We start from the raw sequence: 107,568 nt of genomic DNA on the forward strand, positions 1-107,568 counted from the left end.
GGGCAATTTTCTTAAGCATCCAGTTATTTGCGAGCTCCATTTTGTGGTGCCAGGTTCGAGAGCTTCGTTTCTAGGTCTTAGTTCCACCCAGAAACCAAGAGGCAGAGGTGTTGCCGAGGGGCACCCTGGCAGCGGGACGCGTTGTGAGGCAGGCGGGTTCTGCTCCGCGGCTGGAGCTCCTGCGCTGCCTGAGCTGCTGCCCTCTGCAGAGCACGCTGCAGGAAGCTGGACTCCAGGGACACCGCCGCACGTGACCCAACCACGTCCGCCTCCACCGGGAAGGAGCCCACAGCCCTGCTCAGCAGATGAAGACAAACCCTTCTTGGTTGCTGCAGCTGCACCAGCTCTCAGCCACCAGGTATTTAATGTCTTGAAGCTCTCCCCTCCGTGGGCTCCTCTGTCCCTGTCTTGCAGGCCGGTGTCTCTGGAGAGCCAAGTACTGTCAGCCTCCAGCCTGCTTCTGCTCCCCACATGGTACTCTGCTATGTGTTTCTCTGTTAGGAGACATTGCCTCAACCCCTCTTGTCTTCTAAGTGATGCAGCAGCGATACTTTGGGGCAGAACAAATTATAGTAGAGGAACATAGCTCATAAGTATTGATTTCTAATTCGACATTTGCTGTATATTCTAGGCAAAATTGCAGATTTTGAGCCTTCATCTTCCGCATTCCATATCACTCAAATGGCAAAGATTTTGGCATGGTAAATCACAGAGGGAGGCGGAAAATCTGGTGCAAAGTGAGATAATGTCGTTCTTCAGCATCATGGTTTCTCTGTGCTCTCGTAGGAAGCTTAGAAAATAGAAGGTGCTGGCGGCAGATAAGTCACCTGGTTGCTGCTCTGCTTTTGGCATAAAGCTGGGGGGGAAAAGGGTGGGAGGAAATGTACACCATGACTTTCAGGCTCAGATTGCAACTCTTCCTTCCTCCCAATGCAGTGCACATTCATAGAGTGGCAAACCTAGGCTGAGGCCTGCTACTGATTTAATATGACTCAGTGCACAAGATTATGAAGCAGCTAAGAGTCCTCAGCCTTTGGGACAGATTCTGGGGGAATGAAGAGATTCTCCATCCTGTATTGTGTGGCAATTAAACCTGATTTAGGCAGTGCTGTATCTCAGATAAAATCCATGGGCATAGTTTTGCTCCAGATTCTCATCAGGATGTGGGATTTTTCCTCTGTTTTCTCCAGCAGCAGCGCCAGGAGCCACCTTGTTCTTGGCTTTGTGAGGTGAGATCGAGAGGGCCCAGCTCTGCACCTTGCTAAGTGAGATCTCTTCTCTTCCTTCTTTGCTCCGCCCCTGTTTCTGGGAGCGTATGCTGTAGTCATAGGCAAGTGCTGGGGCTCCATGCCTGCAATACAAAGTGACGGTGTGTATACAAAAAGTGCAGGGCTACCTAAATGGACTTCCACTGCCTGATGATGTGCGTGATTGGACAATTAAAAAATTCGCCTCTTGCCTTGCACTCTGAAGGAATGTGTGTTGCTTTCCAATGCCCAGTATATACCAGGGCATCAACTGTGGCTAGATGCTATTTGCACATTAGCCATGCAGTGAGCCAGCAGCGTTCTCCTCTGTTTGCAGCAACCTCCCTGGAGGGGGAGCAGGCTGCTTAGAAGGTCAGGGGGGTACCTGTGCATCACAGGCGTGAAAAGCTGCCCTCTTTCTGCCCTGAGGCACAAACCTGCTTTCACTCTGTGAAGCAGAGCAGAAAAGCTGGGGTCCAACAGTGTTAGGTGTCCCTGAGTACCTGCAAGATGAAGGTGGCATGTGGGTATAAGAAATCCAGTTTGCTTCTCAACATGAGTAGGTGACGTCTGGGTGGGAAGGTAATGGAAATGCTAAATGATTGCTGATAACACTTACTAAGATGACAGCAAATCTCCTCTATATTAATGTTCAACTTTTGAGACTAGATTGAGTCTTACTTTAATAAAGCAGGTAGGAAGTCTAGAAGTAGCTCTTTAATCTTCAACTAGAAATGGAATTTTGAAATCCATTATCTTAGGAATGCAATAATCAAACAGAGTAATAACTGATGTTAAGCCTACTTTGAATGTTATTTAAATTACTTCTTAGATGGAAACAAAAGTTGATAGGATGGTGTCGGGTTCACTTGGACGTCTGCTTTGCCTATGCAGTTGCCCACATGAGGAAGAGAGGTTGATCAGCATGTATTTTCTGGCTATATGATTGTTTGGGAACTGCCAAAGGCTAAAAAGTCATTATGTGATTCTTAAATACTTCCATTTGCTACTTGTTCCAACAAAAGGCTGTTGAAACTGTATCAGTGTTATTTTATAAGCACAGCTCTGCCCATGAGGACTTCACCACGATGGGTACCCAGTGTGGTGCATCTTCAGGAATCTTCAGTGTTAGAGAGAAAAGACCTGTTGGTCAGTCTCTTTCCCCCTACTGCTGAACTGTTCCCCTTTGCACATTTTTGATCTCCCCTGGTAAATCTGTGCCTGATCCCATGTATACATGTGTCCTATTGTTCCCCACACTGTAACGCTCTCCTGTTTTTCCCAAATGTTGTCACATCTCTTTTCTCCTTCCCGTGTTTTTCATCTCTCTCTGCCCATTTGTATAACACATCTGCGCTCTCTGTTGTTTTCAGCTTCTAATTTAATACCACTGGTGAATTTCTCAGTCTCTCTGCAGATCATTAAAAAGAGGCTATGTGGGACTGCTTGTAAAAGAAAATGTTGCGTTCCCAAGATAGGTTACAGACTGGTGTGTGTCACTACTCTTTGTTTTGGAACTTTTAGCTTTGTTTAGTTCTTTAACAGATGCAAAATGATCTCTGAGTCTCTTGTTTGCCACTTCAGTGTGAGAATACAAGGAACACAAATTCAAAAGTTGCAGGACTTGAAAGGACCTGTGCAGCCCTAGGGAAAGAGCAGTTTGCCATGTAAGCAAAACAAAAAAAACAAATGAACAAAATCCCAGCCCAACAACAAAACCAGTCTGTCCCCAGGCTGTGGGCAGGTGAGGGAAGCCCTTTCCTCCTTCCCGCTCTCTGTGCAGTCTGTTTCAACCCACCATCGTGCTCAGTGGCTGAAGAGTTGTCAGAAAATGGATGTGTGCCTGAAATACCATCACATAGCGAAAGGCCGAGCTGGCATGCCTGTGGTGTAGGTGAGAGGAGTTCTGCTCTTTGTTGCTGTTTTGGTGCTGCTCCTGCGAGAAGCTGGGGGTCACATGATTGCTTTAATCCAGCAAAAATCTCTGCGGCTGATGCTGCCAAAAGGAGCATTTGTGTGCTGTGGTGGGTGGCAGAGTTGAATGAGGGAACAAATCCAACTGCGAGCTGCCTCATTGCCTCATCAAGTCAGCCTGAATGCCAGTGTTGACACAAAGGAGGGAGTTGTTGGGGCAGGAAGGGAAGATGGGCTCACAGAAGACTGAGCAATGTCATCACAGGGTCAGTGGAGAGGGAGGCTCTTGGTACATGAGTCTCTCCCCTGGGCCTGATTTTAGGATGTGGATAAGCACTGCTGCGCCTGTGAGAGCTGCACATGTCAGGTGATGCCCAGGGTAAATCCATGCACAGGTCTTAAAGCAGTGTTGAACTGACAGACTCATCCTTTCATTTTGCTTGTGTTCCCTGCTGGAGTTTTTTTGCTGAGAAGGCTCTCATTCTCAGAGAGTTAGGCCAGGGGAGATGGTCTCATGGTTGCATCTCTGACTAGGTTAAAGGATGGCCTTGAGTAGCAGCAAGATTTGTGAAAGTGCCCTGCAGGCTGCATCTCCTGGCACAGACTCCCCGCACCCTTGGTCCTCCTTGGCTGCAGTGCAGGAGGCAGCACAGCATTGCCCGGACGGTAGTTTTAACTCTTTGTCACTTAAAATTCAGACAGTGTCCAAGCAACACAGCAGTAAATAAACCACTGGCCCCCCTGTACAATCACATCCTTCACGTTGCCCTTGCTACCAGAGTTAGTAATGTTGTGTGCAACTCCCCAAGCACAGGCTGGGAGTTGGGGAGCGTAAAGTGTGCCTCAGGGGGCTGGCAGCAGCAGCGAGTGTTTGAGGCTAGATCTGATACCCACTGGTGCTGGATGAACTTGCTGTCGGGTAACTGTATAGATAATGTTTAGCTTCGGTCAACAGCAGGGCTGTAAACTGAAACAAATAGCTCAGTTCTGATTACTTTTTCTAGAGGAGATGATGCAGAAGGAAATTGAATTAAAAATTAACTTTGAAATGAGCTCAAGGCTTTTTACCAGCCACTTAGAACTTTAAAACATCTGATATTAACAAAAGAACCTATTTAAAATAATGGTAAACTGCCATCTGCTGGTAAAAAAGTAATGCACATAATGAACAAGCAGACTTCGGAAGTGATAAACAATTCTTTTGTATTTGATGTGCTACAGTCAAATATATAAATGACATGGAAGCTGCATATATTTATTTTACTGTTTTTCATCTCCGTTTGCATTTTCATATAGAATATGCTAAACAGATGCCTATAACATAACTAACTTTAACGACAAGCGCAGAAAACCAAAGACAATAAAGAATGAGGGCTAATAAAAGCAGATGAGCGATCAGGATGGTGACAGCCTCCAAATGTGTCCTATTTACATTGCTAATAATGATTCACAAGCACTTCCTTTTTTGATCCCCCCCTCAACCCAACCCTCCCGTATGACCAGAATTGTAGCACTGAGAAGCATTTCCTGACTTCTTCAATTTGATTTTTTTGTGTGTGTGGTTCCTTAGTCAACCTTGTAAATAGGAACTGGGTCTTTAATTGTTCCTGATTTAAGTAGGTCATCTTCGCCAATACACAAATCTCTCCTATTCTTGTAAGCCAGGTCAGCTATTGAAAGGAGATGGCAAATACTTAGTACACAAATATGGCCAGAGAAAATAATTTAACAAAGGGCCACTCCCAAATTATATGGCATTACACAACCAGTTTCCATAAATCACAAGTATGAGTGCACTACAGGGGAGAGACTATCAGATTTCATGTTTCTATAGTGCTTAGCAAGTAGGTGTGCTGAGCATGGCTGGGTCCCTGAGGTGCTGCTGCGCTATAAATAGCGGTATTAGCGTGAATTACCTCCAATGCAAACATCAGGCCACTTGCCTTTTTCATATGCATGCAATTTTCTTTTACGATTGTGGTTATTCCAAACATAACCCATTGTTTTAGCAAACTGATCTTGTCATAGGAAATGTTTAAAGCGGGCAAAGAAAAAATAGGTCAGTTCTTCCTTTGAAATCAGAGAGAAGTGTGTATTTGTAATATTTCCCAGGTTTATTTCCTTGGAGCAGGTTTGGCAGGTATGAGAGGAAGTTAAAGATTTATTTTTGGTGCTATGTACCAGGTGTCATACTGGCTCTTCTGAGACAGTTGCTTTTATCTCCAGGAGTACCTGCTCTAGTAGCAATGAAAAAAGTGACTTGAATCCCATTTAAAGCATGTAGTATGCACTCTTCACATGCCACTGAAGGAAAGGGAAGGCTTGTTTGGGAGACTCCAGGCAGAGTCTTTCTGCGTCATCATAAAGCAAACATGTTTGCATCCCTGTCAGCAGTGTTTTGGCCTTTTTGAAGAAGTGGTGAACTAACGTGCCCAAATGCAGGGCTTGTGACCGCAGCACAGGCTGAAGGTCTACAAATACAACCAGTTTGGAGTGCCACTGTATTTATGTGGTCTCTGCACGTGGCTTTTTTGTAGGGTCCAGGTGGTTCTTTGTAGAGCACCATTTCTGGGGAATCTGTGATGCTGTGTGTACTCCGTTGACACTGGTCTTAATCAAATGCTGCTCAGCATCTTGCTGATGAGGCCCTGCTTGGTGGCAGAGGAGCATTAAGGATACAGGGCCAAATCCTCAGCTCAGGAAAACACCACAACTGTTTTTGACTTTTAATCTGTGGAGGATCTGGCCTGTGATGCATGGTCACAGAGACACATACACCCTGCTCTGGGCCCTGTTTACTGAAATGCTCCAATGGCAACACATGATCAAAGGGAAACAGAGCCAGGGGAACAGCGGTGCCCATGGATACCTGTTAACGGGTGGGAGCTGAAGCACACAGTTGGCATCAAAGACACTACTGTCCTCTGCTTTGCTCTGCAGCACTTCAGTCTCCCTGCTAATGGGACTTTGCCCTCCAGCTGAAGTGTGACTGACGGTTGAAATAACAGTCCCAGTTTATTCCAGGTATGCCATTGACCTGCATGACCTATAGAAGGATAAGGTAAAGGCAATCAAAGCAGCACGCTCCTGTAGCCTCTAAGGGCTATAAAAATGGAAACATAGGAAACAAGCTAGTAGATATGTGAAGGAAAGAAATGAGGATGGGGGTTCACTGTTCCCCACTAATAGGGTAAATCAGGAGTTCAGTGAGACTAAGATTTGACCCCACAAGAGAAAGGAGATGAATAAGAAATGATCAAAAGATAGAGCTGGTATTTCCTTCATGTTATGCTAGAATCACTCTGTTCAAAAAGTCTTCCGAACCATGGAGAGCTGGGGTGGGCAGGGGTGAAGAGGTGGGTTATGATGATGGGAGGGTATTGTCATTACATAAATTGGAGCAGTTCAGGTCTGTTTAACCGTTTAATGCCATATCCCCTTTGTCTTTTTTGAGCTTACTTTGCTGTGGGATGGGGGAAATCGTGCTGACAGCACAACTGGTTGGTTTGGAGGTTTCCTTTCTCTGTGTTTCCAGAAAATTAAGCATTGTGTCCTGCCTACACTATGTTCAAGGTTTGGCAAAGGGCATTTGATGGGTTTGCCATCCTTTTGGCCAACACTTAATCCTGTTTCCTTTTCATACTATCCCTCCTGTACTAAAATGGAGTGGTCAGGCTAAGTAACAATAAAGTTAAAGGTATTCCTGCTCCTTGGGAAACCACTAGTAGTCAGTGGCCAGTTTCTAGTGAAGTGTAGTTCCCAAGATGAATTGAGATCCTTATCTTTGCAAAGATTACTGCATGGTGGACTCAGAAGTGATACCTAGCAGTTAAGTGCTGTTCAGAAAGCTATAAAACATTAATTTTAAAAATCAAGAAGCATGAAATAGATATTATTTCACTGGCACGGGGAAGGGGGAATGCTAACAGAATCATGTAATGGCTGCACACTTGTTAGTTTCTGTGAATACAGGGATGTTTGGAGACCTCTGGTATTCATTTGAAATAAACAATGAAATAAGACTCATATGCTATACGCTTGTCAAAGCCAGGCGTAGTGATCAGCTAATATGCTTATCAGTCAGGCAGTGTATACAGAGATACTCTGCTTTCACACTGTCTGCTGAGTGGAATTGGGCCCATGAATAAGCCAGGTGATTAATCTGCAGGGGTTTATTTTTTCTGAACGGTTAATGTCCTCTGTTTCAGAGCAACAGCCCATGGCTCATTAAGCAGGGAAGATTTGAATGCAAGTGTGAAGGGCAACACACAAAGATTCTCCACACATCTCTTGTTTGAGCCTTGGAGATTAGAAAAATGAAGTACTGGAGAAAGTTTGTCCTATGCTGGGGCTGGACCAGTACTCTCTGAAAAGCAGTGATACTGTTAGAAAATATTTATGTATTTCAGTCAACAAGGATAAAATCTAAAGCTACAAAAATTCTTGTAAGATGGTAGTGGACACTTGGTACTAGCCCAGAAATGCACAGCTGCCACTTCAGCTGACCTGCTGTGAGAATCATGCCCTTTTTAAGTCTGTTGCTCCATTTCTTTGGTGATTACATCTCTCTCTTGCTGCGTTCTTTCCACCCGTACTGTTGTGTACTCTGGCATCAGATGCTGAGAAAGCAAATGGGGCTGCTGAGTCCAACTGCCTCAACAGAAACGCAACAGGGGAAATAAATACTCACTCTGAAAGATCTTGCAATATTAGATTAATCTTAAGGGTATCATCTTGAGGTTATTAGCCGCTGTTTATAGTCTGTGTTGTACCTGTTTGTAAAATCAATTTCTGTCATCAACTGAAATATTTGAAAACATGTTGATTTAGGGAAAATATTTTTCTGATAATATGGTGTTATGTAAGCATTAATTAATTTATTAACCTTAGTAACCTTCTTGAGAAATAGGGAAGTATTTCAACATTGTTTTTACAGATGGGGAAACTTAAGGCTCAGGTGTATAGATTTAGATTTGCATATTCTAGTGTTTGCTAACTAGGCATTTGGCTCTGCTCACTTTTACTGGAGTCTTTTCCTCGCTTGAATTCCTGGTCATGGAGCAGCAGTGTCCTGTGCAGCCCCTCGCACCCCTCCGATTGCATCCTGTGAGCAAGTCCATGCTGAGAAGGAGGGTAGCCTTGAGGAAGGGTTATGTGGTAAAGGGGTGAGGAAGATGAGTGAATGACCATTTTGCTTCAGGCTGTAAGAAAGATGTGCCGAGTTCCCATTTTGAACCTGGGAACCAGGAAAGGAGAGTGGCTGAACAGGAGGGAGCAGACCTGGGCTCTGTGCTTCCATTCACACACGTTCAGATTGGAGAAGCAAAGACAATAAGGCAACATTGGGAATACAGACTAGAGTTGCAAAATCATGGACCCAATCTAATAATTTATTGGCTCTAGGAACAGGAGACTGTTGTAAACTGTTGCAATTATTGCGGACAACAAAGTCATTGGAAACGGGAGTGCCCAGTATGACAAAACAAAGCAAGCCTCCCCAAAAGACCTCTCAGTCCTACGGTGCAATCTTTCCCTGCTCTATTAGGTTGCCCTAAATGTAACTATTATATTATTAGATATTTACCCATGATCTGGGCTTCCACTGCGCTGTGGAGATGCAGTGACAATGGGGAAGGATTGAGGATGCTTATGAGAAAGGAAAGCAAGCAGGTTTCAAGGGTTTCTGGGCTTTGCTCTCTGTTGAACCTCTACTGGGTTTTTCTTTATTTTTCTCTCCTGTTATGCTTTAAAGTTCTACTATAAACAATTAGAGGAAATTTAGCAATAATATTGCCTGTGGAGACTAGGAAAGTAAGAATACATTCTACATCACCACTTCCCTTTGTTTGTCTTTTTTATCTTGTTTATCTTTGATCAGCTGCAGATGAAATAACCATGCAGATGAAATAACCAGCTAACCGATTTCCCATACAGGGCTGCCACTCATGCTGATGAAACTCTGCTGACACGGGAGTATGCTCTGTAGCAGTCTAGCAGTATCCATTTCTTATTCCAGTAGACTGACAGGTCACTCAGGGAGACTAAAAACTCTATTCTGAAGTGGAAAAGAAACTGCAATTTCAATTTTGTTTTGATTTGAAATTTTCCAGCTACCTATCAAGACCAAATCCTTGAACTATTTACTCAGAGGAACTGAAATACCCCTATTTGAAATAGTGGATATGCAAGATTTAGCCATTAAAGAGTTGGGGTAAAATTAAAATCCCCTTCAATAATAACTAAAGTCAGAGAAAATCTTTCAAGAAAATTAAACACTTGATCAAAAAGAGAGAAGGGTTATTGTTGAGAGCGTAAAGATTAAACAGGAGAGTTGTCTCGGAGAATAACCATCAACGATAAGTAGCAGGCAGTTAATAATATCCCCTCAGGGATCTTCTTTCACTCATGTAGGTTTTTGGACAAATACAATTTTACATTTCTTATAGTTAAAGCATGAGAGAGCTTCATGTCATTCCAGAGTAGCAATAAAACTTCAATAGAATAAGGACAACTGGAGAGGTGGGGAAGGGGGTGACCCAGAAGCTGAAACAGTGGGGAGCCAGTGGTGGTTCTCTCTAAATAACTCTGCTTTTTAACCCTCAAATTCTGAGACCTGTTCTCAGTCTCTCTGACGTGCCTCTTTTTTTCATATCCACGCTGTGTTAGTGCTGAGTTTTACATGGCATTGCCCCTCGTTATATAGCAGCTGAAAATGAATGAGAGACCAAGGAGACTAAGGGTGCGATTCCATGTTGTAATTAAGAGCTGGTTTAAAGCTTGAACATGCAAATGGTTGAGTTGGCAGAATTAAAGGGATGGTAATCTGCAGCTAGGGGAAGGCGCATAGGGTGGAAAGGACAGGGGCAGGAGGGTTTGGAGAACCTCTCAAGCCAGCTCTGCAGCTGGAGAAATTGTAACATGAAACGGCTCCCTTGATCTCTCATTTTTCTTCTCTTATTCTCTCCTCCTTTGTAATTACAATAATAAATCTTTTTGTTCCTTAACCATCTTGTGGCCATTGCAAACATTTAAGAATTAATGCAGTTCTCACACATGATGCACATGTTCTGCATGTCCCCTTGTGTCCCTCCATTTATTCATTTATCATGTACACACAAAATTCCCATAAAATATTAATCTGAAATACAAATCTCTCTTTGCATCCTGGGAGCATTTGCATATAGTAATGTTAACGAGATTATTAATTCTGCATGCACAGTCTGTGGACTGCATACAGGGCCAAATCTCTCTCAGCAAACATGGCTGAAATCAGTGACAATTTCAGAAACATTATTTTCTTACTAAAAATGCTGAGTGGAAAGTCACAGTTTCTTAGGACTGAAGTATTGTCCTTAATACTCAAACAAGAGGATCTGAATTTTAGTTTTCAGTTTTTCCTTCTAAGAGTTCATCTGTAAAAAGGAATTCTATACTGCTCTTCCACAGAGGCCAGCCCCAGGGCACCTTGGAGGCCAGTGGAAGCTGTGGGGGGTGGCTCTTGGGCAAGGACACGTCTCTTGGCCTAGGCTGTACTCTGGAGGGATGAAGGCAGGGAGGGAGGGAAGGAAGAAGGGGAACAATCTTGTCTGAGCCTGATGGTCTGCACTGGCCTGCTTGGATCCTTCACATTCCAAGGCAGGCTTAAGATAAAAAGTAGTACCAACAATGAAAAATGGGTTCTTTGCTTGCACCCAAATCCTGCCAGACACAGAAATACCAGGACACGTTAGATACACCCCTTCCCCCGGTTCAGTTCATTCCCTAGCAAGTCATTTTGTTCGTGGTGGTGGATTGGTAAAGGGTTGCAATTTCCGCAGTGAAACCTGTGTCACTGGAGGTTTCCGAAGCTGCTTCTGCAGCTGAAGTTGGACCTTTCCTTCTGCCGGGACAGGGAGAAGCAACAGGCGTTGCCAAAGTGGAGCAGGTCCCTCCTGCCAGGAGCCGCACCGCTCGGGGGAAGCCGAGACTCTCAGTGGGGAGCACGTAATAGGTCCCTGGTTGCTGCTTCTGGGTCTCACAGTGCTCTGTCTCTGCTGCAGTAAAATCAAAGCGCTGCTTCGTGTTTCAGGAAACAAGGTATTTTCAGTTTGACTTTATTTCTATTCTGATATTCAAATTTAGATGTCTGTAGTTTGTGAAAACAGTCAGTGCTTTACTGTATACAGGAACAATGCCGTTGATCCCTCAACTCCTAACTGTAAAGCGTTCATTTGGCTGTACAGCTTTTAAAAATATTATAAATGAAGCATGTGAGACAACCTCCATAGCTGGAGTTAAGCACTTACACGTGCTAGCAGAATCAGGGACCAAGTTGTTAGAAAGATCTTTCAGTACTAACTGGAGATCCGTAAGAAATTGTCTTAACCAAGCCATCATATTTCTCTTAATCACTACTACTACTACATCATCTTTTTTCTTTCACTTCTGTCTTATTCATGCTTAAATGAGAAACATCTGTTTCCATTTTTCACATTGTTCTGTTATGTGAGTAACGATATCAGACATCTTTTTTTTTTTTTTTTCCTGCACTGTGAGAGAATAAATTAGTGTTAAGTTTTGTGAAGTGCTTTAAAACACTAAAGCAAAACATCTGTTTCAGCTGCAGGTCATTAAGATGAAAAATCCTAGCCTGTGTGCAGTGCAAAACTGCCAAAAAATTTATCAGTCCAAGCACATTTCTTCACCTGTCTTTTACTGTAACAACTGAAGATGGCGAAAGGACAGTAAATCTTGTCTTCAGGGATGGAGCAATTAAAAGTGCTCAGTGCTGTAATCCACAGCAGTACCTTGTAGTAATGAATCCAGCTCTGATCTGGAGACGCCTGGAGGTTGCTCCAGTGTCGTAGACTTCAAGCTGAGAGTCTCCTTGACCTCCACATCTTCCAACCAGGCGCAGCATTGTGCCCGATTGCCTAATCCCCTGTAGGTGTTTGATGTTTGTGTTACTGAACTTCAGTTGAAAATCCTTCCTCCTGCCCCCAATCGTTTAAGGTTTGGAGATTGTTTCCAGGGCAGGTGGCCAGAGTAAAGCTCAAATGGCAAATCTACTTTACAGGTGAACTGAGATGCTCTTTACGTGCCAAAGCCCAAATGTAGATGTCTGTGTTCCTTTGTTGATAATGATCTCCTTTGTAAAGCACTTTGAGGTCTAGAGATGAAAAGCCAACAACTACCTGAGAGCTTGGCTATTAATAAATAAAATAATTAATATTAACAACAATGAGTGCATTCACTGAATTCTATAGGAAATGCCAGACCTTTTGGGCAGGTCCTGGCAGGCAGGTAATAGCTCGGTTCTACAAGAAGCTGGATCCACCCTCATTTCCCTCCATCTTTAATTAAAAGGTCCAGATGTAAGTGTAAAGGAGGTGTTCAGCATCTGGCAGGAATGGGCTCCAAAACTGGATGGGAATTTTCTAGCACCTTAAGAGGAAATACTTGTTCGTTCTTCCAATCTGCTAAAGCAGCAGCCAGTGCAGTGTTGAGCAATTCTAGTGCACTGTGCTCACACCCTCCCTGGAGCAAATTAATGGGGCGGTGTGGGGTCTCTAGCAGCCCTATGCGCTTTTTTGAAGAAGTATTCTGGCTCCCATTTAATTTAAATGCTGACGTTTTGAGACAGGAGACTCTATATATGTTGCTGCATTGAATCTGTTCACCTGCAGCTCTCCCCACCCCCACCTTATGAGCATGATTTCCTTTTATGCACTGCTCTGTCACAGCTTGGCAAGTTTCCCAAGACAATCCATACCAGAAAGGAGAATATGGCTGCTGAGCGGTGCAGACAGGAGAAATGCCTTATGTAACACATTCATTTAAATACTATGAAATGTTGAGACATGTGAGACATAACTGAAAGCAAAATGCAGCCCTTAATCTCTAGCATCAGTTCTCCTGCTTGCCCTCACCATCATCAGCATCTAATAGTCACTGACTGTCTCCATTCACGTCTCCATCTTTTTCAAGAAACTGCCTGCGGCAGAATGTACAAACAGCTTGGCAAGCGGTTTTAGGGGCAGGGTTTTTATTTATTTTTTTTCCTCCTAATTCCTCATGAGCCTCATGAGCATTTCCCCACTAATATGCCTGTGGCATCATTAGGTGTTTAATGAGAGTGACGTTGCCTGAATATTACTGTTTTTATAGCTCATTTTGTTTTGACAAGTCTTCAGTTTTGTGGCAGTTTATAGTGTGCAGACTTCTCCTTCTTACATCTGACTTTTAGAATTTGTAGAAATATTTATCACAGAGGTATTGTCATAAAACCTGAAATAATGAATTGTCAACATTCATTATGTTCAAGTGCAATATATGTTCAACACCACAGTAGTTTAATGGCATCAATTAATTATTTTAGTATATTTCTTTTGTCTAATTGAAGCACCAAGAATAGTCAAATAATGGCCACATCTTGGATAGCAGTTCAGTGCAATTCTGCAGATGAACAATCATGTTTGGTTTCTTTTAGCAGCTCCCCGAAAGATCAGCATGGACTCCAGCAGGTCGTGAATCACAGTCTTGTTCTTCTTCTTGCTCACATCCAGAATCTTGATCGTTACAAGTTTTGGTTAGACAAAAAATTACAGCATTATACCTGCAGAAAACAAGGCTGCTGAAATTTTAAGTGCTGAACAGACGCATACGATGTCATTTTACCCCCTGTGTTTTGTCTGCATGTTGGCTGTGTTGCATCCATTTCTGTACTGATTAAATTAAATGGATGCAGTTCTTGTGTACAGACAAGACCATAATTCTTACTCAGGAATATGCCATCTTCATTTACCGTGTCATATGGATGATCAATGCTGAGCAGTGCATTTATTCAACAGCTGTGTCTGTGTAAGAAAAATGGTGATATTTTTAACACACTAACTAGTGCCCATGAAGTTCTCACTTCTATATTATCTTCCAAGTCATTTTACCTGGTTTAGGTGCGGGTGCGTGCTGTCTTATTGCCACAGTGGCAGAGTAGATCAAATACATTCTTTTCTGGCTAGGAGCCTTTAAAACAACTAGCTGCTGTCATGAATTTTGCTTGCTTTGCTAAGATGAGCAGAGTTATTGGGGAGAAGGTCAATGAAAGTACTCTTTGCTGCTTCCTTGTGGAATGTGCGTCCTGCATATCAGTAAAGGGGAAGAAGCTGCACCTGTCTCCAGTCCCTTTTCTCCCACCACACTGCAGCGTGACTGCACAACCATTTTGCTTTTGGGATTTCCCATGGCTGGTTAGCAGTGACGGGCCCCAGGGCCCCAGAGGTCTCTGCCTCTGCTCCCAGCACAGCCACAGCCGGTGGAGCTGCACAGCCCCCAGAGTGGACAATGTTAACAAAACTGTAATTGTATACATAGCTACTGTTTCAAATGTTCATATCCTGGCTTCCAACATCTCTATTTTTATGCCCTTGTTTACATTTAATAGCAGTTACCAGCCAGTGGTTAACTGGCTTTATTTTGGAAACCTTGACGTTCCTCTTGCCAGTACTGAAGCTGTGAAGATCAGAAACAAAGACATGCCTTTTTACTCTGTTTCTTCTGATAGGTTTTGTCATTTGGCAACTGTTGTTCTATTAGACTATGCAGAATTTGGACAGGATTCTGATCTCCTACAAAGTGACACACACACTTATTAGAATGCAGGAGCAGGTTTGGGGCCTTTTTTATGATACACCATGCTGGGTGCCATGCATGAGAAATTAGAGTCTGTCTGTTATTATGTGACCAAACAGCTGCAGGAACTTCTAGTGCTTTTAAATAGTAGTAAAATGAAAATCAAAATAGTATTCCCATAACGCAGAATGTAAAGCACAGGCTCTCCTTCTGCAAGTCTCCCGGGCTCTAGAAGAGAATGATCAAATCTGGACCAAGCCAGTTGTCTTACACTTAGAGTTCCATTGAAGTAAAACTAAAAATAAGGAGACATTTTGGATTCTTCTGCAAGCTCTTTCATGATAGTTCCTATTTCCATAGTCTCTTTTCAAACCCAGCCCAATGTAAAAACAAATAAAAAATAATTGTAATTATTAATGTAATTTCTAAATTAAATGAAACACAGGACTAGAAATTTTTTCATTTACTGCCTCAAAGGTATATTTTTGAAAACCGTATAACCTTTGGAAGAAAGGATCCCATGGTTAGGATGCTTTGCAGTTGACATTGATACATACTACATTTTCTGTTAGGTTATTTTTCCTTTTAGATGCACAGGTAATCACTCACATGGCATTTCCAAATAAGCAGTGGGGAACTCCCCAAGCCATTTAATTTTCCTGGTCCTGCTGGGAAATGGGATTTGTTCAGTCAGCCTCCCTGCAAGTAAAATACCCTCATCCCACTCAGAACAAAAGAACTGCCAAATGTGGAGAGGCCAGCTAGCTTTGTCCTTCTGTCCAGCAGAAGTGCTCCTGTGCTACCATTAAGGCCTTATTGCCTGAGCATTGTGCATCCTCTGGGGCTCCCTGGGAGTGCCCCAGCTCAGATGCTGGGGGAAAATTCCTCAGAAACCTTCGTTTCCCCTGACACACACATATAGTCTGGACCATCTCCACCCCTTGCTGCCTTTCCCTGGAGCAGCCCCGTACCTGTCCAACAGAGCCATATGGCTTGGCCCTTACACTGCAGCTCTGCACCTGTATGCGTGCCATACCTGCCCAGACCTGTTCTGCACCATCTGGCGATGCAGCCCTTTGGTTTACAGTGACGTGCCCTCATCGTCTCCCTAGCCCTGCCCCCTCCACCTGGCCCTGGGCTGCCATCTGCAAACACTTTGTCCTTCTCACAGCCAGTCTTCCTCCATACTTGGGAGGCCACAGCTACAAGACAAGCCTTTCTTACTTCTTTTAACCCAGAGGAGGAGTAGCCACCTTCTTTCCCAGAAGGAAGAGTGACACCCTTCTCCATACTGTCTGCAAAGCTAAAGGAGAGCACTGGAGAGTCTGTTTCTGAAGTGAAGACCTGGGCTGGTCATCCCAGAATGGACTGAGAGACCAGAGAGGTGCTGGCTGTCCCAGGGAAGGGATCAACAGCGCGCTGCAGCAGATCAGAAGGGTGGTGATAGGTGGGGCTTTTTACACAAAGGAAAGGGTGTGTAGGTTGTATGTGGTACGAATGTGCTGATGTCACATGAGTACTAGAAAGGCCTTGCATGGTATTCTGCTGAGGTTGTGGGGTAGATCTGTGCTTCATTTGCTGCACTGTGCACATACCTTGATGCCCAGAATCTCTGCATTCAAGGGCTTTTCCACTAGCTGTTCCACACAGGCTGTACTTTATACTGACCCACTTTAGCAGGAGGAATATAAAAGAGCCAAGGCTAACATACGCCTCAGGTTAGAAATGGTGGCTCCATGTCCTGAAGGTTCACCGTTATTTCCAGCCCTGCCTTCTTGCTAATATCAGGTATCAGCCCCTGAACTACCTATGAAGCACTATGATTTCCTGTTAGTGGGTCCTACGCAGCTAAAGCAGTATGTCCTCTCGGATGGTCTTTTCAGCCTCTCTGCTCTCAGTGTGCTGGAGAGCTGTTTGATCAATATGAGCTTTGACAGTTGAGCATCATTAATTTTCCAGAGCCTACTACTTGGAACTCCTGAAAGGACGGGCTGTCACTGTTTCTCATAGCCCTTGCTGGCCTGAACTGGCCGCTGCGCTGTCCTGCTGCAGCACAGGAGTGCTGCATGTGCCTCCAGCCACTGCACTCCTTCCCTGGGCCTGGGATGTAAATTCTGTCAGCTCTGTCAGGGGAAAAAAAAAAAAGGATTCACAATATATAATTATTTCTTTTTAAAGGATGAGATAAAATATAATGCATTAATGATAGAAGTGATTGTATACAAGTCGTGCTTAGTGAGTTCCCATTGTCTTAAATTAATCCTAATAAGCACTGTTTGCCCCAGCATGTACCATTTTAACAGTCATTGTGAAAAGCTGTGCTTCCTAATGTACTATCACAAATGTGATGACACCCTTCTCTTTTAGAAAGCATAATTGATAAAATGTGACAAAAACATGGTTATTGCTTATTCGTAAATGGGATACTTTAAAAAGTACTCTCAGTCTTACATTGATTGGGTTAAATGACTTGGTGATTAAGACGTCTACATGAAATATTAAACTACCATTATCTGGCTCCTGTTAAGATTCAAAATCAGGATTCTCTTTTGCACAGAGTAAGTAAAAGCTGTTCTGCTGTTTTAAAGCAGAATATAAACATTGTAACTCAAAGCCAAAGGTATATTTGAACGACAATTCACACATAACTTCTTAAAAAGGAATTTTAATATGCTTGGGGTGGAATTAGAGAGACACATCTGATTGATAGGCTGGTAGGTAGATTTGAGAGCTTCCTGAGAGTGTTCAGACATAGCTTCTTTTGCTGAAATTCCCAAAATGAAACTACTCTGCTGACTATTTCTGCTTTTACAGATACCCCATTTTTACTCTACGAATTATCTGCATGGTCTAACTAAAAATACACTTCCAAAGCCTTACCTGAGTTCATTTCCACACACTGACTTATGAGCACATTGTTGGAAACCAGAGTCAAGGGCTGTGAAACTGGGACAGATTTTAAAAGTGAACATGACTGTTCTTCTACGTTTCTTCCTTCTTTCTTTTGTCTGAGAAACATCTACTCAGCATGCATTCCAGAACGCATGCTGAATACATATTTATTATTATATATTATTATTATTGTTATTTCAGTAAAATAACTATTTTAAAGTTATTTTGAATATGTATATTTCTATTACTAGGAAAATTAGTACTAGAATTTTCTTTCTTTGAGCCTGGTTGAAAGCTCATTAAAGTATTTGCAGCTATTTCACTAAGCTTATAATGAGACATTTAATGTCCCTATGAGCTTCACACTAAAAGCAGTAGTAGTATAATACAAGACCTGCCTGCAAATCCCAAACCCAAGACAGTATTTCCTGAACCGGGATAATGGCAAATGAACTGCTGTTCAAAATAATTCATCTGAGAGCTTAGGCGGGATGTGATCTGGAAATACTGGATGAACAAGAGAAAGCAAAAGTTCTAATGTAGCTTTGATGATTGCACTGAAGATACTTTTTGGCAGATGAGCGGTAACGGATGTGGCCAAGCTGAGGAGCTGGGAGATGCTTCTCTGTTGGCATAGAGAAGGACCGTCAGGGAGGTTGGAAAGAAAAAAGTTACTGGGTAACAAAACTCGCATTGTAATGACCCTAGGTTTTCACTCGCTCTGTTCATTTTTGTCAACCTGCCATGCCATATACTGATTCTGTACGACCACGGAATCTGCTAAGTAATTTTTCAAAATTGCCTATTAACTCTAAGATTGTGTAAAACTATCAGTTTTGTTTAGGTTTTTTTCCCTCCTTTTCAGGATTCAATTACAAAGATGACTGTTTTGATGCCCTGAAGATATATACTTATCCATACAGTACAATATACTCTAAAAAAGCTTTTGTAGTTTTTTTAAGCTTTATCTCTGATGTTAGAAAACTCAGCTATATTCATAATTAATTGTCTTGATCAAAACCAAATTCCTTACAATTAAGAAACAAACAGAAGGTATGGCATATCAAACAGACTTTCTGCTGCTGTGATCTTACCTAAACACAAAATAAGCTCCTCAGTACTTCCGCATTAATAGTAATAAAGTGCTTAAGTGCTTTTTTGCTTTCTTTACTTCTTCTTTAAATATGATTATTATGTCTTCCTGTACACAAACCTCTGGTGCTTTACAATAATAAAGATTTACATAATTCCGTCAAGCATAAGGACGGGTGTATGTCCAGCTGACTTAATGAAAAAAATCACAATTGCTGACATAGCAATTGCCTACCGGGCAGTAGGAAGTTGTGGGGGAAAGAAGGTGGTTTGAAGTCCTGCCTGGTATGTAGTTGTACTAACACACTGGCAATGACATTGACAACTGAGAGATGCTGCTCATTTTTCAAGTGCTGTTAAAACATATGGCACTTGCTCCTAAAGGCAAAGGGTTTCAGTGAAGATGTCTTGTCTTGGACCTTTGTCCAGACTTCCATCTGGCCAGATGACTTTGAAGTACAGAAATGGTGGGAGTTGGCTGCCAAAACCTTCTCCTTTTTGTGAGGGTGTTGAAGTGGTGTTCGGCTGAGGCAGGTGACTTTCCCCATCTTGAGGGACCTGTGTTCCTCACTGGGATATGCAGAAGTCACAGATTTGGAGATGGAGCGTGCCTGAAAGGATTACTGCTCCTAATTCCCCACATTAATATTGCTCAGGTCTCTTAATAGAGGCTGTAGGCGCGGGTGTGACCCTAATGCTAGTCACAGAGGTGGGCGCAGGGAGAAGTGGGGTGTGACACAACTAGAAGGAGACCAGAACGTGGCACTCTACAGGTCTAGTGCGATTGTCAGCATAGGACGGTCATGGCGAAGGTCAGGCGTGTGGTCGATAGTAGTAGGAGCTGGACTCTTATGCCCTGTCCTGTGAAGGGACACGTTAAGGTCACCGTTGTGACACCTGAAACACGGAACTTGAAATGCCTCTCTCTGTCTTCCCGCTGCATGTGATTTCAGCGCTACAATGTGAACTGAATCATCAGGCCGGTTAAGCAGAGCTATGATAATTTATACCTATTATATCTAGGTCCTTTCCATCATCTATTGAAGGCCCGTTTATTGCCATAGCTTTCTTCCTCTCCCACTAAATTATAATTCATCAACAGACTCAGGAAGAAATTTGTTATGGTTTTGTTGCTCATAGCATATTTTCATATATTAATACTTCCTGTGCGTGATGCAAATGGCAACCCTCCAAGGCAAGACATTGTTGTTTTTAAGAAGGTCAGTGCTATAATATACAGTGGTATTTTCTTACGCTAATCTGCTTTCTTGTGATCTTTGAATTCTGCCAGACTTGAGCTCAGTAACTCAGACATGAGAAGAGAGATGTCAGATCCTCCTGAAGGGAACAAAGATGTAGGCTTAACTATCATCTTTTTAATGTGGGATGAATTAGAATAACAAAAGATCAAAGAAAATAAGCATAAAGACCAAGGTTAATTAATTACTATTGATAATTAATCCAGGATTTGTTAATTGATATTGTTTATTATGGTGGTGTCAGAGGAGCAGCTAAGAACGGCGCCTCGTGTGCCAGGCAGACAGTGCTGCCCAGCAGCTGCTCCTCTCCGAGCAGTGGCAGAAGACAATAACACTCCTTAGTGGTGAGACCGACAACAGGAGACAACTGTGGGAGGCTGGGCCGGCGCTGTTGCCCCCTGACAAAAGCTGGTTTGTCGTGGCCAGCGTGGGCCTGGCCAAGGGGCGCAGGGCTGACTCAGCCTATGTACAGCAGCCGAGCCATGGGAGAAGGGTGCGCTGGTGGTCTTTATTATGGAATGTGGGAAATCTTCTCCCATCTGGGAGGTTTAAAACGCTTGTACCAGTACGACAGTTGTAAAGGCAACGCAAGCAGCAATATTGCCCTAGGTAGAGTTTCTAAATATCCTTCCATTGCAAAATATTTTATTTCAGGACTAGCCTTACAGAATCACAGAACGATAGGGGTTGGAAGGGACCTCTGGAGATCATGTAGTCCAATGCCCCTGCCAGAGCAGGGTCACCTAGAGCAGGTTGCACAGGAACACGTCCATGCGGGTTTTGAATGTCTCCAGAGACGGAGACTCCACCACCTCTCTGGGCAGCCTGTTCCAGTGCTCTGTCACCCTCAAAGTAAAGAAGTTCCTCCTCATGTTGTCATGGAACTTCCTGTGCTCAAGTTTGTGCCCATTACCTCTTGTCCTGTCGATGGGCACCACTGAAAAGAGCCTGGCCCCATCCTCCTGACACCCACCCTTTAAATATTTATAAGCATTGATAAGATCCCCCCTCAGTCGTCTTCTTTCCAGACTGAAGAGACCCAAATCCCTCAGCCTTTCTCCATAAGAGAGGTGTTCCAGTCCCCTAATCATCTTCATAGCCCCACCTATTTTACCTATATATTCTTACTGCCCTCTTAGTGTTTTACTGGCAATTCTATAAATTTAATTGATACTGACAAAGATGACTAGGATATCTTAATTTATAGCAGAGACTAAATTTATATTATAAATAAAATACATTTTTTGTTCTGTCTGAAAAATAGACAAGACTAGACAGTCCTCTAATTAACGTTGACAACTGTGTTTCAAAAGAGCCTGTGAAACAAGGAAGCCAACAAAACATAAATCAACAGCTCAAACAACAAAAAAAAGTTAAGAAAAGTCATTTTTCCTCTTTCAATAAAACAAATCAAACTGCTCCAATTAATTCTGTTGTTAGTTCTTCTAAAATTTGAATGGAAATAATGTTGATTACTGTTTGTTGAAACAACCAGTACATTGAGTTCCTAAATTTGTTGATATTGGTGAAATTAGTACTCTGTCTTTATAAGAAAGGCCAAGAAACCGGAAACATCTCTGTGGGATGAAAAGAAAAACTCTGTGTCAAGTTGAGCAATAACACACAGTGATCTTTCCTATCATGTTTCTGGGGCCTTGTTTTTGTAGTTATGAGGGTCTAAGGGCAAAGACAAGACAAACTTTATAGGTAAAGGTAAGATATTTTATTAGAACAACCATCATAGCTGAAAAAAAAAGCATTATGTCTTGGGTACTCAAAAACTTCTCTATTTTTTCAATTTATAGTAGTAGATTTAATAAAAGATGCTCCTTTTTCCTATAAACCTCATTTTTGTCTAAAATTCAGACATCAAGGATCATCTCAATTTTGAAAATGTTGTGAAGACAAAATTTTCTACTAAAGGCTACGGTACAAAAATGAGATCGAAGTAGTAAATGGAGAGGGGAAACGGATGGGATAAATGCAATGTATCCATTACATGAGTGCATTACTATTTTGAAAATCATACAGGCTTAAATTGTTCCACAACTCAAAACTATATAATTTGATCTTTTATCTGTTGTAGTTTTGGTTTCTATATATAGGATAGGCAGAATATTTTGTTATTGAAAGAAATGTGTCAACTGAAAATGAAATTTTCAAAGAATGATGTGTATAGTGGCTATATTTCCATGGTGAAGCTTTTTGCATAGAGTTAATGAAGTGCTTGGGGTCCTAGGGAATAAAAGGTGCTATATAAATGTAAGAAATTATCATTAAAAAGTTTTTCCCTCCAGGCATTTGGGATTTTGCTGTGTGTGTTACAAGGAGGCATTTGCAATCTTCTTTCATTGAAAATGCTTCAGCTTAGACCTGCTCCAAATCTCCCTCTGCAGCTTCAGCTACAAAAATGTTTATATGAAGAACCAGTTTCTAAATGGGTTTCAGTTAATCATATTTTGCTGCTAACATGAAAGAGCCTGCCTTGGTTTAAGCTTTTTATAACCATTTTGAAGGCCAGGAGGAACTAGGTAGCAACCTTCTCTCAAGAGATTTTCAAATGCTGTTTTAACCATTACTAGGCCTTGTCTGTATTGGTGGAGAAATAATACAGGACACAGTCAGAATTTCTGGAAATGAAAAGACAGCTCTGCAATATCTGGCTTAATTTTCAAGCATTGGATCATATGGATTCAAGAATTGGACCTCACTGTTCATGCGACTTCTTTCGCTGATCTTAGAGTGCCTCATTGGAGGCTGGCCCTAAAATTTCTATTTCATGCAATCCCAATTTTGCATCATTTTGTGTATATTTCTAAAGTCTTCTTAATGCAACCCTTAAGATTGTCTACTACTTTTCACATACTATAAGCCTAAGTGGTAAAGCTGGTGACATTAGAAATCAAGAGTTCTGACTGAACTGGTCACAGTCTTTTACCACACTGCCATTTTGATGAAATATTGCAGTTATAAGCTCCATGAATTCATGACAAATGTGGATTTTTCTTTGGATCCACAGATTGTGTGGATCATCAGCATTTTTTAGAGAGTCCACCACTGCTTCTGGAATTGGGCCTTTTAGCATAAGTAGGAAGTTAAGGCATAAAGTGCTAGCTATCTTTAAACTCTTAAAAAATTGTGAGATTTGGCAGCATTAGAACTAAAGTTCATACTTCCTTAAGCTAACCATTTTACTTGTTCACATAAAACACTGCATCTTCTTCTATGAGTTAATGCTTTTATAGAATTTGGTATTTTCCTTCACCTATTAATAGCAGAATTGAAGCAAGAATTGCTGTTGCTTAAAAATTACCTACTAAGGGACAAAATATATATTAGTAAGTGTGATAACATCAAAATAATTGGGTACAATAATACATGTGATATCCAGCAAGAAGCATGGGTTAATATTAAGATTTGCTTTTTCATGTTTTAATTGTTTGTATTTTGGTTAGCATGAAGCACATAAGACCAAGAATCTCAGAAGAAATATGTGGATTGCACAAGAATAATAATGCTTCTTGTGTATAAGAGCAGTGGAAGACTGTCCATACATGCTCCAAAATATCAGAATTTGGTTTTATAAATGTATCTTTTCAGAAAACAAGCTTAATTCTCAGAAGAATAACATTAGCACTCATTAGGGGACTGAGTGCTTTAGGGTACTGTTAATGATATTCATAGCCTTTTGCCTGTGGGCTATCAGTTTGAATTCAGTGTAACTCAGTGGAGATTAAAAATTGGCCTATTTAATGGCCTTTTAGTCATCTCTAATGAGATGAGTTTGGTGGGTCTCAGTCCCATAACATAAACTATTCACACTACCTTCCCCTAAATGGCATGCTCCAGAAAAAAAAACCAAAATTTAATGGATTCTGGGGAAAATTAATCTCTGGTACCATGAAAAAAAAAAAAAAAAAAAAAAAAAATCCCAAAGAAAAGCAAAAGCCTTGATTCACACTAGTTACATGAGCACTAACAAACACATTATTTTTAAATGTGGAATTTATAGTGATCTATAAAGTTTATAAATTAGCAAATTAGCTGAGCATGTGACATGTTGCCACACAGCTATACAGATTGTAACATGACAAAGACTCCCAAAGGAGATATCTACACCTGTGCATAAGATCACATCAACACATGAAATGTTTAAATGTCTCTGCGATTCATTTCTATCGGAAAGAAAAACAGGATCAGAACAGATAATCTGGATAGTGACTGCAGTTATATGAAAAGATGCTGAAAATAATGATTGCCTAGTCTGCCTCCATTACTTCACAGCATAGTCAAATGCTTCTAATCTTTTCTTATGGGTATTTAACTAAGTTTTAAAAAATATTAATAAAGTTTGCAGAACCCCCTAGAGAATATATGCCAGTTTTATTTATCCATATCATAGTAAAACTTTTGCTAATGTCTAACGTAAATTTCTTTCAGTGCAGTTTAAAACCGTTAATTTTTGCCCTTTGCAAAATCCTCTTTGCAGTGGATTTAGTGAACAATGTATTTTTCTCTCCATAGTCTTCTCTAGACTAAATATCTCAAGCATTCCTATTTTCAATTAGAGTCATGTCTTTTAAAAATTTTTAATTTTATTTTTATTTTTTGCTCTTCCCCGTACTCCCTTCTATTGGACTTTTTTGAAAGAAATTTTTCTTGAAATGCAGAGCCCAAATCTGAACACAGTACTACAGCTGAGGCTTCACCAGTATTAAATATGAGAATTTCTTTGTATGTCCTAGATATGACAGTTCTGTTTACACATCTCTCTGTACTGCAGCGTTTTTTCACAATGGTGTGACATTGTTGATGCATGTTCAATTTGTGATCCACTCTGATCCCCAGCCCCTTTTCTGAAGACCCAGTGTTTATTCATCTGTTCCCAGTCTTGTAACTGTGCAATTGTTATTTTCCGACGTAAATGTTGAAGTTGGCACCTGCATTTATTCAATTGCATCCTATTTCTGCAACTAGTTTGTCAAGAACATTTTGAATTCTTTTCTTGTCCTGCACCGTGCTTCCAGCTCTGCCAGTTTGGCATTGTTGGCAGATCCAGTTGATGTAAACTGTAGTCTGTTGTTCACATAATTAGACTTTGTACCAAACCCAGGACATACCCACCTCCAAGGAAGCATGCTTGCTATACCCTTCTATTTGTCACAGGGAAGCATTGCTGATGTACTTTTGCACTACTGTGGCGTCATTTCATTATCTATTTTTTGCTTGCTCAATTAATTGAGTTCTCTGAGATGGTGTCAAAAGCCTTACTTAAGGCACACCATGACAGATCTACGACTGCTCCCATCCAAGGCCCATTATATTGTACAGCATGGGATGTGTTTGGCTTGATATGATTTTCTTGACAAATCCATGTTGGCTGTAACTTATCACTTCATTAGCTACCATGTACTTAAAAGATGTGTGATTATTTGCTTCAATACCTTTCTGGGAATAGAGGCTGGAATGACTGACAATGCTCGGCTCTACCCGTTTCCCCCCTTTTGAATTTTATGTGCTGTGTTTTTCCTTTTCCTCCCCCCTGAAATCTCAGTTGTCTTCATGAGCTCTTGGTGACGATCGCTCACACCTCTAACATTGCCTTAATCAACTTCTCACTCTAGTGTGAAATCCTCCGGGCCTAGCAAATCTGAAGAAAAAAAATCTGATTTATCAAAGTGGTCCCTACTTTACGAATTTACTATTCTCCCCTGAATCCCTCCCCGTTTCAATCGGTGTTTGCCATCAGAAGCATTAATCTGAAGAAAAAAATGGCACCGCATGCTTCCACTTTCTCGCTGTCACCTCATAGCTTCCCGCCCCCCCGGACGGACTGACAACCCCCGGGTCGTCTCCTCGCTCCTCTCAGGTTTCCTCTTCCCCTCTCGCATCGTTCGCCAGCCGCGGCTCGTCGCGGGAGCCTGCCTTTCTCCCTGGCACGGCGACCGCTTTCATACAGCTCCTCCAGCGCTTGACCTAGTTTTCCACTTTCTGTGGGGGAAAGGCACCGCCAAGCAACCGACACTCCGCCTTCCCGCTCCCGACCGCGCTGGGCTGCTTGGCGCAGGTGAGAGGAGGCCGCGCCGGGCGGGCGGGCGGGCGGGCGGCAGCCGCGCTGGCAGCCTGCCTTCAGGAGAAAGGCCCTGTGAGGAAATCGCCCATCCCGCCTGCGGGAGCCATTTCCTCACAGCCCCGCTGGGGGGTGGGGGGGGCGGCGCGCGGCGATAACGGCCGTACACCTGCCACCGGCGGGAAGGGGGGCGCGCGGGCTGCGGGAGGGGGCTGGGGCGCGCCGGGGCGGGAAGGCCGCGCGCATGCGCACTCCGCCGGCGGGGCGCTGCGTGTGTGTAGCCGCGCGCGGAGTGGCCGGGGGGGTGGATGGTCGGGAAGCTTGCGTGGTGACGTCATGACGCCGCGCGCAGGACGTAACCCCGGCGTGACGCACACCCCGGCGAGCCCGTGAGTTTCCCGTTATGCTTTTTTTTTTTTTTTTTTTTTTAAAAAACACCCTCCCCCCACCTCCCTGCTGCCCGCCGCGAGGGGAGGGGGCGCGTGCCCCTCCGCTCTGCGCGGCGCCGCGTGGGGCGGGGGCGGCGCGGGCCGGGGCGGCGCGGGGAGCCGTCCGCCCTAGTGGCCGTTGGCGGGGAGGGCGGCTCTGCCTCCATCCTGCCGCATCGGGGAACATGGCGGCCGCCTCCGATCTGGTGCGGCACCGCGACTCGGCCGCAGCCGCCCGCGCCGCGGTAAGTGGCCGGGCCGAGGCGGCGGTGGCGGCGCGGCGGAGGGAGGGCGGGCGGGCGAGGCTCTCCCGTCCCCGGCCCTCCTCGTCGCCTCCCTCCGTCCCCACCGTCGCCTACTCGCCCCCTCCCCGGGCCGGCGAGCGGCCTCCTCGGTGCCCCGGCCGGGCCGGACACAAAGGGCTGTGCCGAGGAGGGTTTTGTTCGGTCACATGAAGCGGCGCAGCCAGTGAGCGCGGAGCTGGGAGGGGGGAGCGGGGCCGCCGCCATTGCCAGGCACGGAGGAGCTGGGCAGCCCGGTGCCGCCGCGGCGGGGCCTAGGGCGCAGGGAGAGCGCCCCGGGGCCGGGCCGCCAGCAGCGCGGGGCGGCGGGGAGACAGGTAATGCCCCGCGCGGCGCCGCCTCGGCCGGGCAAGGAGGGCGCCGTCGGTCGGGGGTGGCCGGGGTCACCCTGGGGGGCTCCGGCAGGCATCGCCTCCCCTCCCCCCCCCCGCGGTGTGCCAGGGCGGCGCGGCGGGTCCTGTTGGGCGGACCCGCGCTCTGCCCCTCGCTCTGCCCCTCGCTCGTCTCCCGGGACGCCACGCGTGCTGCCCGCCTGGGCTCACGGTCCGCCCGGGGAAGGCTGCCTGCTGCTGTCCTGGGGCAGGGTAACGTGCCGTCCTCTCCCTCCCTTTCGTCCTCTCCCTTCTTGGCACTAAGTAGGGCGGCTCTGAAACGCACCGTGTTGTGACAGAGGGCTGGCAAGTTCCTGTCCCGCCGCGGGACTGGCCGGTGTGCCCCGCGTACCGGGGGCAGTGCCGCCGCCTGCAGTGCGCGGGGCTGCTGGAGCCCGGGGGGTTGACAACAGCGAAGGAAAAGTTAAAATAGTTCAGGTATCAAAGTCGTGTGTTGGGGCTCCCAGCTGCTGCAGGGTCTGTCGGTTTCTCTGAGAAAGTTTGTGTTACATCAGGTTGCAGTGATGAGCATCGTCGTGAGCTGTGTGGTTTACCTGAAATCTAGAAAGTTTTCTTTCGTATGGCTTATGCGTAACCTTTGGTCTATTAGAAATACTTCTGTCAGGGTAGTGCGGGCTATAAACTGACAAGTCACGGTGGTAATGAAAAACAAGCACAGTATATCAAAATAGGTTTCCATCAATGTTGTACAACTCTGGCCCTTTAAGCAAAATCTCATTCGCAGTGATATTCTAATTCCTGCCTCCCCCTTCTAGCACATAATTTAATTATGAAGATTGTGTCATGGAACTTAGCTTTCAGAAGCATATGGGGAATGAATGTGCACCAGATTTTAGAGTAAGAAGCCATTTCATGTTGTGTAGATCAATGAATTAACACATGGGACAAACACTCTAAAGAGGCTGATAAGCATCTCTGGAATTCCACCACAGAATTGTACCTTTTACTGAGAAGTTTGTGCAATACGTTACTTTTATATACAAGTTGCAAAACATTTTTTTAATTCAAATTTTAAAGCAAATCTCTAAAGAGAAGATTCTTCACAGTTGAGACTGAGGCGTTTCAGAGTTTCAGTACCTTAATGTGATTCTTCTGTGTAGAATTCTTCACTACCTGACTTGTGCAAGATGAGTGATCTGAAGACAGAATAAATGGGCTGATTAGGCAATGCAAAATAGATGTGGAGAAGCTTTTAGTGGGTCACTTAGAAGCAGAGAAAATGCAGCAATTTTCGTATTTGAGAGGAGTTTAAGTAGAATGCATGGAGGAGCAGCGCAGTGTGACAATCCTATTACACTGACTTATAATCAAAGCTGATGTTGCAAACCTGTCTAATGTAACTGCAGAGGGATGTGATGCAGAGTTACACAAGAATTACAGTGAGAATTGAAATTAATAAACTTCAAAATACTGTCTTAAAATAGTTTTTTCTGATGTCTAGCATTCATTCAAATGGAGTTTTTTTAATTAAAAAAAAGTTACTCAAGGAGCAGGAGTTTTGTGGAGGTAAAAAAAGTTGTTAATGTCACCAAAGAATCTTTTGTTTTTATAGATACATTTTTTCATTTGTTTTCTCTAATCTGTATGGTATTTTTTATATTAAAAAAATCCTTGGCAAGTGTCACTGTAATGAAATCAGAGCAAAGATGTACTACTCTGCCTTTTTTCTTTTTAAGTTTTCTGAAGTCCAGCATCTAGTTTATACTGAGTGGCACTCGAAGAAATATGCCTGGGAAAATGTGTATGTAAGTTCTTAAGTGAATTCTAAAAGAGAATACTACTGTCTTCAAATCTCAACAGGTGACCTGGCTAGTAGGACGGAAAGGCACTGATCACTTAGAGCATCCTCGTGAGCTTATGTAATACAGCAACAATTGATTGAAATAGGAGCATCAGCAATTGAATAAACAGGATGTTAAACAATAGTGGCAATGCATTCCACTTTAAAATAACAGTGTAGGCTGAATTTCAATATGGACGCTGAATTCAAGGGTTGCCAGTGGTATTTCTTGTGGAATAGTTTATGCTTATACTTGCAAGTATTAGCAGAACTTACTATCGTGTATACTTTTTTTATCATTATTATTCAAGCCTTTTGAAGTCAATTCTGCAGAAAACACAACTGAAAAGGAATAAAATTCTCCATAGCAATAAAACACACATGTGCTCACACACAGTTATTAATTTCAAACACTTTCAGACTTTTTACCAGCCTGCAAAAGATCTGAGAACTTAAAACTGGAAAACATACAAGTTGGGTCACTTGCTGTGCAGTTTCACCTGAAGTTGGTTTGAATTAAAGGTCTTTGAACAGTTACTGATTGGCTGCCTTTGTTTGGCTAGTCAATAACTCATTTTCCTCATGTTTTTACATTTTCAAACAACTTTTTGTCTAAAGCAAAGTTCAAGTGGTGCAGCTGTTAGAGGACTGCCTTGAGATACTTATTTTATTCCCGCTATGATTTTACTACCAAATGCACTACTTTAATGTTAGTTATTTTAAGCCAAATTGAATTAGTTCCCTCTGTGCTCTGGATTGTGACTATACTGTATTATGTATTCAGAGATTGGAAGGAAAATCATTTAATAAAATTAGGTTATATCTGAACAATGTTGCACTCACTCAAATTGACTTTGAGACTGGTTTAAGTCGGCATAGCCTCCAAAGCCCAGTTCCTCCAGATGAAACTAGTGTCCACCCACCTTCAGAGCGTAAAGAAATCCCTGGTGAAATAAACCAAAACAAGTCTGCCTTCTCTAAAAATATGTTCATTTATCTTCTTGAGCAGTCTAAATATAAGTTCATTTTTGATAATTAATGCTTTCCCTTGCTGTTTTTTTTTTTTTAGTGTAGATGCAAACTTCATGTAGCTATTGGAAAAAGAGCTTCAGTTACCCCAGGAAATTGTGACTGTTGGTCATTCTGACTGATACGTATAAAGATATGACAGGGCTATCTGGGTTAAAGGATTTCATGTAGTTTGTAGTGTCATGAAAAAATATCCTTTTCATGCTTAAATAAAAAAATTCTAAAAAGCACATATACTTTCATGCCCATATGCATTGTGTCCCTTAAATCAAAACTTGTGTGGGTTACTATTAACTGCTCACAGGGCAGCGATGGTGGAACAGTGAGGCCGGCATTGGTCACAGAACTGTAGAAAGGCTTCTCTTTGGCAGGCGGGAGTGTGAAATGGTCACCGACTTCCCAGGTTATGTGAAAAGGCACACAAATACAATGCATCTCTACAGTACAGGAGTGCTACAATACTGCGAGGTTTAATTTGATGCTCAAATCACAGCTGTCTATCAAGAAAGACCACATAATGAGTTTGCATAAATGTCTAATGTGTGTATTTTCGAAAAATTGAAGAGGGCATGATTGTCATGGGATCAGTCATGTTGCTGAGTCAGCGATGCAGTGTCATGTAATGAGCGTTTCATCTTGGTACAAAGTGTACCCAGCATTCTGTGGTATTTACTCCTAAGTGGTGTTGCTTCCTTGAAGGAGAGCAAGGCTTTTTAAAATTTAAAAGTAAAGAAATAAAATAATCCAAATAAAAATGAGCATCCAGTTATGCTGCATTTCTGTCACTGTTCGACTGTACACAGCCGCTCTTTCGTTGATAAAATGTTGCATCAATGCCCTTACATTGCCAGTGAGGTTAAAGGGGGGGAATACAGTGGCATAACAGTGAGTACGCATTTTTTGGTCTTGGTTACGCTAAATTTTAACTGACTTAATATTTCAGAGCAAATTTGGTAACACAGAGAACTCTCACTCCAGTGGGTGTAATTGTGATACCCTTGGTATGGGAATTGTTGGTTTCAGATGTGACTAAATCCAGCTACTGGAAATTTTGAGTCTCTAGTTGACATTTATTGATTGATACTGAGTGCTTAATCTTATATATAATTGACTAGTTGAAGGGTGATGAGATATTTAGTAATTCAGTGTTTCTTGGAACTTAATCCAGAGGATGCGAAGTTTGTGCTCAAATCAGAATAAAGGTCAGATTGCTGGGCTTTGGAGTATTTCAGGCCTATTGTTAGTGTGTAGTAACTATTTTCAGTATGCTTAATGTTGCAAGTGAGATACTTGCCATACTTATAAAAGCTGTGGTGTTTTGGAGACTGTTAGGAGTAGAGTCTTATTCTCTTCTGAGTGAAAATAAAAAAGGTAGAAGTTGCAGTCTTGAGATATTTGCAATCAGATTTTTTTCATGAGGGGACATTATTTTGCGAGTATTTGAACGATTACAATTTTTGCTTGCCTTAAATGAGTACTTGATAACGTTAGAGTCTTCACAAAGCAGCTGGAGCGGGAAAAGGATGCATCTTGGGAAACAAGATGGAAGGAATTACAGGTGCCTTATTGATTTGTCCAATTGTAGCTGAAGACAGGGGTCAAGACCATTGTAACTTTCCTGTTTCCTGGGCCAACTCTTAGCACTCCCCTGTAAAAATACTTTCCACAACAAAGTGGTAGAACACAAGCAAAACGAGGTGCGAAGTCTTGTATAATTTACCTGTATTTACAGGCTTTTACCTGATGTGTCCTTTTTTATCCTTGAGTGAAAGAAATGAGGAATTCCTTAACAAATGTAATCATTGTAATGTTGAAAAGTAGTAATGAATCCCTCCTGCCCGCCTCTTCACAGAATAATAATCGGGTGCATTGATAGCATGAGTGGTGCTTTATCCCATCTCCCTTGCCAGTGTGGCCCTTTGAAGGGGACAGGGATGGGTTTTCCACCCAAGATGTCTTTCCAGAAAAGGCATAGAGCGGGTCGTCAGGGGACTGCTTTTGGAAAACTGCTGCTTGCGGCTGCTTGTAAAGCATGGCAGCTCTGAAACTGCTCCTTGCTGCTGCTGGTAGGAAGCAGTAGGTATCTGTTTCTTGTCTGGCTGCAGTCAGTGGGTGATGGTTATGGTTTGGGGTTTTTGTTTTGGTTTGCTGCTTTTCATAGAGTGTTCTGGTTGGTAGGTTGCTTTTTTTTAAACTTCAGCTTTTTTCTTATGGAGTGGCTGTCCTCTGAGTATTTCTGCTGTTTGCTTCTGATTCCACTCATCTCTTCTAAGAGCGTTATTTGGTATGTCTTGACTACTTTTTGAAAAAGATCTTAATGTTTATCATGTTTATTGCTGATATCTTCATCTTCAAATGTAGGCAAATACAACAGTTTTGTGGCTGTAGAATTTCAGAAACTATCTCTAATATTTATTAACTTAATTTCCCAAATTTATCTTTTTCAGTCAGAAGAGGTAGGAACTTTATAAAATTAGGCTCCCAACCACTAAAACAGTGATTGTGGGTTATTGAAGTGTTCTATTGTATTTATGATTGTTTGCAAAGAAGTCTTGTATTCTTACACATGTTCATAGAGCCTTCACCAAAAACACTAGATTGTGTTCCCCTGTGATAATTGGGGAGGATAGAGAAGATGAATGTTTTTTCTGAAAGCTTTTTTTTTTTGTTACTATAAGTTGGCTTGATATTGGAAACAATATTTTCAACAGTGGGCAGCCTTTCCCTGAAATGTTCCAATATAAATAACTGTCTCTTCACACGGAAGTGCTGCTTTTTGTTGTTCTAATACTACGGTTGTTATGAGTGTATCTTCTGTGAGAAAGTCTTGATTGTATGTGCTATCACAGGGAGTGGGAAGCTGACAGTTCTGCAGCTGGCTTCTCCCACCTCACTCCCACAGTGGGGCGGGCACTCTGTCCTCTTTGCTTCCTTTTTTTTTTTAAATGTATATACTGACATCAGTGAAATCAGCTAATCTTTTCTGTTCTTGAGCAACATTTAAAAACGGACCTGTGGCATGTAATGAATATAACTGCATTGTATACAAATTACAACAAATGTTAGAACTCTCAAGTTACTTTAAAAACAGTTTTTTATCTTCTGGGAAGTTGAGAACAAAATACCAGCTAGTGCCCCCTACTCAGGTACTTATTAAAAAAAAGAACTGTTGTGGCAGTTTTCGTCTGGGGAAAAGGGGGAAGATAAGTTGGGGGGGGCATGTGATGGTGAATTGACCTAGATAAGCTGCGACGAAAAAATTTTGGAGGCTTTGGAGCAATTAGAGAATGGGAGGGAGCAGAGCTGGCCTGTTTAGTATGCAAACTGAACTGAAATACTGATGAAACTGAGGTGGAAGGGTTGCTTGTGTGGTACATAAACCAAAGATGACTGAATATACTGTTTGTTGTATATTCTTTTACATCTTTTCTTTGGAGAAAGCTCTGAAGGTTTGTTTTGTCTGAATTGTTTTCTTCTAAGTACTTTGGGATAGCGATGGTCTTTTTCTGTGTCCTTATAAAGCTTTTATACCTTATATGTATTGGATGATAGTGACACATGTTGCGATGAGAAGTGGCAGACTTGCTGATCAGCTGCTTTAGCAGAGATTCTCAACAGACCTTTCCTTTTGTTAGTGTTTTGAAGTAAGGTAGGTATATCCCTAGTATTCGGTGCCATGTTCCTGTAAATGACAAGCCCCTGTTCTCAGACTTGCTAAGTGGTGAGACTTGCTGGCTAAATTCACTGTGGTTCTCACTGGTATACATGGGGCAGAAAGTGCTGGTGGATGAGAGAGGTCCAGTTTCTTTCCTGGCTGAAGAGGAACAGCCTATGCAGAAAAAAATTCTTCCCCAGGTCTACCTTTCTACTGCAATTCTAAAATTGCTGTTGCTTTTCACGATTTTACAAGCAGTAATGTGCATTAACAGGCATAACGTATTTCTGCACAAGGGAGAGAACCAAAAATAGATATGGTACTTGGGAGAAACCATTCAGGTTCCTATACAACTGAAGAGTCACACTATTGCTAAAAATACTGTGATAATTCATTTTTAGAAATGTCTTTTAGACACTAAAAACAACTTGGGAATTTGCATTCCATTTTTTAGTCCAGTAAAGTTCTAGCCAAGGTGAGCAGAGAAGATGATGTGCAAGAGGTAGTCTAGCAAGGATTTATGTCAAAAACAAACAAAAAATTGTGATGTTATGGTGGGAGGGCTTTTTTTAATCACTGCAGGAGTTTTGTGTGCACAGTTTGTGTGTTCCTTTGCCTGTCTATCCAGAGAGATCTTTTATAAGCGCTTATATAGACACAATTAAAATCTTCTTTATTGTTTTCCAATGTAAGACTATTGTGTTATGGAACAAGATACAAAATTCTAAATTAAGGCTACATTTAGGGTAATTAATTGACATTTCGTAAAATTGTGAACACATACAGGTTCTGTAGTCTCTTTAGAAGTCCGGCAATGCTCATTAGGGAATTAAAGAGATAGGTTTTTACTTTTGCATAAAAGGTACTGCAGTATCCCAGCAGAACATTTCTTCATGTCATTTGGAGCGTTAGCGGTGAGTTGAGTTTTTTGTCTGTTAAGCCATTTAGAGAAAAGTCGGTTTGTTTGTCATGTGCGAGGTGTTAATTTTGATGTTTAGGATGTTGGGAGCTGTTTTAAATGAAGTTCTATTTAATGTATTTCAAATAACTTGGTTTAGGCCCATCTAGTAAGCTGGTCCTGAAGCATGCTGATGCATACTGTTTTCAAAGGATGTAAACATAAAGGAGGGAGGATTAATTAGTGATCCTTTGTGTTGTGGTTTCAATGATCTTCTTAAAACAAAGTCTTCTTCCAACTTAGTAATATTAATACTAGGTTCCAGGGTGATTTTGTTGAAAGTAATCTCTCTGTGACTTCGCCTTCATTCTGCCAAACAGTTTTACTTCAACTTTTCTTTCCTATTTTTAAGTCATCTTATGGAATGCCATTTTCAGCAGGAGAAAGTGCAGTGGTTTTTACATTCTTGAGGTTGTCCCATTTTCTTCATGTTTTCTGTCACTGTAGATTCATTAGCATTTCTTCCTGACCTTAAAGGAGATTTTAGCATTTAGAAAAGAAAATCAAAGCTGTATGATTTTAATCAACAGCTTATTTGAAGGAATAAAAAAGTATTACTGTTACCTTTTGTTACCAGTACTTTTCTATTCACAATTCACAATTTGTTTTTAATAGGACAACCCTATTAGTGTAAAAAAACCCCAAACAAACAAACAAAAAAAAAACTAAAGCAACAAAAAACCCACCCCAAAACCCCCTCACCTTTTCTTTAGTCTTGCCTTCAGTACAAATCTGACTGTTTTATGACTACCTATACCTCATAAAAAATTAAAAGACACAAATAGCACATTGTTTTCCTCTAAATGTTGCAAATTCCCAGCAATTTTCTGATAGGCTTAAATATAGACAATGAATAGCTTTGGTTAGGTATTTTGAAGTCTAATTTTGGAGAAGTTGACCTGTTCTGTGCTGTAACTTCATTTGTTTTCTGTTTTACGTGTTCTCTGAGTTAGTCTTTAGTTTTGTGAATGGGGGGATAAAAATGGGTTATTTCTTAAATTAAATTTGTAGTAATACCTTACGTATCTTTGTACTTTTAACAGACTTCTGGGGAATAGTTCATGGGTCTTATTTTCTCTGAAGCTGTTTAAAGTTGATTAGGAATTGGGTAAGTTCTGAGCATTTTTGTCAGAATTACTCTAATTGCTTCTATACATTGTCCATGAACTTAAGGAAGAGTTCCTCTCTCTCCTTTAATCCATTTAAACCAGAAGATTTCACACTCATAGGTATTTTCTAAGCATTTAGTGTTGATCATATTTTTTTCAGTGTTCCGGCTAAAAACGAACATGAAATACTGGGGCTAACCTTGAAAATCTAACTTCTATGCTTACAAAATTCCCAAGAATGAGCTAAGATAGTAGCTCCGGGGCCAGTCAGCGGGTAAATAGTCAAGGCTATTTATGGGCCTAAAAGTAAGCACAAAACCTCTGTTGACATAGGTGACTAAGTTTTTGGGACATATTAGTCAATCTCTGTGTGAATGTATGAAGCCTTTGCAGGAGGTATTCCGGTGGTCATTTTGTTTTGACTGTGGGTGTCCAAGACAATGGCAAAGTTTCCTTTGTCTTAGATGCTTTTTTTTTTTTTAAAAAAATCTTTCAGTTGTTTTAAGAAGCTTTGTTATTAGTGCAAATAACATAAGCTGTTTCCTTGCTAGAAGAAAATATTTCTCTCTCAGCGTTACCTGCTTTTTAAGGTGCAAGGGAGGCATGGGAAACATGTTTCTTTGCCTCAGTTAAAAAGCTGTCATTTGTGTCTGTATTCTGAAACGGAGTCGTGTGAATGGCTTGTGCCAGCTGTTTGTATATTCATTTTACACTTTTGATTTTGTACAACCCTAGCCCATGCAAATCCAGTTCTTTTGCACTATCCCCGTAATCCAATGTAAAGCATACGAAACAGGCTTAGAGTGTATGTCTTGTCTCTTCTGTTTCTTGGGCTACTCTTGAAAATTTGGTTGGGAAATCTGTTTTGGTCAGGAAAACTGACAAAGCAAGTCTCTATTTATTTTTTTTAGCTCCAACCATATTAGGTGCCTAAGGACAGCTAGTTGGCTGGATATGCACAGGTGAGGATAGCCAACATGGTGTGCTTTTTGCAGTTGTCTCTTCTGAAAATCTTACAACTTCTTTGGGGGCATGCCAGAAGGATGCTTCCCTGTAGCCAGAGCAAGTGCTGTAATTCATCATATTACAATATCAATTATATATCATATATCAATTACACTGCTGTAATTCATCATATGATGGACACGTCAGCACTTCTATCATGAGATCAGTGTTCTATATGAATGGCTCTGTATGCCACATGGCCAAATGGTGGCAATGAAATGGCCCAACGCATGTGATGTAATGGGGTTTCTGTTTTGTGGTGTGGCAGGTATGTTGTGACCCTTAAATATATTTGTTAGAATCTGTATGCCCTGCCTCAGTTTATTGGTTGTGTATCATTACATCCAGCTCATGGAAACTAGGCCAGAAGATATGTATTTGCAGGTGTGACAAGGCAGTAAAAACCAGTATACTTTACTATGTGTATGCAAATGAATGGAGGTAAGTCTGTACATGAAACGTTGCATGCTTACACCTGAAATCCCAGGTATCTTATTACTAAAGAAATAACAAGTCTGAAGGACTGACTTTATTTGTTGGCTGTCAAGTGTTTGGAAGAATTAATTCAAATAGTAAAAGAAGCAAAGATACAAGCCCGATTGTTGGCTAAGCAAAAGGAAGTGAATGGTGGAACAAAGTACACGAGCATTTAAAGGGTTCGACTTTGAAGAGAGAAGGGTTAATGAAGCAATCTGATATGGAGACTCCGTAGAAGTTTATTAAACAGTGTAGAAAGTAGACCTCAAGGTGCCGCATAACTTAGGTAGAGAGACCTTGGGGAAGATTTTGAGAATATCTGCTTCATAGCAAAATGCTTTTCATAGAATAATTTTTGAGACAAGCTTAGTAACTTTACAAAACACTTGGAAATCATACTCTAGGCAACAGTCCCATATGGTGATGAATTTAGAATGATAGTAATAAAACCTGTGGATACTTCTTGATTGAACACAGGGACCATGAATAAGAGCTTGCTAAAGAGACATGGATTTCATGGTGCTGCTGATGTGTGGCTGGTATGATGGAGTGTTCAAAATGGTAACTAGTGGTCTCAAACTACCTTTCAAAGGGGTGTGTGTGTGTGTGTGTGCGCATTTGCCTCAGTTTGCTTGCCAGGTGTGGTATTATAACCTGGGCTGTAAGATGCGGGCTGTTCCTATTTAAAAAAAAAAAGACTTCATGCAGCTATCTAGCATAATGATGTAAAAATAAAACACAATTGGATTAATTATGTCACATTGCTGCAGCTTATCTAAAGTAGGAGATATTTTTTTCCTGTTTAAGAAGATGGTGGACAGTGTTGGAAGCTTAAAGTGCCACCAGACCAGGAGTGAACACTGGGTAGCTCAGTGAGGAATGGATTTTTACTTATTTTAAAACCCGTTTTCAATAGCTATTAAGGAGATAGTGTTGACAACATATTCTAACTTTACTCCTTCACCAAAACCAATCCTCTGTCATCAAAAAGCAGGCTCTTGCAAAATGAAGGAAAGGCTTTGCATTACTGCTTATGTATATGTGGCTCCCCAAAGTGATCTTTCATAGATTATAAGTAATAGCATGTATATGAACCCAATTAGAAAGCTTCACTTTTCACAATTGTAGCCTCACTTCAAATCTGATAAGCAGTAATTTAATCCTATTGTATAAAATACATGTACATTTTATTTGGACAAAACTATTGCAGGAAGAATGCCAGTACTATAATTTATATTTTTAGGTGATTATTTCACATGCTTATTGTCTTCATACTGGAGCATTCATTGTGACAGCTTAGTCCTCTGATAAACAAGCAGGCTCTTTGGGCGTTAGCAGTGGAGTTTAAAGATGCTGATACTCCGGAGTGTCTACTCTGTCCTCTGCTGGAGGTTACCGTCATAGGGATATCGGAATAAAATGTCTCAGCCGCAACAATTCAGAGTTTGGCATAAACCTACCTTCATTTTAAGTTTAAGCCCTTACATATGAGATACTTATTACTAGTTTATAAGCAGAGGTTTACATATACTTACTGAAATCTGAGTGTGGATTAAATCTCTAGGAAATGTTTGTTGGGTTTTACATTTTCACATGCATAGAAAATACACTTCCGCTGAGGCTATGAGCCAGGAGATTCCCTTTCCTGCCACAGTCTACGGGAAGTGTCAGAAATGCTGTCTAGACAGACAACAGCAGGCATTAGAGCTCGTGATCCCAGCATAGCTACCCATTCAGCTGGAACAAACTTGTGAGGAACTGATTTTGGACTTAGGATCCTGTTTTGTAGGGGGTACTTATGCACTAATACCAGTTCACTATTTCCTCCTGTGGCTGTTCCGAATGGTTACGTGTGTCACTCTTGTTGGTGCTCTCCCACCGTTGCTTTCTTTCAAACTGTCATGATACAAGAAAGGGAGATTTTTTGTTTAAGAAAGAAGTGAAAGTAGTGTTGTTTATCACTAATTTTGAGCTGTAGGTTTTTAGGTTCAGCCTTTTTAAAAGACTGCATTGCAGTCTTAAGAAAGCCAAGAAAGTGTTTCAGGTGTTGTCATTTTTAAGACTGCAAAAATGTAGAGGAGGAGCTGGAAATGAATGTGTATGCTAGTTTAGTCTTAAAACGGTTATCCTAAATACAGAAAATTCAGAGAGCTGTCAGTCTACTAAGAAATTGCTTTTGACTACAGCGCATGCCTGGATTTTTGTAGTCTGTGATGTGGGAAGGGGTTCCCCGTGGCTGCTGTCAGTGTAATGACCAAGGCTGTAAGCCTGCTACCTGGTAGTCTTGTCTTGGGCTGTGTTCTTACAGATGGCAGGTTAAAATAATGAATCCCATCATTGTTCTTCTCTTCCAGTGTCCTGCAAACTGTTTAGCCTCCTAAATGTAGGGGTTCTTTAAAAAAAGTGGCCTGCCATACTGTGATATTTTCATTAGTGTAAACTGAAACTGTGTGGAGTCCAGCATTAGAGAATACTGTTAGGTGAGTACATTAGACTGAAGACGACAGCCTAGAGGGAGGTATCTGAAGTATGTAGCCAGAGAGAAAACTGCTGAGCAGTTTGCCGCCTTTGGGTTTAAACAGAGATTGCAGTAAGGACTGTTGGCTTTGGAACAGTGTTAAAGCTGAAAAGAAAATGGCTACCAGAAATCATTGTTGCTACAGTAACAACATGGCTTGACTATTAATGTGCTGCTTTAACTACGATTGGAAATGTTGTGCGAGATACTGCTTTTAGGTAAAAGTGCCCTTAACGGGAACAGAGATTTAAATCCATTTAGATATTAATGGCTATCATCAGGCTTCTTGTTTTAGAATAGTAATCTGTTTATTGGAAAAACTAATTTCTAGTTGATATTTTTAAAAACCTGATTAATGCATTTTCTACCCCAAAAAATTGCTTAATAGTTTTACATTGTATTAATATTGTATTAATAAACATAATGGCCTTATAAAATGACTTGCACCAGTACGGAGTATTAATCTCTTTCAGTAATCATTTTTTTAAAAAGCCCTGGTAATATTTCGCGAAGTTTGTAGTATCTGGTAACATAATTCTGGCTTTCAGAAATTAAGGCCCTAATGATTTTTTTTCACGTGGCAAAGCTTTTGTTTAAGATGTTTTTGTATTTTGAGTTCAAAATAAAAAAATACAGCCAACCTAAATCCTGTTTGAAGATTTATAAATAAGGATCAGATTTTAGAGTGGAATCTACTCAGGGATTTTATTTCATAAGGACATAAGTGTATGTATTGTGGAATAAACTTTTTGCAGGTTTTTTTATTAACAGGGAAGAGTGCAGTTATGTTGAAGAATTTCAGAAGTGTGTAATGAAGTACGTCAGGAAAGGGATATCTGAAGTGTAGTGAGTGTGAGGAGATTAATTGATGCATTTCCTTCAGTGTCAGGATTCCACAGGTGGCAGACTTGATGGCAGGTATGGACTGATAGTCAACCGTGTCTGCTCTTCATCAAAGGCCTGTGTATGTGAGTTGTCCTGTATTACCTATAGCAGATCCCATTTTTCTATAGTTCTTTTGGTTTTGGGGGGATTTTAGTGAAGTTCTCTGTCAGACTTGCCAACTGAAAAGGCACTGTATTAATTCAGTGGAGGTGGAGCTGATAAACTATTCTCTATTCAGGGAATTTAAGAAAGATTATTCAGTGGTCATTGGTAAAAATTAAGAAGGCCTTTACTTAAAGTATGCATCTGAAATATACAGTTGCCTACGACTTGAAATGCAAATATCTATACTTAAACCAGGGTATTTCTCAAGTAGCACGTGTGTTTTATTCACTTTGTACATATGTATTATTTTTATTGTACAGCTTTATTTCACACAAATTTGGTGGCCTTCTACGATGGCATTATGGCGTTGGTGAATAAGGGAAGAGCAACTGACATCATCTACCTGGACTTGTGCAAAGCATTTGACACTGTCCCACACGACATCCTTGTCTCTAAAGTGAAGAGACATGGATTTGATGGATAGATCACTTGGTGGATAAGGAATTGGCTGGATGGCTGCACTCAAAGAGTTTGGTCAATGGCTTGATGTCCAAGTGGCAACCAGTGATGAGTGGTGTTGCTCAGGGGTCTGTGCTGGGACTGTTTAACATCTTCATTGGCGACATGGAAAATGGGATTGAGTGTACCCTCAGCAAGTTTGCTGACAACCCCAAGCTGTGTGGCGCGGTCGACATGCTGGAGGGGAAGGGTTGCCATCCAGAGGGACCTGGATGAGCTAGAGAGGTGGGCCCATGCAAACCTCATGAAATTCAGCAAGGTCAAGTGCAAGGCCCTGCACGTGGGTTGAGGCAATCCCAAGTGCAAATACAGGCTGGGTGGTGAATGGATTGAAAGCAGCCCTGAGGAGAAGGAATTGGGGGTGTTTGTCGATGAGAAGCCCAACATGAGCCGGCAATGTGTGCTCGCAGCCCAGAAAGCCAGCGGCATCCTGGCCTGCATCAAAAGAAGTGTGGCCAGCAGGTCGAGGGAGGTCATTCTCCCCCTCTGCTCTGCTCTCATGAGATCTCACCTGGAGTGCTGTGTCCAGCTGTGGGGCCCCTAACATAAGAAGGACATGGACCTGTTGGAGCAAGTCCAGAGGAGGGCCAAGATGATCAGAGGACTGGAGCACCTCTCCTGGAGACAGGCTGAAAGAGTTTAGGGTTGTTCAGCCTGGGAAGAAAAAGTTCTGGGGAGACCTTATAGCAGCCTTCCAGTACCTAAGGGGGGCCTACAGGAAAAATGGGAGGGTCTCTTTGTCAGGGAGTGGAGTGATAGGACATGGGGTAACAGTTTTAAACTGAAAGAGGGTAGGTTTAGGTTAGATATTAGGAAGAAATTCTTTCCTGTGAGGGTGGTGAGACACTGGAACAGGTTGCCCGGAGAAGCTGTGGATGCCCCATCCCTGGAAATGTTCAAGGCCAGGCTGGATGGGGCTTTGAGCGGCCTGGTCTAGTGGGAGGTGTCCCTGCCCATGGCAGGGGAGTGGGAACCGGATGATCTTTAAGGTCCCTTCCAACTCTAACCATTCTATGATTCTTTCAGTATCTTGTATGAAACAGTCATCTGATGGATTTCAGTGGAATCCTGCCTCATTTACAGGCATATGTGCCAAATACATAAAATGCAACTTTCAAGTTGTAGAAACTGTAAAGACAGTCACTTGGATGATAGAACGCTGCTGCTTGGTGGTACACAAAAGAGGATGCACTAATTTGATGCATGCAATTTTAACTTGAACTTCTTTTATTCTTATGCTTGGCTTTGCCTTCTTCACTTTCTTGTTAAAGTTCTGTGGGTTTTGTAGAAAGGAAAGGATCACACTACAAATGTCTAACACCACTGTACAGTTTGGTATTTTAAAAACGAACCTTGAAATGTAACAGTCTATTTTCTTAAAATGAGCACCTGGAAGGTGTTGCCTCAGATACTTCTATTTTTTTAAAATTTGTTAAAGACACAAAATGTGTTGGGTTTTTGGTTTTTTTTTTAAATAGGACTGTTGATTCCTTAGAAGAGCACTTCAGCGAAGAAGCTTTATGTTTTTGATTTCCATTTACTTAGTTTTAGCTGAGAAACTGGGTGTGCAAGCTTGGCCTAGGAATTTGTAAAGACCTGCAAGCAATTTCTATGTGGGAGGCAAGATCTCATGTAACTGTCTGTTTTCTGAAGTGCATTCATGCAGTGCTTACAGTCAGAGGTTATGTCACTGTATTTTGGGGAGCTATATGTAAAGCTTATGTGATGATACAGTGAAGGAATACATAGTAATTCAGACTGGAGGAGTGATTCCATAGCTGAAGGGTAGTGGCAGTTCCTGCACAGGTAATGTATTGATGAGATTTTGCTGGCAGCATAATGAAAGGAGAAGTGTTCAGTGTCAAGGATGATGCCAAGGTTATGCACAGTGCCATTAGTAGTTTGGAGCAGAATGGAGAGATGATGTCATTCTGTGCTTTAAGCTTTTCCTATTTGAGAGAAGCTGTTATATATGAGATCTATAAATGCAGCAAATTAAGAGCTAGTTCATGTGGCTAAGATAAATAGGCTGAAGGATGACTGAAAGTGTACATGTGTTTATTATGCAAGTGGTATGTTGATCTGTAGCATTAACTGGTTGAGGAATGATAAAGGAAAGTGGTGAATTATTTCTCTGCAGCTTATTGCTCATGGTGATTCTCATTGCGAATAATGGCATTCAATTTAGTTGGCTATTTATGGACTGTAAACTTACTAAATATCAATGATATTTAGAATGTTACAACTAATCTCAGCTGAGGGGGAAACTGCATTGATAAGTAACCTTCAGAAACAATATATTAATATTTTTCTCTTAAGGCCTTGATGTTCTAAATATTTTCAGAACTCCATCTTTAAACTGATGCTTCAGTTTAGTGCTTTTATGATGCTTTCATTTTTATGTGGACCTTTACATATTTGCTTACTGGATAATGTATGCTCAAAACAAACAGCTCTTAAGTTATGTTGTCTTCCCCTTGCTGCTTTGTAGACATCTTTCCATCTTTGTTGTTTGCCTGCTGCGTAGATCTTTAAATGCACACTTCTTTATCTGTTTAGTGATGGAGAGAAAAGTAACCTTTCTGACCAATATGTGTTTTGTTAGTCCAAACCCCAGTTTACCTAGAATATTTTTCCCTCTGATAGCTTTTCCATTTTTTTTTTCAATTTACATAATAGAGATTTTTGAAATAATAATTAAATTTGTTGTTTGACTTGATGGTAAAAACACAAGTTCTTTTTTTCCATTCAAGCTACTCTCTTGACTGCTTTTTTCCCCTACTGTGGTACTCCTATTAATGTTGCATTTGTCTACTTGTAATCTTGTTTGGACTGAAATAGCTTCACAGTCTGAGGTATGATCAGTTGTGTTTGTTTCCTATGCTGACACACTTCTCCTTGAAGTGCTTCACCATCCCATATGGGGTGTTGTCAAAAAGCAAAACTTTCTCTAAGTAGAAAAAAGAGAGATTTCAACACTTCCACGTGAAAGCCCTACCACAGCTTTGGGAACTGTGCATGTGGCTTTTACTCTGATGAATAGACAAAGGAAGAACTGTAGCTTCTTTGAACTATTTTTCAGACAACTCTCAAAATCTAGCAGGAGATTCAAAATGCAGGAGGCAGTCTTTTCTCTTGCAGTCCCTTGCTTGCTCACTCTTGTTCAGTTACTGCAGATTCTTTGAAGTCAGAAGCATTTCCAGTAAAAGGACTTAAATTTTGTCTCTTCATGTTGTGAAGTGTTAAGTTTTTGCTTAATTTGACTTCTGGATAATTCAGGCTTCAGTAGGGTACTGGCACTTAAATATCGCTTTGCATTAACTGTTACAAGAAGAGTGATTGTTATTTTTCCTTTGTAAATTTATTTTTGGTGAATTTGATTGTAACATTTCTAATTTCAGTTGATTAAAGTAAGGTTGGAATAGCATAGATTGAGAGAATTTTACAAATTCTCAAAGGGAATTAAATCTGTGATTTTAGAAAACCTCATGTTTAAATTCGAGTAAATTTAAATTGATCTACACTGAATCTTAGTTCCAGGTATTTGTGGGTACTCAATGTAGATTAAGTTATTTTTATACTTTTTAATAGAAATCGACGAGCATCAAAACTTGTGCAGACAGAAAACAGGAAACTACATTTTGTACAGACAAGGTCATTGTTGAAAAGGTTGGGAAAGTGGCAGTATAGGCTTACGTTTAAAGAGTTTTTCAGCTGTATTAACTGATTTAGGAGACTATTGTCAGCTACGTTTTTGCTTTTTTAGTCCTCTTCTGAGATTATTTTATCCTTGGTAGTTGTGTGTACAGTTTTAGCTGGAACTTCTTCTGGGCTTCTTGTAATAGCCTTTTTGTAGAGTAATCTCTGCTTTCCACTGTCTGTTTTTTCCTGTATTGATTCTTAGGGTTATTAGATTTCTGTAAGATTGCGGACACTTTCCAGAGCTGCATCAGATATTCGAAGGAAATTTCTTGCCTTCCCCCCCTTCTCTCCCTGGCTTTCAAATTTAGCAGATTTTAATGCTGTGACAGCAGTATCCTAATAGATGTAAATGGTCAATCAACTAATCAAATTTCGTAAGTCCCAGAAAGTGCTTGAAGTCAAGACTAGAGTTTCAAACGTTTTGCTGTGGTTTTACGTTAAACTGGTGAAATGGACTGTTTAGCCACAGCTTATACCAACAAAAGTCATTCCTGTAGAGTAGTTTATTCTAGCCTTTATTTCTTCTTCCGTCCTTCCCCACAAGCATAATCAGCTATGGGGGAAAAAGATAGTTTTATATTACATTATAAGTCTATTTAAAAATACAAACATCAACAAAAAACCCCCAAACAAACAAACAAACAAAAAAACCACAAAAAAACTTCTCTATGAATTACACTCCTGACTGCAATCACTTCAAGAGAAGGTGGTGGTTAAAGATGGTTAAGTGTCTTTTCCGAGATAGATGTAGAAATGTCAGTTATCGCAGATCTGTTAGGAAACAAGGGCTAAGCAGTAGATAATTAGATCAGAACTCGTGTCAGGGTTACTGCAAATTTTATTCACTCACTATCTACTTTTGCATTCTAGTGTTTCTCAAACGTTTTCCCCAAAGAGGAGCATGTTATAGGAGATACTTTATTATAGCAAACAGGGCCCTAATAATGTAAACAGAAAGTGAATAAAAGTAAATTTAGTCTTGATGTAAGATCCAGCTCTGATGACAAGAGGAGTAATTAGGCAAGTTTTGTGTAGTAACTTACATTTGACCTCAGATCAATTGTTTTTATAAACCTTGTCTTGTGAATGGTTATAAGCTTGATGCAAAAGTAATAGATAAAATCTTTTGTGCTATCTTTATAGATGTGAAAGTAGTTCTTTTAGTTGTTCTGATAACAGTCTGAACCTGACTTCTGAAGTAGCAACTGTAACTGTTGTTCGCCTGGGAACATAGGATTATGGAAGCTTTCGTAGCTGTTCTCTAGCTAAGCCAGTAAGATTAAAAATTTTAACTAGTCTAGTGTGATTATCTGTAACAATTATTTTACACCCTGTGTATACAGCCTCAAAAATTATTCCTCAAGCAAATGCTTCTTGAGAATCTCTTTGTGTCTGTAACTCAGATATACCTGGGGGTTGTACTTCTGTCTCTGAACAAGACCCGCAGATGTGACTTTGTCATTGTGTACAGGCTGGAGAACTTCTTGTGCCTACTTTGGCCTTTTTCGTGTGTTGCATGAATAGAAGTATCATTGGTATGCTGCTTCGGTTTTGTCACTGGGCAAGGTGATCATTGCGAGCACTGAACCGGCCTTGGTTCACGTTTACTGATTAGGGAGAAATGCTTATGCCTTTAAGCGCTTTCAGTCCATTGCTGGGGGTACCTCTGAGATATCGCCCGTCTCCACCGTTGCAGTTTTCTTCCACTTCCTGTTTCCTGCCCTTATCAGAACAGGCAGCTGCTTATCGGTGATCAGAAGCCTAACCATTTTACAGCAGTCCTTCTACCTGCTGTGGGCCCCTTTTCACCACTGGAATGGCAAGGCCTCAGGGTGAATGCTCTGTAACTACATTTCTTACCTGCTTCTGAGTCCCTTTTGATGCTGTCTTTATTACCTGGTGAGGGAGAGCGAGGCTTTCATTCTCACTTCCTTTCCTGATAATGAGAATTAAGACAGGAAAATCGGAGCCAAAGCATTTGTGATTTTGAAATCTTTGCCTTTCCCTAAGGAGTCTTGGAGAACTATTTCTCTTGGATCTGCTGGTAAAGAATTTCAGGTCCTCAGTTATTCCAAATGTCAACACCCTTGAAATGAGGTGTTAGAGTTTGATTGTTTGTGCTGGAGTGAGAGGAATCTTCCTTGACAGCAGAAAGACCTTTGAGAGGTGAGTGTTCGTTAAGTGCTGTACGTTTACTCGTTTTAAACAGTGAAAGTCTTAATACTATCAGTAGTTGAGCCTAAAATGCGGATTGATTGCCTTCATCAAGATGTTTGCTGCACATTCTGTCTTCCATTGGGTAGAGCTTTGAATGCCACTGTGTTTGAAATCCCAAAAAGGGGAGTTAATTCTGCAGGGCCCTTTGAAGTTTGTAACACAGGGCTGCGGTGGCCAGCCCCTTGGTCCAAGTGATCTGTGAGCTGCCTGTGAACCAAAGAGTACTTACATTCAAGAGTACTTGCATTTAAGTTTCCTCCCAAGAGCACATTCAGTGAGTAGAAGAGCACATGCCCTCCAGATAGGCAGCGTAGGGTAGGACTTCCCATGTTATGTCAACAGGGTAAATGGCTTGGTCTGAAGTCATGTGTGTCCATGCCAAAGCGGTTGCAGTGAGTAAGGGGTTGTGTGACAGCCTGTGGTACTGCCGCACTGGCCTACGGTTGTCTGGGCTTTGCGCCGAAATCCTTTGATGCAAGGAGTCTGTCTGCACTTGAATCACAAACCATGAAATCTATGTTGAGAACAGTTATTGCTAATGTTTAGCTAATTGCAATGTTCAGGAGATGTGAGAATTGCTACGGTGGTGTTGTGAGATCATTTTGCATGGGGGCACAGTCATTGATGTAGTTCTTACTTGTAGCGAGAGAAGTGTTAGTCTGGGGTTGACTCTGCCCAGCTGATGTGCAGAGGTTCACTGAGGTGTCTGGTTTAGTGCTGATCTTAGTGTTTGTTAATGTAAAGCCTACATAGACCTTCTTTCCCATTTTTTTTGAAGGTATTTTGGCTCTTCAAACATGCAGGGTGTATTTTGTGGTGTTTTTAACTGTACATTTACATTTACCTTCTGTAACATACAGTTGGGCTCCACTGCTGTTTGAAAATAACACTTTTGCTTCTCTAGGTGCGTGAATATTACTGTAAAACCTGACTAAAGAATTTTGAGTCTCTTCCAAATGTTATATAGTCTAGTATCTCCAACTAGGAAGTGAAAAATTTCCTTGTATAGTTAGTTCTGTTAAAGGTCCATGAGCAAAACTGAAATTAGAGCATTTAATCTGACATTATTCAGCCTTCATAAAGGCAAGGTAAGTTATGATTTTAAAGTGGACCAGCTAGCTTTAAAATAATAAACACAACTTTGTCCTAGGAAAGGCGAGGAATTAGTGAGGCTAAGATTTAAAACCCTCCAACACTTAATTTTAGATACGTTGACTGGTTTTGATAAAACAATTTTTAAAAAGCTTTCATTTGTAACCATTTCTTTTCTGTGCTTCATTCCCCATTCAGGGAACTTAAGATAGCTGGCTTTCAGGGCACTAACAGAAAATGCAGGTTTCCTTGCTGTGGAACTTTTTTCCCCCCTGTTCTGCTCACTTAGTTTAATGGCATATGTATATTTGGTATGATTTCTTGGTGGTTTTTGTTGGTTTGTTTTTTGGTTGTTTTTTTTTTTGTAATTAAAACACCAACATCTGTGTTACTTGAAAATTAAATACATATTTGACCACTGGAATTTTCATAATTCTATCCTGAGACAAAACTGATAGAATACATACGTAGCCATGTAGCCTTGCCTGTCTTGTCTAATAGTCTCGAACACAAGCAGAAAACAATGACAGCTTGTTTTATTTTGCAGGTTTGTTTTAATGTGGAAGTAGATCCCGCAGCTTAATGCAAATCAAACAAACAAAGGTAAGTAGAAGTTTTGTGGGTTTTTGGTGTTTTGTTTTTTTTTTTTTCTCCAAATCCTTCGGATCTATTAATGTATACTGCTAAACACTCAGAAAAAGTGGTCAGTGAAAATTTTACTGAAACTTGTATCTTGCTTACCGTAATTTATGGACATAGACTTCTATGATAGCAAAGTGGGAATAAAACACACACCCCCCCTAATACTTTAAGATTATTATTATTATATTTATGCTTTTCTTGAATAAACTATTATAGTCAAAAAGGCTATCAAGGCATTCTGCTAGCTGTTGAGAGCCAAAATTATGAGTACTTCAAATCAATTTCATCCTCTGCATATCATCCACCTGGTTTCAAAGTACGGAAATTGTACTTTGCATTGTCAAAGCACCATGTTAAACTTGCACTTATTCTATTAATAAATAACCGTGTGGGAAATTTCACCACCTAACAGAATAGCGTTTCAAATTTTTAATAATCAAAATCTGTTAGGATCCCCCCCCCCACTCCTGCCCTTAGGAACCCTTTGGGGAGCTATTTGAAAGACAAAGTATATGAAGCTTAATGTTGGTACTCATGAGCTGTAGAACTTGTGTCCCTTTGCAATTGCAGCATGTCCGTCTAGGAAAAATTTTCTGTAACTTTGGCATTTCTTTTCCTCCTCTCATCCCCCCCCGCTGCAATTATTGTGAGAAAAAGGAATTTAAGCCCAGATTTTGTTTCTCTTCATGTTACTTGATATTCTATTGAATTCACTTGAAATTATGTGAAACATTTAATAAAAAGCAATTTGCTTTAGTCTGTTTCAGCTGGAGTCTTTCAAGAATATCTTTAGGTAAGACCCCACAGTTTGGTAAACTCTGCTGTGAGACAGGGCATGATGGACTGGTGTACATAGGCTTCTCTAACAAACAAAAGCGGGTTTCTTGGGTTTCCTGCTTGCTGTTTGACTAATATGCCATCTCAGAATACAGCTGCTTGTGGTGACTTGGTATTTTGAAGAGGTGAGAGGGAGATCCCGTTTGCTCAAATGAGCTTGTTCTTCATTTCTAATCTCCAATTAATATGTAGACTTAATGTAACTTTAAAAACGTAGTGCGTGCTTTTTAAAATAGATGTGACCTGTTTGTTTGTATCTTCTGCTCTGATGAGACTTTTTTTAGAGCTACTGCTGTCAACTTCAAAATACTGATTATAGCAGAACGTTTTGTGGGGAATTTCAGTAACTATTCTGTTCAGTGTTGTTCTTTTGTATAATGTATAACTGATTCAGTACTTCGATTGTAAATTTTTCTGAACTATGAACAATTAAAAGCATACAATACTATGAACAAATAAAAGTGTAGCCTGCATATACTTATGCGTAAAGGATGTTTCTTGCCTTAGCCTGACTTCACAGGTTTCTAGAATGTGCTGCTTTGAAACTAGGAATAAATATAATGCTGCGAAAGGAAATACTTCTCTTTATCTGAGGATGAGTATAAAACAAGAAGTGCAGCTAGGGAGAGGACTTGAATTCACAGTAAGATTTAGATTGTTCCCTCTGTTTTCTAATGCTTTCAGTACTTAATGCTTACAGTTTATGTTCTTCTCTCCTTAATGTATGTGTTACCTCGTTACTGGTTTAAATGCAGAAAATTAGTTGAGAAGTCTAATATATAAATAACTGAATATGTTCTTTAAGCATGAATTCTTCTGAATGAAATGCCAAAGACCTCTTGCCTTAACAGTGGGTAGCTGTGTATAATAGAAGAAAGCTGATCTCTGAGGAGAAAGCCTGTACTCTTGCATACATAACAAGAGGACAGAAAAATGTGTAAAAGAATACATGGAAACAGTGTAATGCAGTCTGATCAGTATTGTTACTGCTTGGAGGAGATCTTGAGGTTCTGACGGTTCTGTGAAAATGACAACTGGATAGTCAGTAAATCAACAAAAATATTATGCATTATCGGGGAACAAAGCAAAAATGAGATCTGGTTATATAAATTTGTGGTGTACCACAGATGCATTGCATTGCAATGTATGTTGCTTCTTGAGTACTAATCTAGCCCTGTGACTGAAAAATGACATGGCAAAGCTGAAGAAGGTTCAGAGAAGGGCAGCAAAGGTGACTGAAAGACTTAATTTTAAATAACAACCTGCATTTCCCAACTGCCTCTGTTTTCTGTCTCTACTCATGAGTGTACTGGCTGCAGCATCTTGCAGGCTTCTAAACAATTAACTTAACTTGGACAACTCTGTGCAGACTTGTCCTTTTTTGTAAGCTTATGTCACTTAAAGCAACAGCAGAACATGTGATTTAATGATTTGCTGAAACATTTTTCTTGTACTCTTGACCAGAATGCATTTCCTAATGACTCTTGTTAGTGTGCTTTCCATGTGGGTTTTCTTTGAGTAAGGGATTTGGGGTTTTAGTTCTTTTAATTTCACATAATTCATTTTCCTGCAAACACTGAATGTACTTTATTGGGATAACTGTAGTCTTTGGGTTTAGATTTTCTGACTTGTGGACTGCATCTTCTGAGCTCCATAGGAGGGCCTATCTTGTTTTAAATAGGGGAAAAATTTAGGAAAAAATAACCTTGGTCTCAATGTGTTAACAGTATAATGGGTCACACTTCTGTGTAACAGGAAACGTTACAGAAGGTAGATGCTTGTGCTGAATTTCCCTGTAACAGTGTGTAGAGTGAGGTCAGATTTTAAGCATTTGAGGTACCAGGCAAAATCAGACTTGTTTCCAGAAACTGTCTTGAACGTATTTAGTATTGCTTTACCTAAAAGTAGATGATGTAATAAATGAATAATAGCACCACAGATGTTGAGGAAGGATAGGTTATATACAGAATTCTGCACAGGATAAATTTGCATGTGTGGGATTTGTGTTAATTTGGCTCAGACAGGAATCTCATATGATTTTCATCTTGTTTATATTATCCTGGTAACATGACGTCGAGTTTTCTGCCATTAAGTCACTGATGATGATGACTTTTTTTAAAAAAGAAAAACAGCAACCAACCAACCAAAAACTAATTATATGGGGAGTTACCTTATCTTTTGTCATCACTTGGAATTAAGAGTTTTGTCTGTTCGTCTGGTCATGTACAGTTATATAGCTTCAGGTCTTTTAAAAACTCTTTATTTCATATGTCCTTCAGTAAGGTTGATAACTTTCTCCAAACTAACAGAGTTTTTTGTTCTTAGTCTAAAAAGGTAAAGGTGGGGTTTTGGCCTTACCTAGCTGGCACTGTTACTTACATTCATACTAGCTTTTTAACCCTTGATTACTGGAAGAATATAGAGGATTACAAGAGCCGGTTTGCTGGTAAGGATGAGTGAGTATCACTAATGTAATTCGTTACGCTAAGGTTCTAAATTAAATGACTAAAAGCAGAGTGTTTATTCCAGGTAGTCTTTTTGTAATTGGGAAAGATAGCATGCTGTAGGAGTTAAGAAGTCTCTACATTAGCAGGAGAGACAATCTTAAAATTTGTGATACTATTAAAATATGTACAGCAAATTTATCAGCCAAAAAAGCAAAAAGCATGAGAAATTGCTAGATGTGTTTCAGGTCCCGCTGGGCAAAAAGAATTACAACTTTTATTTAATATAATAGGAAATAAGGTCTGAATTTTTCCAGAGTTGAAAGGTGTGTCATGTTCAAAGATCTGTCTCAATAAAATTGGGTTAAACTGTTTTTTAATGTTGGCTTTAAGAAAGTTGTACTGACGGTCCGTTATGGAGCATCGTGTTGTCATACATGTTTTCATCTGTGATCTGTAGGACTGACACTTCAGGACTAGTTCATGCAAGTAACTAACAATATCGTTTAATGAACTTGAGAAATATTCCTGCAAAAATAGTCAAATATACCTGACTTCTAAAAATACTTCCCATTCTGGTTGTGATCTTTACATACTAACAATTGTACATTGAATAGCTTATCCAGATAACAGGCTGGATGATTATACCTTAAGAGATCTTTTGCTTCAGTTACTGAATTCACCTTTCTCTGAAGTTTGGGATTATGGTGAAAGTAAGACTTCTGTGGCCGTGTAATTGTAATCACTGGGGATGTGTACAGAGTAATGGAAAACAGCTAATTATTAGAATCAGTTCATTGCTATAGTTGTATTGGAAGACAGGGTTCTTTACCCAACTGCTCACACAATGTGTCTGAACAAAAAGACCAAATTGTAGGAAAAACCTTTGCTTTAAATTGAAAGTCAGTTTTAGATTTGGATATGAAAATTCTGTAAGTTCTGCTTCGGTTAATTTTAAATGTCTTTGTGTTAGTACTCCATGGCTCATGTTTGGCGGCTGGGGGAATGTTTTCAGTTAAGTGTGCTCTACGTGGGGAGTAATTAGATTTGCATACAGAATTTCACCACCACTTGGTGGCAGTACCTGGCTTCAAAAGCACTTGTTTCTGAGCAGATAAAGTGACTTTGATTCTGTAAAACTATAGGTTAAGGGGGAGTAGATTTGTTTTAAAATTTCTAAAAGTTACTGATGTGTTTTAGAAATGAAAATGCTTTTTATTTAACCTACTGGAAGTATTTGCATTTGTATGTCTCTATGGAAAATCTAGCTATCATGTCTAATATGTAATTTAAGAGTGTTTCTTGTGTTAATAGTATTCTCAGAAGATGTATTTAATGTTCCCCAGTTGAATTATTTTAGCATTTACTTCTAGCATTTTACTTCAGTTGAGTAATGTACTTCAAGTAATTTTAGAACATAAAACTTGCTTCATGTTAGTGTTCTTCATAATGTTGTCTTTCGCAGTTAGAGGACTGACAAACCTGCTTTTTTGCCTTCTGAAATGTTCTCTGTATTTTCACTTTTTTATTTATTGATATAAATTTTAGGAAAAGATTCCCCTGTAGATTTTCCTGTCAGCCAAGTTAGTAAAGGTTTGTGCCCTTACTCAGAGTTGTTGCGTCTCGATTGTGCCGATTCAGCAGTGTGTGGGTCCCAGCTTTTTAAAGTGGATAATGAAATTGTTGATAAAGTGGGAAAGAAGGAACGTGGGGGAGTGGAGGAAGGCAGGAGCTATTTTAATTGGCTTTGCTGCAAAGAAAAGCGTAATTCCAATGTATAACACAGTAATTTGACAGCATATGGCTCCATGTTGAGACTGCTTCCTCTTCTCTGCAAGCCAAAATCTTCTGCAATGACAGCAGGTCTTTCATTTTAGTATTATCCCCCATGTAAGGACTGTAGTGGTGAGACTAGAGCCTGGAAGAATGCAAGGTCTTTCCTAAACATGTGCTCTTTGAAATGTCTCACTCACTGTGACTGGAGTTAGAACAGCATTGCTGGTGGGAGTGGGTTCTGTGAGGAGGAAATATTTTTATTATATTGCCTGAAAAGCCGACATTGAGAATCCAGCATCCTTAGGCCATATCAAGACATGTGTGACATATCAAGAAGGCATCTAAGTAAATCGTGACATAGAAGAGGGATTCATCCTGTGGAAAGTCCTGAATTGTAGAAATACCAATAGAAAATGAGGTGGGACTTGTGAACTGCATGTTTATATATAAACTTGAGTGTGATAATACTACTTCACTTAGTGAGTGATAATATTATTTTATTTAGTGAGAGAACTCTGGAAAACAGGAACACTGGAAGAGAGATAGAAGGGAGAAGGGCATCAAAGTATAGTTTTGCTGTGAATATGTTCTACATAACTTGGGATAGAGAAAATGCACTTTTGCTGTATACCTAATTATTTTTGTGTAGTTCTCTTAAGCTGTCAGAATAAGTCTGAAGTTAGTGGTTGAAAACTTTTTTTCTTAATTCAAATATTCTTGTGCCTATATTGCTGATATTTTTAAATGAAAGGAAAAAGTGAATAGTCTGAGCATATGGAGCACTCTAAAGAGGAATCAAGTAAGTGGGAACTGGGATACTGTTGTAGCAAAGCGTACTAAAACAGAATCACAGAACAATGTTGGAATGGAACTATGGAGATCTTATCCATTCCTTTGCCTTAAGCAGGATCACCTAGAGCAGCTTGCTCAGGACCGTGTCTGGACAGCTTTTGAATGTCTCCAAGGATGGCGGCTCCACACCCTCTCTGAGCAACCTGTGCCAGTCACTCGCACGGGAAAAAAGTTTTCCTTGTTTTTAGATGGAAACTCATGTATTTTAGTTTATACCTATTGCTTCATGTCCTATCACTGAACACCACGGGAAAGAGTTTGACTCCATCTTTTTCTTCCCTCCCTTCAGATGTTTGTACACGTTGATGAGGTCCTACTGAGCCTTCTCTTCTCCAGGCTGAACAGTCCTAACTCTGTCAGCCTTGCCTCATATGAGATGCTCCGGTCTCTTAATTGTCTTAGTGGCCTTTTGCTGGACTCTCTCCAATAGCTCCGTATTTCTCTTGGCCTGGGCAGTCATAGCTGGACACGCTCCTCCAGATGCAGCCTTACCAGAGCTGAGTAGAGGTGTGAGCATGTGAGATTGACATAAAGGAGAAGAATTTATCTATGCACGTAGAAGTAAGTAAGGGAACAGTTCTGGAGAGAAATAGTGTGTACTATTGCAGGGCATTGAGTCTGTGTTTTTCAAACTTCTATGTCTCTTACTGGAATGCTGCTAGTCATTACCATCTATGCCTGCATTTAGGAAAAATCAATATTTGATTGTAGTTCTCGTCTTTAATAGAAACTTAACAGCAGTGCAATTCAAACTAGATCGTACTACTGAAAATCCAAATTAGACAAAGCTGCAGGAATGCGCAGTCTTAAGTACTTGTCTGTCTTCTATGTGGAGTGCTGAGGGGAGTTAGGGGAGCCCGTGGAGTTGCCAGACAATGTGTGACTGACTGTTCTGAAGTTATCAGATTGAGTCTTGGATTTTTGTACTGGCTAGGCATCTTTTTGAAATACCTAATTCACTTTGAAAAGTCTCTACTGATGAAACCGTCTTAAACTGCTGCATTAGCACTTAAAACTAGAAGAGTATTTTTTTTAAGTCATACATCTGATCCTTGTGACAGTTAAATTGTATTGTCATTTATTTTATTGATTTCAGTATTGAATTTTAGCATGATGCACCCCATTGTGACAAACTGGTTTATTTTCCCAAGCAAATCAATATTAGAGGAATAAGATTAAGAATGGTCGGTGGCAGTAACGGTATTCTCTTCTACGATTTCTGAATTGTAAGGTGGTCGTTCTTCACTTGTGTACTGACTCCTTTCACATGTGAGATGTTAAAATATCACTCTTAAACATTTTAGATCACAAATCAAGTTTCTGAAATGTTGACATTTTTAAAGAAACATTTTTTTTCCTTACTACCCGACACAAAGTTTTTAAATAAATTGTTTCATTAGAATCAAAGTTTCAGGTAAATAAACTTTCTGAAAAAGTGTGCTTCAGATTTGATGTTCCTGAGTATAATCTTACTGACAAGATGGATGCTTTTGTGTGATGACTCCTCTATAATTCAGAGTTTCTCTTTGGTCAACTTTTTCCACAGAGATACTGACAACTTGGTAATCTGTCGACAGTAAGGTTGACAGATTTATAAGGTTATACTGCGGGTGGCAATAGCTTTGTATTTCTTTCTTCAGGCATAATACAACTTCTTAGTGTTGTATCAGTAATTTTTCTTGCTGCTTTAAGAATAATTTTTAATAGAAGAGTCTGATTAGCTATGAGAGTTTCCCAATATTTGTGTTTTCATGTGAACAGCTGTGGATCTGAATTGAAGATAACTAGTTTTCAGTGGAACTCCTTAGACCATGGTTATATTAATAACCATATACTTGAATGTAAAGTAGGTGTGGGAGAGCAGTACTCGTGGTAGTGTGCATATTAAACAAGCTGTCTCTTCACTACAGAAGTTTAAAAAAAAAAATCCAGAAATATTCATGTGAATTTCTATGTTTCAAAGCTAAGTAAGGCAGTCTACAAATAGTGTCTCTGCCGTGCAGAAGGGAATCTATTTTCAACAACTTAATTTGCAAACTCAGATAGGAGCTGGAGGAAGACAAGGTGAGTCACTGACTCATCCTCCAGTTGTCAGGCTTTGTGGGTCTATTTCTGTCTGAAGGGTGGGTGGATCTGGATAGCTTTTAAGAAGAGATAAAGTGGAAAACGAGTAATAGGTGTTCTTCTAATGATCAAAGTATCATGGTTTTATTGACTTTGGGTATTCGTATTGCTAGATAAACAAAAGACTGGGGAGAGGTGAACTGGGTGCATTAGTGTATGGAAGAGGCAAAAATATTGTCCAGCTATCCTCTAAATAACTTGATTTTTTTTTTTCTTAAGACGTGTCTGGTTTATGCTGATACACTACTAGTTCCTCGATGACTCTGTACGAACAGTTGTTTTCCAGAGGTTCTTAAACATTTCAGTTTTGATGGAAGCTCCATGCTTGACCTTTGCCACGATTAAGTTGATGGAGTAGACTGCATAATGGGGCAAAATAGAAGGAGATGTCTCTTTAGTCCTGTGCCATGATGTACTTCAGCTTGCTCTGTCTGGTCTGATGTTTATTGCCTAAAAATATGGGACTTTGGTTCCATCATCTTTACTACCATCTGTCATTTGAGAAACCTTTACTACAGGACTGCTTGTGGATAAGATGATAGGTTTTGTTAATTTTCTCTATTTCATAACAAAGTCTTGAAGAAAAATCTAAATGGGAACAGTACAAACCTGAAACACCTTTCCTATCTCTTAAATATTGAGTGTCCTGGTTATTCACAAATCTGCTTAAAGAACTTGACTTACAAGGAGTTACTTAGCACAGGACAAGTGTATTTTTTTCCTTCGTTACAGCACTGCCGAAAGGCTATTTTTCTTCAGTTACTTTAACTAGGCTGAGTGAATTCAGTCCATTGAGGAGGTGGCTTCTAAGTTTTTGTGCCACTTAATAGTCATTCTGTGCTTTAGCTCATTGGTTTATATTTATGAATTTAATGAGAAACTTGCTATCAAAACACGTAAAAGCACTTCATGCTTTTCACGTACTCAACCAAATTGTTCCATCTTAATTTTTCAGCTCCAGTGTGCTTTCAAATCTATTGTAAAACCTTGTAAAATAAAGTGGGGTTTGTAACAGAAACTGACAAATCTCCAACTAGTAGGCAACAGCATAGTACACTTAGCACTGGAGTATAAGTTTTAATGAACTAGTATGAAGGCAATACTCTTAATTTGGTGTGTGACCCTATTGCATAGTGAAAGTTGTCATTATGAAATAAGAACTTGGAAGTGTCGTAAGCCTACTGGTAATAAATACAATTAATAATGTACATAGAACAATGGAATTACGTACATTCCTATCAAAAAGAATTATTAATGAACAGAAAGTGGACAGCATAGATCTGATGACAGGAAGGTTGCATCTAACCTGAATTACTGAGTGACCTAGGAAGCTTGCTCAGAGGGATTACTGAATAATTATGTTAATATGCAATTATCACCTCATTTCTTCTGTAGTAACCTCAAGATGTAGTGTAGTAAGGGTGTTATAGCAAGTGCTGATAGTTTGCAAAAATACTGATGTTCAAGATTTTTGAGACAATAAGATTAGCTTAAGGCATTTAAATGATGATCTGTCAGCTTGAAGATAGATCTGACCTTACACTTTTTTAATGCTTAGACTATCTGGCCACAGGCAGTCGTATCTGCAGAACTCATTACAATTTAGAAAACTGATATTTTATGAAGAAAAACAATTTTAAAAAATATGTAAATGTAAAAGTAATTATTAAATAGGGATGGAATGTGGCTTAGTTGTCTAAGTAATTGGTTGTTCTCTGCTTTTGAATATGAAATAATTCCTGTATAGTAAATAGAGTATCGTGTAACTGCACTACAGTCATTCTAGGCTTAACTGAAATAATTGACTTGAATTTGGCCTAGCATTTTAGATAAAGTGTGTTTTAAAAGTATGAGCCTGGGATTGTGAACACTTGAGTAGGAATTTTGAGTATTGCCATTTTTACACTTACAGATCTAGGTATATTGCACTATGTGCTTAAATAAAAATCATTTCAACTGTATAGTGATTGCCCTGGTAGAGGATAACAAGCACTATTTGCAACAAATTTGAAGTTTCATGTCAGTGTTTTACTTTTCAAATACACTAAAGATTAATTACTATATATTTTGACAGAATTAATAGTTTGTGTATTTCTGTTATGGTACAGAGAAGATAATTTTAAAACTGTGATGGAAATACCCAAAGAATATCATGTAGACTTAGTTAAATCTGAATTGTTACAATGATTGATTTTTCTTTTTTTTCCCCAGCGTTGAGATTAGGTAATATTTCAGTTTGAGTGTTGCGATTCCTGAATGGTACGAGTTAGATGTTAACGTTTCCTCAAAAATGATGGCATTATGTGGAATGTTTCCTTGCATGTGTCTAGTTACACCTGTCATTGTTGCTGCGTAAATTTCTATGCGTGGAGTAGATAATGAAGCATTGCTGACTCTAAATTACCGTAATTTAAAAATACTATTTTATACGTTTATTTAATACCATGCTATTAAAACTGGTAACTTTCTTCTTGTTGTCCTGCACATAAAATAGTGAATGGTGCCACCCTGATAGCTGGAAAAAAATGTGATAATTAGCAGAAAATTATTAAAATGTAACAGCGATATTATTGATACAGTAAGCATTTCAGGCTTGATTCAAAGACTGAAATCTGTAGGGACAGCTGTATTACCATAGAAGACTACTAATCAGATCCATATGGAATAGTTCACAATCTCCATAAATACACAATATGGAAAGGAGTCTCTTACAAGAGTGCACAGTGTAATGTTTTTAGATATTGCTTATGAGAACTCTAAAGAGAGTCTCAGTTTAAAGGTGATCATATGGTCCCCCAGCCACCTTTTTAACTTAAGCTTTAACACTAATATTTAGCGTCAGCATGGTTTTGTACGTAGAGCAACATGGTTTTGTCTTCATCACGTAAACCTGTGAGAAGTTTTCGGGAGCCATTCTGATAATGAGGTTTGCAGTCTCCAGGCAGGCACGATATTCTCAGTTTGCCTCCCTGCTGTTTTGGGGCTACCGCTGAAGTTGCTTTAAATGGGAAGCGTCTGTTCTTCCTCTGAACCCCTCACACCAGAACAGATGGGTGGAACTTGGAACATGGAAGGTTTTACCTCAGAGGTGGTAACAGTGAAGCCACTCATTAACACTGAATTTACCACTTCGTTAGCAACGTTGCTTCCTGTTGAGAAAAGCTAATATAGGCTCTCAGATTGACTGAGCATACATTTGTCTACCTCTGCAGTAATAAAACAAGGAAGACCACATCTTTCAAGCAAAATTGGCTTACTAAATTTCTTTTAAACTTTTTATGAACGCTTTCGTACTCTGCTGCCTGACACTGTATGAAGCTTACAATATTCAGCTGTAAAATTGTTGGAGCTGTTGTGGGTTCTCGGGGGTTTCACTTGTTTTAATTGACTTTTGCATTACTGGTTCTTAGTGCATGTTTGCACTGCCCATTTCTAACTTGTGTAGGTGATGTAAAGACTCCTGCTGGGTGCTGCATTATCACCATTTTAGGGTGATAGCTTTGAATGTGATCTTATTGGAAGTCTTTATTGTGGTGGAAAATGACCCATCTCAAAACAGCAAAGAAATGCAAAAATATAAGAAATGGGAAGGTGAGAAACTGAGGCGTCTAGTAGAACATTAGCATAAAAGTATGTTATAGGTAAACAATACAATAAAGTATTCCGTACCCTTTAAGCATTTATTATGCATCTGACATGAGCATTGCTGTATTTCTAAATTGGCTAGTTCAATGATTGAGTAGAAAAGGAAACATTTTTTTTAATGGTAAAATTTTTTCATTATATTTCTACTCCAAATATAGTTACTTTTATCTTCTAAATAGTAAAAAAGTTGTATTATGTTCAGGTTTGTATTTTACAAATTCAAAGGAGGTTAAAGTATTTGTTTTGCCTTTTGCTGATTTGAAACAAAACAAGCACAATAACAGAGAATTTCCATGACGCGATAGCCAGCTTTGAATTGTGTGGATAGCTATGATAATGTTGAGTTGAAAAACTAATAGAAATGTTGGACTCATCTTAGAGTGTGACGTATAAAGATGAAAGTGGTGTCATTTAACCAGGTTATTTTTTCTCCTTAGGAAAAAAGGATGTCAAGCATGGTCTTCCTTGATTTCTATGAAGGACCATTGCAGGGAGCCATGGATATTAGTTGTGAGTTATAACATCTTAATTCAAAGAGTCTAGGTAATGACTCCTTTTAACTGAGCTCTATTCAAAATGTTAATTAGTAACTGAAACTAAGTGTGTGATGGCAGCAATCAAATTCCCCAAAAGATCAAAGTGAATAGTACTCTTTAAGGGTAAAATATGTGAGTCTGTAAAATATAGATAGATGTTTCTGGCTCATAGATGGATGTGTTAAGGCCTTATACTTACTGTGTTCTGAGGTAGAGAGCTAAATGCCAGGGTAGACTGAAGTTCACATCCCTATTTGTTACACACTGATTTTCGTGTGTAGGCAGCTCCTTTGTGCTCAGTAAGCATTGGGTAGGTGATTTTGCGTATAAATGGAAGTCACTCCTAGAAAGATATTTTTATGTACAGAAGGCCTCCCGGAGGGAATTAATATGTAGTAGTTATCTGTATTAGTAGATACTATTATTGTCATGCTCTGGATTCAACATGGTGATTTCTTCTAGTAGGTAAATCCTAATTAAATGTTTCTTTCCAATTGTGTTTTTTTTTCCACCTTTGAGAAGATGCTATTTTATTTGCTTATCATTTCAAATGGCCTTGTAACGTAAGCAGGATCTGATTTATTTAATTTAAAGCAAGTAGGGTCCTTTTACAAGAAGAAAATGGGAAGATACTTAATTTCTTCAGTGAGTTTGATCCTTTGCTATGTCTCTATCAGTAATCAGATGTTCAAAATCAGCTTAGTTGTGTTTTCTGCTTTAATACCAAAGTAAATATTTCTGCAGGCTTCTGTGTACCATCAGGTCACTTGTATACAAGCACTTTGAAAAAAGTGATACCGTGAGATACCTAAAGATTATTTTTGTTTCCCAGGTGCTAAAGGGAAGTATGTTTGTGCAGTTGTGTGTTGGGTTTTTTTTTTTGTTCCAAAAAAAATCACTAAAATGAAGAACAGATGCCTGGGTAGCCTTTACTCCTAACTTGTTTTACTTCTAGAAAACAACTAAAAATAAACTCTGTGTTTATGTTAATGTACATGTGGAATGTATGGAGTTGCACAGTTTTTGACAATCTCATTTCCCCCCCTCTTGCTTGCATACAGGTGTTCAGGCTTTTTTTGAACTAAGATTTTGGGCAGTGATAGTTTGCTGTATGGTTATTAATATAGCACAGCAACATATAATTTTTAATTGCTTCATTGATTAATTTTAAACATGTCTTGAGTATTCTAAATAAAAAACCACACATTTTTTAAAAGTTCAAACATATTTTTAGATTACAGCATGAAGAAGGGTGAGCCTGAAGAAAACTGTAAATTATTTATTTAATAACTGCCCTTATTTATTTCTGTGACTGCCTGATTCTTTTCTTGCTTTTTTTTTTAGTATAAATGTACTTAATGGACAGACCAGCAATATGGATGATTTAGAGATAAATACTGAAGTCACTGGTGCTAAAGAAGAAGAAGAAATCCTATGTGATGATAATTTCATATCTGAGGAAGAAGGTGGCATTCCTAAACCACAAGAGAGCGACACCTCATTTCAGAAGAACAGTACATTGACTCTGCCTGAGGAGCTATCAAGGGACAGATCTGAAAAAGCCTTAAGTGGAGGCCAGGCTTCTCTATTTATACACACTGGTGCTCCTACTGTTTCTAGCGAAAACTTTATCTTGTCTAGAGGAACTGCTGTTAATGGACCAGTTTCACACTCCACCTCAACTAAGACTTCCATTATGAATAAAGGCGGTGTTTCATTAACCACTGGACAGCCTGTAGGTCATCACACAGATTCCTGCTCATCTTTGACAGTGGTTCATGATCTTCAGCTGCCTGCAAAGAGTACAACACAGAAATCAAATCAGCACCCAGTTTTATTTTTGTTACCTGATGTAGCACATGCTAAGAACCTGACTCATTCCATTAAAAATCTACCTACCTCTGCTTCAATTGGTTGTGATTCACAGAAATCAGTAGGAAATAGTGTAGATAGCACTTTAGTAGGCCAAGTAGAAGTTTGTGAGGATGATAAAAATTTACTAGTAAAAGATGATTGTGTCGATACATTAACAGGCATTTCCTCAGGTACAGGTGGTTTCAGATCGGGATGTGATCCCAGCTGGGATCCACAAAAAGAGTTTATACAGTTTCTTATGACAAATGAAGAAACAATAGAAAAGTCCCCCATTCACTGTAAAGTAGGCTTAGAAAAAAAGCGAAAAAGGAAAATGGATGTTAGTAAGATAACACGCTATACTGAAGACTGTTTTGGTGATACCAGTTGTATTCCTAGTAAATCAAAACTATTAAACGTTGACTTCTTAGAGCAGAATGAGGAGCTACAAATAGTAGAACCGCAAAAATATTCATTGAGTAAAGTAAAGCCTGAATCCACAGATGAAGAGCTGGAAGCTGTCGATGCTATCCAGCAGCTCATTTATAGTCCCAGTAGTAACTGTGCAGAAGATACTTCTCCTGTTCACACAAGCACTTTTCTTTCCAATACTTTAAAAAATAAATGTGAGCAGAATGATTCTGAATCACCATCTACTTTCAGTACTGATGAACCATCATTTTATCCCTGTACAAAGTGCAATGTGAATTTTAGGGAGAAGAAACATCTCCATAGGCATATGATGTACCATTTAGATGGGAACAGTCATTTCCGACATCTCAATGTCCCCAGGCCCTATGCATGTAGGGAATGTGGAAGGACATTTCGAGATCGTAATTCACTTCTTAAGCATATGATAATTCACCAGGAAAGAAGGCAGAAACTGATGGAAGAAATCCGTGAGCTGAAAGAACTTCAGGATGAGGGTAGGAGTGCACGGTTACAGTGCCCGCAGTGTGTATTTGGTACCAATTGTCCGAAAACGTTTGTGCAGCATGCAAAGACCCATGAAAAAGATAAAAGATATTATTGTTGTGAGGAATGCAATTTCATGGCTGTGACAGAAAATGAACTGGAATGCCATCGAGGGATTGCTCATGGAGCAGTAGTCAAATGTTCAATTATCGGTAGCGACATGTCCCAGAGGAAAACACAGAAAAAGGCATCCTTGAAAGATCCGTATTTAGGATCCTCAAAAAAGTCATCGACATATATGTGTAAGATGTGTCCTTTTACTACTTCAGCTAGAAGCATTTTAAAAAAACACATGGAATATTTGCATCCAGCATCATGCATTGATCCCTTTGGTAGCCATCTTAGACTAGAAAAAAGAAAAGGCGGCATAATAGAAGAATCTTTAGATTTTGGTAGCAGGACAAAACAGTTGATCAAACAATCTTCTACTTTTCCAAAGAACTCTGTTTTAAAACAGGATGTAAAAAGATCATTTGGCTCTACTTCACAGTCCAGTAACTTCGCAAAACTTCACAAGAGACCCTACAGGATACAGAAGGCTCGGAAAAGCGTTTCACAGTCATCTGTAAGTGTGTGCCATCTAAATTCTAAAAACAAGGCCTTTTTGATTAGAAATAGCATTGAACAGGAACCTAAATATTTTCATCAAGCAGCAAAGCAGAAAGCTAGTGTCCAAACAAGTGGTAATTATTTATATAGACACAAATATGAAAACTACAGGATGATTAAAAAATCTAGTGACTCTTATCCTTTGCATTTAGAAAAGGAAGAGTCCAACTCTGTCAGTTCTTTACGTTTATTTTCTTCATCGAGTAGTCCCCGTAATAATTGTTTTGTCATGGATTCAAATAGTCTTGATTGCAAAAGGGCGGAAGGCTGTAAAGATGGTAGGCATGTAGCTGTAAAAAGAGTGGTTAAAGAATCCAAGAGGGAAGGCTCTGTTACAGGAGATGATTTGGATTGCTATCCGGATTTTCTGCATAAAATGACTGTTGTTGTTTTACAGAAACTTAACTCTGCTGAAAAAAAAGACAGCTATGAAACGGAGGATGAAAGTTCGTGGGATAATGTTGAACTATGTGATTACACTACACACTCTGTGGAGGATGAATCTTACAGTGATATTAATCAGGAGCATGTAAACCTATTCCCCATATTCAAAGGTAAAATGGAAGATCATGAAGCTGGTGATAAATCTTCACTTAGTTACGAGCAGAATGATGGCTTTTATTTTGAGTATTATGAAGATGCTGAGGGTAGTAACTTCCTGCATGATTTGCATGATCCTCAGAACTTAGAAAACGTAGGATCAGCATTGCCAAAGCATAATTCAGTTTTCCATTGGACTGATTTGTCACTTGAAAAGAAGTCCTGCCCATACTGTCCAGCAACCTTTGAAACAGGTGTTGGACTGTCCAATCATGTCAGAGGACATCTTCACAGAGCTGGACTAAGCTATGAAGCCCGCCACGTTGTTTCACCAGAACAGATAGCAACAAGTGACAAAATGCAACATTTTAAAAGAACTGGAACAGGAACTCCTGTTAAACGTGTTAGAAAAGGTAAGTTGTGTTGGTTTGTGTTGTTTTTTTTTTTAAGTTGGGTATAAAGTAAAGGGGACAAAAGGATTTATTGAGCACTAAACAAGACTTGCTTTATCTTGTTGTAAAGCTTCTCTTCTTGTCCTTGTGATTTGCTGTTGTCATGTTTAACTGTATATTATTGTCAAAACCCATGAAAATTATTTTCTTTATAGCGATTGAGAAATCTGAAACTTCCTCTGAGCATACGTGTCAGCTCTGTGGAGGCTGGTTCGATACTAAAATTGGATTGTCTAATCATGTGCGAGGACACCTGAAGAGGCTTGGCAAAACCAAGTGGGACGCACACAAGTCTCCGATCTGTGTTCTGAATGAGATGATGCAAAATGAAGAGAAGTATGAAAAAATCCTAAAGGCTTTGAACAGTCGCCGCATTATTCCCAGACCGTTTGTTGCTCAGAAATTTGCATCAAATGATGACTTTTTATCTCAGAATGTTATACCTCTTGAAGCATACCATAATGGCCTAAAGACTGAAGATACGTCTGTGTCTGCATCGGAGGAAGAAGGGCTGAGTTTCCTAAATGAATGTGATGAAACAAAAGCAGTACTACATGATGGGAAAAAAAATCAGTCACTCACACTGATAGAACTCCTGAAAAATAAGAGGTTAGGAGAAGAAAGGAATCCTGATATTTCTCCTCAAAAGATTCATAATCAAACTGCAAGAAAGAGGTTTGTTCAGAAATGTGTTCTTCCATTAAATGAAGACAGTCCATTGATGTATCAGCCACAAAAAATGGACTTGACTATGCAGTCAGGTAAGAAGATGTTTCTAGCTGTCTTGACAACATTTCCAAAGAATCCTTTAATACATAGAAAATGTACAAGTGCAGAGTATTTTATTTGGGATTCTGTTCATTTAATTCTTTTTTTCATTTCCAGAGGACACTCACTGCAAGAGGTAGCACAGCAATTTTTTCTGACATGTTTTTCCTAAAGTGAAAAATCCCCTCAGCAGCACTGAGGGGTTTTTGTGTTGGAACATAGTTCCTGTTCTGCATATGGCTGGGCATAGAAATTCAAAGCGGACATAAAATGAGCCTCAGTAAGGAAGAAGACACATCCTGCAATAAGAAGTTGAAGTGTCCATGCATATTTGGTAGACTAACAGTTCTGAAATGTTTGGGCTTGTAAGCCTGTCTCTGGGCATGAAAACAGCTGGTTTGGGAACTACTTCTTTCAAATCTTTGAGGTTTGTGCAAAGCAGCATTTGCTCAAACTAACGGAACTGTTGATACCATTATAAATGCATAAAATTACAAATTGGTGACTCACTGTCAAGTAATTTTGATGGTTTTAGGCAAACATACTCTTACAACATAGATTAATTCTCATTTGTTTCAAAATTGCGGCTGCTGTGAGAAACTGATGCTTGCTTAGGGCCTGTCTATGCTGAGTGAAGACCTGTGCTGGTTCAAGCTTTGTTGGAATAGTTGTAGCCAGCAGATTTCTAATGCACAGCCCTTGACCGATACGGACAGAGATTGCCTGTCCACTGAGAATTGTGCTAATGAAACAATTCTATAATGAGCTTCCTAGCTACCCTGTATACTAATAGAGCAGGTTTTTATAGTGTTGTTTTTAACCGACTTGTCACGTAAGAGTTATTTCTAGTCTTGGGGAATTCTTACAACCTCCTTTTTAATGTGTACGTAGAGTTTGCATTTACCTCTTTCTTGTTTGGACACCACCTTATAACGCTGCAGGATTCTTTAGATTGAGGAGCAGGATCTTATTTTTATACCCCTGACTTTTTTGGTTCTGTTGTTTTCTTGTTATTACCCAGTGCAGGTTAGTAAAACTGGCAGTGCCTAGTACTTTTTCACCTATATTCTTTTCTTCTTTTAAACAAATGAAAACAGCAGCAGCAATCCAATGTACTCAGAAGTTCTTTTAAGGGTCTACAAAAGTGTGGCAATCAATTTCTTAACAAAGGTGGCTTTCTAAAATGGCATAGTAGAGGTGGAACGGAATTACATTTAATGTCTTCTGGACGTCTGTCGTTGTCCTTTAAGAGGAGATTGTTTAATAAAGGAAGTGTATCTTTGACAGGCTTAATGATTTGAAAAACAATGCTAAAGGAGGAATAGCTTGCCAAACCTGACACTGTGTATTGCTTTCTGTTTAATATTTACCGCTGAATACAAGTTAGCACCTGTTTGGTTGTGACGAACAACCAGGTAAAAAATAAACATATGCTTGCATAGTACTAACCGTTACGAATGGGGCCCTGTAATTATCTGTGGCTGAGGTAACAGAATTTGACAACTAACGCACTGTGCCAGTTGAGTTAATAAGAAAATATTTAACATCAAGTTGAAATTCTTCTGTTTTCCCTAAAAAGGCAAATATTTCTAATTCTGGTTTTAGTTTTTAGAAAGGTTTTTACCAACCAGGTGTTCTTCTTCCATAACTTGCCTGAAAAAACAGCATGTCTTCTGTGGGCTGCTGGAGAATAGGATTCTTTCTTTCCTGCAAACAGAGGCTTTCCAGCTGAGTAGTTTGGGCTTTTTTATTTTTTCTTCTAGTAATTTATTAGTAGAGAACTTGAAATATTAGTTGTCCAAAACAATATATCTTCGGTAAAATGAAGGGAGAAACGTTATGGTGAAGTTGAGCAGGGAATAAGTTATAAAGGTTTCTTTGTCTGGTAAGTGAGGAGTTCAGTATTTTTTCACTGTTTTCCTGTGATAAATAGCATGTTGCTTTGTTGATCATTTATTTAGCACAAAGATTTTAGCAAAAAACTTCAAATCGTTAACTTTCACTATCAATTGCGCATCTAAAGTAATGAACAGAAAACGCACTGAACAAAATGTTTTGTCTAACAGCTGTTCAGTGGTGTGTTTTACCGCCTTTTTATCCAAGTCTTCAACAGCAGCCTAATTTAGTACTGAACTCTTCAGTCGTAGGGGTAAAACACTTTTAATTACCACTTTGTCAACTAGACTTTTAAAATTCTCTTTATTGGAAATGTTGCAAGCTCTGAAATTTCTCTACAGAATTGTGCTATTCGAATTGCAGGATTGTATTTTGGGATTGGAGCTTTCTAATGTGGAGACCTGTAGGAACTTGATAGTAGGTATTAAATGCAGAGTAGCCTAATGGGCTCAAGTTGCCTCCTTTCTGTTCTTTTTCAAATAACATGGTTTGGCTTAAAGCACTACATGGAAAACTAATAACGGTTAACTTGGATCCTTCTAATATACTAAACAATTGCGTCAATGCAGTGAATATATTTTAAACCATCTTTATTGCAGAAAACTTTTTACAACGCTTTGAGAATTTCATTTTTTGAAGAGAGAACTGGATTATAGTTTTCTTTTGAATGATAGGTATGCCTGTGAAGCTTAGAACGTGTGTGCATTGCAATACGACGTTTACAAGTGCTGTTAGCCTGTCCAACCACTTACGCGCTTATGCACGAAAGAAGAGTGCTGGACTTTTGACTGGGACAGGTATGTTTTGTTACAGATGTAAAAGCAAGTCTGTCTATGATACATTTTCCTCATCAGACTGGGCAAAAGCATATGTTAATTCAAAATAATTTTGAAGCTTCTGCTGGTAAACAATTTATTTGCCATCAAACTTCAGCAACTTGTAAGAAAAGGTATGTTGCTGTTGTCCACTCTCATGTCTGATTTTCATTCTTACTCATTTATTTTGGATCCAACACTTAAGGTATGTAAGCAAAACTAAGCGATGGTCACTTAAATTCATTCTCCCACAATATCACAACTTCCAAACCAGCTAGTTGGCCTTCTAATGAAGTGTTTGAAAGTACCTCAAAAAGGAGAGGAAAAAACCAAACAAAGAAACCCCACAACAAACCAATACGTAATTTTTGCAGTCTAGCACATATAATTACTAAGAATAATGTAGTTAAAATAGGAAAAGCAAGTAATTTTATGGTTTGTGTATTTCTAACAACATACTGTACGTAGTTGGTTTCATTTCTTGTTTGGCTCACAACCCCAAAACTACCTGGTCTGACGTGGAGTGAGTGTAGTTACAGCATTTGGCACTGCTATTAACGTGTTTTATTAAAACACACTTCATTTTGAAATTCCTCTAATATTCCATATTTTAACTCTTTTTCCAGAGGCCTGCATTTTGCTTGGCTGTAGGCAATTTCTGAGTTTACTTGGATTATTGCTGAGATTAGTGGGACTTAGTATGATCAACAGCAAATTGGGGAGCAGAGATGGAATATAGTGAGGAAAATTTGGAGATACAAAGTCTGGAATATTCAGTAATTAAGAAGGGCAACCATCAGTTTTCTGTGTCAACAAGCACAGACTTTTACATAATGATTTGGAAAAATGCATAATCCCTTTTTTTTTATCTGCAGATGTAATTCATTATGACAAGAATGACAAACAAACTGAGTTTCATGATTTGTCTGCAGAAGGCTAAAAAATGTTTTTACACACTGGGCCTGTGGCTGCCAGGTCTTAACGTTGTACGAAGTTAATGCTATAACAAAGTAGTTTTAGAAGGAAGTCAGCAGATGCGGTAATATCCAATGTGTAGGAGTGTATGCCTTTAGTTAGTGATTCTGAAAGTTTTCATATTTACTCAGTAGAAAGATGATGATAGTGGACTTCATTTACCACTGCTGTGATATTAGCCCTGTGGTAAGTTACTTTGCTTTGATACGTGCTGGTGGAATATTTTTCAATAGCTATATGTTTAAATTGCATATTGAAATCTTAACAGCAGTGCAATGGAGGAGACACTGGCAAACAGGATAGTACACAGAGGTTGGGTCCTGGACACGCTCCTTGTACCTCAGCTTCCCTTTTGCTAAATGGATAAGTGAAGGTAGCTTGTTAAGGTGCTTTCAGGGATATTTGTTTTCTTTAAGAAATGTATTTTGCTAGCGAAGTGGTAGCATACTCATCGGAACAGTTGCCACTTTCTTTAAAAGAACTGAAAGAAAACTTCTAAGTCTTGTATCATTGGACCTCGAAGTTTGTTTAAAATTAGGTTCAAAACAAAATGAGATTAGAAACAAGGCTTAAAAAAAGGTTAGAAACAAAACTTTAAAAAAATATCTTTTGATCTCAGAAGCTGGAGCTGGGCCAGATAAATAGCCTGTACTGTGTGCATAAAGGCCTTTCACTGAAACCAATGACTTAGAGGCTTAAGTTCTAGCTATAACATTTGCAACCAATGTATATTTGTATGAACTTTGTCATTACCATTAAAACTTCTATAACTCTGTGAAGTTTGTAAACTTTGCTCATTGACTTTTCATTTGAGCAAGCTCAATGCAAGGCATGTAGACCAGAAAATATGCCTTTAAACAGTGGTTTTATTTGATATTCCACTTTATATTGTAAGTTTTGTGAATTATTTTAATGCAAGATTTCACTAGCACACACTAGTTATAAACTTCACTATGAGTGTTGTTCTTGGAGAGATCTCAGTTTTTCTTATTAGAAAATGGTTGCAGTTTTGAGATGTCTTCAGTTTGGCTTCAGCCTGGAACCTGTATGGAGACAATGAGAATACATTTACAAAGGTTCCTGCTTCTGTTTTCATGAAACTTTTCTTACATCTTCTAAAGTAAACGTAACTACCAAAAAGAAATCATGTTGGTTAATATTTGTCTCGGTTTCTTGTTGTAATTAAATAATTGTGTGTAAACGTGAATGCTGTAATTCTTTTACTTGGCAATTGTTACAGGAGCTAGGCATTACTGTTTAGTAAGAGAACTATAATAATCTCTGCATGTCACCAAAGTGAGACCTTTCCTAGTGCTACATTAGCTTATGTACTAGTGTTCTGCTCAGTTTTTCAGTTTGTGTATGTTTTTGTTATTGATTATTGTCATGTTGCTTTTCTAGCAGATGCCCTTTTTCAGAGTCAGTAATTTGATCAAATTTAGTTAAATCTATCCCTATTTTTTTATTCAAATGCAACTTGACAGTTTTAGCAGTATAACAGGCATAGTTAAGCATAACGGTAAATTTTGAGACTGGACTCAAGAAAAACATCCTAGAAGTGAAAGTTTCTAGGCTGTTGGCTGTTGAAGGTTAGTGTTTATTAAACTTAATTTGTGCCTGTAGTTATGCAGCATGGATCCACTGTATAGCAAATGCCTGTCTAGGTTCGTTTGGATAGTTAACTTGCTTTTGTATTAGTGCTTGCATGATGTTCTTCAGGTGTTTGACTGGAACACTAATTATTTATTTTGTTGTGATGCAGTTCAATTTTGAACAGTGTAATGATTTAATCGCTCATCTTTAGTAGGTGCTGATTTCCTTTTTATACCTGTTTTGATGAATAGCAACACATTAGTGTTTCTCAGAGCATGTGGCAAACTTAATTCTTTCTTTTGATTATCTTTAGAGCATGAGATAGACCTATGCAAAATCTTAAAAATGCATCTTGCTCTTCTTGGTACAGTTGTATATCCAGCTTCTTTCCTTTTCTTGTCTCTAGGCCTCTCTTCCCCTCCGAAGTCTCTTGATACTCTCTTGCACCCTGGCTTTTTACATCTTCTCTTTGTTGACTCTTTTCACACACTCAGTCTATTCTTACCAGCTGTCGTCTTCTGGGAATTGCCCCTCTCATCTTTGGTCTTTGCTTCTGTAGATGGAGACTGCTTTTTCAGAAGTTTGGGAGAGAACAATAAAATACAGAGCAAGGAGTCTGGCCTTGGAGCCAACAGCATGACTGAGGTAGCGGTTTGTGCGGCCTCTACACTTCCAAATAATTTCTAATATTGCTTTGTCAAAATTGTAGCTTTGGGAAGTTTACTGCAGAAGCATATGCAGCTACAGCAGAAATCTGAGATCCACTGACTTTGCTGTTACAGTTATAACTGATCAACTGGTGTCATGAGCTGATTTTTAGTATCCCATAAAATCCTTCGTGGAGCAAATTACTGGAGGGGGTTTTCTAATGCATTTTACTGTGCAGCAATGATGAGGATAGATAGCAAGTGATTGAATTTGAAAAATTAAGGAATAAATATACAAGAAAGATATTTCTTTTTTGTTTACTCTTTAATTGGCAGTGTTTTTAAATGGTTAATTAGATCCATTTATGCATGCAATTATTCAACTTGTGTTAGCTTACATAATGCTGTGACAAAAGTAATGAAGTCTGAATAAAGACCCGGCTTCAGTCTTTCTGAAATGAGAAGTGTTCCACATTGGGGGACATCAAGGAGCGGAGCATGCAAATGAGCATGGATGCACTTCAATTTTGAACCTCAGACCAAATAATCATGGCGTGAAGGACCTCTAATTGTGACTTTTCTAATTCACGTTGTCTTAGACATGCTCATTTTAGCTTCCTATGTCTGCTCATAGTCTTTCTTGATAAGTGGTCACAGAGGTAAAGAAGGGGTTTTATATGCAGCCTTTCTCCCTAGCATACGTTTTTCCAAATAGTGTGCTCTGAAATTGAACTTGAGTGCCTCAAGGAGATCCTTCCAAAGTTTGATTGTCTTTTGTTTTAAATGGGTTGTTTGTCTGTCACACCGTATCTGAGGTTGGTTACATCCAAAGTGGTGTAACTGGTTGTTCACAAAAAGTTTTTGGAATAGCACCTAGGAAGCACCAGGTGGCCAGACTTGAAGGAAGGAGACTTCTTCCCAAAAGAATTGGGCCTTTATGGAGAAGGAAGGATGATAGTTTGGGAGCTGTGATAGCCATGATTAGGCATTAACGGTAGGTAGTTCCTGCCTCTGTCTGCAACTTCCGTTCAGCTTACTAGAGTTAAACTATCCTTGATCTCCTCTTGAAAGTGCTAAAACTGTACTTTCTGAGGCGATGATGCTTTGTCACAGAAAAGGCATTGGGAGAACAGTAGCTGAGTTTTGGTCAAAATGTGGTTATGCTTTCTGATGGGTGAGGCAGCGGTGTGACTGACTTGACGCTCGGCAAGTGCTTGTAAGCGTCATATCAACAGAGTTCTTATCTGTGTGCGTGTGACTTCGTTTAAACTTGTTACTCTCTGGATAGACAAAAATGAAGTTTTATGTGGCAGTCGCTGGTACAGATGTCTGATAACTGGTGTTGGAATTGTGGTTTTCACTCAGCTTCACCCAGATGTTACGTGTTCACTGCTTACTTTCCAGCTTCATTGGAGTAACTTCAAAATGTAATTGTGCTGCTTTGTGCCCCCTACAATGTGAAGGAATTATGGTCACTAGGTCGAAAGACAAAGGGAACAAAAAATACCCCTTGCAGAACACAGGTTTAGTGTTCTCAGTATTTTCTGTCTTTTGTAACGGCTTCTTACTTGGGCAAATCTACTTCCAATCTTGGCTAAGTTACTCTGAAAATGCATTGAGTGCTCTGAATTTTTTTTCTTGATGTCTTTCTGTGTTCTTTGTTTTGCAATTTCTCTCTCTGGAGCCTCCACCATAAATGGCTCAGAGAAGATGACCATTCTTTTGTTTTCCTTGTTTTCTCATTGTCCTTGGAAAAGGTACCTTTCAGGAGAGTAGAAACTGCCTCTTCTGGTACATTATGGCAGTTTCTGTTTGTGTTTCTGTCTGTTTGGTTGCATAGTAGTTCAGAGGGTTTTTTTCTTAGAAGATTACACACACAAAACCGTTAGATTTCAGGACCTCTGTTGCAGAAGACCAATTCAAATCTAGTAAGAAAGTGAAAGCTCTCTGAAATGATTGGGATGTATGTGACTAGAATCAAATTTCTTGATGGGAATGAATGTCTTAAGTTTGCCAACATGAAGAAAATATGCTAGTTCTTGTTTCAAATGCATGGGAGCTTCTTTAGAAGGAACCTGCTGTCTGCCTTTTTTTTTTTTGCCCTTTTTTTTTTTTTTTTTTTTTACTCATATCAACTGACATCAACTAACTGAAATCATATGCAGCTCATGGATGTGTTTGCATTCAGATAATACTGACCTATGTTTCCCTTCTTCCCATGATGTTGTGCAAAATCGGCAACGGCAAAGCTTTTGCTGTAATAACAGCTTCAGATGAGTCGCCCCTCATGCAAATAGTTGGTTTCAGAGACTGGGTGTCTGGGTTTCAGTATTTTATCTGCTTACATTTCTGGTGATGTTGCTACCGATTTTGCGGTATGTAAAATATTTATACTACTTGATAGTTCCTACAGCCTGAAAGATAGTTAACTTTTTTCTTCCTAATTATATGAAGAATGTGCTTTTGATGGGAGGATAAAGCATTAAGAACCCTTTACCTATTCACTTTTCCAGAAGTTATCTTGGCCATTTCTATCTATCTCTCCCCTGCCACCTTGGGTTACTGCCTTTATATCCACACTGCTTTCATTGTTGCCATCAGAAAAAATGCTGTTGAGCCTCATCTTCCTAATGATGGCTTGACCCAAGGTCTGAAGAAAGTCTTTTTAGGTTTGTATCTGCTTTCTACTTGTTTGATTAGTTCTCTGGTACCTTCGAACCTCAAAAACTCGTTCTAATTTTTGTAGATACTGTAGAAATCTTTAAATCTGGGGTGGAATTGGGAAATGTCTGGTGTATCTACGAGTTCAAAGTTTGGCTACGGGGTAAAAGCTTGAAAGGCGCTCATTTGGAGGACATCAGAAAAATGAAGGATGCAATCAAGACTGTGTTCTTTGAATGAGCAGGTTTGGCTCACCAGATGATGTCTTACGCTTCAGAATACTAAGGTTTATTCTTCTGTTTTATATTATGGGAGTAAAAACTTAGACACGTGTAACAACTTTTAAAATTTTACTGTTAAGATGCTTCAGTATCATACAGTTTGTTACTGTCTTTCAGGCTTCTGGGGAGTTTCAGCGTTGGTGTCTTGTGTTTTGGAATAGGGTGTAGCTAGATGCACTTCTCACTTCATGCAGTCCCCAACTTCCTGTTTTCTCTTGAGCTTTATGAGCTATTTTTATCATAACAATATTAACTGAGCTTAATCCCCTCATCCCCCAACTTTGGCTGCTTCTTAGAATCTCCAGGTTTTGTTACAGATTCCTATTACATGTATTTATGGGAGGTACAGACCTCTATGCTAACTGAACCCATTTGCTATGCATCTCCTGTGCGCACACGTTATTTTCATACACAGCTTCAAATGCGTAGACTGAATTTAAAAAGTGGCCTTGCCATCTCTGTCGAATGTCCTAATACCAGCTCCCACTGCCAAGGATTAATACATAATTTTTTTAAGATGCATTAGAATTCAGACAAGAGTGAGGGGGAAGCTTCATTTGAAATTCTTAGAATAAAAGGACAAATGGCAGGTGTTTTATTCCAACTGGAAATTCTTGATTGCATTAGCTGAAAGCTACAGCTTTGTCAAGTCATAACTGGGTTGAACATGAGTGGTCTTACAATGGTACTTGAACTACAAAACAAGTTCCAAGATTTTGACAGCGTTTTATGCATGAAAGGGAATTTCCAATGGTTCCTTGCTTCTGTATCATTCTGCAATAGGTTAGTAGGTGCTTGCTTATACTAAAACAACAGTGTAATGCTGAATGTCAATTATCTAGTCCTTTAAAGAGCAAGTACTGTACTAAACTAAAAAAATAGCTTCGTGTGTTTTGTCAGTAAAGTTCTTAGAATACACTGTAATTGTTTTGGATTTACATTATAATTAAATGTGGAATAACAAGGAGATAGATGTCTTTTCACTGCTGCTATAGGGGATGCTTACTAAATATCTCTGGTTAACGCTCATCGAAGTATTACTTTCACATATGGAAATTTCTCTCTTCTTAGCTTTAGACTGTAAGCAAAAGAAGTCAAGGTCAAGATCTGGAAGCAAGAAAAAAATGCTGCCATTACCTCATAGTGCTGATGAAGTTTACATACTCAGATGCAGGTACACAGGGTTATTTTAATTGAAAGAACACATTATTAAGAGTGTGCTAATTTTGGTCATAAGAAGATTTAAGATTGTATCCTGTAAATGTGTTTGTGATTAAATTGAATAATAAGGGGGGGGGCGGGGTGACAGTTGTCTATTTTCATTAATTTGAACAAGAGGACTTGAATCAGGTATGAGGTTGCCGACTGTTTCTCTAGCTAAAGTCTTATTTGGTCGTGTCTGAGTAATATTGTGTCCTTCAAAAGAACCTTACGTAAGAACGAGAGGTTGTTATTGCTAGTGTTAAAAATGTAAGAGTGTAAATTGTGTAAACTGCAAAGGTTTTGTGCTCATAGTCATAGTTACTATAAGTGAAGTGAATTACTAAGGTTTTCAGTGAAAATATGTAGAAACAAACTTCAAGAAAATTAAGGCTTTCCACTTATTGTCTGTCTTTTATAATTTTTCAGTAGAGCTAGGTGTATCTTGATGGACTAATTTTAATATTTGCATAGGTTTTGCGGTCTGGTCTTTCGAGGACCTTTGTCTGTTCAAGAAGACTGGATAAAGCACTTGCAGCGACACATTGTCAACGCAAATCTTCCACGGACTGGAGCTGGCATGGTTGAAGTTACGTCACTACTTAAAAAGCCTGCTTCAATTACTGAAACTTCATTTTCTTTACTGATGGCAGAAGCAGCATCATAGAACAAGGAAACATTTTAAATTTTAATTGGATGTAAATTTGAAATACTTTGTCATTTTTTAAAATAAATTGCTACACTAAATTATGTTTATAAATGCTAAAGACAGAAAAATAGAGGAAGTGGATTACAGTAACATCAAAATAAATTGAATACTTAACAGTTACAGTAAGTAGTCTTTATATTTTATATAGGGTGGAAGATGTGTTTTTAAGGTTTATTATGTTTTTTGTCAGTTACCGTGTTCACTATCAATACAAGACCATTACATGTATGGCAGCCATTTTTAAATTGTTGCACATGAATACTTAAAAGACAGATTTTAATAAAACAAAGAAACCATGTTCTCTTCAGTGTTACCCAAATCAAGGCTCTGTTTATTCCAAAAAGAATTACATAGTAAAATAAGATATTATATTTTGTTTGTATGTATGTAGTGTTTTGTATAATACCGAGAACTGCTAATACAATTTACTCAACTTAGGGCATTAAATATCATGTACTTCATAGTTCAAGAGACTGTTTCATTCAAATAGGGCAATTAGTACTATTCTATCTAGGTGTGTAAGTGTTTTTTTTAAATCACATGAGGCTTTTTGTACTAAAAAGTGGAGGGAAACTTGTTTAAACAAATTTCTAAGACAAATATGTACATAATACTGGAAATTTGTGGTAAGGAAATATTCTTTACTTCAGTTGCATTTCTCACTGACAATAAAGTGGTGCATCCATGCTACCTCCTACTTGTCAACAAAGATGGTATTTACCCTTATGTTTTTGTATCATAGTAGATTCAGTCCAACTTTCTTTATTACAAAGCATCTTTTTGTTAACAAGTTTGTTTCTTTATGATGATTTACTTAAAGTCTGACTTGCTTACAGAAGTTTGCCTCTCTACTATTTTATTTAACACTGTAGAAATGTACTAATAAGCATTGCTCACTACACGGTTAGAGTAGAGTTTTCATTTATAATTCTGTTTAAAAGATTGATCATTTTAGAAAATTCGAACACAGATTGAAATGTTTCTACATATGAAGAGAATGTTTACAACTTAAAATTTAGAGCTTGTTTTGGATGTGATTATATGTATGAAAACTGTAACACTATGCTCATGCTAAGGACCTACTTACAGAATTACTGAAATAAATGTGCTGTGAGGATGGAAATATGGTGCAGGTGTCTTGGTCATGATGAATCGTGTTTGTTCATTTAAACTGTTTCAGAACATGATTTTTGTTTAAATCAAATCAGATTCCTCTACAAATCAATTTTGTATGCAAGTAACATTTCATTTTACTCATATAGGGTAACAGATACTGTAGTTAAGCCAAGGATATGCATTGATATTTTCTTTATATGTAAATAAAGTTAAAAGCAGTTAAAACAAGAGGAGTATTTTGGTAGAGTATATACATACCTCACTGCCAGTGAAATTGCTTTCCTATGGTATATCTCCTTACCAGAAAAATCTCTAAATAAAAAGGTTTAAAGAAAATCTAAATGTCTATAATGTGAAGCATTTATTTGCATTGTGTGAATTAAGTTTGTGAAATTTATTTGTCTTGCTTGAGATTAGAATCTTCTCATGATCTTAAGTAAAATTACATTTACTTGCAATAAACTGACTTGTTCACGGAAGCATTACACTTGATTGGTGGAAAATATGAGTAAATGTCTGTCTTCCTGTATGTGCGCAGTTCAGAGTTAAGACATGAGGCTCGTTAACGTTCTGGTAAAATAGATGGGCTGAAAATGCGCAGCTGTGCGGGACAGAGTCCTCAGACAAGGCCGTGCCAGCTCTGTCAAGGATGTCATTAAATTAGTGCTATTGGGTGTTTTACTGTACAGGTTGCTACAGATAACTTTAGCTTTATTGTCAACATTTATTCCTTTTTTTCCTCTTTTTTTTTTTTTTCCTAACTGGAAGATCTACATCAGTACATTTAAAGGCTGAAGGAAAAAATATGTTAGAGATTTTAGGAAAGACAACTGGGATGTTGAAGTGTATTGCAGACAAATGTGTATGAAGACTAAACTTGTGTATGATGCTGGGATTTTTTTATATGCTGTGAAAATGGAAGATTTACAGCAGTGTGTTGACACAGAATAGAGGGAAGTGATCAAATCACCTTGAATGTTTGTAATGCTTTAATAGAGTGCTTGTTTACCCTTCTCACCAAAAAAAGGTGCTTGTGAGAGCACCATATTTTGTGGCTGTTTAACAGATGAAAAAAATGAATTAAGTGCAAATGATATTTAACTAGTATTGCTAAGAATGCTTGTTAAGGTGAAGCCATACTGTGCAGAATTTAGCAGTAGCAAAAAAACTCTTATTAGGTTCATGATAAAAAAACTAGTTTACTCTATTTAATTCATTAAACCCCAACAGTGAGCTGCTTTGTGTAACGCTAAAATGCAAGTTTGTGTCTGAAGAGCAGGGAGGTCTAGGCCTGATTAGTTTCCCAAATGTGACTCCTTTGATGCGGAGCCGCAGTTTCTGGTGGCGGGACTTACTGGGTGCCTGCGCTGGAGCTGCCTGCCCTGCTGGCGCCCCAGCCGGGACAACAGCGTCTGAAGCACATACAGAAGTTCTGGAACTCTTCTGATTACTAAATTAATTGCATATATGGTTGATATGGACTGAATGATCTTTAAAAATAACGATAGGATAGCCTTAAGCTTTCTTTAGCTGCTAGGTCTCAAGTGGGGCTGTGTGTTTTCTCGGTTTCTGTTGTTCGGAAATGCAGATATTCTGTCACTACCTACAAGGAGATATAAATCCCCCTTTGCAGAGTTATAGAGATTCTAAATAATCTGGTAGAAGAGAGTTAATTAAACCAGTCACTTTATCATATGAATCTCATGTTTTGAGATGTATGGCTTGAGAGGCTCTATGGCAGTCTGTGCTGAAGGGCTGCACTTCCAGAATTGCACATATGAGCTGGAGGGTTCGTCTGTCCACGTTGGCTGGATTGCTTTGGGGTGACAGCTGCAGTGGTGTCATCATTTGTGTTTGGTTGATTTGGGTTCCTTATCACAATCTTGTGTGTTCCTGGAGTTGCCCTAGTTTCTGGTAAAGCTCTCTTTAAGTAGCAGCCTCTGGAAAATGACAAAGGAATTTCCAGAATGCGTAGAGAAGCCTGGGAAATAGTAGAAGACCGCCCTCCATGTTTTGTAAGGTGATTACCTGTATCCCCTAGTCCCAGAAATGTTTCCAATAATCTTGGAAAAAATTAAAACTCTTGTTGGCCTTGCTTGAAAAGAGGTTTCTGCAGGACCTTGGGAAGGCGATTTTAAAGTGTTTGTGGCAGCTGCTGCCAGGTGGCAGTGTGTTCAGGCTGGATGCGTGGAAGATGGGAGATGGAGGCAAGTGGATAACAAACGCTGGCTCGCAAAGATCCCTGGGCGTTTACTCCTGTTTGCCATGTGCTGCTTCGTGTGGGTTGCGTGGATTGTACTGGGTGGGCTGCTCCCACAAACCGAGGTGCTCCAGCTCTGCCCGCAGACCCACCGTCTGCTTCCTCAGGGCTCAGCCAGCCAGTGTCAGGCAGTGAGCTGCTGACTCTTCTCCCTGGGAGAAAAGGCACAGTCCAGGCAATAGCGAACGGTAGCCATTGGGGAGGGATAGCGAGCGCCAAACGCGCCAAAGATGGGATTGTGATAGCTGGGGTTTGTCCTGGGCCAGGCTTGTCGTGTTTGAGCATGTACCTGTTCAAAATCCTGCCTTTTCAGCCGCACTCAGGGAAATCGCCAAGGTCTTTGAGGTAAGTGGATCACGGGAGGAACGCGAGTCATGAGTTGGGGCTCAGAGAAGTGCGTCCATCCCAAGTCTGGGAAGGTCAGCCTCACGGCGCTGAGACGGGGAGATCTCTTTCTGCAAAGCTCTTTTGACACCAGGGCTTTTTCTGGGCCGGTTGTGGTTCTGGATTATCCTGCATGTCAATAGTGCTTTAAAGAGGGGTTATTTGTTAAATCTTCTACCTGATTCTGAAAACCTACAGAAGATAAATGTTGGCGCTGAACAAAGGTGGAAAAATTAACAGCGAGTAACAAGTACTTGGTTTTAGCTAAGTGGTAGGGGCTGTGAAAGAAGCCTGTTTAGTTGAGCACTATGGTTAACAGACTTTTCCACTCTTTATCACAGTAGTTAATGTCCTGGATACTTTACACTAGTTTCATATTAAAAAAAATACTGGTTTATATAGTTTTGACTTTGTTTTTTTAAAAAAAGGTCTTTTTACGGTGGTGCTTATTTAAAGAGCTGACTGCATTATGATATATTTCAATCCACATGCTTTGTAGGTGCTGTTGCCTGATGCTTGGGTAGCAATTTTGATGTAATGGAAGCATTTGGCCACAGTGCCGGGTCTGTAATCTCTTGCAATAAAATGTTCCTTTTTAACACGGCAGGCTGCGTGGTGTTCTTCCCGTAGCTCCGAGGTGAGCTGCACGGCACGCATCGCCTGAGCCCGCCGCTGCCGCTCCACGGCTGGATGCTGAGGCGAAGGGGGCGGCTTTGCTGGCTGTAGCCGTCTGGAAATTCAGAGAGGTGAGGCGAGGAGAGGGTGTTCACATTCTGGAGTTGGAGGCAAGGAAGGAGGATTGGTGGTGGAGGGAACATCACCAGAGCCAGGGGCCCAAACCTGAAGCCAAATCCCTCGCTTCACAAATAGCAGCGGCTCTCATCCACGTGTCCTCACGCTTCCCACTCTACACGGTCTAGTTTCTCTGGTGCCTTCTTTCCCAGTTGGAAGCTGGTTTTGCCTACAGCAGAAGCTGCGTGGTGGCTTCCACGTGTACCTGGACCCCGAGTTCTCTGGAAAACCTGGTGGGTGTACCTGGGGTGTCCCTGTGCGCCCGCCATTCCCCGCAGTCTCCTGCTGCAGCACGAAAGGATTTATTGCCGTACCACCACCACTCTCACACACGCACTATAAGAACAAAAATGTGGAAACTGATCAAATTTAGTGTAAAAGTACTTTTTTCCTTTTTTTTTTTTTCTTTTCCCCTTCTCTTTCCCACTTTTGTTTTTAAGCAAGGGCTGGAGTATGGGCTCCCTCTGCCTTGTCTTGCTAAGGGTACTCTGGCACTGCTCGTTCTCATTTCTACTTGCACTTCAGGCTGATAAACTTGTATTTTAAAAGCCAAAGCAAGAAATTCCCCTAACTTTAGCACCCAGTGTGAACGTATGTCCGCTAAGAGCCTTGGAATGAAATTCTTGGGAACGCTCGAGTGTGTCAAGTAGAAGGACCTGGTGGTCGGGGTGGCTGGTGTCCGGCTGCGGTGCCTTGGCCCGGGTGGCAGGGGGTGGCGGGGGCTGTGCACTTGCTGGTTACACAGGGACTTCACGGGTGTTTCCTGAAGACTGACGTGCTGTTATTTTTGCTAGAAGTAAAAATTGGAATGAATTTATCCCTGCAGGGTACAGGGATAACTGTATCCCATATAGGCTCTTCTCTAGGTGGAGGCAAAGTTTGTTAAAAAAGCCCTGGAAGACCTTTCTCGCGCAGGCACTGCATGCTTTTTTAACTACAATTAAAGCCCGAGCAAACGTCATCCTTGGTAACTGTGAGCCCAGAGACCTCAAAATTGCAACTCTTACTGTCCAGTGGGGGAGCGAAGCAAGCCCTGGAGCCTTCTCACAGCTTCCAAAGTGTTTGTAGTATGCATGTTGTATAAATCGCAACACTGTTGGGCTTTCTATTTTCCCTTAAAAGTACACTTTTGACTCATAAGAGCCGAGGTTTACGTACCAAGCGATGATGATAATCCCTCTGCATTTGTGTCATGGACCTGCAACGTGAAACATCCTCACCTGACGTTTATGGTGAGTGTTCCTAAATACAATCTACCATTTTCCAAAAAAACCTGTTTATAGGAAACTGGAAACTTCACATGTTTAAACATTGGATTATGTATCTTTAAACCGGCAGCAGCTGTGAGTCATGTTTGTAGCGCTCTGTGAAACTCCTCCAAATCCATCCTCATTGCTGCAGCAACAACTGCTGAAGCTCCAAATCCCATTGTGCTCTTTGAAATGGCTTCAGAGAAGTGAGTGATAAAGCAGAATGCAAGCTGACGCCGTTAACCTGTGTTTTAACCAAATAAGGAATCGTGTGTCACCCAGGTACAAGTCTTGCTGACAAGGAATAATTCTTTCATCTGTCTCTTCCCTGAAAAAACAATTGTGTGAAAGTAGGAGAAAGAAAATAGCCTTATTTGGATGAAGAAGCAGGGGGGAAAAAAAATCTTTTAAAACCAACCAAACAAAACCCCCACAGGTTGAAACAGAAACTGCAAACAGGGGAAGACAGTCTAAGCCTGAGGTTGACACTTGTTTTGTAGTCCCTGAAATCCAGCTGATGGCTGCATTTGCTGCGCCTCCAAATCTTCAGGGGTGTGTTTGGGTTCCCAGCACAGAGGTGGTTAGGGCAAATATTCTCCTTAGCTGAACAGCCAAGGAATAAGTTTTAACCCCCAACTGAAAGAAATAGGCAGTGACAGGGAAAAGTGGATTTAAATCCAATTTCTTGTGTTGGAAGTCAACTGTACCCATTCCATTTGCCATCTGGAGTACGTTTGCTGATGCTTTTTAAGTGCTGCGTATAAATCCATAGGCACTTGGTCCTGTCATGAAGGAGCATGAGCTGCTCTTCCCACATATGGCCTCACTCACAAATTTGGTACTCAAATCTGAATTTTCCAGGTTCTGTTCACGTAGGGATTAGCATTCACTGCCTCAGAAATACCTCTCCTCTTTGCTATTTGGCATCCATCGTTTTATAACGCTCTCTCCTCGTGGCAATAACCTCCACTACCAAACCTGGTGCTCTCTCGCTGCAGCTGACCACGAGTGCTGATAAAGGACTGAAGACCCTGACCCAGAATGTGAGTGTTCTTCCAGGATCCCCAACTCATTTCTTTGCCCTCAGGCCCAGGTTCCCATCTGGGGACGGTACTCAGCCGCGTCTCACTGGGCTCTAGCCTGACCGTTTTCATTATCTTCATTCCTAGCATGGTTTGTTTTCCCCTTCCTCACTTTTTTGCTTATATCCACATTTGCTTTTTCTTCTTCATTTTTCATCCCTCTTGTTCTTTAGGACTTTATTTTACCACTGGCTACCAGCAAGGAAGCTTTTCTGGAAAATCCTGTGAGCTATGTCGCAGTGAATGCAGTAGAGTACTGCTTAGTATTCTTAAAAGCTTAGTTAATGGCCTGATTTCTGATTTATATGGAGACGGTAGCTGTCTGTACCTAAGTGGTGGGGGGAGGAGGAGAAATTGCACATTTGGAAGAGAAATTGCACAGAACAAAAATCCTAAGTTACACAGTTGGTACCAACCCAGGGCTCCGGAGCCGACTCTGCTGTTGGGAACTGAACTCCTGCCTCGTGAGTTACCATACGTAGCATGAGCCCATCCTCGAAAGTGAACATCTTGTACCATCTTCCTCTTTTGTCTGCATAAAAGTGGGTTGCTGGCTTTTATTTTTTGTGTTTTTCTTTTGTCGTCGTTGTTGTTTTTTCTTTTATTTTTTTTCCTATCTTTTCTTTTCTTTTTTTTTTCCTGACAGCCTTTCTGAAACCACAGAAGTATTTATGTAATGAAGCGTTTGCTTGAACGGTTTTTGTGAACAAGCAGCTGCTTAGCTTTGAGCAAAGCAGAACAGGGATATCTATTAAAAACTGGTAAAAACATACCAGAGATAAGAATCTCAGCCCATCTACTAGTAAATGATGAATGCGATAGATGATAGCATGAAATTCTTCGGAAATTAAACTGTGGTTTCAGATTCAGATGTAGAAATGCGCCAGCAGTACGTGAGCAGCCCCCTCCGCTGCCAGCAGCGAACAACATCAGCAGCCTGCAGGTTCCTGGGGTTTCCTGCACTCCGCAGGAGCCGGCAGAGGATCCCGTGAAGGCTGGGGAGGAGAGAGGGAAGCCCTGCTTTCCCGACACGCGTTGTGTGCTGGGCCGTGGAAGTTGTACGGTGGTCCAGACTACGTTTTCTTCATGTTACTTTAGAAATGGAAAGCAGCAGGTATGTTACACAAGAGTATCTACGGTCTAGATGCGTTAGATACCTGCTACCGTCGCAGCCAGGTTTACGGTGGACGGATCTTTTATTTTTTCCTTTGTTGAAGCAGTAGGTGCTTATCTTGCTCTTGTCCTTCAGATTTCAGGTGTCTTCCCTACCTTAACAGACTGAAAATGTCAATCCTGGCTATCCAGTGCTCCAAAAGGGCGGGTGAGAGCTCCCCATCGTGAATTTAGGTACTTGATTTCAGGTTTCTATCTCTGAGGAATTTGACTGAAGCTGGCACATCTATTCTGCTGTTGCTGTTATTACTGCGCACAGAGAGCGAGCTCTGACCCGTTTGGGGTCAAACTGAAAATGGAGCGGGTCCTGAAAACTGAACCGGGGGTACTCAGAGCTTCAACTGCTTCACGTTCATATCCAGCTGCCAGCAAACGGCAGCACGTGCTGCCCGCAGCCAGCACAAGTATTCACTGCTGTCGCGGGGAGCTCGTTTATCGACGGAGAAAATCTGAGCACTTTCCCTACTTTTTTTGAACTTGCCCTGCATGCACCTTCTCTCTCAGTCCCTTTCCCCTGCCCCAGGAAAGCGTTCGTTGTCTTGTTTTTAACTAGAAAGTTTCTCATTAAAAGTCTGTGTTAATTCTAGAAGACTCGCAAAGGTGAGATTTCTTACCCCTCGTTACCCTGCAGATCTGAACTGCTTCCCCACGCAGAGGTAAGGTGGTCTCTGCCTGCAGGGGTTACCGAGGCCCAGCTCCAGGGCTGTACCTAGGCAGTAAATCAAATCAAATAATAAGTATAAATGTAGCCTTTCACCATGTCATTATTTTGCCTTGGTTAAGAGTCAAGTCGGTTTCGATCTTGCTCAACAGGGACGCTCTGAAGACAGCAAGGCGGCGTGAAACCATTGTCTCGTTGAGGTGTGGATAGTGCCATAGCTGGAAAATAGGGAACGGCTGAGCCGTGGCCGAGGGCAGCGGTGGTGCTGCCGATACGCCGAACCCAGCCACGTCCTAGTCCTGAAGCTGTCCTGAGTGTTACGTTCTCCATTAAAGTCCACATGACCTCTGACCTGATTAGTGCTGGGAACTAATTGGGTAGGAGAGAGGAATTGTGCCTACTGCTGAAGAAAAGTGCTCAGGAAAAGAATTCGGTATAAGTCATCAGAAGTTACTGAAATGCATCTTCTTTAAAATACTCTATTCCAGAAGTTAATAGGTGGAGAATAAGAAATGCAAAATGTAATATCTTCGAAGAACAGGTGCGGCTGACATCTGACATGGAAAAACATATTGAGATTTCAAGATCAGGTATTACGGAAGAAAATAGGAAAAGCGATTGAACTGCTTTGGGGACCCTTCATAGGTGTATCTGCTCTTCCTGAAAATGCATGCAAACCTGAATATTTTGTTGTCTCTCTTCCATACAAAAAATGGCTTACGCGATAGAACGGGAAACGCAAGATAAAAGGAGAGAGTTGTCTCACTGCAGTATTTTCATTAGGATTGCGCGGAATAAGTAATTTCCCATAAAACGGGAGGGGTGGAGAGCAGCGGAACCCGCGTGTGCTGCAGCAAGGCTGGTAATTAGAATGTAGCCGGGCAAAACCACAAGGGGGTATGTAATAAAAGAAAGCTTTAATGCGATTTAAATACCGTGACGGAGTTGCATTCAGGGACAGCCTGGTCACCCAGCACAGTGTGACGTCCTCCTCCATGGAGATGTGCTCCGGCGACAGGCTCCCGCTCCGGCCATCTGGCTGGGGCCGCAGGAGCGCGGCGCGGAGAGGGACGCGCAACCCGGTGGGACACAGCGGATTCGCTTTAAAGTAGGCACGGCATACTTCCCATAACAAAAGCTTGAACATGGCCCTAATGTTCCCTCGTGTGGGAGTATGTCATTTAAAAGGGATTAAAAACAAAGATATAGTGTATCTTGGACACATGCCTGTAAATCTCCTTCCCGTACTCCTGCCGCTCGCAGGCGCGGTGGGGAAGGTGTGTGCTGAGCAGGAAGGTGGGGAAGGTCTGTGCTGAGCACCGTGGGCCGCAGAGCAGCATTACGCTCTTGCTCAAGAAATTTGGTAAAGCTGTAATATGCGTCCTCTGTCCCAAAAGCCCGGCGATGGGAAGGGCACGTGAGCTGGGCTTTCTTTTTCCATAGCTTCCTTTTGGCAGAATACTTCTGCTTTTAAGTCCTTTTAAAAGGCACCAGTTTTCATGTCATCCATATTTTAACTTTTTTTTTTTTTTTTTTGTAATTCAGAGAATCACAGGATGGTTCAGGTTGGAAGGGACCTTAAAGATCATCCATTTCCCACCCCCCTGCCATGGGCAGAGACACGTCCCATTAGACCAGGCTGCTCAAAGCCCCATCCAGCCTGGCCTTGAACACTTCCAGGGATGGGGCATCCACAGCTTCTCTGGGCAACCTGTTCCAGTGTCTCACCACCCGCACAGTAAAGAATTTCTTCCTGATATCTCATCCCAACCTACCCTCTTTCAGTTTTGTCTGGTTTCTTCTAGTCAACATGTTATTAATGGGGGCTGATTTATTTGCTTTCACTTCTAAACTTCCTGTGCCATCTACTAAATATTCCCCGAGTCTGGTGTAGGTGTGTGTTGCTGTCCTTTAAAGCATAGTGGATTTATTTACCTGTCACTGGTCTTCGAAGAGGGATCATTGCTAACAGCAGGCCAGGCAGCGCCTTCTTCGGAAGCCTCAGCCCAAGCCGTCCCGCTCTTCCTGGGAAGCAACTTCTTCGAGGGTGGATCTCCGTCACTTCTCCCTCTGCTTTTCTTGTCAACCCCTGTCTTCACTCTGATGGGAATTATCCCCTTACATCTCCCTCCCTCTGATAGTACCATGTTTAAAAAAACGGCTTTTTTTCCTTACATGCCATAAATACGTAGGTATAACAGTGCCTGGATTTGTAAGCCTCTATTTGGGCCACACAGTTTTGTTAGTCAAAGTTATTCTGTGAAGTAAACAAGTATCTGGATAGTCTATAGACATAACAATTCTAGAAACAGTTTCTGTAAGTTAAATATTTTTAATTTAAATATTTAAATTAAATACTTTTTCAGAAAGGAGGTGGATTTGGGATTTTTCACCCATGTAAAGGACAAACTACAGGGATGAAAGGCAGGATTTAAAGGCAAATGAGATACTGGAGTTGCAGAAATCACAACACTTCACCTGCACGGAGAGAAATGCCCAAATATGTCAGTAAAGCAGACATTAGCTGGCGCCGGAGCTCTCTAGAAAGATCCCCTCAGCCCTGCTGTGAACACTCAGTACTGAGGACGGTCATTCCAGCCAAATACATTTGATTTGTGTCGTCTTCTGCTTGTTCGCAGCACAAACAAGGCAAAAAGAAGACCTTTCCTGCCCCACTTGGGCTGATGCAGCAAAAGCTTTCACCATGTGAAATTCCTGATTCCTGATTGAAATTCCTGATTCCAGATGATATTCTGATGGTGAAGAAATTTGGGAAGTGAATTGGTCGGACGGATCAATGGCCAAAAGACCCAGTGACACCTGCCCTAAGGGCTGCTGCCTGTGCATTCCCTTGTGCTAAGGCAATAGTAGACAGAGCGGAGACACGGACCCGAAATTCTCCGAGACTGGCGATGCCTGGGGAGCAGAAGGTGCACCATCTTGTTTGTCCTTCTCTTCTTTGCCCCAGATCCCATTTGTCAATTGGACTATTCTGGAACAAATATGGAGCCTGGTGGAGTTTAATGGGTGGCCGTGCTGCAGCTGCTGCTCAGGACGTGAGCTTGTTTTCATCATTTTAGGTTGTGCCTTTTCCTTTAACATACATGTCGTTGTTTTCATATGTTGATTTTCCAGCATAATTCATACTCTGAAATGAGTAGCATCAGGAGAGGAATCAGATTAGCTCTTCAAGTTCTACTGTGTGTGATCTGGAGCGAGCGAGGGGGCTGGCACTGAGCGTGTCTCAGCTGATGGAGACGCTGGCTTTCTGTCTCGTGTTTCTGTGTGCCATGGAGACGTTCAATTATTTCTGAAATGTCACTCATCATGTTGGATGTTACTGCTGCTAGCCTTAAAGAAAGTTGGTGGAGAACTACTTTTTAGAAGTGTTTTTTTTTTTATATACTCCAAGAGGATGGAGGCCAGCAATGATACACGTATCACTTGTGAGAGCAAAAAGGATAATGTGGAAAATTGTCAGTGCTGGATAATCAGTCTCCAGGGCACTGGATTTCTAAGTGTCCTGGGCTGTGTTGTAAGTGTGTTATCAGGATTAAGGGAAAAAACATCTCTTTTCTACAATACTACAATAAAATAACTTAGAGGCCGCAAGGTCCTTTCCAGTGCCTGTACATGAGTAGAATCATAAGAGATGATGCAGATGATACAGTAATTCAGATGCCGTACTTAACAGCTTCATTGGGTCAGAAATGGTATCAAGCAGACTGATGCAGGTACGGGCTCTATCTGCAACATCCTGGGCAACAACTGCAGCAAAACCCAAAAGCAACAGCTGACCACCCATAACTCATTTAGTGTGTTCCGCAATAAGCCTTACAGAAAAATTTATGGAGCAGATGGGCAAGAAATGTTCATGGCCTTATGTGCCTGTGGCTTTTCGTAAACAGATACAAGTGAACGTATCTCAGGAATTCCTCACTGGGGCTCCTGGGTTGCGTAAAAACATAAAATGGGCCCGCTGGAGCGGATTCTTGAGCCTTGAAATGAAACCATCATGGACATGATTAAAAATAATACTTGTCGCAGTTACAGATGTAGTATTTCTTTGTCTAATACACCTTACAGAAGATCAGGATGATGTGATTAGAGCATCTGGTGCTCCACGTGAGACTAAATTAAGAATGCCCCATATGGGGTTAGGAATAGGGGAGTTCTTAGCAGGGATTGTCAGCAGCCAGTGGAATCATTAGCGTTTTACACTTTGCCTCAAAGGAGGATGCCCGTAGGATCACAGGGCTGCATTGCCCGTGATTCTGTGGGTGGACTCCTGGGCCATGATCCCAAATCACATCAAAAGCGCATTTGGACGAACTGGTGGAGATGTAAGGGAGCAGGACAAGCGGGGCTTTCCTTCCCTGCTGCATCTCTTCACCAGGGCAGCTCATAACACAGTGCCAGTGCTGCCGCGCCAGCTCTGCCCAGTGTTCCGCGGGCCAAGTGTGAGAGCAGGACGCCCCTCAATCTGCGCTGTGAGCGACTCCTCAGCGCCCACGTTGTCTCCTTACTGAAGAGGGTCCGTGGGAACCAGAGGTAGGTCTGTGGTGGCTCCAGCATCGAGGATGGCCATGCTGGGGCCACAGGCTTTGTGCCGGCAGCTAGGTGCCCGCCCTCCTCGTGCCGCTTTGGGTGTCTGCAGGACAGGGCTGTGGCTGCAGCTGGGGGCATGAGTGCACCTGGGCTGCTGTGGCTTCCTTCGGTGTCTGAAATCACTTTGGATTTCATTACCAAAAAAAAAATAAATCCCCCCTTGTGACTCAAAATAACATGAGACCTCGTTTTTTTCATCTCTTGCACAATTTCAGCTTAAAAATACCATGAGAAGAAAGACTGTTACTTTTTCTGTACCATTTAATATATCTTTGATTGATACAAAAATGAAATGAAACAATGAGCGCATACACACACACTTGCACACCCATTCACACCAAATGCAGATAATTCACAGTAGCATTTTCCCACTGACTTAAGAGAGTATAAAAACCCCAGACGTTCATTGCTTTGGAGATGAAGGTCTCAGGTAACCTTGATGGATTGTGATTCTTGTTATTGCCCAGAACAAGCCGTTCATTCACTGTTTTCATTTCTACCTTTAGTAACTCCACAGTTTTTTGTCCTTTCTAAAGTCGATGCAAAGGAGAGACAAAGTTAATTCCGGAAGCAGTGGTTTCCCTCTATTTGTGAACGCAGTCGGCTCTGTGGCAACTGTTTGCAAACGCTCCGCTCCTTCCTCCCACCCCCTGTCTGTGCCATCTCGTAGAGTGTAAGATATTCCAGAAGGGAAACATCTTGATTTTGTATCTGCGTAGCTTTTGGTACCAGGGATTTCATTTCAAGTTTCCTCTTGGTAGTACAAATAAATAGTCATTTATTTATTTGGTTTGTACTGGGCAGCGATACCTGAGCACCACAAGCGGCGTGCCAGGGTGAGACTGGGTAACGCTTGCACGGGGGGAGGAGGGGACAGGAGTTGTCACGGGGATATTCTCAGCCAGTTTTGTGCCGTGGTTTAATTCTCATGTGAGAACAGTATCAGATGATTTATTTCATTTACTCTATTTGAGACTATTAGCTATGAGAAGCAAGGTACAGTAAATTATATAGCATGCAGAGCATATAAGCGTGATATGAGAATCCTGTTACTGATGTATGAGAAGAAAAGGCCTGAAGCCCTGTTTTATTATTCCGTAAATATGCTGTGCTAGAGGCTCTTAAAGCAAGATGAAAGTAGAGGGGGTTTTTTAAATGTTCATTACAAAGGAGTCCTTCTCACACTTGGCCGGGTGAATCCCTTCTCCGACTGTGACTTCATGTGGCCACTTGTCTGGAGGGTCCCCAGAGGTCAGCCCTAATAAAAGGTTATCAAATACCCAGAAATTATGGACTTCTGGGTAATCAAAGTCTGCTCATAGGAAGTGCCAGATAATTTATTTACCTTCTAGAAACAGTAGAGCAAAATTTGAATGGAGGAGGATGTTTCTTTCAACAGAAATATGTACTAGAAAATAATTTTAAGTAGCATTATTAAGATGATGAAGATAATTTAAAATGTAGCATTGAGGCAGCAAATTTTCTTAGTTAAAAACAGGACTCATCTCACTGGTAATATGAAAATTGTGCACAAGAACTACTGTGTGCAAAGCTTCCCCGCAAAGCTCCGCAGAAGGCTGGACGTTTGACACGTTCAGTTCTATATCCAGTATCTTACAGCTCATTGCTGGGCAAGTGTAAGCTGCTTATGAAACTAGTTGTGGTTACAAGGTACAAAAGAAGATGACAAGGAAGTAATATGTTCATAGCAGGAAACCCTTCTTAACATCAGTCTTTCCCTAAACCTAAATCTCTTCCCACTTTTCCAGCCACACCTTGCTACAATTTTTGTCTATTATTGCAAATTGCCTCTGACGTTAGGAAAGATTGATGGGAGTAATTGAAAATTGTAGCAAGGTGTGGCTAGAAAAGTGGGAAGAGATTTAGGTTTAGGGAAATACAATATTTATCTGAACTAGACTGAGATTTTTTCCTCTTTTTTCTCGTTTGTTTTTTTTTTTTTAGCATATTGCTTATTTACTGGGGAAAAGCCCTGGCATTACGGTATGTATCTAGGGAGGAGGACTCGCATTCTGCCTTAGGGTTTCGATACCCAGACCTGGGATCACCTCAGCAGTCGGGTTACGGACATACCTTAAACATGTCGGTGTCGTGCATCGGAGAGTCGTCTAACCTGCTGGAACTCCTCCACCTGGCACACGGCATCTCCGCACGGGCTGGGCCACAGGGCAGAGGGAGAGGAGGTCGCCGGATGCTGCTGGGAGCCGGGCTGTGCCCAGGGGAGATGGGGCACCCGGGGGCACGCAGCGTCCAGCCGGCGCCAAGCACCTCTCCAGGAGGGACCCAGCCCAGAGGAGACGGCGGAGAAGGGCCCCCTCCAGCACCGCGGCTCCAACGCTCTCCTCAGAGATGAGAGATGGAGGTTCAAATCCCTCCAGGCAGAGAAGGGATTGAACATGGATCTTCCACATCCTGGGTCACTGCCCTAATTACTGGGTTAGTGGATAGAAAGGGAATGACAGCAGCTGTGGTGAATCCAACCTCTTATTTCCTTTGTGGGTTTGGGGTTTTTTTCTGTTGCAAGTGCCCAAAACGAAGCATTTTCGCTGAAACAAAGCACTTCCCTCGCTGCAAAATTTATGGGATTTGTTTTGTTTCAGCAAAGAAATCTGGAAAATATTATTTCAGATTGATCTGAAGGCAGGGGTTTTGCTCATTTTAGTTTCATTCGGTTGCTTTACAGTGGAATCAATTATTTGCGCAAACCTATTTGTAAACGTTAAAACCTACAATTTGGGCTTTGCCAGTAGGCAACTGTCCTACAAAATCTCAGCCCATACTGGTGGGCTGCGATCCTCCCAGTGACAGTAGCTCCCAGCAGAGCAGAGCTCGTGGAGGTGGTGCGGTGGGCTCGGACCTGTGAGTAGACAGGTATGTGTACACATTATTGAAATACTGAATGCTATAAAATATGTATTTACATTGATTTAGAAACTTTAGTGAAAAATTGGCACTCTATAGTCCCTTGATGCCCTTCATGGGAAACAAGGGGCAGCTGGTCCCACAGGGAGTATCTTTGGGAAGTGCAGCTAGGTACAGGTCAGAGTGGTCTTCCTCGGGGAAGGATAACGACTTGGTACAAGCCTTCCACTGGCTCATTTTGGATGACCGTGTTTGGATGCTTTCTTGGTGGCTGGATGAACCATCAGGTCATAACCGTATTAAGGCTTAGTTATTGGTACTCACTGGAGGGAGGCGAGGTGTGCAGTGAGACACGGGGGCTCGATGTCTGCGGAGGGAGAGAAGCCGGACCCCGTTGTGAGGTCTCTGCTAAGTGAAAGGGAACTGTGGATGGCTCTGCCATACCTTTTAAATATTCAGGACTGTGTTTCAATTTTACTACTTATCTGCTGGTTGGGAGTGGGTCACCACAGTCAGCCTACTTGTAGGAAGCAAAAGTACATGGTTACTCTACTTTTATTCCCTTCTTTGGGCCATTGTGGATTCCAATATGTCTGTTAATTGTATTTTATAAATGACATAAATGTACATGGAACATTACAACAGGGAAAATATGACAACAGTAATGCTACAGAGCATAATCCCTGCCTCAGGAGCTTGCTATCCAAAAGCCTGAGCATGTTCGCTGTACTTAGGGAGGGAGCAGTGTGGAGATGTTATCTCCGCTTGGCTTCACACAAGATTTGGGGTTCTGATAAATGGGCAGGAGGAGCTGAGAACGGAGAACTGCCTCTCCGGGGACAAGACATCTGGGTTTGAGCATCACTAAAAATCTCTTCAGTGAGATGGATGGGGGGATTTCAGCTCCTCATTCTAGCTAATGGAAAATGGTCAGGGGGTGTGTGTGGGTGTGTGGGTGTTGGATAAACAACGCAAAAAGCTGCAAGAGTTTACATTTCATTTAATTCAAAACGATCATTAAAAAAGCAAAACCCAAAGCGTCGCCAGCAATTCGCACAGCCTTGCTTAACGCTTCTCAGGTGCGGCACACTTACTCTCACAGGATCAGGCCCTGAGGGGACGCCAAGAAGAGAAATGCTTGAAAGCAACATCTGGAAATTGAACACGAAGTAAAAGCTCGAGTGGAGGTAGGTGGGTTCGGGGGCCGTCTGCAGGAGCCAAGGCTGCGCAGTGGGAAGCGTGTAGAAAAGGAAAATATGTAGGAACTGAAATATATTCGGCTGCGATCATGTTAACGTAATGTGTGCAGTCATTTCCTCTTGACGACAGTGTGTAGCACATCACGGAGCCGGATGGGCTGTCACAGGAAAGCAAAGGCAACACACACGGGTGCGTGTGTCACAGGCAGAACAACGGTGCGAGGGGTACGAGGCACGTATGGGGAGAAGCCACTGAGCAGAAGGCTACAGAAGATGAAAAATGCACTCAAGAAGGGCCTGTATTTTTGTGATAAAACTGACCAGTTGTTCATAATTAAAAGAAATGTTTCCCCAAGGTCACTTGAATTTTTTCGCCAGGATCACAAAGCTGTTCTAATCTCCACTGGTATTAGATCTTGAATTAAATGTGTGCTGGCATCTGCCAGGGTAAGTCTCTGTTTTTTCCTTCCACCCCTTACAGGAAACTTGGTTAATGTGGAAGGAGTTAAGTTCTGGAAGGCTCCAAGCCCTACAAGAAGGGGTTTGGGGCACAGTGAAACATCTCCTCCAAGCACTTGGTATCCCACAGAAAACTGGCATCTGTCTGATCCCTATTCCCACAGACTTTCCGCTGGTAAATGACCCACCGACTTCCTGATGTGCCAGTGTCGGTGAGGTCTGAGCTCCACCCATCAGACATGGGGACACGGAACTGACGGCTGCTTTATCCAGGTGGAATGACCTGCCTCGGAAGGACAGCCCATGGTTTGGTTCCCTAAGACCAAAAAAAGTCAATCTTTGAGCTGTTGCTTTTTCCCCCAAACATTTTCTAAGAAGGCTGCCATACCAGTGTCTCTTCCTGTTAAAACTTATAAATGGTATTGCTTATGGCAAACAGCCCGTGCAATTCTGCAAGTCCTTATGTATTGATCTCCCCCCTCCCAAAATTTCAATCGGACTCGCAGTACTATTCTATCCAGGAACATTTCAGCCGCATGCTGGCTGCTACACAAATTTGAAATTTCACCTTGCGTTATTGGATTTTTTATTAACTAGGGTTTATCACTATTACCTAACATCCTCCTAAGCCCAGGGCACTTGTTGTGACATGGGAGGGGTGTGTGATTAGCTCAAGCCTCATGGGCTTGTTCAAGCTTTTTTGGTTTCCTGCAGGTAGGAGCAAATGGTGGCCCCTGTTGGGTGACATCTGGCAGCCTTTCTGCCCCTCGCCTTGCTCCCTCGCCGGCGGCTGGTGGCTGGGTGTGGGGTTTGGTGTCACCTACATGCTTTTCTTCTGCGGCACGGGTTTAAAACCTGGAGGGGCTGTCACGGGCCACCTCGGTTAAAAGGGCAGCTGGAGCCCCCGCCACATCTGGGCTGCGGTTTCTTAGCATTTGCTCAGGCATTGATTGCTCATTGCTTATTAGGGGAAAAACTGAGAAAGGCCACTTCGGCGTTTGTTTGTATCCAGTTTTGTTTTTTTTTTTTTCTCAAGTAAATTGTCAGGATAGGCAGCACGTCTTTGATACTTTGTCTCTTTATCAGAGTCCAAGACAGCTGATGACATTATATTGGGCATTCATTTTAGATCTGCTGAGCCCACAGAAATCAATAGTTTTCCATTATCGGGTCCGGCTGGGTCACCGGTCTGTCAATGAGCTGTTACAATCGCTGTACAAGGGTGAGCCTGACCAGTCAATCGCTGCTGACAAGAGGAAAACGCGCCAACAGCCACCGGAACAAGCCAGAACACAGATTTGCACTTCAGTTTGCCATCCGAGGGGGCTGGGAGCAGGGCTATTTCCAAGATGTAGGGCACGCACAGTGGGAGCAGAGGCCCCCTCCCTCCCTCGCTCCCCCCCGCAGCAGGCAGGCCTTCTCCGCGCCGGGAATTAAGGTTTGCTTCCACAGTCCCAAACCCTGGAGAACTCACGAACTAGAAATGAAAGAACCACCTTCCTTGGCGCTGTGTTTTTCCAGCCAAAAAGGGGAATGTTTCTGCTGCCAAGGCCAGCGTGGCTAGTCTTCTTTCTGCGGTGGCCATGGCTGGGGGATGCTGGGCTCGGGGGCTCCTCGTCTGTGGCAGGATCTGTGCTACACCGTGTGGGAACGCAGCCGACGGGGTTAACTCCAGCTCTTGTCTGTCTGTGTTTTAACACTGAATTACTATCAAACTTGAGAGCTGAGCAAAAATAAATATTTAGAAATTATCCCAATATTATGATTTTTAATTTTCAACTTTATTAACTTCTTTCAAGTGTTAAATCCTGACCGTTTTATTTACGCCTCCGGTCTTCTGTTTGATTCTCGCAGAAGTCAATATTCGCTTGTGTTCCATCATCAAACAAAAAACTGGTAATCAACTTTATCACTGGAAGCCAACTAGCTGGGTTTTAAAAAATACACTACCCAAAAGAAAGATCATTTTCTTTAAATGAGAGGAGAGGGAAGCCTTTTTAACGGAGAAGAGCAAACCTTCCTTTACTGGTAATTAGAAGCACCAGCCTTAAATGACTCGCAGCATTTGGTAGCTCAAGCCGCGTCAGATCTCTTACAGCATTAATTAAAAAGAATTTATGTTTTTTTAATAAAATGCTTCATGTTTTAGCCCCTTTTCTTCCTCCTACCAAATGTGATTACGGGGGCTGAAGGGAATTCAGGTTAATATGTTGACACACTTAACAATGCGGGGTCATGTCGCACAATCCGCTCGGCTGGTTCGGTGCCGCGCAGCCCTGACAGGTCCTAATCAACCGCTGCCCTAAAGGCAGAGCCAAGGAGAGGATTTTAATTACTGCTCTACGCGCGAGTTTGCCAGCATTAAATTGAGACATAATTAGGCCTCCGAATTTTAATAATTGTCCTAGCTAATTGGGCAGACAAGTACGCTCTGTAGCGTGGCGTGATTAGATAATTAGTGGCTCCAAATGACAAAATTGGGCTCTCGATTGCGGATTCCAGATGCGGGGGGGAGCGGGCGGCTCCTTGCGCGGGCAGAGCCGCGCCGGGGGAGGCGGCCGGGCCGGTCCCGGTGCGGTGCCCGTGCGGGGAGCCCGGCCCGGGGACGGTCGCGGTGCGGCGGTGTCTCCGGGCGGGAGACGCGCCTCCCGGGCGCCGGATGAAGGCGATTAACTGGTCGGTGCTAATTGATCTCCCCAGCCCAAGGACGGGGGGCGGCACAAGCGACGGCCACCAAAGGGCCGTGGCGGGCTCGGGCCGGCGGGACGGATCCCGCCTCGCCGGGCACCGGCAGAGCGGGGGCACGCGCGGCGCCTCCCCCCGCGGCCGCCAGGGGGCGCCCCTCCCGCGCGGCGGCGGCGGCGGCTCCGCGCCCCGGCGGTGCCCGCGCCCGCTCCCGCCTCCCTCGGCAGGGCCGGCCGCGGCACCGTAAGTACCGCTACCCATCACCGGGACGGCCCGCGCCGGTGGTGGGGGGGGGGAACCGCGTCCCGCCACCTGTCCCGCCGCCCGCCCTGCCGGGCCCTTCCCCGCCGCCGCTACGCGGCTCGGCGCCTAGGCGGGGATCGCCGCCCTGCGCGGCTCCCTGTCCCACCGCGCCCTGCTAGCGAGGTTTGCCCATAATATATATATATATCAAATATATATATATGTATCTGTCTATTTGAGACAGACCGGGGACTGGAACGGGCGCGGACATAGCCCCGGTAGCCTCCGACAGCGACAGCTGGCAGGTGCCGCCGTGCTGCTGCCGTCTTCCGCGGGTTTTACTCCCTGCGAGTCTTTTCCCGTTAAAAATAGCGGTTTTTTGATGATACAAGCACGCGTGTTAGTAATATTTTTTTTTTTATTTACTAAAAAAAAAAAGGCTTTATCTGGGGAGGGCGCGGGGATGAGCCCGTAGCGAGGCGGCGGTGCCGCGCCGCCCGCACCGCGCCGCCGGTGCTCCCGGGCCGAGCGCTGCCCCTGGGTGGGTGCTCCCGGGCCGAAGCGCAACGTGTCCGTGGCGGGGGGAGCGGGGCTCGGCGGAGCAGCACCTCCCGGCTCCGCGGGCAAAGCGCGTCCGTTCCCTGCCCGGGAACCCCGCGCACCCTGGCTCCGTCTCCCCGTTCCCTGGAAGGAAAACGGGGAGGAGGCGAGGGCGACGCTCCAAAGCGGCTCCCGGAGAAGAGAGTCCTCTCCCCTCTCCTGCCCCACTCCCTCGCCCGCCCCTCCGCCGCCGTGCAGGTAAGCGGCCCCGGCCCCCGCCGAGCCCCGGCTGCTGCCGGCACCCCCGGGTTACTCCATCCACCCCGGAGAGAAGGATCATCGCAGGCTGCCGGGACGAGGACTTGCTTTGTTTATTATTATTATTTTGTCCGCGAAGGACCAGGCTGTTTTACGGAGCGATATAAAGTTGAATCACTAATAACCGAAAGTTAAAATGCAAACGCTTCGCTAGGAATCATTTCATGCAGCTGGTGCAAAATCGCTTTTATTTTTTATCTGCAGGAAAGGAAGAACAGTTTTAGGATTATTTTTTTTTCCTGTGTGTGATGGCACTGTCATCGAAATACAGATGGTTTTCCTGCTCCAACTGAAGTCTACATCAATGATTTTCACTACAGCCTAAGGGCTTCTTGGCTTTAAAGGTCTAGTTATTTTTGCTAATATATCAAGATTTTAACTCCTGACTATTTCATAAATCAACTTCAGATGCACTGTACGGTATTTATATACTTATTTTCAGAGGTATATTCTAGCTCAGTAGATTGCCGTCTTGCCATTTCAGCGCTTCAAAGCGATGATGTTGAGGATTGTCAGCTCTGAAGACAAGGTTAGCTCACAGGAGCAGGATGTGCTGTGTAAAATGCTGATTTATAAAAGTGTTACAATCCATATATCTTGCAGGTCGAATTGCATGCATTAGATGATCAGAAATACTTAGAGGATTGATCTGCCAGTGCATATTTAAAGCAAAATTCCTGTTGTCTTCAAAGGTGAGGGTGCTGGAGAGGTACCAGAGCAGAAGCTAGAAGGAGCATCTTACAACCAACCCCAGCCTGGTGAAGCTGTGGCAAAGCCCTCCTGTGTTCTGGTAACAAACTCCTGTGGCCTAATGTGCGCAGTCCTCGCCCAAGCCCTTTCTAGGAGTGGTAAGCACCTTGCCCTGCTAAAAGTGAAAAATACCTCCTGCAAACCAAATAGATGCCTACTAATTTTTTTAAATCTTTTCTGACTTTGGTGGGCTCTTGACCACCAGGTGACACACCCTCGGGGCCTACGAGCTGCCGAGGGTGTTGCTTTCCTGTAATCGGTTGCTTTCTGAGCAGCCTCAGTGGTCTCTGTGCCCAAGAGTCTCTGGGGGGTGGCTCCTGCAGGCTCCATTTTGTTATCCTCCTGTCAGCATGCAGGTGCCAGCAGAAATAGATGGGCTTGTGATGCTCCTATGAAGGTGACATCCAGCTCCAAGTTTGCAGTTCATCAAGTCCACTTGGTGAAGTTGAACAATTCAATCAGTGTCTGATGAAGCCTTGGATGCAATTCGTCTGCGCTATATCTAATTCTCTTCAAACCTAAAGCAATCATCAGAGGTTAGATGGGGTGAACCGGACAACATAGTAGTAGCTTCTGCCCTGATCCTGCAAGAAACACTGTGCAGTCACACCACCGTTGTGTGAGCACGGCAGCCTGTCCCCGGTACGTGGTCATTGCAAGGCCAAGGCCATGGTGAGGCTCCTCTTCTCGGGACATTTCCGTGCTGTTCGCTAACCAGATTACAGCCTGGGTGTGCTATTACTTAGCAACCCTTGCCAGGAACGCTTTTTTTGTGCCTGGTGAGAAGGCTGGGACACTTCCTTTGGGGATGCTGTTTGACATAACTGTCCTGTCGCTTGTGCTTGTGCGTGATGTGATAGCAGAGCAGTGGGAGCTGAAGGCCTCCGAATGCAGCTGTGTGTTTGTCCTGTTTTTCATAGGAAACACATTCCACCTGTGCTCCACGCCCTGCCTGGCCTGCTGCTTCACCTCCAGGTGCAGAGGAAGGTATTTTTGTAGACAAGATGCTACTGTCTTTGGACCTGGGTATTTTGGAAAGTTTCTTTCCATTTCCAAGTTAGTACAAAAATTCTGATGAGTTAAAGTACAGAAAACGGTATCCCCTTCCCATCTGATGTCTTCTTGGTCAAGGCCAGGCTGCATTTGGTGCTGCTCAGCTGATAGCTGTGTCTTGCTGGTTTTGCAGACCTTCGCCCAAGTGACAGTGGCGACTGTCCATGCTGGGTTGGACAAGTAGAGCTGAAGAAATTTTTTTGTTCTTTGAGTAATACAGGTTTTGTTTTGTTTTTTTTTTTTATTACCAATTTGATTAAATAGTTTTTGCTTTTTTTCCTAGTGAGTTTAATGGTGCTGGAAAAATGTAGGAAGTAAATAATTAGACCTATAAAATAAGACATGTATTTATTTGTAGTGGTGTGATTGAAACGATGCAACTTCGTAGTGTTAAGATAGCATAATCTCCTCAATGGGCAGGTAGTTGTAAGCGTAGAAAAACGTTTTATAGTAGTAGAGGGTTTTTCAGTCCCGCTTTCTTTATGAAGCACCGTTTTCCTTTTGCTCTGGTCTGACCCATGACTGCAAACCCTGGCTCGATCAGGTGTCCCCGTGTTCACCCGCGCTGGGAATTGCGGCCGGAGGTGATGCCCGCTGCCACCGCCGCGGGTGGCAGAGCCTTGGCCAGGGCACGGCTGCGTTTCTCGGGGTTCGCCGTCAGCGTGTCGCCCTGGCGCTGGGAGCACACACCCCCCCCACCCACCCCCCCCGACTCGCCAAATCCGTTATTCAGGCCGCGGTCCCGCGGGCAGGGAGCGGGGTGCGGGGGAGTGCGGGGGTCCGCGGGGCGCCGGGCCGAGCGGGGCCGGCAGAAAAGGAGCCGGGGAAATCGATCCTTGAAAGAAGCCGCCGGTGGCGAGAGGGAGGCGGACAACAGCAAGCGCCCGGCTAACCCGCGCGGCGCTCTGCCGGCGAGTTTTAAGGCGTTTTAAGTCTAAAGAAGAAGTGACAGGGCAATCATCTCCCCGGCTCGGCTGCGGATGGGAGGGTGAAATCTTGCTAACAGCTCGTGTATCTGTATATTTAATTGCGACCTGGCTGCATGTTCCTGTTGAGGAAGGATGCAGATGACAAGCGAATCTATAAAAACGCAGTTGACAAACCCGGGAAAGGGATAACTGACAGATGAAACGACAGTCGGCGCGGAGCTAACTGGCAAACGCATCAGTACAAAGTCATATACCTTCTGAGAGGAGTAGTAGTTTGTTTTATTCCGGTTCTCCAGAGTTTTATCTACTGTCGGTGTGATGGGGGAGAGAGGAGCTAATGTGCCCTGTTTAGGATACAAACATGCAGATTAGATCAGACTTCAGACACCGTGTTTCACTCAAGACTTAAAACAGTTAGAGGAATAAACCAGGCTTCCCCCACTGAGGAAAAGGAAAACGGAAAGACACGGATTATTTTTTTTTTTTATTTTTTAATATGTTTTAAAGGCTTTTTAAACTTGTTTAACCACAACCGTTTCGCATGCGGTTATAGGGAGCTACCGGGAGCTCGTGGGGACGGGAGCCGGGGCCCGGAGCTCGCCGCCGCCGTTGTCCGAGGCTGGGGCAGTGGGAGAATATCGGCCCGGCTCCCGTTTTCCTCACTTTTGTATTACTTTAAGTTTTCAATGAGGGTAGTGTAATTACGAGGCGTTTAACTTTTTGCCAGGCTCTTTCATTATGGCTTTGCATTTGCACCTCGCTTTTAAGAGAAGTAATAACATTCGCAGTCAGGGGCAAATCCTGTTAATGAACAAATTAAAGTTCAAACAGTTATTCAAGTTCACAGCCCCGCTCGCTGCTCCTTTAATAAGAGTTATACATGTTACTTTCTCTCGGGATCACTCCCCCTTTTATTACTTTTTAAGCTTTTCATAAGCACTGGCGGGCTATATGGGCAGCTCCCAGCCTCTAAAGAGCCCACAAATCCTGAAGGGAGCCCTAATCCGGCCTTAATTTGGCAACTTTTGTAAAAGACATAAAAGCTCGGGTGCCACCCTTGTGCGCTCAGATGATTATATCGCAGGGAACAAGCCGGGGGAAGGGGCCCCCCCGCCACCTCTTTCCCGCACCCACCTATTTGTGCTGGCTGCCTCCCCTCCGGGGCTGTGCAAAGGGAGAAGCCTCCATTAGTCCCTCCCGGGTACCGGAGGATAAATTAGGATGTCTGATCGATAGCCTGGGAATTTCTACACCACCCCCACCTCCCCCGATAGCTCTGCCCGGCTCCGCTGGGCGCGGGCGGCCGGTCCCCCCAGCCCGCCCCGCAGCTCTGCCCGGAGGCCGGAGCCCCGTGTTACCGGTGAGCATTAACAACGTGCAGTTAAAAAAAATAATAATAATTAAAAAAAATATATCCCTGCGCGCTTTCTGTCTTCCCGCCCTGCTTTCTTTTTTTTTCTTCCAAACCCTTCGCGATGAGAGTGTCTGCGCTCACCTCGACATTTGCATAGCATGAATCTTAATTCCCCTTGTCAGGGGCTGCCCGAGCCCGGGGGAGCCGCGGCTCCCGGTGGGGACGGGCGGGGAGCGAGGCGGCCCTTTCCCCCGCGGTGCCGGGCTCCCCGGGCCGGGGGGCGGCGGGCAGAGTCCAACAAAGCCCGGGGAGTTTCACACTGGTTCAAGGCAGCGCCGGTGCAAAAGCGCTGTCTATGTACAAATAGAGGAGATCACACTCCCCATTATCTACCTCCTGGCGAGTGTTTGATTTGTGACATCAAAAGCTTATCAAGGCAAGCTTACAAAAAAAAAAAAAAAAGAGAGAGAGAGAAAAAGAAGGGGTGTGGGGGAAGCACCTCTTCAGGGAGGGAGATCGCTCCGGTTTGGGTGATGCGGGGGACAGGAAGGGGAAGGAGGAGGGGGCCGGTCCGGTGTTGTCAAAACGCCGCCGGTGCCCGGGAGGCGACTCCTGCCCCGCCCGTGTCCCCGCGGGCCGAGCGGCGGGGCCGGAGCCGGGCGCGGTGCGGGGCCGGGTGCGGGAGGCCCGGGCCGGCCCCGGCGGAGGGCTGGAGGGAGGCCCTGATTCCTCGCAGCCATCCGCACAGAAGTGGTTTGATATAATCACCATGACAACTGCCGCCTATGAGCATACAAATAATAGAGATGAAATAGACAAAAGATTAGCATGCCATGAAAAGTACAATAAGTTTCTTATTTAGCATTTAGATAACTGTCTTTCCTTCGGAGCAGGCTTCAAAGTTGAACCCAGTTTAGACCAAGAGGATTAATTCTTTCTCCCGCATGCTTCATTGAATCTCTCATTACCAAACTTTGTCTGTATTGATGTAAGATTTGATTGAAGATTAGAGCATTTAGCAAATCTTGCTTTTCTGCATGTATCAGGCCTTTTCAAGCGCAGCCCGCGCTGCCCAGTGGTCAATACCCTTACTTTTATCCAGTGTCTGCTTCATTTAAACTTAATCAACTCCCTCAATGAACTGGAACAGGGAAACGTCCCTGCGGTAAGAATGTTGTGCTTTTCTTAGATAATTCTTTGCTCCCTCTCCCAATCCGCTGGCGTTAAACCTAAAATTGCTCTCTGATGAACTTAATCAATATGATAATGACAATTGGGGCTGAATGGCTTGGCCTGGGCTCCGCGTGGAAAAGGTAGGTGGCTGCGCCCGTTGCCCCAAACCCAACTTCTCCTTGTCTCGCCTCTCCTTTTGTGTGCGCTGCTCCCACCTTTCTCTCTCGCTCGCTCGCTCTCTTTCTCTTTCTCTCTCTCTCTCTCTCTCTTCCTCCCCCCTCTCCCCCCCGCTCCGTGACACCGACCGCTGCTCAGGCTGGAGAATGATGCTTCTTTGTGCGGCAGGAGGACTCGTATGTCACCGCCCGGAGAAGCGGAGCGGAGCGATTGGCTGGGTGAATTATCTGCCTTGTTGCAGTGAATTATTTGCGCTGTTTCCTTTCCCAGTCAACAAGTTTCTGAGGTATAGCGCAGATCAATCAAAGCTGACAGAGCGCATGTGAAGCTTTTACTGTGTAAATCTGGACCTCTTGTCCTGGCTTCGTTGGCACTGGCATCTGTATATCATTTTTATACTGCTACCAGTAGAGCAATTTCAAAAGTATTTGCAAGGAAAATGGATGTCCCCATCTGTTCCTAGAATCATAAATGTGCCACTTTCGGAGGGTTTTCACTGGTAATCATATCTTTAATGATGAACAAACTTGTGATATATACCTTTCCATAAAATGGGGTTTTCTTCACTTTATTGTGATTGGCTGGGATAAATAGCTTTTCCATATGTTAGGGAGATAAAACATAAGATTACCAGAGCTCGTTTGTTTGATCATAAACAAAAGAAACAATTCGCTCCAAACACTCTTTAAACAGAAGCAACTGCAGAATTAAATTGTATTAATAGGCTATCGATGGGTCAGGAGGCAAACAACTGTCCCCGCGGAAAAGACAGCTGTTTTAAAAAAAGAATAGACGGTCCTTCTCGCCGTTCGGGTGACCTTAATGCAGACGTGGATTTTAAAAACTCGATGCTGGTATAATTTTTTTTTTTCTTAAAAGTATCTATCTTGTCTTTTTCTCTCTTTCTTTTTTCTCTAGCTTGACTTTGAATTTCCCTAAGTGGAAGAGCGAGGACGCGGTGCTAGGTTAGTGGATTGCCGAGCGCTATATTTAGAAAGCAGCTGGAAGAGAAAATGTCCTCAGGAATCCGGACTGTTTTGTTGTAAACGTCCCTCCAGTCCTAGCACTGTAAACATAAACGCTCACTCTTCAGACGTGCCGGTGCTTCGCACTACCTGGGGGCGCTGGGTAAGGACGGGTTAGGGGAGCCCCCGTTAATCCTGCGGCGTTTCCCGGCGCAGGTGACGTTAGAGATGTCACATGAAAATTAGAGGCGTCGTTGTCGGTGCTGCCCCCGTTCCCTGACCACCCCCCGCGGCCGGGGGTGGCGGGTAGCGGCACCTCGGGTTTGTCCCCACCGGGGGCTCCCCTCTCCGCCCGGGGGTACCGGCGGGTGGCATGCAGCCGTTTCTCCGTGCAGCCGGAGGCTGGCTGCCCGGAGCCCCGGAGAGGGTCGCTCCCCTCGCATTTCGGCGGGGACAAGCCCTGCGCGGTCCCTTGTCGCCGCGGGCGGAGCCGGAGGGCACGGACAGTCCTGTTCCCCCCTGGAGATCCAGCAGCAACACCACCCCCAGACCCACCGCCCGCTCTGCGCTCAACCGGGACTCGGCCGCGGGCGTTTGTCCCCTCGGGGACGGGGTTCCCGGGGCACGCCGTGCCGAAGGGCGCCCTGCCTGGCTGTGACTCAGGGGGGATCCCCCACGGACCCTGTCGATCTGGTCACGGAGCATCTCCGGGCTACAGCCCCCTCCACGGCCCTGGGGACCCCGCGCCCGGCCCCGGGTCCCCGAGGGGGCGGGCGGCCGCCCGCCTGCACACGCCATCCCGCCACCGTCGTCTGCTCAACGGCGGGGCGGGGATCCCCCCGGGCGGCTATTCCCCCCCCTCCCGTGTGATGGTCTCTCACCACCTCTCTGCCCCTCCAGGCGGCGAAGGGCGCAGTAGTCGCGACACCGCGATAGAAGGAGGCGCCTCTCAGCCCTTTTTCCCTGGGCCGGTGCCCCTCGGTGGGCGCAGAGAGCCCGGGGCAGGGCTAAGCGGAGGGCGGACAGGCGGCTGAGCAGCACGGCCAGCGGCTGGCTCGAAGCTTCCTACCGTGGCACCCACCCGTGCGGGGGGAGCCGGTTCCCATCCGCCCCGCACTGGGCTGCCGGGGCCGAGCGGTCGAGGGGTGACTCGGTACCGGCGAGCGGGCAGCGGGCAAGTTAACGTCTCTTAAGGCCAGAAGAGACCATTAAATCATCTGCCTGACCTCCCGCATTACGGGGCCGAATAATTTCATCCAGTTCCTAAGGCATAAACCCAATAATTTGTGTTTGAGTAAAATGTGCCTTCCAGGAAGGCCCCTGGTCCTAAGTATTTCAAGAGATGGCAATTTTGCTCCTGTCCTGGAGAGTTTGCTGTGGCAGTTAACCCCTGATTAAGGGATGAGCATAATTTCCGTGACAAGTTGCCTTCGCTTAAATTACTCCCAATTGCTAGGCATGTATTTTGGAGCTTACAAGTACCGTTGTTGTGCTGTGGCCACCTCAGCTTTCTCCTTCCTTTCATCAAGGTGTCACATCTGGTGTTAGCACAGACAAGGGCCTGGCTCTCCCTTGGGCTGCCTGGGGACTCCTGAGGCATCCAGCACCTGACTTCTAGCTCAGCCTGCTTGGCAACTGTAGAAAGGAAGAGCCCCAGCACCTCCAGCTGGGTAGGCCAATGGGACATACCACTGAAAACCAGAGCTCAAAGGGCCTAATCCTGCCTTATTGGGAAATCACAGGCCAACACGTCTTTCTAACCAAGCTGGCACCCAACAGGAGAAGGATGCGATGCCTTCTTGGGAAGTTCTGCTCTCCATCGAGCAGGCACAGCGTGAGGGTACCTGGGCGGTTGGGGCACTGTGGGTTCAGAGTGTTGGTGGCAGCCGACCGCATTGCATCTGTTGATCACCTAGGGCTTAAAAGATTTTATTTTCCTAGTAAACGGTTGCTGCTCTCTGTCCCAGGTGAATGCTGTCGGCGGGCACACCGCAGGAGGATGAAGCCAACCCCGCTTCAAAGAAGCAGCCCCAGCTCCTTGCGCCGGCCTGAGGTACGGGGGTTGGGCAGAAGGCGAGGAGCTGATGCAGGATTCTCGCCTCCCCACTTGCCCCTTTCCCTTTGTGGGCACCCAGCGCATCCCCAGTGCCCCCGTTCCCGGCGACGTGGCCGGTGTCCCCCGCGCAGGGAGGGGGCATGCTGGGGGGCTGTGGGTGGCTGTCACCGCCCGGCCCTCATCGCCGCCACCCCATCTCCTGACACGGGAGGCTGGGGGGGTGGCGTTCCTTGCCGTTACCGGCGGCCCCGGGGGGGGAAGCGGAAGGCCCCGGCGCCGCCGGTCCCCTCCGAGCGACGCGCCACCACATCTGAGCGCCAGGCAACTGGTTTTGTCACTTGCTTTAAGACGCATCCTGCCTGGTCTCTCTTGT

The 107,568-nt window shown here is 42.1% G+C and overlaps 1 protein-coding gene across 21 annotated transcripts; it reads left to right on the top strand.

The window, feature by feature from the left end:
* The first annotated feature begins 275 nt into the window (after positions 1-275).
* On the top strand, positions 276-77,384 carry ZNF644 (zinc finger protein 644). 21 transcript variants are annotated; one of them, XM_074597003.1, is made up of 10 exons: positions 26,423-26,470; positions 48,802-48,857; positions 49,654-49,689; positions 61,012-61,117; positions 62,455-64,504; positions 64,946-65,501; positions 65,696-66,301; positions 68,879-69,001; positions 76,248-76,350; positions 76,851-77,384. In XM_074597003.1, exons 5-10 carry the CDS (start codon positions 62,486-62,488, stop codon positions 77,041-77,043), a joined length of 3,600 nt encoding a protein of 1,199 aa, XP_074453104.1. In that variant the 5' UTR covers positions 26,423-26,470; positions 48,802-48,857; positions 49,654-49,689; positions 61,012-61,117; positions 62,455-62,485; the 3' UTR covers positions 77,044-77,384. The 21 variants fall into 21 exon arrangements, 20 of the variants coding, with proteins under 20 accessions (XP_074453089.1, XP_074453086.1, XP_074453096.1 ...); XR_012588625.1 differs by lacking the exons at positions 26,423-26,470; positions 49,654-49,689 and adding exons at positions 26,616-26,754; positions 74,981-75,181; XM_074597002.1 differs by lacking the exons at positions 26,423-26,470; positions 49,654-49,689 and adding an exon at positions 26,616-26,754.
* The last annotated feature ends 30,184 nt before the right edge of the window (positions 77,385-107,568 follow it).

The sequence above is a fragment of the Larus michahellis genome, chromosome 8 (genome assembly GCF_964199755.1).
Source record: "Larus michahellis chromosome 8, bLarMic1.1, whole genome shotgun sequence".
NCBI classification, from domain to species: Eukaryota; Metazoa; Chordata; class Aves; order Charadriiformes; family Laridae; genus Larus; species Larus michahellis.

Excerpts from the sequence above, each read along its gene's own strand:
- ZNF644 (XM_074596988.1), top strand. The coding sequence starts at position 62,486 with ATGGATGATTTAGAGATAAATACTGAAGTCACTGGTGCTAAAGAAGAA. Across the intron at positions 65,502-65,695 it reads TGTTAAACGTGTTAGAAAAG|CGATTGAGAAATCTGAAACT; the intron begins GTAAGTTGTGTT and ends TTTTCTTTATAG. Across the intron at positions 76,351-76,850 it reads GTTTACATACTCAGATGCAG|GTTTTGCGGTCTGGTCTTTC; the intron begins GTACACAGGGTT and ends ATATTTGCATAG.